A 114,416-nucleotide genomic window follows, 5' to 3' on the forward strand; every position below is an offset into this window, starting at 1 on the left:
GTTGTTTTCACATCTCTGTTGTTTGTGATAACAACACACATGAAATGAAGGTCGAACATTCTGGTATTGTTGTTTTCACATCTCTGTTGTTTGTGATAACAACACACATGAAATGAAGGTCGAACATTCTGGTATTGTTGTTTTCACATCTCTGTTGTTTGTGATAACAACACACATGAAATGAAGGTCGAACATTCTGGTATTGTTGTTTTCACATCTCTGTTGTTTGTGATAACAACAAGTAAAACATGTATGAAATGAAGGTCGAAGATTCTGGTATTGTTTTCTCATCTCGTGTTTGTGATAACAAGTAAAACAACATATACGAAATGTAGGTTGTTTGGTATTGTTGTTGTGCTTGAAAATATTAGCTCATACAAAAAACAAAATTTGTATGCATTATGAATTTCCTAGTTGAAGGGAAGAACAATTAAAAAAAAGCAAAATTAATGGAAAAAAACCTTTACATGCTGTGACAGTTTTGTTGTGTAAATGGAAACTAAGTTGTCTACATTAGCTTAGGCTAGCTCATTAAAAGACACAGTGAAACTCCAAGAACTTTTTATTACATAAAGACAGGCTAAGGACAGTTCACGAACACTAGACAAATTACATTCTCTACACTGGACATATGCAAGCAAAGTCCATTTGAACATTAAACTCGGGTACTGCTAGACTGATGCCTACGTGGTAACGTTTGTATTTATATACCACAACCCAGTGTACAACAGTGCTATGTTTACAATTAATTAATTTTAAAAAATAAATAATAAACATTTTTAAATACAACATCATATGACTGTTGAGTTGCATCATACATCGTAGTTTAAACCTAGATAAGATGATTGCATAAAATATAAGTTATCATTGACAGAAGTTGTTCATGTGTGTGATGTAAGAAGTGGTAATAATATGATATTATACATAATGACATGTCTGCTTCTTGTGGAAGAAATAATATTATCTCCTCAATTTATGTGCTAAGAGAAATGATAAAAACTTGTACAAAGTTAACAGCAAAAATATGTAAAAGTAATTCTGTTAAAGAAATATTCACTGGTTAACAAATGGAGTAGCAGACAAAATTGTTCTATGCCAAAAATTTATTAATTTTTTGTACTGTTTATTAAACGTTTTTTTATGTGGTGACTGTGGAAAAGCTAGTTTAAAAGTTTTACTTTTTATAACTTTATGAGTCAGTGAATGATTGATGCAGTGTCAGGTCATGTATATTTTAATGGATCTTTCTCTAATTATTAGCTTTCAAGTATTTTTCTTGTAATGTTTAGACTGCTTAGTTTAATCATTTCACTTTATCTCACTCATAAATAGACAACTTTAATCCTATAGAAGAATCTTGCTTTTTAATATTCTATAATCTGTCATTTTCTCATTCTCTGTCTGACGATGCTGTTAATAATAAATGAACAGTTATTCCATTAACCAGCAGTCAGAGAATATTTCAAAAGCTAGTTAACAGACAGCAATGGAAGTTGTCAGTTAGTTCAAGTTGCTGTGAAATCACTATGAAATGCAGCTACAGGGGATCTTCATTGTATATTGTTTCATACTTACATTGCCACCTGATTGTGGAACAACATAAAATTGTTCTGTACCTACATCATTCATAATTTTTAACTAAATTCAGCTTAACTCTCTCAATACAGGCTGGGTCAATTTGATTGACCACATGACTTCTTTGTATTAGTTTGGTCTTTATAGATATAATACTTCTAACTTTCAATATGTGTGTGTGCATGCATGCATGAATTTTAGCAGTGTTTCAGTTAATATTAGTCTTTAACATACAATTTTTCTTTTTCTTTTATTGTTGATGACACTTAACTCTAGCCTTATTTTTTTAAATAGAAATGGCAGTAATGCACTAAATTTTTTATTTAATTATAAAAACCAAAGAATAGGCTAATAACATGCAAGCAGGAAAGTAGACAACCCTGAATTCATTAAAATAAAAAAATAAAATACACCCAAGGAATCAAACGCAGACCCTTTTGACACTCAAGTGAAAGAAAATCCTAAGTATGTTTTCTGTAAAGATGACAGATGTTAGTGATGTTGACCTTAGAGCTGCATCTCTATTTTCATCCTCCATCTAATCCTCTCCCAACACCTTCAATCAAGAAGAACAGGTACACTCTCCAAGATAAGAACATAATAATTAAGTGTTATGGTAAAATCTCTTAAAAGTGCTGTTTAATATTCTGCGATTTTTGTTATACTAAAAATGGTTTTCTGTTTAAGTCATTACTTTAAAATGTCATACAATTTTTCTACAGAAAAGAAAGGTGTTCTGGTGTCTGGGGTTGCTTCAAAATGCTTATAAAAATGTTTTCAATGTAATGTTTGTTAAATGTAAATGCTGTTTAAATTTGCAATATAAATTAAAACCTTACAACGTTTTGGGATGACATATACAGTAAATTTTAAAACATTATAAGTATGTTCCATAGATACGGGAGCAGTCAGTTCTACTAAGGCTGAGAACATTAAAAATAGTGTTGCTATGTTGAAGGATTTTTTTTTAAATCCATGAATACTTGTATTTTGATTGGTTTATTAAGATTTAAGAATGAACAAGTAAAGCAATGACAGATTTTATGTAGTGACAGTAAAATAGTAACTAGTCACTGATTGGAAGTGAATTTCAAAGTTGATAAAAGTTAAGTATAATAACAATGATTTATTACATTCTACTAAGAGTAATATTAACTTCAACTTAACTCAGAAACTTGAGACTTTTGGTTTATTACACTACATGAAAATAGTATTTTTTAAGATTAACAGTTAACAGCGCCAACAAAAGATGCTATTCATGATTAGGTTGTTAAAAATTTATTTTAACTTTGTTATTAATATGCTAAAATTGCATAAAATGAATTTTAAATTACTTCTATACAAAAACAATGGTAAATGTGACAAGACAGATGTTAGAGAATAATGGAGTCTTAGTGACAGCAATATGTCATGTAGATGTGGAGATTTCTTACTGGTAAAGCTTTTCCTTTATTAAGAACTTTTCATATTGTAAAAAAAACAAATTTCATTTCTATTTATGAGAAGTTTATCTATTGACTAATCTCTTTGTAACTCTTCTGTAACCCCAACATTAGCAAGGTTTTTACTACCATGCTTTCATCTACATCAATGTTTAGAAATACCAACATTAGACCCTCAAATTTTAATAGATATTACAAGTCTTGTTTTCCAAAATTCCTAGCAATTTGTTTAGTAGCACTCTTAATATCCTTAGCTTTTTCAGTGGTTTGTACACATCCAACACATCATTGTTAACATCTTCCACATTAATGTTCTGTGTAATAATTAAAGGAATATCCACGACTTTCTATTCACACTGTACAACGCAACAAGTTACTATACAAAATAACAAGTCGAGCCTTGTAGATAAATTCTTTCTGCAAGACTAAAATATCATTACCAAATCAGTTTCATGGTTTATCCTTTAATTTCTACATAAAACATCTCCAAGTGGCCTTTAGAACTTTGATAGCCAAGATAAACAATTAGGCCTATCTACATTGCCTCGTCTTCATAGGTTTCGATGCCAATAGCATACAGTGTTGACAGGTTGAATTAAATTAACCATGTGATGTATACATACACTACTTGTCTAATTATGATTGTTTAAATCACTCTGTACTGAGTATCAACTGAACTTAAGTTGGAGCTTACAGGGTTCAAAGGGTTAGACATATCATTAGAAAGGCTAGATTCTACTCTAATGTTACCCTGTCTGGTAGCCATTGTAACTTGGCATTGTCTTTCTCTGCTTTGTTGCAGTTGTTTTTGGTTTCTTTGCACATTTTTACAAATAAGTAAATGTTACTAACATTTGTCCCACCATTATGCTTGGAATGTTTGGGTCTTCACTTGACCAAACTTACATGTAACAGTCAGTTTTCCAAAATTCTGATACATCTACAACAGTCTCCAAAGAAATAAGGATTATACTAACATCCACTGCTTTTCTCCATCAATTAATAAACTTGTCATGTCATATTTTCCTTTTACGACACTAGATGACAATCTCAACACCAACTGGTTCTTTCTTAACCCTCTGTGCCAGCATTATGGTTTTATCTTTGACATTCTGCACAGAGAAAATTCTCAAAATCTATAATGTAATTTCTTCTTGACCAATTGCCATTCAGATTCACACTGGAGATAGTCTTTGTATCTCAAGGGGTTTTTTTGTTAGTGGAGTTAATATACACAACTTATCAGCTGTATCATTTCCTTAAATATATTCTGAATTTCTTCTTGTATATAATTTCTTTTTAAATATTTTTAAAAACTGCTTTCTTATCATCTTTTCTTCAATTACTTAATAACATTTTTGTACTTTTATGTTTGAGTGTTTTCCATAAAAATCACTCACATTTAAAGAACCAAATAGTACATTTTATGTTTTTACAAGATTCAAATAATTAAAAAAGGTGTGTTCTAATCACAGAACTTCTTCAAACTGGTCTATCATTGTATACTGTTCAAACTGATTTCTTCTTTCTTCTCATAGTGCTAGACAATAAAATACTTAAATTTCAAGGCTAAGTTTTAAAAAACATCTATTACACTTGTCCAAATCAATACTTCTGTTGTTATAAAAGACTAATATTACTTCCAAAATATTTGTTTTACTTCATTATATGAAGATAACACTTTCAAAAATCATCTGTTTCAAACATGATGCGTGTGTTTTCTTATAGCAAAGCCACAATGGACTATCTGCCAAGTTCACCAAGGGCAATCGAACCCCTGATTTTAGTCTTGTAAATCCAAAGACTTGCTGCTGTACCAACAGGAGATTCAAACATGGTAGCAAGAAAATACAAGCATTTCTGCATGTTGTTTTTACTAGTTCTATATTAACATATGGCAGTGCGTTATTAGTCAGGTTGGCATTAATTATGAAAAGCAGTAAAAAATGTAATTCAGTGAACCTTTGAAAGTCTCAATATAAATCCTAGATTATTTCATATTTGGTTTTTCAACATGTAAAAAACTAAAATCTATAACTGTCATTTCAAACACAGGTAATAAAATCTAAGAATTTCTAATTTCACTAAAATACTGCCTACAAAAATCTATTTTCAGAGCTGATGAAAACCAGTCAACAAATAAGACAGTTTCAAATTAGTATAATGGGAAACAGAACATTAACATTTTAAAACGTGAAACAGCACAAGACAAAATGTCACAGAAATTAGAACTTAACTTGTCCTACTATGGAAGAGACATTGGAAATAACTTACCCAATAACCAAATCTGATGGTAGAACAGTACCCACTGCTGATACTCCATAAAGTCCAAAAGAGGTGCGAGGCAAGGGAAAAAACCTGAACTTCTCTCAAGATCTCATCCTGCATTTCTATATTAATCAAAGAATCTCTAGTGTAGCTTTTCATATATTCATGGATAAAATTTAGCTGGAAGAAAACAAACACAAAATGATGAAGGAATGTTGTACTTAGTAGATATGTCCAGTATATAAAGAATAAAAACAAAGTTATTGAAAAGTATCAACCGACAGAGTAAGGCCTAATTTCAGGTTCTCAGTAGAAATCTCACTCTACCAAAGAAATGTTGTTGAGAACACAACCTTGCATTCTAACTTGTCAGGGTCTGAATCAAGCTGACATTAGCAATTCAGACATATGTTGAGTACAAATACACTTATAATACATTTGTTTTTGTACAACAGATTTTACTGACAGTAGGCCACATTTGTTAAAGGTGTGCAGAGCAAACTCAGAATTATAGTCGACCTTCCTTCTCCAATACAAGGTTGGTCCAATGGACCAATTCTGCATACATCTAGTTGGTAATTACATAAACATCCTTTATGTTATCATTTCTAACACACCTGAAGTCAAACTATTCCACTAACCAGCTACTTTATCAGAAAACTAGCACTGTTTCAGTTGGAGTTACATTGACATTTCCTATCATCTTAAACCATTTTTATTCCTACTGTCTAACTATTTTGTAAGCATCATCTAGATGTGTGTTTGAAACTTCGATTATCATCTTCTTCCTAACAAAAAAAACATTAAAAGAGAATCCAACATGTTATTATACAGAAACGTTTTAGAATAATCAATTTAATGATTTCTTTCCTCTTCAACCACAGTGAAATTTAAAATGACATCTGTGACATGTATACCTAACTTTCTTTGATTTACTGCAACTTCTCCTAGGGATTGCAGTTCTTCCTATTTAAGGCTCACCACATAATAAATTAGGTGCAATGTCATATTAATCACACACCGTCATTAATTTAGGTTACTATAATTAAGAGTTAAAAATGATTCAGAAACTTCACAAATACTAAACCACCTCATTATTCTTTCTCTAAACCCTTTCAAACAACTCAACATGCTTTCTTCTACACAGTAACTAAAACTGACCAAAATATTCTAAGTCCAATGTTACATTATGACTTTCCCTGGCTTAAACTTAATATTTCTAAGTATACAACCTATAATTCTGTTAGTCTTATTAGTAACTGTCATGGAGATATAGTTATCTCTCAGTTTTCTTCCTTGTCAACTTCACCTAGTTTCCCCAGTAATATAAAAAAAAAAAATCCATTACAGGTCAATACTTAACAAAACAAAGAAATTGTTTTAGCTAGAGTGACTTTTCAGCTTGAACTATGGGTCTTCTAATCCACAGACAGATGTGCTAGTCACTGTGGTCATGTCTGGCTTTACACATTACAAAGTTCAAGTTTATTGAGTGAATGTTAATATTCATATTGCCTGAAATAACATCTTTCCCAAAAGAATAAAAGACAAACAAAATTAATATTTTATATACCTTCAACTGTAAATTCATAGTTTCTAACTTTTTTGACATACATCAGAAAAAAAAAATACTATTTTGGGAAAGTGTGTTTTTTTTAATTTAAATATCTTAAAATCACCAAAGATAATCAGTGAATACATAAAGAACACAATACATTTAACTATACATTTAAACAAACCTGTTGTTCTTTCGAAGGAAAGTTTTCCATTTTGATGGTGAAATGTGGGTATTCTGGTAAAGAATAGTCATAACACCATTCCAAGAAATGGTTAGCAATATCAAAACCCCTAAAATTAACACAATCCAGTTATATAACAAGAAAAAAACAGCTACATATATTATAGAAAGTTGAAATTCAGAGATGTCACAAAACAGTTTAAAAGAGGAATAAAAACAATACGATTCAGTCAAAGCATCGTGTCTAGAAAAAAAACAATATAATACAATTCAGTTGAAGCATTATGTTTGCAGTAAAAATTGATTTAGTTGAAGTAATGTACAGGCGTACATATAAGCATTAACACCTCAATCTTTTTGAAAGATTAGATCATAATGTTAATAATATGAACATTATATGTCAACAGTTACTCATAAGTAATATTTTTAACACTATTAATGTGTATGACTTACAGTACAGTACCATAGCATATCTTTAACCTATTGTTACCGCCAGTTTCTTGTTGTCATTTATCCTACTTTCTTCCTTTCTAAACTTTGCTGTTTAATTCCAAGGTTGTTTTAAAGCAACAAACAAAAATGTATGGGATATATGAAGAACAACATTAAGTATATTAATAACAACCAACCTACAAAATATCATACAGTCCATATACACTGCTGGCCAAAATCTTACAGCCAATGAACATAAAGAAAACATATGCATTTTGCATTGTTAGACTCAACCACTTATTTGAATACACCTTCAAAAGATGAAATTAAGAAAAGGGAAAATAAAACCAAAAAACTTTTTTAGAATTTAATAGGGAAAATGTGAACACTATGAAATTAGCTTAAATACTAGCTGGTCAAAAGTTTAAGATCATATCAAAAAAGAAGTCCTAAACAGAGGTCTCAGTAGTGAGTTGCACAGCCGTCATTGCAAATAACTTCAAACATTCGCTTTGGCATGGTTGATATAAGCAAAGTTTAACCGAACTGTTTCACGGTGTGGAAGGAAGCGTGGCCTTTGAAGAAGTATGGTTTTTAAAGCCTTTCTCTTGTAGATGCCATTTTACTGTTCTTCCTTTCACACCATGAAACAGCTTGATTAAACTTTGCTGAGAAGCACCAAACATGGGACGTAGAAAAGTGAATGAAGGTTTTGTTTTCTGATGAAAAAAAATTTAAACTGGATAGTCCAGATGGCTTCCAACGTTATTGGCACGATAAGGATATCCCACCGGAGACATTTTCTACACGACACAGTGGAGGAGGGTTCATCATGATCTGAGGTGCTTTCTCCTTCCATAGAACAATGGAGCTCAAGATTATACAGGGGCATCAAACAGAAACTGGCTACATTGGCATGTTGGAGAGAGCATCCTTATTGATTGAAGGCCCTAGCTTGTGTGGAAATGACTGGATCTTTCAGAAGGACAATGCTGCAATCCACAATGCCCACAAGACAAAGGACTTTTTAATGGTGAATAACGTGATTCTTTTGGACCATCCAGCGTGTTTGCCCGAACTGAACCCCACTGAAAATGTTTGGGGTGGATGGCAATGGAAGTCTATAGAAATTTTGTAATTAAGGAATTTAAAGAAGTACCAACAGTTTAGTAATTTTTCCTAATATATTTAGTAAACGTCTGTACAGAGTCTTGATAAGAGTGGTATAAAACATTTTACACAGCATTGTACTTAACAGGATTATCACAATTCAATTTGCAGAAGGAAACTTTCTGTATAGACTCATACGAAACATTTTCACATGATAGTTATTTGTTTACATATTGCTGTAATTCCTATAGAAAAGAAAAACTAAATCAAACTGTTAAAACATGTCAATAAACCTGATGTAGATATCCAAAATATACATACAAACAGGTATTTTTTAAAATCCATTAAGGTAATGACACGTCACAATGTTTGTCGAGTTACTATCCTATAAACAAACACTACACCTAATATATAGTAAAGCACGTTATTTCTTTCAATTCTATTTATAATGTCTCTCCTCAATGACAGCAAGCATCAACTACACCTTGATGAATTTATTTTAATAAAGTATCAAAACATGCCAACACAACACAGAGTCAAGGCTGTTACCTATCTGAATTGTAAGCACACTGTAACAAGGTATGATTGTTAAAAAATTAAATTATCAGTGTAGCGTAACTGAAGTGTTTATAATTTACAACCAAATATAATACTGAGGTCATTATTTACAGGAACATTACAGAATCAAACCTAAATTAAAACAAAATTATTACACTATAACACACTAACCACAAAAATGCTTTTCAACTGCTTCAGTTGTTTTAAAAAGACATGTAAACTATGTAACTTTTCATTGTAAATTGTGTAAAAATAATATAATTTTCTCTTCTGTTTTTCTTATGTTAGCTCTGACACGTGTCTAAGTTTTAACATGTAAATCACCCACACAGATAATTTAAAGTGAAATGAAAACATTAACACCTTGAAACACCAGGTGGTAGACAGAACATTTGTTTTTCTTGTGGTGGTGATATATTACAAACAATTAGGGACATTTATTTACTTATGTTAATCTTGACTATTGAATTCAACACTTTCCATGATAGTTATACGCAAATCTATTCTCCATGCAAAGGGGACTTTCCTCCAGCACCCCCCACTCAAGTTCCACTGCTTATGCCTTGAAAAGTAGAAACCAATTTACTTTATTTTGTTTATTGCTAATTTCACTTTTACACACATCTACAGGTTAACTAGAGCTATGGAAAGTAATCCTTATCAAAATAATCCAAGAAAAGAGGAAACCAAAACAAAGAATGAATAATAGGGAATCTCACTTAATCATTCATAACTGTCATGACAAGAAATTTAATTTGTAATTTATTTATACTTATTGATTGTTAGTAGTTTGTCAGTACCTACCTGTAGTTGTAACTACAGTATTCAAAGTCAATAAAAATTACTTTGTCCTCATTGGAGTTTTGTCTTTCGGGCAATAGAATATTTCCTTAGAAATAAAATAAAACATGTTCAATATTAGCTACTGCAGTGTTTTATAACACGTTTATATGTTTAATTAATACTAGTATTCTAACCATCTTAATAGCTTTTTTCAGATATAATAATTTTCAAGTTTCATGCCACAACTGTAATTAGGGTAACCTTCGAAAAAAGTTTTAATATCCTCAGTCCTTCACTAAGTATACAGAACCTCACAAAAATACAAATTTACCATTTCTCCGACGTCATACACAAATAACCCTAACATATAAAGGCCACAGAATACAAAAAACAATGCTGCAAATGAATAGAGTTGCAAAATTAACCATATTTTTATGATATTGCACAGTTTAGACAATGGAATGGTTGTGAAGCCAGCAAGAAACTTACAGGTGACAATGCAGTTCCAGTCATCAGAAAATGGTATTTTCTACAGAACCTAGGTACCTAAAAATCAACAGAAGGAACTCTTTGTGTTGTAAAGTGTCCACATCAAGTGGCTTGTATTTGTTTTAAAATTTCACAAGAAGCTACACAAAGGCTATTTTCACTAACCATCCATAATTTTCAGTGACAGGCTACAAAGAATGTAGCTAGTCAACACCACTCACCACCCTACTGTTGGGCTACTATTTTTCCAATGAACATTGGTTGAAAGAGTGAGCATGTCTGGTGATGTGGATTTGAATTTACAACCCTCAGGCTGTGAACTGAGAACAATAACCAGTAGGCCATTTCACACCCTCATCGAGTGGATGTTGCTGTTTTAATACAAGAGTAAGTGTGCCATAATGTCACAAAACACTATCCTCACAGCTTTGGTTACAACAGCAGAGTGGCTTGGCAGAAACTAAAATAAGTAATATTATACATCAGACAACACTGGACATCACACACTACTGCCTTTTGAAATTTATCATTTCTTTCCAACAAGTTCAGGTTTTCACAATTTTTGGACAGTTTGTCAATTGTCCTCTTAGAAACTTTTGTTGAACCACAAAAAATACAATGGTATTCTTTTATACTGTAGGGTGCTATTTGGGTAGTTGTAATAACCAAAGTATGGTTACATCTGCTAAATACATCATAGTTTTATGCCAATAGGCAGATTACCAAATACTCAGATGTGAACCCAAGTGAGCACGTGGTTCATCATTGACTGTTTCCTGTGAAAGCATCCCAAACAACCATATTTTAGGGACAACCTCATCCAATTTCTTTTCTAACAGTGGGATGTAGTCCCAAAGGTTCAGATTTTATATCTTATGTGGCTCTCTTTCTGCCTTAAATATTCCAAACAGAATATCCAGTAAACTCATACTCTATGTTGTATATTGTTTGGTTTTGTCAACAAAATGCAAGCCTTCAAGCAGGCCACTGCAAAATTAAATATTAAAATGAGTTACTCTAGTAATCTGTAATCAAGAGATTCTTTAATGTTTTTCAAGACAGAGATTTTTTCCCTACAAGTTCTGCTAATGCTGATAATGAAATCTTCAAGATCAGGAAAAACGTCAAACAGGGGCAAACTAATATGCTCTGCTATGCTCAACGAGTAGGGCATAAAAAGATTTTAGTAGCATGTGAATTTTGCAAAGTTAGAAATGTTATACTTACCTTCTTGAAGGTCATTATGACAAAACACCACAGGAGATGCTACATTTTCAATAAATGACCTAAAAGTAGTATACAAAAATGAGCTGAATAGAGTGAAATGTTAATCAAACCTCCAAACTGTACCAAAAACCAAGAGTTGTTTGTCAACATACAAAACTGTCATGTTTTGTTTTGTACTTACATTAAAAGTCAGTTTCTGTTCACTATTTGCAAAAATTACAATAGCATCCACCAGTCATAAAAGTAGAAAAAAAACAACTTATAATATTGTGGCACTATGTCAGACAAATTTTAAATACTGTTGTTATATTCAAATGTTTGAGAAAATACCAAAACATAGATATCAATTGACAAAAAAAAAGTATTCCACTGATAAGAAATAACCATTTATACCCTTAACAATTATGATGATACACAATTTACTACAATCATTTAGAGTTAATATTATATATAGATGGTTGGAATTAGTATAACAATAGATTTCCCTCTAGTTTTTAAGATGTAATCTTCCGAAGAATTTATTAATAATCACTCTCTACTTATTTAAGAATTTGCCTAAACAAGTTGGCTTTGAAATGAAAGCTAAGTTCTTTTTTAAATTAGGAATATTCCTTTCTTTTTTGGGAAATCTTATAATTCATTAAAAATCTAAATTATCAACCACAAATTTAAGCCAGGTTTCATTTGCCAAAAGACAAGTTAATTCCACTGGAACACTATTATACCCAAATACTAATAAGTTAAAATAATACACATACCTCAACCAGATACATTCGCTTTCAAGATTTTGAGAAAGCAAATACTCGGCATATTTTCTGTTGGATTTATCAATATTTTCTATACAGATACTCCTTATTTTCTGGAGCCACCTGTCATTATAAAGTGTGATATATGGTAAAACTCCAACCATAGCATTAACACAAAACCAGGGATTACTAACAAAAGTGTTTTTAAAAGATCTAAATCATTTATATATAATGTTGAACAGGAGCTACAAGGACAATTTTTTTTTTCTTTTTTTGCTAAATTTTACATAAAGCTACTCAAGAGATGTCTGTGCTAACTCTCCCTACTGTAGAAGTGACAGACTAGAGGGCAGACAGCTAGTCAATACTACTTGCAACCAACTCTTGGCTAATAAATAGTATAATTAACCATAAAATTATAAAGCCTCTATGTCAAAAAGGTGATGATTCAATCACCAACTTGCAGATGGAGAGTTGCGTACCTTAGCCACCAGGTTTACTACTGACATTCATTTGATTAGCTAACTCCTAAAACATAAATGTGATATGGTATATATGAGACAAATTAAATAAACATTTTAGCATTTACTTTGGCAATGAAGTTCTTAAGATGATCATCGGATTTTTTTTAATATCCACTATTCATACTTAAAAAACTGCCTTGCAAAACAATTCCCAATTTTTCATTTTATTGTTTATGCACAGTCCTACACAATAGGCTATATGTGCTCTGCCCATTGTGTGTAAGGAAAACCTACCTTTTAAGTGTTACAGGTCCCACCTCTTATTGTTGAAGTTAGAAATACTAATGAAGTGCTCTAAAAATAACACCAAAACCTGAAAACAGTGTATCCTTGTTAGAAAGTACAACATCCAGGAGGACGTTTTTTTTTCATATGTAGAAAATAAAAATGAACACACTGGACATATTTCAGGTTCTGTCTTTACAATATTCCAGGTATACAGCTTTGTTTTGTTTTAAATAAAGCTAGCGTTCACAGTGTCCTTTTTTTTTTTAATAACATTTATTCTTTTTAAATCATTTACAAGTTAGTATCGTGCAAAGTGTCCATACTATACAAAATATAAATGCATTACAAACAACAGTGTATAATTCAACCTTCACCTCTTTCACCACTAACATAAAATACTTTTACTTAGGTAAGAACTTAAGTATACGCTCTAGAGAAGACAGTGGTAAAAGAAAATGTGTGTGTGTGTGGGGTGTTCTTATAGTAAAGCCACATTATGGCTATCTGCTGAGCCCACTGAAAGGAATCAAACCCCTGATTTTAGCATTGTAAATCCATAGACTTACCACTGTACTAGTGGGGGGCAGGTAAAAGAATGAATAAGGTTTGTTTTAATTTTCACACTGTCTACACATAGCTGTCCCTAATTCTGAACTGATACAGTGTGGATTACACCACCACCAACCACTAGATTAGTCTCATCTAATAAAATAGTGGAATTTGACTGTCAGTCTTGTAAGCACACCCGAGGTGCCAATGCATATAATTTTTGTTTGGTGGCAACAGACCAGAAATCACAATCTGAGCACATTATAGAGACTTAACAGCACATTATGAACCCTAAGAAATAATAGCAGAAACAATCACAATAAATGGACCTTCATAACTTAATTTTCCATGCATACCAAGTTTTTAAATAAATATTATTACCCCAAACATGAGCAAATATACAAAAACAAAATATTTAGCATATTAATGTCAAAACTATCTTTGTGAAAACATTGAAAATTATTCTATCTTGCATACTTATCCATTTTTCCAAACATCCAAACTGGTTCTTTGTTAATAGGCACTTCCAGCTGGTGGATGAAAGCAAGTTTTCTGGCTATCTTAGTTGAAATATCAGGGTCTTGAAGTTCTTGGCAAGTCATGGCTTTGGCCTAATGAAAACGTTACGTTTGTGTCTAAAACAAGTTTCATCATGCATACACGACTGACTTAAGTTTATTAGAAGTTTACACAATACTTTATAAAAACAACTTGCTATAATTTGATTGGTTAACGATACAAAACAAAATTTATTTTCTAAAAGTATTTCAACTTTTATAAAATGTTCTTACCTTTATAAGATTTAACTTGAAATCATTTTGTAGTTCAAATAAATCCACAAGAATATTAAGATTAGTTGTGTTTATGACAATACATAAATTAGGAGTACAAAAATATTTATCAACTCACAGGAATATATTCTTCAAGCCTTCCTTCTGGGAAAATACCATAAAGCTTTGGTCCAAGATTTCTCTCAGAAAGCAGCATAAATATAATACTTTCTGTAATGTTTGCTTCAACCTGTCCATCGTGGACCTGACCGTACATACGAAGCAGGACTTGATCAGGTTCACCGTCCAGAGGAGTGTGAGTTTTTGGAAGTGAGCAGTGATACAGCAAGTTACTAAGACCTCCACTAGTGGTAACACAGAAAAAAAACAAAGTAGAACAGATGATAAATATTTATTTATTTTTTTTTACAAACATAGATACAATTCTATATTAACAAGCACAGTTTGAGAAATTTAAACTTTAAAATACAAAATTCTGTGAAATGCTAATGCACATATATGCTCATTTTAAACTAAAATTTGTGGAAAAGTGCATAATTACAAATCTAATCAAAATCAGTTATATCCAAACGAACCATACTGATCAATGTAGTACTTCCTCAAATGTTTACCAAAAGACACAAACCAGATATGAATATCTGAAAGTTGGTTTGTTTATAAATAAATAAAATCTTGTTTATGCTTTTTATTCCAGCAAAATTGAGTATCTGTGACATCTGTGTATTGGCTGTCCTGCAATACTGGCAAAAATTACACATAAGCTCCTACCCCTGTAAAAGTGGCTTTCCATAATGTTACTGTGCACTTGTTAGGCATAAATTATTTCCTGTATTTTATAGCAAGAAGGTTTCATCTCATTTTGTCCTTCAAATTTACCAATCTGATTATTTTCGTGCAACATCAAATTCAGTTAATTTATCAACTAAAAAACACTGCTTATTTGTTGAGCAAATATACTGTGACTTGCTGAGTTAATATTTCTCAGGAAATTTATTTTACCTGAAAATACCACAAGCAGTTAGAAAGAAAAACGTTTGTTGCTATGTAAATATTTATTGCAGAGTTTGTTTTGTTTTTTTATAAGTGCATATTGGCCCTTGCATGATCTCTTTCATTAAAATGATTTTATACAATCACATTTACCAGAGAATGGCTTATTATAAATGTAGAAGTAGTCACCACAACTAAGACGAAATGAGCTTAAACAAGCAAGAACAACTAAAAATCTCTAACGTGAAACTTGGTACCTATCAAGCCTAAAGGCCAAATGTGAATGTCTCCACATGTTTGGTACGGATAACAGATAAGAAAGGCTAAATACACTGGTAGTGGACAACCTGTGCCAGTTAGAGCTGTTTAATTGCAGTTTGGACAGAGTGTAACCATTCAAAGTTAGAATAGTCAGGTAGTGGGAAGACTGCAGACAAACAAAGCTATCACAGCTCCTTACTTTCAAGGGTAATTGAGCAGTTCTGGTGTTGCACAACAGATGCACTACATTGTGTAGTTGTCATTCAATTTTCTAAGCTAAGACAGTCATTAGTTCATAAACAAAAGAAGATTACACTCCTTGCTTTCTGAGCAAGTACAACAGATAAGTGAAAGGAAATGACGTTTATTACTTACTAAGATATAAACTGATGCACAGTAAGATGTATGCACTAAACTACATGATTTCCACTTGATGATGAACTACAATGACTGTGATTAAAAGGATGTTCCAACCACTGAATGAATTTTATGAAGAAAAGCATCACTCTGCGTTTCAAACTTACTCTCAAGACACAGTTGACTGGCAAGAAATCTACACAGAATACAACCCTATACTCACTACATTTTGTAATCTATTTTTCTGGGAAGTATGCCAGATGTACAAGAAATAAGGGAGTTTTGTTTTCTGTAAAAAAATACAACAATCAACAATGAAGACATAAAGACAAAGGATTCGATTTTCATGTTAAGAATGGGTGAGTACGAGCTTAGATGTGCTAAAAGATGCAGAAAGTATTATTGAAAAATGCATGGTACCTGTTACGTACAATATTAATAGTTTGAAAACGTTTCAATTTTAACGTTGACATCTTTAGGAGGTAATGTATTTTCATGCTACAAAAATGAAAGTAACAATATTTGAATATGAACAGTGAGCAAAACAAAGTGCGCCCAGCATTTTATGGGGTTCTGATAATAATGTATTTAGTCGTGCAACTTGAAATACATTTAATAAGGAAACAGTTCTACTTTATATTTACAGTATTGTTTCATTATAAGATGCATTATTAATTCATTAAAATACAGGCAGTATATATATATATATATATATATATATATATATATATATATATTTATATTGAAGGATAGGCACGAAAAACGGTAAGTAGTGGGATTTCGTAAATCATTACAAAAACCATCACTCAACTTGTAAGTGGAAGGAAGGATCTAAAGAAAGACAAGCATTATGAAGGCTAACGATAAAAGATACGGTTGATATCAACTAACGTAAGACAGCTCAACTGTCTCAACTCCCATTCCATTACACTGAAAACAAGCCCTGTCAATGTGGAAGACAAGACTGGAAATATATAATAATGTTAAGGAGATAATGAACAAATTCAGCATGGTAGCTATAATGAGTGGAAACCGAGTTTAGCGCCCTACCGACTCGTTGCCGAGTCACGAGAGACTAATTCCGACTGATTAGACCAAGGTCCATGAATTACAATGTGGCCTTCGCGCCGGATGAGTTGTTTACACACGCTACGCATGGCTGCCATTTTTAGCTTTTTTTTTTCTTTTTTTTTTTAAATTGCAGGTCTCGGTTTTCAATAAATACTAAAACTCAGAAACATTATGCATCGGTTAGAACCGAAGAATAGGAAACTTACTGATGTTTCACGTTATTATGGTTTAGTGCAACGCTACAAAATATGCTATCTCCGCTCTGGTCACCGAAGAGGATTACACCCCGCATTTTAGCGTTGCGAGTCCGTAAGTGTACAGCTGAACCTTACAGTAAACGTTTCATAGATATTGATCCGAAAGCATTATGAAATTGGTCGTTAATTGGGATTTTTATGATGTCATTAATTATTAAAAAAACAATAAATTTATATTAAAAAACACTTTTACCGTAGTTTCAAGAGCAGTAGATAGAAATGGCTTTAATGCTTAAAAAGTAGAAACTGAAGACCCTAAGTAAGAATTCTAACAGATTTCTTGTGTCTCTTTTTAAAATTTAAGAAAACGACACGATGGTTTCAGACGTCACTAACAACTTGTAACAGTCAAAGACGGAAACATAAAACATTTACAAATCACTAGAACTTATAAATGCCACATCTTATTACTAAGAGGATATTTAATATCAAAATAACACTGAACACATACCTTAATGCAGTAAACACCAAGTCGGAACTCGAGATGTTTTTCCACGAACCACTAAGATACTCTCGACAAAGTCTGTATGCTTTATCCCTCATCTCCTTGCTTGAACGTAATTTCGACAGTGAACTAAAACGATTCATAATTGTAGATTGAGTTTGGTTTACGTGGTTAACTGATAGTACGATTCTGATAGTTATGAATTATTTTTGACATGGTTAGAAGTTATGTATAAGATGATCGCAAGGGTACAAAAACTTGGCAGTTTGCTCTGGTCCTCGTTCCATGTAAATAACATTTATCATCACTACGACAGCAGCGAGAAAACATCTACTATGTACAAGTTTCCAGGGCAGCCTAATAAAAAAAGACTCTTGCCGTTGGATTTTTGGTTTACAATTCAATACAAGGGCAATTCTGGCAAGAATTAAGTAAATCTAAACTAGCACGTCTTTAATTCTCTGCACACTTAAATGTTAACAGCTGAAGCGAATAACCTTTAATGAAAAGAAACAAATTTGACGTCACAAACAAATACAAGTATCAATTTTCTGACATCACGTCATTCAGTAAGTGATTTTATAATCTAAACATCATGCAAATAAGATAAACGAAATGCAATTTTTTGCAACGTTGACCGAAATCTCTAAAGCAGTTTAAAGTTAGGGAAATAAAGACGTCATGTACTCTCTTGGTGAAAACCAACTTTAAAATTCGCGCTCAAAAATATAACCCTTCAATTAAAACCAAATACACACTACTAAACTAATAAGTAGTCTAATTTTGTTTGTATTACATCTGATAGAGCAGAGGTTCCCTAAGGTCGCCAATAACAGGCCAGTAACAATAATGCTAAATTAATTTCAATTCTAAATAAACGATAAGCCAATATAAAACATTACGTTGATATTATTAAATTATGGGATTGCTTCATATTTCAAGACGTTATACAGAAGATATATATCCCATAAGATAACCTTACATAAAGTCAAGTGTGTGTGTTTAACTGCCTATCAGTATACAAATTTAACCCAAAGATAATAAATTACTAGTAGTCTAATTATACTCTATATAATTTGATAATTAAAAGCTCACATTAAATTACAAAGATACAATTTAATAGAAAATATAATTACCAATGAACTTTAATGATATTTACGATAAAGTACCACGGATGGATTCAATAAAATATTTATTGTCAGCAGTAAACATGAGTGAATAAAAAATAGTTCTTAGTTATATCTCGTAGCTTTGCAACATCCCGTTTACAAGAAAAAAAGCGTAGATCATTCTAAATTTAGGAGATCAAAAATTTGTTTTTATCTCAGATACGTCTCCTTTTTACTTGATTCACAAAAATACATTATACTTACCAATATTCTTATTTACGATTTCTTTTTTCGTAATTTTATTTATTAAAATTTAAAAAGACAGTTTATAGCACTTTCTCTCAGTTTCCCCCCCCCCCTCACAATTCTAGTTTTAAAGTTTGACATCAGAAACGACAATGTAACCCATATAGACAATAACGCGGTTTGATATTTTCAACAGCAATGGTATTTTATACGACACGTTGGCTAAACGGTCAAGAAACGCCTAAAAACAGATAGAGGCATCTCAAATGTGGAATTCTGACTAGATACGGTGAAACCAGTCAGCAGCACCTGCAGCCTAAAAAGACTACTTTTAACCGAACAAAGGAATTTACCACCACTTTTATTACTCAATTGTAGCTGAAAAGACTGGATTATGTTCAGCACTTTGTAGCGGGTTTGAAACTTAGACCTTGCGATACACAGCCAGTAACAAGCACTGGATTATGTCTAACCCAAATATATACATGTTTAACTGATCTACAACAGTTAGGCTGTGGAACAAAAGGTGAAAGGTTCGAGCCACGATGCCGTCGAACTTAGTGCATTTTCAACTACGGTTGCACTGTACGAAATACAATCAATCCTATTCTTCAGTCAAACCCAAAAGAAATCCTTGTGAGGAGAAGTGCTGCTAACTGGCTGTTTTCACTGTCGATTATAGTCCAAAATTAGGAACGGCTACACCCAGGCAATTTTTCTTAAACACCATCCAGCAGCATGTACAAATTCAACTCTGTTAAAAAGGGTGTCAGTTGACTTTTCTTTTTTTACATTTTAATGGAGGCCTGGCATGGTTAAGGCGTTCAATTCATAATCCGAAAGACGCGGGGTTCGAGTCCCTGTCAGATCAAACATGCCCGCCCTTTCAGCCATGGGGGCGATATAATGTTAGAATCAATCCTACTGTTCGTTGGTTGTTGATGACTAGCTGCCTTCCCTCATAAGATACCATTTCTAATCAACCTGTTATACAAAAACATAGCTGAATAATTCAAGACAACTGACGTATCCAGTAAGAATACTGAACAAAGCATCATACGCAAGAACTTATCACCATAGTAACTGTGTTGTTAAATCACGTCATAAGTGTACGGACACTATGACGAGTTCCTTCCTGCAGTTGGTTTTTATTACATTTACTTCGAATAAGTTTTGTTTTTTGAATTTCGCACAAAGCTACTCGAGGGCTATCTGTGCTAGCCATCCCTAATTTAGCAGTGTAAGACTAGAGGGAAGGCAGCTAGTCATCACCACCCACCGTCAACTCTTGGGCTACTCTTTTACCAACGAATAGTGGGATCGACCGTCACTTTATAACGCCCCCACGGCTGAAAGGGTGAGCATGTTTGGCGCGACCCTCAGATTACGAGTCGCACGCCTTAACACGCTTGGCCATGCCGGGCCACTTCGAATAAGAAAAAACACTAGGAGCACAACCCTCTTCAAACAGACACAGTCCTGTCGAACTGCTGGTCACAAGATAAGGGTAACACATGGCGTCGTGCTGTCCAGACATCAGTCGCTGACGTGTGAAGACCCTACGAGCTTTATAATGAATGGTTCATACGCAAAATACACGCGCCGTACAGGATGAGGTGGTAAGTCCAAGGGTGGATAACTAACTGTCAACATTTTTCATACACAGTAAATGCGTTTCCAAAAGCGAAAGTGGTACAAACATGTGAGGATACAGACACGCCACTTAATTCACATTTTATTTTATTTTTCAAAACTATTTGTACAACATCACGTTAATGACAAATTTGCGACTGAATGCATAAAAAACCTGAGAATACGTTTTTTAAAAGACAGCCGTCAAGAAACAGAAATAAAACAACAGATTAAAATCACTTGTGATAATTGAATTCAAATCATTTCAAAGGATTCCCATTAAAACATCTTATATATTTCAATGCAATCCGACAACAGCTCCAAACTTTCAAACGAGTGTTTTTCTTATATCAAAGCCACGTCGGGTTATCTACTGAGCCCACTCAGGGGAATAGAACCCCTAATTTTAGCGTTCTAAATCCGTAAACTTACCACTATACTAGCGCAGGGTTTTCAAACGAAAACTCATTATAAGATGAACCCAACAGTTCCACATCATATTCCAATAATAATATAAACAAATAAAATGTTAATTAGAATAACGAGTTTTGCCATTAAGTTAACGTGATCACGACGTTAATACAGTGAGAAAAGTCAGTTGACTAAATTTTTTCAAATAAATGCATCAAATATCTTATAGTTTGTTGTATATGTTTTTTCATTAAAAATAAATTAATAAGCTTTATTTATTTATACTGTCAGAATCCACTACATCATTGGACTGAATTTTATATGAGAAAAACAAGAGGGAATCCACAATAACCGCAAATGTAATTAGATCTCATATCAGTCAAGAGGTGGCGCTATGAGCTAAAAAAAAAAAAGCTATTCTACGGGCAGTATGCCGATGATAATGCAAAATCTAGCCCACATAAAATATAAAATTATTTCCTTCCTTAACTGTGTTACAGACAATTTTTTACTTGTATTTGTAAAACTAAGACCAATATAATATTGTAACAGAAATTCCGAGACTAATGGTAAGATCCTAAATCACAAATAAACTAGCTTATGAAAGTTCACGTAATTGAACATAATAGATAAATTTCACTTCAACACTAAACTGCGAATATTTTCTGTCACTGAACTCATCTACTCATTAAATACACGTTAACTGTTAAATAACTTAATTACTCACTACTTGATCACTAAGTAGTTACTTGAATTTTTAAACAATGTACCATTGCCTCTAGACGCTGTCCGAAATTTCTAGATCTTGACGTCATCAAAATGACAAGTTTCCTTTAACAAATATCTAAATTGAAATATTAAAAATATTGCTTGCAACAATACAAGGTGAAAATACTATATCGAATGTTCTAAAACTTTACCGTAGGAATGCATTAATAGCATAAAGCAACAAATTACAATACATAAGCACTATGCAAATTAAAATTTTGTTTTTAAACGCAAGATACACGAATCATGTGAATGAACAGGAATTTTGTCAAATATCATTGGTTAAAATTTATCTTAACAAGCTACAAAAAATACTGCTCTCACTACTAGACAAATGATTGACATAACAAAAATAATAATAACAAACGATTATTTAATTTTTCAATTACAATTCAAGTTGTTTCGTAATTACTACATTATACCAATAATGAATAACAGTAATTTGTATAACTTACACACACACTCGTTTATTTTTAAATATATAAAAAATAAAACAATTGAAATGAATTAAAACAGGAAAATACTTAATAATAAATGTATATAATAAAGGTACCAAAGTTTAAACTTTGTAGAATGGCCAGCAATTGCCTGTTGTGGAGATACAAGTGTAGAGGACGACGTTTCGGAAGTTTTCCGCCTTTCATATGACCTATCATCATGAATACTCTGCCTAAACCATCTATCAAAGAGTATCAAAGTTATATCGGTACTGCTCAACAGAATTTCTATACGTGTAACAGTGTGACTACCCATATTACCTACCTGGCTAAAGTCAAACCTTCGAAGACTTGAGTCATAAGGGCTATATTATATTATAAATACGCAGGTTACAACAAAAATAATATGAGGATAATACGCTTCCGCGTGTCGTTGCTTGTTTGTACTTTATAATTAGTTTATAACTGTTCCCCTTACTCGCTTGTGAGGATTATTATTACCTAAGAATAGCTCTATCTCTTTACAAACTGGTTTAATATGAACCACAATTATAACTTTGCACTGAAGTTCTTAAATATCATTGCATGAATTCTTCTACCGTTAGTCTTAACTAACTAGATATTTACATAGACCGATAGCTCGAACCTAACGACACCTGTGTTTTGTCAATTAATTTTATTTAATAGGGTTTAACAAATAGTATTAATGACTGTTTGTGTAAAAAAGCATAGACCTAAAATTTTAAATTCATAAAGCATTTTAATTATCTATATGGATCTAAAGAAAGATGTTTATTCTAAATTACAATCAAATAATTTTACATTTTGTTTGTTGTATTTAATAAAAACATTTTTTTTCCGATCATAACTGTGTGTACAATGAATTTTTCCAACCTACAATTGAAAGCTGTTATAAACACCACAAATATATTAAAAATATTGAGTATTTGAATAGTTTAAAATTGTTATCATTCCGTGATTATCGGTCACAGTATTGCGTAACTGATATAACAGATTTTTTTAACTATTCGTAGAAGAGCGTAGAAAAAATATGTGCCGAAACGTATTTATGTGTTTTTGTGGTTCAAACTGAAACTAACAAACAGGTAAATATTAAACACCATTACAACAGGCAGATTAGTAATATATATATTTGAGAAGGAATAACATGCACACAACAAGAGAAAAACTCATACTGGCTAAATGTGTTATCTTTATTCATAATTGGCCCAGAATGGCCAAGCGTGTTAAGGCGTGCGACTCGTAATCTGAGGGTCGCGGGTTCGCATCCCCGTCCCGCCAAACATGCTCGCCCTTTCAGCCGTGGGGGCGTTATAATGTGACGGTCAGTCCCACTATTCGTTGGTAAAAGAGTAGCCAAGAGTTGGCGGTGGGTGGTGATGACTAGCTGCCTTCCCTCTAGTCTTACACTGCTAAATTAGGGACGGCTAGCACAGATAGCCCTCTAGTAGCTTTGTGCGAAATTCAAAAAACAAAACAAACAATTATTCATAATTAAGGTTAGACTTTGATTTTTACTGCAGCTTCTAAGACTACTAGAGTTAACAAAAATAGATAAATTCCCGATTTATGCAAAAGCAGAATGGTTTGGTTTATTTTGCATTTCGCGCAAAACTACCCGAGGACTATCTGCACTAGCCGTCCCTAATATGGATTGACGTAGCTTTAAATTTAAGAAATACAACTGTTGTTATCGAGAAAGTTTGAAATAACTCTTCTTAAACTTTTGTGGAACTAAGGGTTGTGTCATTTTAAATTCGACGGCACTAATTTGCATCACAGGAGTATTTTCTACAAATAACTCTGAATTTGGAGTAACGCAGATATTAATTTGTGAACTACAGCTGATAGAATGAACTTATCGTGGAATAAATGCCAAAAAATGCATTACATTGCTCCGCCGCTCCCCTTCGATATTGCATACATTTATATTAAATAACATCAAACATCACCCTCGAAAACACAGAAAATCTTTTTCATAATCAAAGGCCTGGCATGGCCAAGCGCGTAAGGCGGGCGACTCGTAATGCGAGGGTCGTGGGTTCGCGCCCGCGTCGCGCTAAACATGCTCGCCCTCCCAGCCGTGGGGTTGTATAAAGTGACGGTCAATCCCACTATTCGTTGGTAAAAGAGTAGCCCAAGAGTTGGCGGTGGGTGGTGATGACTAGCTGCCTTCCCTTTAGTCTTACACTGCTAAATTAGGGACGGCTAGCACAGATAGCCTTCGAGTAGCTTTGTGCGAAATTCCAAAACAAACAAACAAATCATAATCAAAATTATCGTCTATTTGGGTCATTTTTGTGATATGATGAAAATTCTTTGATGCTCATAAAATTTGGCACAACTCCCTCTTAAAAAAATGTTTCACATATCCAGAAAATGTATCCGAATTTGAGTGTGGCTGTCCAGAACTTACTTTGCATCTTGTGTAAAAATTTTGTGTACATCGGTATATTAGTTTTTGAGATACTTGCGTAGAAACAATGAATTTACACACATACTTGTCCCTTTGCAATACCATCTCCCTCGTCTTCTAGTGTAAGGGTGAAAAGCGAAACTGAACAGTCGAGTCAGTCTGATTAGAATTTTTGGTTTTTAAACAGAAGACTGAGACACTTTCAATTTGGGGCCTGGCATGGCCAAGCGCGTAAGGCGTGCGACTCGTAATCCGAGGGTCGCGGGTTCGCGCCCGCGTCGCGCTAAACATGCTCGCCCTCCCAGCCGTGGGGGTGTATAATGTGACGGTGAATCCCACTATTCGTTGGTAAAAGAGTAGCCCAAGAGTTGGCGGTGGGTGGTGATGACTAGCTGCCTTCCCTCTAGTCTTACACTGCTAAATTAGGGACAGCTAGCACAGATAGCCCTCGAGTAGCTTTGTGCGAAATTCCAAAAACAAACAAACAAACTTTCAATTTGGTGTTAATAATTTATATAGGCATACAACAATGAATTTGGGGTGATCTAGTGGAATTTGTAAAATACAGGTGTTGAAATGAAGATAACAAAAAAGGACTAAAATTCTAGAGTAATATGTTTTAAACATTTTTAAATACACAAAGAAAATCTTACCCAAAAGTTTGTGCAAAGCTGTTTTGTGTTTTTGTTTTTCTAATAAAGTTGAAGACGGGTTTTATATTTTATATTGCTTCAGTCGGTATAAGTAACGATGAATTAGTTACCAAGTTCAGAGCCCGATTAGGTAACGAGGAAATTAAACAACTTCAGGTAGGTTCGCTCAGTAATTCATGGTTTATGCTTTTTTATATGCAAAAACGGCTCGTTTGGGTTGAGAAAATATTTTACGATGACCGAAGAAGGTCGAAACGTTGTTCGCTCTTCTATGTAAAATATTTTCTCAACCCAAACGAGCCGTTTTTGCATATAAATTTCTCAACAAGTGGGTTTCTCGACATCACTGATTATGGTTTATGCCTGTTTGAGAACGAGTAAAAACATTTTCTGATAGGTAACAAAGCAACTATATTGTTTGTGTTAAAAAAGTAGATAATATATAAAACTCTAATTGTTGTATGTTATATTTTTATTGTTGGTAAATGAAATGGTTTACTTTACCAGTTACAGATATAATATTAATACTGTATCACTGTCAGTGTATGCATATAATATGATAAATGTCACATTTTATGACTTGACATGTATCCAGTATTTAAATTTACATGGGATAAATTAAGAGCTTCTTCCAATGGTTTATTTTTAGGCTAATAAGGAAAAAAATCTTTTGTACAGATAAAATCATAATTTATTATGCTATTTTTTTCCAAGTTTGTTAATTATAATGAAAACTAAAAACATTAGGTATCTTTGACTTCCAGGATTTACCTCTCATTTCAAAACATCTGTGAAAGCTTGCTTTCCTGATGAACAGTTGCAATAATGTTTTATGGGATTTTCATGATTAGGTACATAGTATATAACTAACTACCAGGGTCATTCCATGTCAAATCATCCAGATTTTGGAAAATTTTCCAGGTGACCCCCTCAGAATGCCTTGAAAAAATTCGCATGCTCATCTACCCATATGATGAAAAATTGCCTGAGATTAGATCAATATTTTTAATAGTTTCTGATATACAGCCCTGTAAAATTTAAATAATTTTTTTTTTGGTAAATTCATCTTTAGGCAACTTTAGCTGTTTAAAGCTAGAATAGTAATGGTAGTAAAAGGCTGAAATATGCTACACTGACTGAATTAAAAAATGGCCTTAAACCAAGCTTATCTCTTTTAGGATTTTCATAGTGAGGCTGTAAAATCACCTGAAAACCCAAAATTGTAAAAAACATTGGTTCATTTAATAAGCCATAGCTCTAAGACTTAATATGATACAAAGCTGAATTTTGTTTTCAAATTTCCTATAACATATCGGTTGATAAATCAGCAATTGTTGTAAATAAAAGTCTATTAGATCTCCTGTTAAAAAAATTTAGTTGCATGCAACTTTTTATGATTTAGCTAAAAATAGCCCTACTTCAGGCCACAGTTTGACCATGTCACCAGTTATTCAGCCTTTTCAGATTTTTACCATATATTCTTACATCTCTGAATATGGTCTACAAAAAAAATCAGGATGATGTTCAACCTACTTTTTGAGTTATAATTTTTTCAAGTATCCTCTGACCATACGTTTGTTATTTAAAAAAAAAATTCAGTTCAGGTGTGTGAGATTTGACAGTCTCACTATGAAAATCCTAAGAGAGATAAACTTCATTTGAGACCATTTTTGAATTATGTGAGATTAATTCAGTCAGTGTAACTAATTTCAGCCTTCTACCACCATTACCCTTCCAGCTTTAAGCAGCCAAACTTGCCTGAAAAAGAATTTGCCAAAAATAAAACAATTTTACAGGGCTGTATATCAGAAACTATTAGAGATATTGATCTAATCTTTGGCAATTTTTCATTATATGGGTAGATGAGCACATGTGAATTTTTTCAAGGCATTCTGTGGGGGTCACCTACAGCCCCCTGGATGATTTGACATGGAATGGCCCACCATAAAGCTTCTAGATTTCTCCGACAAACTTTTATGTACAGCTAAGGTACAAACACCTCTAGGGAGATATAACAGAGTAAAGTATAAGGCAGAATACATACATACAAACAAAGAAACATATCATTCTATTGGTCAGGTTCTATAATAGCATGGTATAAGTAAAGGGATTAAAGTGACTCAAACAGAATATAGAAAGTAAGTTTCAACTTTTAATGATGTTAAAATCATTCACTTAGGTACAGGTACATACAGATAGAATTGTATGTGTGGTGTGAACATTTGTGTCAAAGAAACATTAGCTTTCTAGAGAAGAAAGAATATTTAAATGCAATTTTTTGACAAAATCATAATAATTCAGCTGAGTGTTTGACTGTAATGAAAAGAACGAAGGAAGTTTTAAAATATGATCAAGAGAGTTACTACAAACTTGTTGATACCTTTGGTGAGTTAAGTATTGTAAATAGTTCATACCTTTATCTTTAAGAAGTGCACATGAAGAATATGTTTGAGAAATGTTGTATTAACAAATGTACCTGATATAGGAACTTTTAACTGTAGATAGAAATTTAGTTTTTGGACTTTATTTTTTTTTTGGCTTAGATATAAAAACTAGGTGTGGCTTAATCCATCTTTTTAAGTTTATTATGGGCTTCCATGTCTGACGGAAGTATAAATTTAATTATTCAGAGTATTAGGTTTAGGTTTTAGACTTAAACTATATGCATTTTTTTTTTGACAAAATGTGTTTTGGTTTAAATCAAAAACTTGTGGAGTGCAGAGTGTCCTGGAACCACAGGTAATTTGTAACATTTTTTAAATATAGATACATGACTGATTATGGAAGTTTTAAAGGACAAAAAAGGTCAAGTTAATCCAAACTTGTTTCAGATTACAAGAACAATAGGTGGAATGTATTCTGTACAATTTGTTGAAGTGCCCATGGTATGCTTGATAGTATGGTGTGTACACAACTAGCATGCATTCTTGAAAGATCTTGATTATGTAGTTATATGAAATTTAACTTGTTTTAATTTAATTTGTTTTTGACGTTTTGATAGGTTAGCATTGATCCTCATGGTTCAATCATAAACTTATTTAAAGTTGTCTAGTTTTTTTATTGTTCAAGTTTTATGTCATGAAAGTTATCAAGTGACTTCTAGATTATCAAACAGTCATAGTATTTTCACCTTTATGCACCTTTTCCAGTTGTGTTTTGTTAACGATGGGTAAGATTAGACATTCGAGGCAAAAGTACCATCTCCCTGCAGTGGGAAGTAATTCTTTGAAAATTAATGAAGGAAAAAAAGAAATTCAAAGTAAAGAACAATATTCACAGGTAGGTTTTTGTTGCATGTAGAAAATCTTAGAATATTAATTTTGTCTTTTTTTTAAATGAGGTTTGTGATTACTAGATGGGGCCTCTGAATAAATTTTCAGAGATGCTAACTATTTCAAATGACTTTTACATTGATTTCTGGTGATCGAATAAGTTAACAAGTAAGAAAAAATAAGTTGTACTTGTAACATGATATAGGGATGGCAGTACCGAAAAGAAAGCAGACAAGAATGTAGGGATAATATATGGATCTTTCCTACATGACTTTCAAATTCATATAAAGTTTAATGTTACACTGTAAAAATGCATGAGATCAAAATAGTTACAAGGTCAGTTGAATTATCTGAACTCCTAATGGGAGTTTGTAAAAGTAATCAAGACATGTTTTGACTCAGTTTTTCTTGTAAGTCCTAGTGTGTTAGTTACAGTACTTTGGTGCCTATACTGCCATGACCATTATATTATGGTAAACAAACAGGCAAGAATATATAACTTCTAACCATAGTAATATTAAAGTCCAAATACGTATTTTACAAACTAACATAAAATTTAAATATTGAAAGTCATGTAAGAATTGTCTTTGCATCACTCCTATATTTTTTCTGGCCCTGCCTTTTCTACATCATTTTGTACAAAATGTTTTTATTACCTGTTTTGTGGCTTTTTTTACCCCTCACTGAAAGCTAGTGTATTCTATCATTGTGTGTAATAAAATTTAAAATTATGTGTATTAGTTTGTTTTTACTTCTAACATAATACAGGGGGTTAGCATTGTAAAGACACTAACTGTATAGTGTACAAATCATTGATCACAGTGATCTAGTGTTCATCTGTTATTGGCTGTAATTCCTGTTTTACTTTGTACTTAACTTTTGAAAGAAACATCAGATTTCTATAATAAAGTTAACTTCTAAGTTCAAAGTGTAATCATATCATACTCTGCCCAGAAACGCAGAGTAGATTTAGGTTTAAACTGACGTTAGCGACAAAATAGTTATGGAGTTATATTGATTGAAACAAGAGGGATAAAGATGAACAGTTGGTCACATTTCTGGTTTGATATCTTAGTGATGGTTTTTTGCCTTGTTTTGTTGGGTTGAAGACTAAATTAAAGTAAAACTCTATCATTGTAGGTTTTTTTATCATGCACGTTTGTATTATGCCTACTGAGTACCTTACCAATCCTTACATACCATTTACCAACTTTATGATACTGTGGCTTCACTTTTCAGTTTTATTAAAGTGTAACAGTAAAAGAACAAACTTAATATGTATAACAGCATAAATGTGCATCTGCATCTAGCAAGTTGTGCATTCCAAGACAAAGTTCACTTTATTGAGGCTTTTATTTTTTACGTGTTATGTTTTTCAGACTGTTCAACTGAAAACAGGTACATGTATGCTTTTACATAAACTGTGCACAAATCAGTAGCTTAGAATTGCAGATACTTTTTAATCAAGTAATTTTCATTTCAGAAGCTCGAGAAATGTACAACAGTATCTGCTAACTCATCTTTATTTGAAAACCTTGAAATTGACTTAAGTAAAGTCGCACAACTGCATGATTACGACAAAAGAACCATAATCTCAAATAAAAGTGTAGAACCACAGTTGTCAAAGAAAGAAAGGAGAAAGCTGAAACATCAAGGGTTTTTACAAAGTATGTGGTTTCAGTTTTACAAAATTGTCATTAAACTTCATAGATACATGTTTCTCTATTCATAGGAATTCATATCTTATCATATATGAAGCTAATTAAAACACAGTAAGATTTGATTTGATAGCTCCTTGATGTGGATTCCTGTACGTGGTGAGGGGGACCTCCCAGGGAAGGTTCTGTTCTTTCAGTTTACCTTCTCTGGGAACTAAACATCCACCCACGTGTTTGCTGTGCATGGCAACCCGTGAAAGGGAGGAGAGGATCTTGATGGTAGAGGGGTCCAACCCTAACACACTACTTTGGCCTTGAATTCCTGTAGACAGATGGCCTTTGGGTGGTCCCCCTTGGGTCATTTGGCTTGTCTATTTGGGCTAGGGTCAACCAAGTACCAGTGTTGGATGTTCTCAACAAGTGTTGTGGACATTGCATCTGATGCTGATGTTTGGGTATAGTGCTCACGAAACCCTGGCATTGCTGCAATGTCCTTGTTTGACATTGTAGTGAGTCCCCTCACAGGACTCCATGATGGGTGGTGTCAGTGGGCACCAAAATTTTCCTTTCTTTATTATGAATACTCCAATTAAAAATCTCAATAAAATAGTGAAAAACAGTCTATAGGTAAATGACCACATCTCGAAGATTCTGAGCAGCAATCCTCACCATCCATACCACCTGTTGTACCTCACTTTCTTATATTGCAATCACTTTCAGACAAACCACAGGGCAAATGTCTCCCTTTTTCATTCAGAAGGAACTAGAAGGACTTGCTGGCTCTCCAAAGTCAGTAAAGAACCTTCGATCTTGTGACACGTTGGTGGAAACATCCACATCTCAACATAGTGAACTCCTCTTGCATTTAAAGGTGATTGGGGATCTACCAATTGAGGTTACACCTCATGCTACTTTGAATTCATCACGAGAAGTTATTTTTGAAAGGAATTTGAAGAACATCCCAGAGTTGGAGATTCTCACTGGTTTGAAAGCGATTTATAACATTACCCATCCTGAGGCTCAAAAATTATTGTTCACCACCTCATCTCGGATGTATGCTGCTGCACTTCATTCCACAGCTACTGTAGGAGTGCAAACAGATCTCTCTGTGCCTCCTAAAGAATCGTTCTCCAAACAAATGAAAAGTCTACTGACCTCCATGGATAAAAAAGTTGATGAATCAACTTCAACCCCTATCTCTGTCCCTTATATACATTCCACCAAACCCCAAGATCTACATCCTTTGGTTCCATGTACAGGCATCTCCTCAGATCCATCTTCCTCTCTCACCCCAAGATGCAAAACAATAATTTGTTCATGTCCTCAATTTCTGGAATCCCCTTCCAACAGCAAACCCCTGCCCAATCTACCCAGGGCAGGATCCATGGAGGTCCATAGACCTCCCTAGGATAAGGAAAGTAAGGAAAAAAGACATGGTTATAAACAGAAGGGTTCTCCACCCATATCGCCTACACATAAATAAAAATGGCCATCCTGATACAATGGAACTGTTGAGGTTTATGTTCTAATCTGGATGACATCAAAACACTGATAACTTCCTACCATCCTGTATGTCTTTCCTTACAGGAAATTTTCTGAATCTTGCCGATACAGTCGCCTTTTAGCAGTTTTCTTTATACAGAAATGACAGACTGTGTGATGGATGAGACCATGGAGAGGTGGCACTGTTGTATAATCAGCATGTGTCCACCCTGTCTTTGCCACTTGGCACACCCTTGGAGGCCGTAGCCATCTGTGTTTCCTTGTGTCATACCATCACTGTTTGTTTTCTCTACCTGTTGCCTGGAGAAACATATGATCAATCAGACCTTGATACTCTCATTGAACAGTTACCATCTCCCTTTTTCATCCTGGGGGACTTTAATGGACATCATCCCCTCTGGGGAAGTGCTGATATTGATAGGAGGGGTCACTCTCTAGAGCGTATGCTCTCTGATCACAACCTTTCTCTTTTCAATACTGGTTCTTCTACTTATTTCCATGCACCAAGTCAGTCCTTTACTGCTATTGATCTCTAAATTTGCACTCCATTATTTTCCCATTTTTAATGGAGGGTTGACAATAATCCACGAGGCAGTGATCATTTTCCTATAATCTTTGAGAGACTGGCCATGGTCGATGCCACCCGACCCATGTGCCCCAGTGGAAGCTGGATCAAGCAAACTGGCCCTATTTCACTGCTCTCACAGAACTTGATCCTGCCATTGTCTGTAAGCCATCAATAGACGACTGTGTGGCAGTAGTAACTGACTGTATTATACAAGCAGCTGCTCAATGTAATCCTGAAACCTCAACATGTTTTCCACTATATCCTTGTGCATGGTGGAATCCTGCCTGCCACATGGCACGGAAAGCTCAAAAGCAAGCCTGGGATACTTTCTGTAGATTTCCCACACTCTCGAACCATATCGCTTTCCAGCAGACCCGTTCTTATGCTTGATGGGTAAGACGTCAAAGCTAGAAGGAATCTTGGATTAAGTTCACAACCAGCATATCCTCTACCACCAGTTCCACAGTCATTTGGGACAAGAATCAATAGGTCAGTGTGAACATCACTCTGTCTCCCTCTTGATCTTGTTCTCTGATGGCCAGGAAGTAACTGATACCCAGAGTATCGCCAATACTCTAGGTGAAAGCTTTTGCCGGGCATTTTGCACTTCTACTTCTTCTTCCACCTTCTTAGCCATTGAGACTCGGGCAGAGCAATCACTTCTTTCCTTTCAAGCTGATTATCTCTATGACTATAATCATCCCTTTACACTGGTGGAACTGAAACTGGCCCTTTATCGGTCTGACAGTACATTTGTTGGATCTGATGATATACACTATGAGATGCTGCACCATCTATCTCCTGCTTCTCTTGCTATTCTTCTGGTTGTTTTTAACTGAATCTGGCCGAAGTATGTTTTTCCTGATGCCTGGTGCTAGATTATTATTCTGCCTTTCTCCAAGCCTCAGAAGGATCCCAAGTTTCCTTCAAACTATTATCCAATTATTTTCACGAGCTGTCTTTGTTAGACCTCAGAGAGGATGGTTAATGCTCGTCTTGTTTGGTTCGAGGAACCAAACCAGAACCAGCACTCCACCATGGACCACCTGATTCGACTTGAAACGTCAATCACAGAAGCCTTTCTCAGATGATAACATCTTGTATCAATATTCTTTGATATTGAGAAGGCTTATGTTACAACATGGAGGTATGACATTTTGCAAGACCTCCATATATATGGGTTATGTGGCCATTTGCCCATTTTTATTAAAACATTTTTAATGGACAGGAGATTTTGAGTTTGTTTGGGTTTGACACTCTACCATTTTTTTTCTATAGGAACTTGGAGTCCCTCAGGGCTGTGTTTTGACTGTCACACTTTTCAGTATAAAAATTAATGCCATCACTGAACAGTGAGAGAGAGTTGTTGCAAACGGGCTCTATGTTGACGATTTTCACATCTAATGTCAGTTGTCGAACATGAGGTATATTGAGCAGCAGCTACAGAATGCCCTCAATTGTTTACTTAAGTGGACCACAGCAAACCTTCTCTCTCTCTCTCTAAAACCGTTTTCATGTCATCAACAGGGTATTCACCATGATCCTGAACTTCATATCAGTGAAGTTGTGCTGCCTGTGGTCCCTGAGACTAAGTTCTTGGGGCTATGGGTCAAATGTACAAGAGCAATGAACATCTTCCGTGTCCTCTCTACCACCAGTTGGGGAGCGGATCGATGTTCTATTGTAAAGATATATTGTGCTCTTATTTGATTGAAACTTGACTATGGATCACTGGTCTGTGGCTCTGCCAGACTATTGCTCTTAAAGATGCTAGACCCTATTCATCATCAAGGGCTTTGGCTCTGCACTGGGGTTTTCTGCACTTTCCCAGTTCAGAGCTTATACATAGTCTCATGAATCTTTTTGCACTTCTGCTGTTTGCAACTGTCTTTACTATATGCTTTGAAACTTCATTCCTTACCGAAGCATCCCACCTGGGGTTGTGTTTTCCTTCCACAATGGCCCATACTTTTTCAGACCAGATGGTCTGCCATTTCTGATTTTGGTCTTCGTATCCATACTCAGTTAGATGAATTGGGTCTGTCCTTGGATAACATTGCTGTATCCACTGGTCAGCCAATCCCACCATGGCTTCTTACAGTCCCAAATTGTGACCTATCTTTAAGTCATCTGAGAAAAGTAGACACTCCTGATTGGAAATACTGTCTGCTATTTGCTGATTATCTTTCGAACCATCCTTCCATTCCTATTTATTCAGATGGTTCAAAATCAGGTGACTGTGTGGGCTCTGCCATGGTTTGTTGTGGTTCAGTGGTTGCATGCAGAATCCCTTCTACAACTTCTGTGTTCACTGCAGAACTCTATGCCACTTATTTTGTCCTTGATCATGTTGAAGCTAAACAGTCTTCAAACTACATGATTTATACTGGCTCGCTTAGTTCTCTACTGGCCCTAGAATCGCTTCACGTTGGTTCACACCCTGTTATCACAGACATTCAAAACCGACTGGCCCATTTCTCTTTGACATCTACTTCTATCCAATTTTTCTGGATACCTGGCCATGTTGGTATTCATGGGAACAAGCTCGCCAACACTGCATCTAAGTCTATCTGCTCTGGCAATATCACAGTTGTGCCTGTCCCTGATATGGACTATGGTCGTGTATTCAAGGCTCGGCTCTGTGCCAGCTGGCAGTCGACTTGGAGTGAGCAACAAGAAAACAAGTTTTTCCAAATAAAACCCTATATTGGACTTTGGCCGTCTTGTTACCTTAAGGAAGTTATTCTAACTAGACTACACATTAGTCACAGTTTTTTAACTCATCGTTTTCTTTTATCTGGAACTGATGCACCAGTGTGTAGTTTGTGTAACACTCGGATTACAGTAACCATATTTTACTTTCTTATCATCGTTGTAATTCACAATGACAGCACCATTTTAAGCATGTTCTGTCCCAGGGTTTGTCCATAATGTTAGATGGTCCACCTTGGTAATGGTTTTAGTTTTCTAAATTCTATTTAAGTTTTTTAGTTTATACTTTACACCTTTTTAATGTGGCTCCCTTTTAAAAATCATGGTTCATCTAGTTCAATTTGAAATTAGAAACTGACCATGACATTAAGTAACTTGACACCAGGGCCGGAAAGCCCAACTTCAGGGGACTGATGGTTGTTTTTGTATTTACCTGTTTGTCTTCCTGGCGAGTTATGATTATTACAGTCACGCTACAGAAATTCCTTTACATCTTGAATTACTGTAGTTTTTCTCTTGACATTGTACACTAGATGTGAATATTGATTTTATGCTATTTATTTATTTTTTAACTTTGTTTTGTTTTACCTTAATTTCCTTTTATGAATTTAACTAAATTTACTTTCACCTTTTTAACCGGATGTTTGGCACAGATAGCATAGCTGCTTTGTGCCATAAAACACTAAATCAACCAACCAACCAGTCACTTTGATAGAAATCTGGGAGGATGTCCTTGTTCAGGTCTTGCTAGATTAGATCTAAACACTATAAGTAAATACCTTTTGATTAACATTACCTAATTTATCAAGCAAATGTTTTATTCTACTTGTGGTAATGTTTGTCAGCATTACAAGAATGAAATCCTCTTCACAAAATAAGTAGAAAGAAATTGATATCTTCAAGACCCTAAAATGGCTTATCTAATAATATATGTTGTACATACTACATTACTGGTAACATGCTAGAGTTAAAACTTCATGTTGAACATACTGTGCTGGTGGTAGCAAGTTTCAGAGTTAAAGGGAACTTGATGTCATACATACCACATCATTTCCACCAAGAACTGTTTTTCTGAAATTTAACATATGTATGGAAATGTTGGGAAATGTGTCAATTTTTATAAACAGTTGTATCTTTTTCAGCCATAAACATTACAACTGTTTGTTTTTGCATATATGTAGAGAATGTTGTCAATGGGTTGATAATATTTGGCTAGTATTGCTTCTGCCATCAACAAGACCCATCCAAGTCTCTTTCAATCAGTGAACTTGAGGCAGTTGTATTGTGAAGTGGAATGGAAATAACAGTAACTGTTAAACACAAAGTATCGTTGTAGCCTTTGTATAGTTTCCGTTTGTCATTAGAAGGAAGAGCATTAATAGAAATTTACTATAAAAATATTACTGTGAAAATTATAATTTGTGTAATTAAGTAAATTATATGTTAAATGTTGTGGTGAAATCAGTGTCTCATAAACTGTTACTTGTATATTTGTTTTAGAAACATGGTTTAATAGCCATATGTAACATAATTAAATTATGTGCTCAGTCTGAGAGGTAATATGAATTTATCTATATATATTTTTTTTAATAATCGGATAATGTTATATGAGTTATAAAAGCTTGTCAGTATAACTACAACTTGACTTTCTTTTCTAAGAAATTGAAGCAATAAAGGCAGCAAAACAAAAAGAAAATGAAACCAAGAAAAGAAAACAAACTCCTGTAGTTGGGGATATGAAACCACTAGAAGAAGCTCTTCCAACCTTAGAACTTCTTATGAAAGATAATCAAAAGACAGAGTAAAGTTATAGTTTCTGTTTTAGTTAATTTTATTTGTAAGTTATGTAGAATTAGAAGGGTCACAAAATCTTTTTATGTAACTAAAAACTAATTGAAAAGTATAATGCACTAAATATTCCTGCTTTCGATGCCATGCTACTTAGTTGTGAAGTTACAAAGCAGTACATATGTTTAACAATGTTACGTGTACTATGTAGATTTATGGTTGTATACACAACAGTGTGAATGTGTTAAGACAAAGTCCAAATTACATTTCAGGCTACTTTCAAAGAATAGTGGAAGGAAAGTTACAGATGAAACATCAGCATTTTATTAATCTCCATATTTAGTTCAACAAATCTTGGTGAAAGTAATTGAGTTTAGTAAACAGTTAATATTTTGTATGTCCTTATTTTATTTTAATAACTGTAGACAGTATTTCAGGTATTTAATAAAAGTGTCCTTTGGGATTTTATTCCAAATGTCTCTAATACACTCACATAAAGTTTCTTTGGAAGTAACATTTGATTTGTCAGGTTTTTATCAAACAAATTTGAGTTCTGGGCTCTGTGGGGGGCCAATGCATCATTTGAATGCCTCCAATAGCTTCTTCCTTAGTTACATAATTTCTGCATAGTTTGGATGATTGTTTGGGGTCATTATCGTTTTGATAATAGAATCCTTTACCTATAATACATAAACCAGTGAGTGTACCATGACGGATCAATATCTGATGCTACTTACACTGGTCCATTATTCCATTTATTTTGTAAGTATCTCCTGTTGTCTCAATAGGAAAACACCCCAAAACATCACAGTTCCTTCCTTATGCTTCATGGTAAGTGTTATGTTTTGAGGTAAGTATTTTTTCACTTTTCTTATGTTGGATACACAACCTATGCTTTGAATCAGATGCTTCAAACTTTGATTTGTCTGTCCATAATGCTATTTTTCAATCATCAACAGTCCAGTTTTTGTACTTTTAGTAAATTTCAGTCTCCTAACAATATTTAGAAATCAAAATGCAGGGTTTTAACTACAAAATGACTAAATATTCCATTCTCATTGCATCTTCTTGGTACTATAGATCTGGACACATTTCTGTCACTCGGCACATGGTTGTTTATCTCTTGTTTAAGATCAATGCCAGTCTTCCTTCTGTTCTGAAGGCTACATAAAGAAAGATATTTAACATCGTATCGTTGAGTTTAAGTGTTCTTTCTCTTTGTTTGTTCTTGTTGACTTTTTTGGATATTATTTCTCAGATGTGTGATGTTTTGGTATTGCTTTTATTACCACATCCTTCCCTTTTACATGATTCTGCCTTCAAACTTTATGTAGTATTCCCCTGTTCCCTGATATTTGGTTTCACACTGAGTGTTTCACTTCCCAGTTGGGTGAGAGCATAAATATGTCTTGTTCCTCAAGGGCTATGGATTAGCCTGCTTTCTCGTTATAGGACAGACTGTCTTTATTTATCAAAAAATTGTTGGGTTCAGTTCTGTCTGTTTGAGGGCAGGCCTCAAAATTGCTCTTCATGTAACAGGTGTCCACTGTTCCCAGTGGGACCTCTCCTTGATCCATCCTCCGAATTGGAGGCTCTTCGTAGGAATCATGTTGGTTTTTTTGTGGATGTCTTCACTTCCGTATTGGCCTGCCTGTTATCTATAGCTCAGGCTCTGCAGCTGTGGCTTTTTTCTTTGTTGTTGTTGGGACTTATTGGGTAGCAATGCCACATTTTCATTGATCTTTTCTCTAGGCTTCTTATCTGTTGGACCTTTGTATGGCCCCATTTTTTCAATGATACATGTTTGATATGATTCTGGAGTCTTTGAAGTCGAAAGTCTCTTTGATCCAACAACAGTCCATCCTTTCTCATTTTGTAGCATAGTTGTACCAGTAGGAGCTGAGCATGGCATTGATTTCTGTCTCCTAATACACCCTCCGAAACTCTTGCTTGTTCGTTATTCTTGCATTGCTACTTTTCATTGTTTTTTGCCAACAACAGTATCTATGTTTACCTGGTGGGTTCAAGTCCAGTGTGAGCTCATTTTATGGCCTTAATTTCTCGATAGAGCCCTTTCACATCCAATTGGATTCTCAGTTTTGTAAGAAGGTCTTATCATCTTGTCTCTTATCCAGTGTATCTGTTTCCTTCTCTCCCGTTCAGGATCCATTGTTGTGTTAGCATTTTTCTCAGTCAGTACAAAACCCCCTTACACAATGGGTTACTGAAGCTATCCCATGTGATTTGGGGGATTTCTCCCTTCTGTTTGTAGTTCCCCAAAAGAGTGGGGACTGGAAGCCAGCCATTGACCTGTCCTATCTCGGTTGATACATTCAAGACCCAAGATTCACCATATAATCCTACCTTACTCTTTGATGGACTTTTTCTCCAAGACAGACATATTCAATGTTTATTTGAATGTTTTCATCTTGAAATGTTCTCGTTCTTTTCTTTGTTTATCCATCATGGGTAGTGTACCAATTTCTCACCTTTCACTTTAAGCTAGCTTCGTTTCCATATGTCTTTTGTTGAGTAGTGTGAACTCTTCATGCCCTGGGATTACACTTTCACTTTTACAGGAAAGACTGGCTTCTCATTCATTGCAAACCAGAGTTGGTCTGTTGCATTGATTGGCTTCTTCTCAAAGCTGCTCAGGTAGGCTAGTTGATCAAATTGGAGAAGTCCTCCCTTCATCATACCTCATTCATTTGGGTATTCTCTTCAACAGCCATCTTAGTAAGGCTGAACCTTCTCCTCTCTGGCTTTGTTTTAAGAATGGACCATTTGTGACTGACCTTTTAAGCATCATAAAAAAAAAAAAAAGTATGAAAGAAATTTAAATTACACTTTCTTTTTTTCTAAAATGACTGCAGATTGTAAGAGAAAACAACAATTGTTTATCCTAAATAGTTTAATCTCATGACAGTATATATTTTCACACTTAATTCTGTTTTATTGCCCTTTGAACTGTATCTGTGTAATGATCATGTCACTGAAGTTATAAATCACTCTGTGAATGTATGGCTCACATTATTATATTGAATTACATAAAACAGAATAACATGCACAAGCTGCTTTTTAACTTATGAAGAATTATTTTTTTATTATCTTACCTAATAAATTTCTAATTCTTATATTATAGATATTGTTATAACCACAAATAAAGAATATACCTGAAATGTAGGACTTACCTTTGACTTCTTTTTTGCTAGGCAAAATTTATGCCTACTTTTTTGTAATGACAATATTAGTGCACTAAATAATTTTTATTTACTTAAATAATGTACCTAAAATCACAGATTAATAATACACAAAAACAAACTTTGTTCTATAACTATTAACTGACTTTTAAACTAGGACAAAAGGGTTTTAAATTCCTTTTTCTCCTTGACCTGTTCACCACGGAAACAAAATTTACAATAATCAATACCGATAGTAATGTAACATCACACGACATTTGATACATTAAAACTTTGACTTGAAATGAAACAGTATACGATATTAGAGAGAATGTGACAGGCCAGCAGATCCCCTGTTCTAGCTCCTTAAACAAATAAGATTGAAGGCTAAAGAAATTAGACTTTGCTTTAATAATATCTCTATTGTAATACTTCATGTTAAATTCTGTTCTTCAGAGTGGTGTGATAAATAAATTGGAGAAGAGGAAAGACCTAAAGAACAAATGTCACAATTCTCATAACTGGGGAGATTGTGGAATTTTTAAAGTATTTTCTTATAAAATTAAGAATTTAAAACATGTATAATATTAAGTTAATTTATTAACTATGTTTTAATGTCAAATGTATTTATATATATTAATGATAAAGTAAATTATTAAAGTTTTGAATGTAACCCTATAAAGGGTTGTAACAGGTGCACCTTGACCTACCTGTAGTAGGAGGGATATTTTAAAATTTCCATAAAAACCAGCTGTTCAGGTAATTTTAATTACTTCTGTACCTATATCATTCCTTTGTTTTGGCATCAGCCAACAGCTTACAATTTTTCTGTTTAATAGTAACAAAGCAAAGCCATATTTTCTAAATGTTCTAAAATACTACTTGCAGACTATAAATAATTGAACCCTTTTATACAAAAGTTTGCTATTAACTCTGTTGTAAAACATTATATTGTCATCTGTTTAAACTTTTAAATATTTGAAACACATACAAGTTTTGTTTGAAAACACAAACTAACAAATGATATGTATTTTTAGTGGGAGTTCAGAAAATCTTGATAAACCAATAGGAATGAGAACACTGAAGGCACAACAAAAAGCAATGTAAGTATAACCTGTCTTCAAATAGTGTTATTAAAAACGTTATATATGAATAAGTTTCTGTATTGTGGAATATATATTGGTTTTTTTGTATGCATGTATATAAAATACATTTAAGTATGATGCCAATATCTTGGACCTGAAAAGTTGTACGTTAGTAATATAAACACACTGAAATACTTTTGATCTTTTAACTGTACAAGCCAATATGGCTTCCAGTCCTGCAGGTGCACTAGATTCAGATGAAGTGGTAGAAACTTATTTTCATGTATTGTTGGTATAAATGTTTCTGAATAATTTCTTTCAGTTACAGTATTGATTTTATTAAAGCTTATGTTATACTTTGAATTATGATGTCACGATGTGTTCTTTGTTTAATAGGATGAAGTAAGCTTAGTTAATTCATTTTGCTATTTGCTGTATCATGTTATTTTTGTTAACAAGTCTGCTGTTTGTTAGGCTGTGCTTACATTAGCCATCATGGCCTAAGTAGGTGCCAGAATGTAAAAATAATAATACAAAAATAGATATAAATGAATATAAAACAGGTTTTTAAATTTGTTTAAGTTAAATCTTTTCAGAAAAAGTTAAGAAAGAAGCCTACTAACAGTTTCGGTAAAAAATTATTTTATCATATGTATAAACACACGAAACTGTTTGTAGTGGTTTTTGAAAAGAAACCAATATAACATTTACAGTTTTATAAAATGTTTCTTGCAAAGTTTCATAAGAGTTTAGGAACATATAAAACTTTGCAATTGAAAAATACAACAAAGGTAAGCATTTTAAATTATGTATTAAAAAACATCTTTTTAAACATTTTTAAGTTGCAAATTCATACAGATGTGTGTTAAAAAAATGTTGAAGCTACAGAAGGTTCTGGTCTAGTGTCAAACTGTTTTATCAAATAGGTTTTTGCAATGGACTAAAATAAACACGAACACGAGTGGAAGGAAACTTGGGCATGTATCTGTTACTTTCAGATAATTGCCATTTATTCAAAACTGTTACATACTGTTGTATGAAAGTTGCTTCAATGGATAATGCAAAATATAAATACATATAATATATAAAATAAGCATTAAAGGCAGTGATGGTATTCTTAGCTTACTTCAAGGGTGTATAAGTTATTTTATGGTAAATTTAGAACCAGTATCATGCAATCCAATAACTTTTGGAAGTTATCACAAGTCAAAATCCAGCTCTTATCTCAACAGTTATTGTGAGTTTATTAATGTCAAGGTTTCTATTGGAAAAGGCCCAGGATGACCAGGTGGTTAAGGCACTTGACCTGTAATCTGAGGGTTGCAGGTTCGAATCCCCATCACACTAAACATGCTCGCCCTTTCATCTGTGGGGGTGTCATAATGTGATGATCAATTACACTATTCGTTGGTAAAAGAGGGGCCCAAGAGAAGGTGGTGATGACTAGCTGCCTTCTCTCTAGTTTTACACTGCTAAATTAGGGATGGCTAGCAAAGATAGTCTTTGAGTAGCTTGTGCAAAATTTAAACCAAACTATTGGAAAAATCTATAAACAGTTTCAAGTTTTAAAGAGAATCAAGTTTTCTTAGGGAGAAAAATGTCATGTTCTTAAATTACACTCAAGATTAGAGCCTTTTTAATAACACTTGTTTAGATGCATAGAAAATTTCACAAAAGTAAGTCTTGGGGTTACTATGAGGGAAAATATTTTATTATGTTAAGTAACAGCATATTTAATAAAAAATGTTGCATGTTTTATTACTTAAGTTTTTATTTATTGTGAAATACAGTATAAGATACCACAATGGATATGGTAACAGGTTAACCCAGTGGTAAAATATATCTCCATAGGTGTATTAAGTCCACTACTTCTGCAAGTGAAAAATACAAACGAAGACAATCGCATTAATGTTTACTTCTGTAGAAACTAGTGTATGAAATTCTAATAACCAAAACCGTATTTATCTATTACACGATGAACTTGGATCAACTTTCACCCTTATCTGTACTTTTTTGCTTATTAATGTAATATACAGATAAGAAAAAAATATATTTTGTTTAATAACATTTCCTATCTCCCTCATGATGTAAAAAGAAACAGGTTTATTGTGAGAAAATAAGCATTGGTGATTTAGAAATAAAATGTTCATTGTGAATGTTAGAATTACTACTCACTTTTGAAACTCAAGTGAAAGCATTTCACGTTTTTTTTTTTAGCAAGTTGTCATTATTGGCCTTAAAGCAAACAACTTGATTTGTTAACTAGTTCGTAAAAGATTTTCAGAAGTATTCTCTGGTGTTTTTCTGCTAGGTTACAAGACATAGAAACTTTTCAATTTGTTTTAAAACATCCAGCCTTCCAAGAAGATCCAACTGGAACTGTAATAGCTCACATTCATAAAACACTTGAGCAGGAAGCTATGGATAATTAGCAGAATACTACAAAATGTTGTCTATGTTTCTGAAGTGTGAAACATGTTTGTTAACTGGTTTTTGTACAGTTAAGTTGCAAATAATCATGTCTTATATTATTATTTATATGATTCTGTGGTTTGACATAAATGCTGTAATAACAAAAATGATTGGACAGTTTATTTCTCCCATCATAAAGGTAGCATCCTCGTGTGAAGGACCATACATACAAACAAGAATTATTTTAACATTAGTTTGATGAATAAATAAGGGTCATTTTACACTAAAAACTACATTTAAACAGAAAATAGAACACAAGGTTATGGATTTTCACAAGTGTAGAAACTTAATTCTTTCACCTGAAAATGTTGAAGCATATTTTGTTAGCTGTGAACTATCAGTGTAACATACTATAACAGGTCTACAATTTTTGAAAGTTTTTTTAAATTTATCTTCCTCACGTTTTTGTAATTCGCTTCCTAAAGATTCAATTAGCAAGCCTTGTCCGAGTGCATTTTTAATTTTGTTTTTTTTACAAATACAAACAACTGTGTAAGTAGATAATATTTAATGTTTTTTTTATTCATTTATAATAAACCAATATAAATATACCAGTAATGTAATATACAACAAGACGTGAACTTTGAAGATGTATCAGTTTCTTTATTTCAAGAAATAGAAATGTCATGAAACAATAGTTAATATTCAGAAGGTTATAATTTTTATTTGTAGCAAAAGGTTTATTTCTAAGTACAGGATAAAAAAACTTAGAAAACATAGGCTTCTACAATTAGTCATTATAGCAAAAATGATAATACAAACCCTTTGACGCTATAGTATTGTCTTTAACCCTGAACTTGTATGTGGTTTGGAAATAATTCTTAAATCATTGTCGTAACATTTATCCTTTTAAGCTACTTAGGTGAACTAGAACAAGAGTCATCAGACAGCATATCATATTACTAAAAAGTAGTAAAAAAAATTAGGTATAATGTATGGATGGCAATACCACAAAGTACAGAAATAAGGTAGGGATAGATACACCAAACCATACCAAAATTCTTATGTTATTAACCAAATCTTTCCAAGAATAACTTATCTACAACTAAATTTTGGACTCCTTTCAGTTGCATGAATTCAGATTTGAATAAAAGCATTTAAACGTAACAGTGCTACACTGTCTGACAGTAGGAATTTTTGTGTAGTTTTGTGTATTCATCTATACCTTGTTCCTGTATTATTTGACATTTCCCTCCCAACATTATCCTTATTGTTTTTAAATTACTTGTTGCCCCCTCTCCTTTAATGAATGACAGTTACTATGAGAACAGCAGTTTTAACCCTTCTGTATTAAGTTGTCTTGATGAACATCATGTGTTAAAGTAAAATGTTATACTAATACTCCAGTCAAGTTAAGATGACATTTTAATGTTTAAATCACTGCAATGACTCCAAGCTAACCCTTCTCATGTCAGAATTGGCTGTTACTCTATTTTTGATATTTTTTAACTGTTTCTCATATTGTTAAGATATTTGAGATTGAGAGGAGCAATTTCTAATATGCAACTGTCATTGTTTGTTTTATTTCCAGGCACATCCATACTTACTAGTGGGTCATTGTTCTAACTATTTTGTCTCTTAAGGTTTACAACTTTCAGAGACAGAGAAAAGGTATTCTACAATGAGACCATTTTGATGATATATAATATTAGGACCAAGTGGGAATTAATATCTACACAAAGTTTTTCTCAGAGATTTGGAATAAAGCTTTCATTTCATTATTATAAACTGATACTCTCAACTTCAAACCTTTGCAATAAGATTTGTGGAATTAATTCGATTGAAGTTCAGGCAATAATGTCATAAATGGACATAATTTTATAAAAACTTTTCTAAATCATGAGGCTCATATTTTTCTGCATGGTTCTTTAATCAAATATTTTCAGTTGAATAGAACTAACCTAAACCTAAGGCTAATTTAGACACTCCGGCCACATGATTGTATCATAAAATCAGTCATGAAAAAGGAAATTTCAGAGTTTGATTTCATATGCAAGGAACATAAAACTAATAATCTTCAAGTCATTTTTGTAACAAAGATCATGCCAGTTTTATTACTTTGAGTGTTAGATGTGCTTCTGGATTGTTTCTGAAAGTGTTCTATTTTAAGATTAACTAAAACCAAAATTAAGAATAACATTTTTATTTGTTGCTTTAGAAGTTCATAGATCATGTAGTTTTGTAGTCTACAGAGTATATAATTGCAATGTGAAGCATTCTTTATGTGACATGATTATAGTGTTTTCCTACAGACAACACACTACTGTGGTCCTTCCACCCAAACTTCAGCTTCTTTTCAAAATTCTAAAAGCAACTTGCATAGTTAAGTGAAAAGCCAAGAGAATGTAACACCTTAAAATGTACATTATAGCCTGCAACAGCATGTAGAACTTACGCTAATGTAGGCAAGTTTGATACATGTACTACACATGTATCGACTATCTCTTTGCAAGTTCATCAATTTGAAATTTGGAACTTATAGAGTTGAAGAGGACACAACCCTGGGGAAAAACACCAAAAACAGTTACATTTAATGGTTTTATTTCTCAGTTATGGTTCAAGGTACATTTGCAAATAAAAATGAAAAAATCCATCATTTCGTAACATTAAAAATATCTGATAACAATTACTTATGTTTACCGATAGTAAATGATTTATCAATAACAAAAAAGGACTGAAAGCCAAGACAGCATCACAAGTGGAGTACTAGTGAAAATAATAAAGATCTAGGAGGAGACACTGGAATGTCAAAGAATTGTAGACTTATTACAAATTACATAATTATTTAATTATATATATAAAAAAAGTGGCTGTTGATTTAACATTTTGGCTATAACTATCTTCTCACCTCTGATCAGCCAGTGACAGATCACAGTAATTATAATAACGAATATTTAAAATATTTTTTTATCAAACTTTCTGGGAAGAAGTTAAGTGCAACTAACTACATGGTCAGTAAAATAGTAGCCATTTTGACTAGAAAGCCTTTGTGTACAGGTGAATCTGAAGATAATATTTATGTACAATTTTAGATTGAATATATATTTATGTGAAACAAGAAAAATTAGAATTGTATTCACTCCAACATAACATCTACATGGATAACTTTTTTTGACAGGGCATGGACACCCAGCTTTTAACAGTTTATATTCTATTAAAAATATCAAATCTTTGACTTATTATTTCTTAACAAAAGTTGTCAGACCACTGACTGAATCAAGTCCAGGTTGGCCAAGCACTGCAACAATGTTAAATTTCCCAAGTTTTCTAATAATTTACATGTAAATACAAACATGTTTGATTTAAAATATTTACCAAGCAAAGTTAATTACTAAAAATATTAGCAGGAACCTTACTTTAAAAAAGTACAAAATTATGCAGATCAGAGAAAAAACAATTGGAAATGCAATCTTTTTAAACAAAATTTTACTATAACTTGTACAAATCATGTTAAAGAAATAACTTCAGAGACTAGCTACTTTCATAAAGAAATTTAAACCCAAGGTTGCTATTTTTATTTTAAAGCAGTGTTAGTATAAATTTTCTAGAGTTAAACTATCAGAAGAAAATATATACATCAACTTAACACCACATTAACTATTCCACTAATATATAGTTTATCTAATACTCAAAGCCAGCCCATCATTGATATTAATGTATTACATGCTAGGAGGTACTATTTTTTATCATATTTCACTAATACATAATAATTAGTCGATGCCATTTCACAGATTTGACAAAACAGTCCTTTAAATCAAACAATAAAATGTTCTTGTTAATCTCTGTGTATCGTGTAGAGTTACAGACTTTTCTTGGTTGCTTCCGAGTACGATGGAGGAGGCCGTTGATCTTGCTGCAAAGTAAGATGTTTTGTTAACTTCATCTTATGATAAAATGTTTCACTTGCTGTTTAAAGAAACAAAGAACAATATGTAACAGAACAAGACTACCTACCTTACAATATTTCACTTATGTGCCAATGGAAATAATGTGGCCCTGCTTATAAAACGAGTGAGGAAGTTCAAAACTACCTCAAAAATAGGGCATTCCCTTCATGTTTTCAATGGTTACCCATTTTATATTAGTAATGAAATATTAAGATTTTTTCTTGTATCTAAAACTAAACATGGGAGAGTTGATATATATAAAGGTGGTACTGAAAGAATTAACTATAACTACATCTGCTGCTTGTGGTAAGTTTGGCAGTACACTTCACCACTCTTCCAATCTAAAAGACATGATGGAAGCAAAAATTTACCAAAGTATACCTTCCAAAATGGACCACAAGGGCTCTAGAGTATTATGATTATGGAACTAAGTCAGCCACAATATCTGTCTGGAGTACTTTCATATTCCACAGGCTCTCTAATTTTACAGACAATGAGCATATTATCCTAAAAAAGGAACAACACACCTATGTTCACCAGAATAATAAAACTGGACTCCAAATACTAACCGACCTAGAACAATCTCCCCAGTAGTGATATCCCTACAGCCCACCCTTCAGAAAAATTACAGTATCAAGCTCACACCAGTTTGCATCATAGGAATCCTTAGATTACTGTCAAGCATAGGCACACCCATTTAATGAGGTATGAGTGTCAATATACTACTGCATTAGTTGGTAAAATAAGAGGTTTGTGAAATTTTGTGTTGCCATGGTATTTGCTCTGGCAATGTTTCTGACCAAACTGTCTCACAGATTCAGGCTGCTTTGGCCACCTTTATCTGTAAAATCATTTCTGTTGCTATGTTTTCTTTTAAAAAAAAATTTGTACACAAACTTGTACCACAATATCACACACTCAAGCTAGTTTTCCTTCTGTTGTTGTAGAGATTAGTAAACTGTTCCTATTGAAAATCTGAAGATTTCGATTGTTAATATAACAGTTTAACCCTATACTTCAATGTAAACTTTAAATTGTGCAAGACCTAGAAAGAGCTGTGTGTTTTTTACTTTCATGCAAAGCCACAACAGGCTATCTACTGTGTCCATAACAAGGAACTGAGTCCCCAAATTTAAAAATTATCTTAGAAGATTGCCAAGACTTTTATCTGAGGCAATCACATGCTGTGACCAAAGTAAATGGACACCAAAAGGTATTACCATTGATCATAACAACCCTGCAAACTGTATATTATAATTCAACTTTTAGTATTATACATTAATTACTTTCATAATTTAAAAGTAAGGGTTAAAACAACAAACCTAAATGTGGATTTCTGTGTGTTCTGTGATATGTTTATTGCAGCACTGGCTCAAATTAGATGTTTGCATTGTTAAAAATACAAAGTCTATAGTTTTGTATGAACTAGTAACTCAAATTACTTATATTAACAAGTTAGAATATAAAATAAGAACCTCTAATAATTTTTACTTGCTAAAATATCACTCATGCACTGAATCAAACACAGTGGCTCCATTCACCTCTTTCCATTTTTTGAAACACTTACCTCAATATATTATGTGTGAATAGCCAATCAACAGCTTATACTGTCTTCCCTGTGACTTTCTCAACCATTTTATTGTGTTAAGACACCACAGTTTTTTTTTTCAAAACAAGATTTCAAGCAGGTGGATTGTGTCTTGGAATATAGCTTAGTTACTAAACTTTATAAATTATAATGGAATTCTATGGTATTGATGTAATAATTTATGATCATTCAAATTTATACATAAAACCTAAAAAAAATTACTTTGTTTCACATCCTGCATGCATAAAATTTCTTAAGGCTTAGCAAGCTATAAGTTCAAAGGTTGTAACAAGAAGAAATAATTGTTTGCTTTACTTCTTTATTTATTGTTCTAGGTTTTAAGAAAAATAAGTTTAATAATTTATTTCTAAATAGTAATAATCTCTATAAATATACAATGTATAATAATTCAAATGTGACTATTTTACAAAATATAGGTCAACTAAAGCACAGCCAAGACAGGCTACTAAGTGAAGACTAAGGGTCAAGTTTCATACATGTACTACATCATTGTAACTTCCGTAATGTTAACCAAGAATGACAGAAAGGTTAATATAATAAAAATAATATATATATATATATATATATGTATAATGTTATGACGTTTAGGCTATTTAGTCTAGCCATTTCTATTTTCATGTCATAATCTGTAGTCATTGTAACTTCTGTAATGTTAACCAAGCATGATTGGAAGATTAATATAAGAGAAATAATATATACATGTTACGAGATTTAGGCTATTTAGTCTAGCCATTTGTATTTTCACGTTATAATCCATACTCAATCTAGAACAAAAAAGCATAATTTACATTTATTTCCTTTTTTTTTTGATAGACCCCATATAATAAGGACAGGAAACATACAACAAAATATGACGTCTTACTGAAAACAAGTGTTTGATATGTATTTAGGAGATGTTACAGATTACACAAATATTTGAGTATTTTTTGGTTGAAAAACAGTTTTTTAAATCATAACATAAAATCACTTCACACTCAAACTAGTAATAAAACACTTGATATTTTCACAAACAAATCTTCAGTAAAAATATTTCATTAATAATCTGATTTTTTTTGTGTATGAAATACTTATAATCTCAACTAAAAGTCTACCCAGTTTTGTGAAGATACATGTTCTGTATCAAAGGTTGTAGTACAAATAGTTAATGTGTACAAATTTATACATAAAATTGTGCATGTTATAAGGCTTTGGAAGCCTTATTTGCAAGAGTAAGGTCAGTATAAATTATCTCAAGCTTTGAAAGCCAAAACAGTGTAACATTTGTAAAAGTTTTGTACTTCCTGAGTAATGTGGTGAAAATAAAACATTCAGTTGAAGTTAACAAAAGTTAACTACAAAAAAGAGCAATATATAATAACTGACAATATCAAATATCACATATTAGTTTTTAAGGAGTATAATCATTTTACAATAACAACCATATTAAATATTTTAGTTATGAAAAATATTTACATGCATATGAGTGATATAAACATCAGGTAAAGATATTTAAAAATCCTGTGTATAATCCATAAAATCTCAGATCATTAAGAATGAGACTTATATAACATTACAGTAAAAATGTGAAATCAGAAAAACTATACATGCATGAAACAAAAATAGCGAATTTCCTGCTTTTCACAAATACTTCTGTTTAAACATTTGATGAAACTGATATCACAAGAAACAAGATACAGCTGTAACAAAAAAAGACAAACCTCTTTTACTTTAAAATAAAAACCTCAAGAATATGTTGATAAAACAATAAACGAATAAGGAACAAACAGGTCACAAAGTTCATACAAGTCATGAAACTGACAACTTGAAATGTTGAAAGGAAACACAAACTTGTAATAAGATAAGTAACAAAAGAGGAAGTTTATTCAACAGATTACACAGGAGAGAGAGAGGTCAAGGTGGAGGTTCTAGAATAACAAGAACTGTGCATCAACAGCGCACTGTGCATTTCTCTTTTTATGGTCTAATAATAATTAAGCCTAACATTTTTATGTGATGAATGTTGAATAACTTTAGTGTAAATACACACACTCATTCCAAAAATGTAAAGAAAATAGTTCATTGAACTAGCATTTTTGATATATAAAAAAATCAATTTAAAATAACATTTCCTAATCAGCATTGTGTGTCTTACGATATAAAAACTAATATACATAAAGACTTAAAAATGATATAATTGTCTACCCTTGTTCACGTCATTACTTCATAATACTTTATATTACTACTGTAACTATTTTCATGGTGATTCATTCTCGCTAAGACATTGATCGTGGAATTAACAGTGGTTAGTAATGTGTAAATTTAAACAAGATACAGTATAAGCTATGTATCAAATCAACCTTGTCCATGCTTTTCATAATTTAGATGCCAAAACAACCATAAAATAACTTTAAAATAGATCTAGTAATGATGGATTACACATTGGTCATACGTAAATTTAAGACATAGATTTCCATATCAGTGTTTCTCTAGAATTGATTGATTTAGTGTTTTATGGCACAAAGCAGCTAGGCTATCTGTGCCAAACGTCCAGTAAAAAGGTAAAAATAAATTAAATGTAGTAAAATACATAAAAGGAAATGAAGGTAAAACAAAACATCATTGAAAAACAGAAAAAGCATAAAACCAATGTTGACACCTAGTCAACAATGTTAAGAGAGAGAGCAGAGTAAAAGAAGTTGTAAAGGACTTCCTGTAGCAGAATGGTAATGATCATAACCTGCCAGGAAGACTAACAGGTAAGTACAAGAACCGCCATCAGTCACCTGAAGTTGGTCTTTCCAGTCCTGGTTCCGGGTTATGTCTCATTATGGCCAGTACTAAAAGGTAAAATAATAAAAGTGTTAAATGACATGCAGCAAAAGTGTAATAACAACTCGCCAGGACGACTAACAGGTAGTTCAAACAGCAGCGTTAATCACCTGAAGTTGGCCTTTCTAGTCCTGGTGTCGAGTTATATAATGTTCTGGCCATTTTACAATGTCAAATTGAACTAGAGAGAATGAAACTGTAAAAAGGAAACCACAATTAAAAAGATTAATGGCCATTAAAAAACTAAAACTTTTATCAAGGTGGACAGTGTCACCATCACCAATAACAGTCCAATGTTACAGATAAATTCTGGGAAAAAACAAGTTTAAAACAGTGCCGTCGTTGAGAATCATAACGATGGCAAGAAAGTAAAATGTGGCTTTTTGTGATTTGAGTGTTACACAAACTACACATTGATGCATCAGTTCCAGATAAAAGAAAACGGTGAGTTAAAAAACTGTGACCAATGCGTAGTCTAGTTAGAACAACTTCCTCCTTACGGAAGCTAGATGGCCAAAGCCCAATATAGGGTTTAATTTGAAAAAGCTTGTTGTCGCATTGCTCACTCCAAGTGGACTGCCAGCTGGCATGGAGCCGAGCCTTGAATACAAGACATAGTCCATGTATGGAATAGGCACAGTGGTGATAGTGCTGGAGCAGATAGATTTAGCTGCCTTGTCTGCAAGCTCGTTCCCGCGAATACCAACATGGCCTGGTATCCAGAAAAACTGGATAGAAGTAGCAGTTAATGAGAAATGGGCCAGTCGGTTTTGAATATCAGTGAAAACAGGGTGTGAGCTAACATGTAGCGATTCCAGGGCCAGTATAGAACTAAGCGAGTCAGTATAAATAGTGCAGTTGGAATACTGCTCAGCTTCAATATAATCCAGGGCAAGAGATATGGCATACAGTTCAGCAGTGAACACAGAAGCTGTAGAGGAGATTCTGCGTGCAACCACTGAACCGCAGCAAACCATAGCAGAGCCCACTGAATTACCTGATTTGGAACCATCTGTATAAATGGGAATGGAATGATTGTTTGAAAGATGTTCATTAAATAAAAGACGGTACTTCCAATCTGGAGGATCTGCCTTTTTTAGATGCCTGAAAGAAAGGTCACATTTGGGGGCTGTAATAAGCCATGGTGGAATGGGCTGACCTGTGGAATCTGCAATGTTATCCAAGGACAGACCCAATTCATCCAATTGCGCCTGGATGCGAAGGCCAAATGGAGCAATAGCAGATCATCTGTTCTGAAAAAGTACAGCCCACTGAGGAAGAAAAACACATCCCCAAGTGGGATGCTTTGTTAAGGAAAGAAGTTTCAAAGAATATAGTAAAGATAGTTGCAAATGGCAAAGGTGTAGAGAAGGTTCATGAGATTCAACATACAAGCTTTGAACTGGAGAGGTGCAGAAAGCCCCAGTGCAGAGTCGAAGTCCTTGGTGATGAATGGGGTCCAGCAGAGCCATAGACCATTCATCCATAGTCGAGTTTTGATCGAATAAGAGCACGATATACCTTTAACACTGAACATCGATCTGCTCCCCAACTAGTAGTAGAGAGGACACAGAGGATGTTCAGTGCTCTTGTGCATTTGACCCAAAGCTGGTTTAAGTGTGGTATAAAGGTCAGCTTACGGTCAAAGATAAGCCCCAAGAACTTGGTCTCAGGGACCACTGGCAGCGAAACTTCACCGATATGAAGTTCAGGATCAGGGTGAATACCCCGTTGGCAGCAAAAGTGCATGCAAACAGTTTTAGAGAGAGAGAAATTAAAGCCGTTCGCCACTTCAGTACACGATTGAGGGCAATTTGTAGTTGCCGCTCAATATATGTCGGGTTCGACGACTGATTTGAGATGTGAAAGTCGTCGACATAGAGCCCATTTGCAACAGTGAGAGGGAGTTGTTCAGTGATGGCATTTATCTTTATACTGAAAAGTGTGACACTCAAAACACAGCCCTGAAGGACTCCAAGTTCCTGTACGAAAGAACGGGAAAGTGTCGAACCCACACGAACTTGGAATCTCCTGTCCATTAAAAATTTTTTAATAAACATGGGTAAATGGCCACATAACCCATATGTATGGAGGTCTTGCAAAATGCCATACCTCCATGTTGTGTCATAAGCCTTCTCAATGTCAAAGAATATTGATACAAAATGTTGGCGTTTGAGAAAGGCTTCTCTGATTGATGTTTCAAGACGAATTAGGTGGTCTGTGGTGGAGTGCTGTCGTTGAAACCCATATTGGGTGGGTAAGAGGAGGTTGTTTGATTCGAGGAACCATACAAGATGAGCATTAACCATCCTTTCTAAAGTCTTACAGAGACAGCTCGTCAAAGCAATTGGACGGTAGTATGAAGGAATCATGGGATCTTACCCTGGCTTAGAGAAACGTAAAATAATAGCCTGGCGCCAGTTATCAGATAAAACATTCTCCTGCCAGATCTGGTTAAAGACAATTATAAGGACATCAAGAGAAGCAGGAGATAGATGGTGCAGCATGTCATAGTGTACATCATCAGGTCCAACAGATGTACTGGCAGACTGTTGAAGTGCCATTTTCAGTTCCACCAGTGTAAAGGGACAATTATAGTCAAAGAAACAGTCAGTTCGAAAGGAAAGAGGTGAACGCTCTGCCCAAGTCTTGATGGCCAAGAAGGTGGAGGAACAAGCAGAAGTGCTAGATACCCAGCAAAAGCTTTCACCTAGAGTATCAGCAATGCTCCAGACATCAGCCACCTCCTGACCATCAGAGAGTAAGATCGAGAGGGGGACAGAATTGTAATGCCCACTAATCTTTCGAATCCTGTCCCATATGACCTTGGAACTGGTGGTAGAAGATATGCTAGTTGTGAACTTAATCCAAGATTCCTTCTGACTTTGACGTCTTACCCACCTAGCATGTGCACGGGCCCGTTGGAAAGCGACAGGGTTCGAAAGTGTGGTATATCTACGACAAGTATTCCAGGCCCGTTTTTGAGCCTTCCATGTTAAGTGGAAAGCAGGATTCCACCACGGACGAGAATATCGTGGAAAACGTGTTGAGGTTTTAGGAATACACTGAGCGGCTGCTTGTATAATACAGCCAGTATTATAGGCAGTGAATTATTGTTAACCCTCCATGAACAACGGGAGAATAATGAAGGGGAGCAAATTGAGAGATCAACAGCAGTAAAGGACTGACTAGGTGCATAAAAATAAGTGGAAAAAACAAGTGGATGAACCAGTATTGAAAAGAGAAAGATTGTGATCAGAGAGCATACGCTCTACAGAGCGACCCCTCCCATCAATAACAGCACTTCCCCAGAGGGGATGATGTCCATTAAAATCCCCCAGGATTAGAAATGGAGACGGCAACTGTTCAACGAGAGCATCAAGGTCTGATTGTTCATATGTCTCACCAGGGGACAGGTAGAGAGAACAAACAGTGATGGTATGACCCAAGGAAACATGGATGGCCACGGCCTCCAAGGGTGTGTTGAGTGACAAAGACAGGGTGGGCACATGCTGATCAACCAATAGTGCCACCCCTCCATGTACTCATCCCTCACACAGCCTGTCATTTCTGTACAGAGAAAACTGCCGAATGGTGACTGTATGAGCAGGTTTTAGAAATGTTTCTTGTAAGGAAAGACATACAGGATGGTAGGAAGCAATCAGTGTTTTGATATCATCCAGATTAGAACGTAAACCTCGACAGTTCCATTGTATCAAGGTGGCCATTTTTAATGACGGGTAGGAAAAGTGGCTGGAGAACCCTTCTGTTTACAACCACGTCTTTTTTCCTTACTGTCCTTAGTTGGAGGAGGTCTATCAACCTCCATGGATCCTGCCCTGGGTCGAGTGGGCAGGTCTTTGTTATTGGAAGGGGATTCCAGTGACTGAGGATGCAAACGAATGATTGTTTTGCCTCTTGGGGTGGGAGAAAAAGATGTATCAGAAGAAATGTCTGTATTTGAAACTGAAGGATGTAGATCTTAAGGTTTGTGGGAATGTATGGGAAGAACAGAGATGGGTGTGGAAATCGATTCATCAACCTTTTTAACCATGGAGGCCAAAAGGCTTTTCATTTGTTTTGAAAACGATTCTCTTGCAGGCACAGAGAGATCTGTCTGCACTCCCACTGTAGTTGTGGAACGAAGTGCAGTAGCCTATGTCCGAGATGGAGTGGCGGGCAGCAATTTCTGAGCATCAGGATAACTAATGTTATGAGTCATTTTCAAATGCTGCATCTCTTTTTCCTCCAACCATTTTGGGCAAGAACAAAAGTAGGAGGGGTGAGAACCATTGCAGTTGATGCAATGTGGGTCCATGTCACATTCATAGGCATCGTGGTCCTTGCCCCCACAACGAGCACATGTTAGGGAACCACGACATGATGTCTTTGAGTGGTCGAATCTCTGACATTGGAAACATCGGAGAGGGTTTGGAATGTATGGCCGTACCCTGCAAATGAGATAACCTGCCTTGACGGTTGCGGGTGCACGTGATGATGTAAATGTCAAAACGAGGGTATTTGTTGGCAGTATAACTCCATCTTTGCGAGTGGAGATGCGCCTCACTGCAGAAACTCCTTGCGTGGAGAGACCAGTGAGAATCTCTGACTCGGGACGTTCTTCAAATCCCTCTCAACAATAACTCCTCGTGATGAATTCAAAGTAGCATGAGGGGTAACCTCAATCGGTATATCCCCAATTGCCGTTGAATTCAAGAGGAGATCACTGTGGTGGGTTGTGGATGTTTCAACTAATATGTCTCCAGATCGAAGCTTCTTTACTGACTTTGGAGAGCCAGCAAGACCCTCTAGTCCCTTCTGAATAAAAAAGGGGGACAATTGCCCTAAAGGTTTTTCCGAAAGAGAATGTAATATAAGAAAATGAGATACGTGAGTTACAGATGTTGAAGATTGCTGTTGAAGATGTTGTTCAGAGTCTTCAAGACGTGGTTGCTTACCTATTGACTGTTTTATCACTATTTTATTTAAATTTTTTGAAGGAGGATCCATAGGAAAAAAGAAAAATTTCGGTACCCACTGACCCCACCCATCATGGAGCCCTACAAGTGGACGCACTACAATGTCATGCAAGGACAATGGAGCAATGCCAAGGTTTCGTGAGCACTATACCCAAACACCAGCATCAGGCACAATGTCCACAACACCCGTTGAGAACTTCCAACACTGGTACTTGGTTAACTCTAGCCCAAGTGGACCAGCCGATTGACCCAAGGGGGGCCACCCAAAGGCTGCCCGTCTACAGGAATTCAAGGCCAAAGTGGTGTGTTAGGGTTGGACCCCTCAACCACCAGGATCCTCTCCTCCCCTTCACAGGTCGCCACGCACAGCAAACACATGGGTGGATGTTTAGATCCCAGAGAAGGTAACCAGACAGAACAGAACCTTCCCTTGGTTCAGTTCTCACAGAAACTCACCACGTGTTTCTCTAGAAGAATGCTATAATAACTATTTTGGTAAAAACAAATGTTGAATTGTTACATCAGTTAAATCAAACACTTATATTTAAACAATTCATTTTAAACACATAAACTACTTACATAGTTTGGAGGTGGGGGCATATAGGCAAAGCCAGGGTTGCCTGGATTATAATAAGCACTCTGGGCTGCCTCCTGGGCTTTTCCATCTGTAAAAAGTTGTGAATAGAAAAAAATTTCTTTAAAAATATCTGTAATAGAATACATATTCAAGTTGAAGACAAGTAATTTCCACCAAAGTGAAATCAGAAATATTTTTATTTTTAAAGAAATAAACATGGGAGATATATTTTTATTAAAACATCTTTATTATACAAAAACCAATTGAAATCAGAAGTTGATAAAATAGTGTTAAAAAGCCATGAAGTACATTAACTATCAGCCATTACTTAACTTTATAGCTTTTCTTATATAGATATTTATACAAGACATTTACTTCTTATGAATTTAAGTTTTGTTTTACATTTCCACTTTTAACACTAATAGATGTAAAGATTGTTTTATATTTCAAGTCAAAGCTATTAACAATTCCGTGGGAATCAGCATATAGTACGATTTCTTCAGAAAGCCACTGTCCATAGATTTAGATTGCCTCTACCTGTGATGTTGTCTTTGAAAAGGCCCAGCCAAACACCTGCTTAGAAACATGCATAAAAAACAAGTGTGATAAACAAAGGTTTATCTTTTCATACAAACCTCCATCAGAATACAACATGAACACATTTTCTTATTGTATGCAAGGAACATTCCCCACCCCTTTGTTTTAAAAGTGAGTTCATGGGTAAGAAACTTTGATGTGAAAGGGGTAATGCAATGCTTATCAAGGATAACTTTTATCAATCCAAGAAAAAGGAAAACAACCAAAGAACAGAAGAAACAATCTTTACTTTAGAATATATTCTATAAGCCACATTTAGGCCTACAAATGACCATACTGTTGTATCAAACCAATGAATGAGAGTTTGCTACGATACTAAGAACCAATGAATGAAAGTTCAAATTGCTATAATATTAGCACATTTTTAACTTCACAATCACAAAATATGAAAAATATTCTACTCTTCAACTCAAATATACAAGGTCAATGCACATACAGTGCCTCTATACAATAGATACTATTATATGTCACTAGGTCACAGTTTCTAGTCCTAACAAGTTGTATGGATCTAACCCCCACCACTGCTGGGCTTTTCACACAATAAATAAAGCAAGCACAGCAATGACACATTTTCAAAATTTTCAAAACTCACCAGCACCCATTGATGCTTCTGCATACATAGGAGAACTGTTGACTCCAGGATACGGTGGTGGTACATCAGTCATGTAAACACTGTTTGCTATAGCGTAAATATACAAAACAGAATTAATAGTTTTAGAATGAGGTCGTGGTAGGTGAATTAGTGATTAAAAAACATTCATAACTGAATAAGGTAAGATCAAAGAGAAGTAATAAATTTATCCTGGCAAGTCAAATCAACAGTATTGATTATTTAAAACATTCTCTACATCAAAACAACAGTAATTTATAACAATATCAAAAATAAGTTAAATAGCTAATATGTTTTCAACACTTTTATCCATCATTGAAGAAAACACAAGATGCACACATCTATATCACCTATTTTGACTTTAATAATAATCTATTGTTATTCAAAGCTTTTCAAAAGTATAGACAAATTATGAGTGTGCTAGAATTCATCTAAATACTAAATATTATGATAGATTTATAAAACTAGTAACACATGTGTATGTCAAGAAATTCCTTTTCTTAGATCCATCTTATGCTTAGATGTCATATAGGAGCCACTTCTTAAATCTAGTTTCAATCCCACAACCAAAGAAGAACGGTAAAAACCATTCCTACAAGAAATGTAATGCCAGTACTTCACAAAGAAACACCTAGTCATCCACTAGTTACCACCCATTATAAAGATGGGTAGACTGAAAGAACTAAAGTGTCCCATTAAAAAACACAAAATGTCACAAACAAGCCTCACAAAACAAATGCCTTGAGAATGTGTCGAAAACATAAGTGCCACGTACAGACTATTGTGTAGATACTATATTGCAAACAGTAATTTACCTGGTGAACCTTAAGGTAAGAAGAGAGTAGATGAACCAGAACACACTACTTGTTAGTTTAATTAAAAAATAAATGTAGATAAATAAAAACTTAACTGGACATTGAAAGAAGAAAATTGGAAGATGAAATTAAACTATCTGATGAATAGCTGAGAGAAATGTTAAACAATTTACCTGATAGAGTTGAACAAAAATCATAATTAACAGAACATCTTACCTGGTGGTGCTGTAGGAAAAATGTGTGTTGGGGGAACAAATCCATAATACACTCCAGGTGGGGGACCATAAGCTTGTGTGGATGCTGGGTAAAAAGGACCAGAAGGAGGCGTGTATGGTGGAGGTGCTCCCGACATGTTCCTTGTGGCTATTAGAAATTTTAAAAAGTCTTAACACAGGTAAAATCAAGTTCTCTTATATATACATATTTGTGTCATGTCAACAGTATGTTACCCCTCACATAAAAATATCAAAAACATGCACAGTCTTTACCGGAAAAAACGAAAATACAAGCATCACTCCTATAGAATGTGAGTCATTGAAAACATGTTGAATTTAGAAAACTAATTAGTTTACAAGACCATATGTATGGACTAAATTCACTCTCTGAAGCCAAAATATTACTTTATTATACTGCTACATTTCATTACCAGTTGCAGCTTTTACAGTAAGTAAGGTTTGTGATTAGAACACACATTATGTTTCAATCATTCTCAAGCACCCAATAACTGCACCAGTGATTGAATCATTGCATGTGTTCTAAACACATTTTTAATGTAATTTGTAACACACAAACTTGACCAGTAAGCTATTTATATACTTTTCCTATCTTATGTGAGCATAAACAAGTCTTTCACATGATTAATTTTCTCTTTCAACAAGGATTACATTTAATTAATGTAAACCTTTTCTACAAAATAAAATAAACCATTTGTTTATGCAACTATTGTGTTACAGATAACATTACAGTTTATAGAATTTTATTCACACCTTAGTTACTGGCATATAAAGTCATCATATCATCTTAACATAGCTTTTATCCTGATTTCTACATCTTTGACATCACATGTACCAAAAACCTAAAGATAGACAATACTCATGAAGCTCATTGAGAACATGTGATATATTATATTAAAAACAAGTATGGTTGTATTTTGAAAATAATCTTTACTTATTACTCGTACTCTTAAATAACACTGGAAATAGAATCTACAAAAATTTAACAAAGTTCAACAGTGCTAACTGCTAGTTTTCTCCTTTCTCTTGCATTTTTTCTGCATTTTTATTTTTTCAGTACCCATATTTGCAAATTATTCCTGAACTGAACAAATAACTATTTTTTAGTGCAAGACTTTTCCCTAAAGTTTCACATTTTCTTTAAAATCAAGTATAAGCTGGTTGCAGTATAAAATAAATCACTTTCATTTTTTATTTATTTTAACGTAACCTTCACCATATGTAAGCGTGTGATAGGTAAATTAATTTACCAGTTCACTGTTTCTAAATAAAATTATACAAGTTACATCCACTGCAATTAACATTGTAACTTTGTTACCTACAAAATGTGTACCTATTTATGAGTTATCCCGAGTTGGAAAAAAACTTGCACAATAAAACATCCATGTTGTGATCACATATTCATACAATTAAAGATATAATTAAGTTTAAAAACGAGTCACAACTAGATGAAGATGTTAAATGCCCAACAGAACTAGCAATGACAAATATATGGATGTCATTTACTTCCTGCACATCTTTTACTAACTGAAAACTTAATTTAAATATGCAAATTATATGCATTTATATTTGTACTGGGGTAATAACAACACTTCACAGAATTTTTCTTAAACATTTATCTATCCTTTTTCATAAAATTGTAGAATGGCTGTCACAGTTAGAACATGGTTCTTTCTTCCAACAATTTGTCAGTCATGTACTGTTTTCATATTACCAGTATAGTAGGCCTAGCTTGGTTTGTTTTGAATTTTTCGCAAAGCTACTCAAAAACTATCTGTGCTAGCCATCCCTAATGTGGAAGTGCAAGACTAGAAGGATGACAGCTAGTCATCACCACTCACCGTTAACTCTTGGGCTACTCTTTTACCAATGAATAGTGGGGTTCACCGTCACATCGTAAATCCCCCACGGCTGAAAGGGCGAGCATGTTTCGTGTGACGGGGTTTCAAACCCATGACCCTTGAATTACTAGTTGAGTGTCTTAACCACCTGGCCTAGTAATGTTAATGTTAAAACTGTAGTAGGACTAGTAATGTTAAGGTTAAATTTGTTTCGAAAAGTGAGATTAAGGTATACTTTCTGCCGTGTCACATTTGTATAAGTAAATAGCAATACATAGGTAAGTTAAGAAATTAAAATAAAACTCTGTAAAAAATAAAGAAATACACACTGTTGCAAAAGTTCAGTTGCCACATTTACCTTGAATAACACCTAATTATTCCCAAGAGTTAACACCTTGTTTAAATGATGATTTTTTTCCCCCTAATATAAGTAGTAGATATTTTGTTACAATAACTGAGAAAGTTATAGCCACAAAAGTTGCTTTGAGTTATATTATTTTGATGTGTTCTCTCTAACAGTGGTTTAGTAAATAGAGGTTAAAATTATGTTGTGTTCCATGTAAATTGAAGTTCAAGTCTTTCATACAGACAGTACATATTACCACTTACAGTTGATACTTCAGAGATTTAATAGACATTGTTATTTATGGCCTCGGGATGTTTCACAGCTCCTCACTTTAATTAACACATTTGGTACAATGAGAAATTATGTTACTTAAATGGTACATGTGGAAATCTGACAAATGAAAATCAGTTAAGTAATTATGTCTCTAAACAAGTTTGAACTCTCAATATTTTAATTTTTGTTTGGCTATCAGCTATTTTACAAAATCATTAACTGAGTAAATATTTTTGTTCATAGGATAGAAAATCATGAAATGTTCTACTAAATATCAGATTATCTCTCTCTCTTAATTAACTGCATTTTGGTGTTCAGCTATTACTTCATAAAGCTACAAATTTGACATTTTGTATTTTTATACTGACAATACATTGTTTTCAGCCTGATACAACTAGATATTAAAATGAAACCTGGAGTTACGTTCCACTTGCAATAATTTTGCTGTTGTAATAGTAAGCACCAGTTACAAACTTTCATTACAAAACTGCCAGATATCAAATAAACTGCTCACTGATAAAAGAAAAATTGTAATGTGTACCAATTTTGGCAGCTTCCAGCATTGCTTGTCCAAACTCAATGGCTCCTCCATTCATAAATTTCAGCTTAAACACAGCCTCACCACTCCAGTTCCCTTATGAGTATCAATAAAAAAGAAAAAAGACATTGAGTGGGTGAGATAAAAACAACACAGAAACTATGTATCTAACAACTATTAAAAAAAGTTGTAGGAAGTTATTACCAAATTTACTACTTTACTGTATATATAAAAAGAGGATCATACAATCAGTGATGAAGAGAAAATCCACTTGTAGAGAAATATATATGTAAAAAGAAAGAAAGAGGTAACAGTTACCTTTCTTTGTGAACCTGATGATGACCGAAGAAAGTCTAAACATTGTTCACTCCTCCACATAAAAAAATTTCTCAACCCAAACCAGCTGTTTTTACATAATACAATAATCTTATAATACAAGAATTTCATGACTACACATCATTAATGCTGCTATATATTCTTCTGAGTTATCCAGCCATATAAGCAGTTTAAAATATTTAATTAATGTTCAGGGTTACCAACAAACAACTGAATTCCCTGAAAGTGGTATAGTTTACTGACAAGTGCTAAATCAAATAAGATATGGTTTCATATTTATTTTTTAATAAATTTGTTACTGTTTAGCTTATGTTGATGCAAACCCAGTAATTAATAATAGATGTATAAACACGCTTGCATTAGATTTACTTTTGTGCAGCCTCAAACCATCCACAAAACCATTTCTCTTCTAAAGCATTAACAGAACAACTGAGACTTAAGATTTAATAAAACCACACAAATTGTATAATACATCAGCTATATCCAAAATCCACTTTTATCACAACTGAGAATTATCACCAAACACTATTACAATTCAGGCCTAACAAGAATACAACTGAATTTAAAAATTCATAATTGTTTTTCCAAAGGGAAAAGTTCAGTCCTCAAAATTAAAATGCTTACAATTAAACTGATCAAAACAATATGCAATACTCACAACAAACATATAATGTTCATAAAAAATAAACTTTATTCCACTTTAAATGCATTAGCAAAGAATATTATAGTAAATGGTGGTGTCCATTCTGAAGAGGTTCTTTCACTTAAAGATGCACTTAATAAACTATGAGGGAACAAGGGCTAGAATCCTCACCAACACAAAACAATTAAGAACTAACTTTAGCTTTGTATACTGATAAGATAGTTTTATGAAATCATAAAATTATAGACAGCTTTATGAAGTTAAACTTGATGCATAAAGTTTACTATTTGCTCATATATCAAATTTCAGATGAAGACAAAATCAAATGATGCTCATCAAATCATATTACTCAACACTAGCAAAATAGAAAGACTCCAGACAAATGCAAACATTTTTATCCTTCAAAATAAAACATCTTTTCTGCTTTCACAGTATGAAGAGGTATCTAGAATGTGTTATACTGTTGTAAATTAGAAGTATAAATTACAACACTTCCTGTCATTTGAAAACATACAACAGCCAAAACAAAACTATGCATAACTCTACAGGGTGCATATTAGTTTTGATTTTAAAATGCTATAATTGAATTTTTAATAATTAAAGTAATACAGGATAAAAGCTAAAGGGACTTATCAAAATTGTCCATGAAAAACATTAAAATACTCTTTATAACTTAAGACGTAGGAACTAGATTTGCAATATTAAACTCCTATACTTTTTTCATCACATATCCTCAAGCAACATACATGCATATTGCAAAATCAGATTCCTAGCTTCCAGGGTTGGCTGTTAAATTCAATCTTAATTGGAATTTCAAATTAGCCAAGGTGAAGTGTTTGTATTATTAAATATTCTAGCTAGTTATCAGCAGTTGTATTTATCTTTAATATTTTAAGTTATTATCAAAAATAATTAAATTAAAAGAAAACATGTTTTACAATCTTTTTTTTTTTCAAATGATGTCTTTCGTTTTTCCCATTGTGTTTGACATTCAGCATCAGGTGACACGGCTCTGCCGCAAGCAATTAGTTATTTTGAGCAATGACCTTTATGAAAATTATTTGATGAACAAGTTTGTTTAAAGAAATAGCATTTTTAAAAACAGAAACATATCTAATGCACCTATTAATAAACAACACTAGTCTTACCTCCAATCTGAGCCTTTACTTTCCCTTTGATGTAATTAGCTCCAAATATAGGTTGTTCCAGCTCTACTGAGGTTATAGTGAAGAAGGGGAAACTGAAGGACTGCAGGAAATCTCTGGAATCTTTATTAGTAAATATCATCTGAAATATCACACCAGATATCTTATAATTAAAACCTCAGATTTACAGTTCAAAACTGAGAACAAACATTAAATTATACTCTGGTCTGAAAAAATACAAAAAGAAAGGAGAAAGATCAGACATGAAAACACTGATATGCTGCCACTAAAATAGTATATGAATAAAAACTACAAATGTTTTTCATGATCAATATTACATTCTACAAATGTTCAGCACGACAATTAGTGGCATTCTGTTAGAATAACTGAGTAGGAACCACAGAGTAGGTACTAGTTTAGCTTTAACTTGTTTTTATGTATACAACAGTGTTGGTTGTAAAGGAAAAATAAAATGATACAATCTAGAAAAATACAAGTATACTGGACTTCTTAGTAGATTTTGTTGTTCCAGGCATCGGGGAATATATAAATTCACACCCCCAATACACTAGTAAGAGCATAACTAGCTAACATCAAATTTTGTGGTACATTTCTTTGAACAAATAGTGAAATTTGATTTTCACTCTTATAGCACACTAATAACCTCAAAATGATAATAGCATTTTTCAGCAAAAGGATGCAAATCATGGAAGCACAGTGGACAGAGTAATTGGAGGTCTAAAGACAATTCAAGAATTATTGAACATGCACTAGCTAATTATGAGGTGGTGGTGTCTCAAAGAATGTCCTAGATCATTGCCAACCCAGAGAATGAGACAACATGAAAAGTAAACTCCCATGATATAGCATTAGAAGCCAGGTTTGAACAACTTTAAAGATGTTCATTAGTCATTAAAAATATTGCAGTGCAACTACAACAAAATAATGAAAATTAATATTTCAACAAATAAGCATACAGTCCAAAAAAGGCAAACATCAGGGATTTTGAGGGTTACAATTCCCCCAAGGATGTTCAGGGACTACGATACCTTTATCAGCTAATGAAATTTTAGTGAAGCAGTTTAAAATTACCAAAGGTTTGGTTGGTTCATTTGGTGTTTTATGGGACAAAGCAGCTAAGCTATCTACATCAAACATCCCTTAGAAAGTTAAAATTAGAGGAAAGTTAGTAAAATTCATAAAAGGAAATAAAGGTAAAACAAAACAAAGTTTAAAAAATATACAAGTAGCATAAAACCAATGTTTACATTTAGTCTAAAATGTTAAGAGAAAAACTACAGTAATTATCATAACTCACCAAAAAGACTAACAGGTAAGTAAAAAAATCACCATCAGTCACCTGTAGTTGGCCTTTCAAGTCCTGGTTTCGAGCTTTTTGACAGTATGACCATTTTCAAAAAAAGTAAAGTAACAAAAGTTTTAAAACACTTGTGGAAACATTTTAATAATAACTCGCCAGGATGACTAACGGGTAGTTCAAACAGCTACATTTGTCACCTGAAGTTGGCCTTTCCAGTCCTGGTTTTGAGTATTTTGATGTTACAACCATTTTCTAATATCAAATCAAACTAGATGGAGTGTGATTCTTAAAAGGGAATCACATTATAAAATGTCTAATGTATAATCTAAAGAACTTAGATGGCATTAAAAAGATTAATAGCCTTTAAAAAACTAAAAACATTTCCATTGTTTTCACATTGCTCACTCCAAGTTGACTACCAGCTGGCATGGAGCCGAGCCTCGAATACAGGACCATAATAGTTCCTGTATGGAACAGGCACAGCAGTGATAGTGCCAGAGCAGATAGATTTAGCTGCGGTGTTGGCAAGCTTGTTCCCGTGAATACCAACGTGGCCAGGTATCTAGAAAAACTGGATAGCAGTACAGGATGGCCTATAAGTTCCTACCCATCCATATGTTATTATGTTATATTCAATTACACATGTATTATAAGTTTTTCTTTTTTTTCAGAGAAATATGGCCGATGTAAGCCCATTTACACTTGAAGAGTGTATTGTGACATAATTGTTGCATAATATTATGCAGCGAGAATGAGGAACAGCACACAGATACACCAGATATATGGATGGGTAGAGACTTATGGGCCACCCTGTAGATGTTTAAGAGAAAGGGCCAGTTGGTTTTGAATGTCAACAAGAACAGGGTGTGAACTAATGTGAAGCAATTCCAGGGATAGTAGAGAACCAAGTGAGTCAATATAAATAGTGCAGTTTGAGTACTGCTTAGCTTCTATGTGATCCAGGGCAAGAGAAATGATGTACAGTTCAGCAGTGAACACAAAAGCTGTAGAGGGATTCTGCATGCAATCACCAAACCACAACAAACAATGGCAGAGCTCACACAGTCACCTGATTTTGATCCATCTGTATAAATAGGAATGGAAGGATGGTTTGAAAGATGTTCAGCAAATAGCAGACAGTATTTCCAATCAGAAGTGTCTATTTTTCTCAGATGACTTAAAGATAGGGCACAATTGGGGACTGTAAGAAGCCATGGTGGGATGGGCTGACCAGTGGATACAGTAATGTTATCCAAGGACAGACCGAATTTATCCAACTGCACCTGTATACAAAGGTCAAAAGGAGCAATGACAGATCTGTTTTGAAAAAGTATGGCCCACCAAAGAAGGAAAACACAACCCCAGGTTTGATAAGGAACAAAGTTTTGAGGCACATAGTAAAGACAGTGGCAAATGGTGAAGGTGCAAAGAAGGTTCATGAAACTCTATGTACAAGCTTTGAAATGGGGAAGTGCAGAGCCAAAATCCTTGTGATAAATGGGGTCCAGCATCTTTAAGGCCGATGTTCTGGCACAGCCACAGACCAGTGATCCATAATCTAGTTTCGATAGAATAAGAGCATGATAAATCTTTGGCATAGAACATTATCTGCTCCCCAAGTGGTGGAAAAGAGAACACAGAGGATGTTCAGTGCTCTTGTACATTTGACTTGTAGCTGCTTAATGTGTGGTATAAAGGTCAGATTACGGTCAAAGATAAGTCTAAAAACTTTGTCTTAGGAACCACAGGCAACATAACTTCACAAATATGGAGTTCAGGATCAGGATGAATAACACATTTGCAGCAAAAGTGCATGCAAACGGTTTTAGAGAGTAAGCAGTTAAAGCCGTTTGCTGGAGTCCACTTTAGTAAATGAGTGAGGGCAGTCTGTAGCTGCCGCTCAATATATCTCATGTTCGACTGATATGAGATGTGAAAGTTGTCAACATAGAGCATGTTTGCAATAGTGAGAGAGAGTTGTTCAGTGATGGCATTAATCTTTATACTGAAAAGTGTGACACTCAAAACACAGCTCTGAGGGAATCCAAATTCCTGTAGAAAAGAATGGGAAAGTGTTGAACCCTCATGGAACTTGGAAACTCCTGTCCATTAAAATGTTTTTAATACAAATGGGGAAATGGCCACGTAACCCATATATATGGAAGTCTCACAAAATGCCATACCCCCATGTTGTATCAAAAGCCTTCTCATGTCAAAGAATATTGGCTCAAGATGTTGTCGTTTGAGAAAGGCTTCTCTGATTAATGTTTCAAGCCGAATCAGGTGGTCCATGGTGGAGCACTGTCATCAGAACCCACACTGGGTGGGCAAGAGGAGGTTGCTTGATTCGAGGAACCAAACAAAATGTGCATTAACCATCCTCTCTAAGAACTTACAGAGACAGCTTGTCAAAGCAATTGAATGGTAATTTGAAGGAATCTTAGGATCCTTCCCAGGCTTAGAGAAAGGTAGGACAACAGCCTGGCACCAGGCATTAGGAAAAACATTCTCCTGCCAGATCTTGTTAAAAACAATCAGAAGAATAGCAAGAGAAGTAGAAGATAGATGGTACAACACATCATAGTGTATATCATCAGATCCAACCAATGTACTGCCAGACTGATGAAGAGCCAGTTTGAATTCCACCAGTGTAAAGGGTCGATTATAGTTATAGAGACAATCAACTCGAAAGGAAAGAGGGGATTGCTCTGCCTGAGTCTTGATAGCTAAGAAGGTGGAAAATGAAGCAGAAGTGTTAGATACCTGGCAAAAGCTTTCACCTAGAGTATCAGTGATGCTCCAGGTATCAGTTATTTCCTGGCCATCAGAGAGCAAGATCGAGAGAGGGATAGAATTATACTGCCCACTGACCTTTCGAATCTTGTACCATATGACTTTGGAACTGGTAGTAGAAGATATGCTGGTTGTGAACTTAATCCATGATTCCTTCTAGCTTTGACGTCTTACCCACCAAGCATGTACATAGGCCCGCTGGTAAGTAATGCAGTTCAAAAGTGTGGAATATCAACGGAAAGTGTCCCAGGCCTGTTTCTGAGTCTTCCGTACTATGTGGCAGGCAGGATTCCACCATGGATGAGGATATAGTGGAAAATGTTGGGGTTTTAGAAATACACTGAGCAGCTGCTTGTATAATATAGTCAGTTACTGCTGCCACACAGTCGTCTATTGATGGCTTACAGACGATGGCAGGATCAAGTTCTGCGAGAGCAGTGAAAGAGGGCCAGTTTGCCTGATCCAGCTTCCATCCAGGCACACAGGTCGGGTGGCATCAACCACAGCTAGTCTCTCTCAAGATTATAGGAAAATGATTACTGCCTCATTGATTATTGTCATCCCTCCTTGAAAGACAGGAGAATAATGAAGGGGAGCAAACTGAGAGATCAATAGCAGTAAAGGATTAACTCGGTGCATGGAAATAAGTGGAAGAACCAGTATTGAAAAGAGGAAAGTTGTGATCAGAGAGCTTATGCTTTACAGAGCGACCCCTCCTATTAATATCAGCACTTCCCCGAAGGGGGTGATGTCCATTAATGTCCCTCAAGATGAAAAGGGGAGACAGCAACTGTTCAATGAGAGCATCAAGGTGTGTTTGATATATCTCTCCAGGCAACAGGTAGAGAGAACAAACAATGATGGTATGACCCAAGGAAGGCTATGGCCTCGAAGGGTGGGTCGAGTGACAGGGTGGGCAAATGCTGATCAGCCAACAGTGCCATCACACAGCCTATCATTTCTGCACAAAGAAAACTGCTAAAAGCTGACTGTATCGGAAGGTTTCAGAAATGTTTCCTGTAAGGAGAGACATACAGGATGGTAGGAAGAAATCAGTGTTTCTATGTCATCCAGATAAGAATGTAAACCTCGACAGTTCCATTGTATCAGGGTGGCCATTTTTATTTACGTGTAAATGAATTGGGTGGAGAACTCTTCTGTTTATGACCACGTCTTTTTTCCTTACTGTCCTTATTCAAGGGAGATCTATCAACCCCCCATGGATCCTTCCCTGGATCGACTGGGCAGGTCTTTGCTGTTGAAAGGGGATTCCAGTGACTGAGGACGTGACCGAATGACTGTTTTGCATCTTGGAGTGGGAGAAAAAGATGTATCCGAGAAAATGCCTGTACCTGGAATCAAAGGATGTAGATCTTGGGATTTGTTGGAATGTATGTCAGGGACAGAGGTAGGGGTTGAAGTTCATTCATCAACGTTTTTAACCATGGAGGGCAAAAAACCTTTCATTTGTTTGGAGAACAGTTCTTTTGGAGGTACAGAGAGATCTGTCTGCACTCCCACTGTTGTTGTGGAACAGAGTGCAGCAGCATAGTCCGAGATGAGGTGGTGTAGAGCAATTTTCGAGCCTCAAGATAAGTAATGTTATGAATCATTTTCAAATGCTGCACCTCTTTTTCTTCCAACCATTTAGGGCAAGAATGAAAGTAAAACAAGTGAGACCCGACGCAAATGATGCAATGAGGTTCCATTTCACACTCGTAGGCATCATGGTCCTTGCCACTTTGAGTGGCTGAACTGCTGACACTGGAAACATCGGAGAGAGTTTAGAATGTATGACGGTACACTGCAATTAAAATAACCTGCCTTGCTGGAAGCAGGTGGACATGGTGATGTAAATGTGAGAATGAGGATATGAGTTGGCATTGCAATTCCATCTTTGCAGGTGGAGATATGCCTAACTGCAGAAACTCCTAGCTTGAAGAAACCAGCAAGATTCTCTGAATTGGGGATGTTCATCAAATCCTTCTCAACAATAACTCCTCATGATGAATTCAAAGTATCATAAAGTGTAACCTCCATAGGTAGATCCCAAATCGCTTATGAATGCAAGAGGAGTTCACTGTGTTGAGATGTGGATGTTTCCACCAATATGTCACCAGATCGAAGCTTCTTCACTTAATTTGGAGAGCCAGCAAGTCCCTCTAGTCCTTTCTGAATGAGAAAGGGAGACATCTGCCCTAATGGTTTGTCTGAAAGAGAGTGTATGATAAGAAAAGGAGGTACAACAGGTGTTACAGATGTTGAAGATTACTGCTCAGAATCTTCAAGATGTGGTTGTTTGTTTATGGACTGTTTTTTCATTATTTTATTTAAACCTTTCTTAGGAGGATCCATAGGAAAAACGAAAAATTTTGGTACCCACTGACCCCACCCACCATGTAGTCCTACAAGGGGATGCACTACAATGTGAAACAAGGGCACTGCAGCAATGCCAGGGTTTTGTGAGCACTATACCCAAATACCAGCATCAGATACAATATTCACAGCACCTGTTGAGAACATCCAACACTGGTACTTGGTTGACCCTAGCCCAGGTAGACCAGCTGATTGACCCAAGGGAGGCCACTCCAAGGCTGCCAGTCTACAGGAATTCAAGGCCAAAGTGGTGTGTTGGGGTTGGACCCCTCAGCCACCAGGATCCTCTTCTCCCCTCCACAGGTTGCCACACACAGGAAACATGTGGGTGGATGTTTAGATCCCAGAGGAGGCAAAGTGAAAGAACAGAACCTTCCCTGGGAGGTCTCCTCACCATGTACACAAATCCACACCGAGGGGTCACCAGAGGTTCAAGAAGTGTCTGTAAATAGTTTTTTTATAGTGTGCAGTTTGTCAAGGGGTCAATATAAATAAGGTTAGAGAGCAAGGTCCAATTGATGAGAAGGACAATTCAGTGTTGATTTCATCTTGTTCTAGTTGTGGTTCTTCACAGCCTAAGTTCATTTATCCTGACGAAGGATAGTATTTTTCACAAGTGCTCAAGGTAATGGGTCTTTTCTGATGCTAACTTTCTTCATTTATCCTTCATGATTTTGAATACTATGAATCAATCATAATAATATTATAATTAACATAGTCATCAACAAGTCTACACAAAATAATGTTTCATAATGTTCTCAAACCAGAAGCAGCAAAAGATAATTTAGTCTCGCAACTTATACTGTAATAAAGCCTACCTTTAGTAAAACCGGGAAAGAATATTCAGCATACAATAATTTATTTTTATAACAGTACTACTGATTACAATCATGAATCATCACATTCAACATATCAGCTAAGCCTAAGCCATAGTATTTATTAAAGATTTTTGCTCACATTGCAGGTTTAGCAAAAGTTATCCAATAAAGTGTTTAGTTGTGGTGGTTCAGTAATTCTTAAACTCATTTCATAGAATTTGGCATCTGTCAAATATTCAGACATTAATTAATAATATTCAACCAGTAAGTCTAGCAGGACTTCTTCATGAAAAGTAAATACTGCAATAACTAGGATGCAAAATTCCCTAAGTATCCAAGCAATTAAAACACACACATTTAATTTTAAACTCCCTCCCTTACTATAGATTCACCTTGAATCTGGAAGTTATAGCATAATCAAGAATTAAACTCTACCAACAGTCTAGCTGCTTATAAAGATCCCTATTTTAAATTGGGTCAATTTCTTGGAGCCACTTCACATGTAACTAGATTATTATGTCAAGCCTTACCCGATGTGTGGTGAGATAAATTCTTCCTTTTTTGTTTCCATGGAATTGCTTGGCATCAGATCCTTCAAACTGTAGTTCCACTCCATCACAATAAACTAATATGCTAGAAAAAAAATTCAATTACGACATTATTTTCTTGAATAAGGCTAAAAAATAAACATTTTTAAGAAAAGGTTTTTATTAAGAAAGTCCATGACTAGCAGGTATGTTTCTTTGGGAACAACATTGATATGAAAGGAAAGTTAATTTCCTGAAAAAAAAGTCTGGATTAAAGTTTCTAAGTCTTCCATAAGATTCAGGATTGCTTTATAAAATGGATAGAAAACTAAGACTGGTTGGCTAGTTGTTTAGCATTTTACGGTGCAAAGCAACTTGAGCTACCTGCACCAAACATCCAGTAAAAAAACATTAAAAGTAAAATTATTAAAATGTGTAAACAGTAATCATGTTAAAACAAAACAAAGCTTAATTTTTTATTTAAAAACTTAAATAGCATTAAATCCAATTTTTATATCTAGTTTACAAGCAGTAAGAGAGAAAGTATGGTAATACAAGTTTTAAAGGACTTTCTGTAGCATAATTTTAATCATCATAACTCACCAGAATGACTAAAGGGTAAGTTCAAACATCAGCATTAGACACCTGATGTTGGCCTTGCCAGTACTGGTTTTGAGTTATTTGACATCACAACCATTTTCTAATTCTGTATTAAAATAATTCTACTTTAACTTTTAAAAAGGAATCATGTTAAAAAAACAATGTCCAATTTATGAATTAAAAACTTAAATAGCATTAAAAAGACCAACAGCTTTCAAAAACTAAAAACGTTTGTAAGGTGGACAGTGCCACCATCACCAATGACACTGTTCAACGTTAAGGATAAACCTTGGGACAAAACATGTCTAAAATGGTGCCATCGTTGAGAGTAGTAAGGACAGCATGACAGTAAAATATGGGGTATTGTGGCCTAAGTGTTACACAAACAACATGTTGGTTTGTCAGTCCCAGATAAAAGAAAACAATAAGTTAAAAAATTGACCAATGTGTAGTCTAGTTAGAAAAACTTCCTCTTTCTGATCCTTACAGAAGCAAGACAGCTAAAGTCCAATAGAGGGTTTTATTTAGAAAAGCTTGTTTTCATTTGCTTAGTCCAAGTCGACTGCCAACTAGCACAAAGCCAAGCCTTGAATACATGACCATAATCCATATATGGAACAGGCACAGCAGTGATAGTGCCAGAACAGACAGACTTACTTGCAGTATCGTTGAGCTTGTTACTGCGAATACTAAAGTGGCCTAATATCCAGTAGAGCTGGGTAGAAGTAAAGTTTAAACAGAAATGGACCAGTTGGTTTTGAATATCTGTGAGAACAGGGCAAGATTTAAAGTGAAAAGATTTCAGGGCCAGCATAAAACTAAGCAGGTCAGTATAAACAGTACAATTCAAGTACTGCTTAGCTTCCATGTAATCCAGGCCAAGAGGAATGTCATACAGTTTGGCAGTAAACACAGAAAATGTAGAAGGGATTCTGTGCACAACCACTGAACCACAACAAGCCATGGCAGAGCCCACAGAGGTGCCTGATTTCAAACCATCCATATAAATGGGAATGGAGGGATGGTTCAAAAAATGTTCAGCATAAAAAGACATTACTTCCAATTGGGAGTATCTGCTATTCTCAGATGACTTAAAGAAAGGTCGCAACTGGAATGGTAATAAGCCATGGTGGGATGGCTGATCAGCAGATACAGCAATGTTATCCAAGGACAGATCCAATTTATCCAACTTCACCTAAATATGAAGGCCAAAAGGAACAATGGCAGATTGTCTGTTCTGAAAAAGCATGGCCCACTGAGGAAGGAAAACATCCCCAGGTGTGATGCTGTGGTAAGTACTGAAGTTTTTAAGTATACAATAAAGACAGTTGCAAATGCCACAGGTGTAAAGGAGGTTCACGAGACTCTGTAAACAAGCTCTGGACTAGGGAAGTGTAGGAAGCCCCAGTGCAGAGCCAAAGTCCTTGATAATGAATGGCATTCATTATCTTCAAGCCATAGACCAGAGACCCATAGTCTAGTTTCAATAGAATAAGAGCATGATAAATCTTTAGCATAGAACATCTATCTGCTCCCCAAGTGGTGGAAAAGAGAACACAGAGGATGTTCAGTTCTCTTGTACATTTGACCCATAGCTACTTGATGTGTGGTATAAAGGTCAGCTTATGGACAAAGATAGGCCCAAGAACTCTGTCTCAGGTAAAATGAAAAGCACAATTTCTCCAACACAGAATTCAGGACCAGAGTGAATACACTCTTGGCAGCAAAAGTGAATGCAAACAGTTTTAGAGAGAGAGAAGTCAAAACCATCTGCTGTGGTCCATTTCAGTACATGATCGAGGGCAGTTTGTAGTTGCCGCTCAATATATCTCATGTTCGATGACTGACACGAGATGTGAAAGTCGTCGAAATAGAGTCACTGTTTGCAACAGTGAGATAGAGTTGTTCAGTGATGACATTTATCTTTATACTGAAAAGTGTGACACTCAAAACACAGCCCTGAGGGACTGCAAGTTAGTGTAGGAAAGAACGGGAAAGTGTTGAACCCACACGAACTTGGAATCACCTGCCCATTAAAAAATTTTAATAAAAATGGGCAAATAGCCATGTAACCCATAAAAGTGAAGGTCTTGCAAAATGCCATACCTCCATATTGTATCATAAGCCTTCTCAAGATCAAAGAATATTGATACAAGATGTTGTTGTATCTCAACAACAATTTGAGAAAGGCTTCTCTGATTGATATTTCAAGTCAAATTAGGTGGTCCATGATGGAGCGCTTGGTACCCACAATCAGTGGGCAAGAGGAGGTTGTTTGATTTGAGGAACCAGAAAAGACAAGCATCAACCATCCTCTCTAAGGCTTTACAGAGACAGCTCATCAAAGCAACTGGATGATAGTTTGAAGGAATTTTCGGATTCTTCCCAGGCATGGAGAAAGGTAGGACAACAGCCTGGCTTCAAGCATCAGGAAAAACATTTTCCTGCCAGATCTGGTTAAAAACAACCAGAACAATAGCAAGAGAAGCAAGAGATAGATGGCGCAGCATCTCGTAGTGCATATCATCAGGTCTTACTGATGTACTGTCAGACCCATCAAGGACTAGTTTGAGTTCACAAGTGTAAAGTTTCCACACCATGGGAATAAGTTTAATTGGTCTATGAAAAAGTATGAGAGTTTTATGTTTCTAACCAACTGATTGCCATCATCACTTAAACTTTAAATAGCTGGTACTTGTACAGAATTTTCCCATAAAAAAAACAGTTTTCATATGATAAAAAACACGTTACACATAGTCTTCTATGTCTTAAGGCTGATAATTCCGTCATTTGCCAAAATTATCGATCAAAAATTAATAAATAAATAACTTACATCACACACTTATGGTTAATTGTGAGTATATTAGCGTCACACATACAATTATACGCTGGTGTAACTACAATGGCGTTGAAGATATTCTGACATTATGATATAGAATTCTGATATCGTTGAGTTACCAACTACTACAAATGGATGCTTATCTAACACACGATATGCTACTGAGGAAATTCTGTACAGATACCAAATAATTTATTGAGAAACCAGTATTTTCTTGAGAAACAAAAGATGAATTTTAAGATTTTCCTTTTTCATAATGATCGATGTACAGGTACAACTCTGTAGGATTATTTCGCTATTAACTGATTAATTTGTAAATGAAGGAAAAATACTGGTAAAAAGTTCATAATGCAATAAATCTATATTTGTAGTTACCTCTACAGCTACTAAATTAATTTGTTCGAATACGGTAAACCATAAATTAGCTTGCTACTTTACCATTCACCATTAAATACCAACACTCCACCATTGGCATGCGCTGCATTCAACGACATTTTCTAGCTCAGTTCTCTAATTTTTCTCTAGCTTGAAAGTAATAAAATCAGTTCTCCACTACGATAGATGGGTAATCCTATATTATGATATCTAGTACTACTACCACTAAACGCCAAGGCGAAGTAATATATGTATAGTTTTCCAAACTAATCAATTAATTTTTAAATTTACGTGCTCGTGGAGTTAACTGCGTATATTTTACTAACACTATCGGTGTAACACAATAACGAATATTTTGCAATTCTCTCTGTTAACTTTCACGACGCAAAATCTAGCCCGCTAAATTTTACTACTATTGTGCAATTAATATCGCGATGATGCAGTCAACCCAGATGATGTAATTCTTTACCTGATGTTACAAGCGCCATCTTTACTTGTTTAGTATTTTCAAAGTTACTTTTCACTAAATTGATCTGACAAGTTGTTTTTCAATTGGCATGTGTTTGGTTTAGTTGGGAAATTGCTTGTAAAATGTTATTATTTGTTTTTGAATATCAGATTTTCCGATGATTATTCATTGTGTGCGAAGAACCAGACAAAAAATATTAATGATATATTTTCTCTTATTTCTTTTTCTGATAATGTCGGATTCAAGTTTTCGTATGCAAATCTTTCGCACAACATATTTAACGCGCTCATATTTATTCATTTTTGGCTTTTTTAATAGGTATAAATAAATGATCTGTCCATTCACGCAAGTTGACATAACAACATAATGTTTAAAGACAAGGGACTTGTTGGTCCTTATCGGCTCTCCAATCCTTTCATCATTCAAATATATATCAAACTCTTTCTCAAACTCATTTACATTTACCCCCTGTACAACATATGGAGGTAATCCATTCCAAAGACTAACCATTCTGTTAGAAAAATAAAACTATCTTAGCTCAAAATGACCCCTATCCTGCCAAAATGTATACTAATTTTTTCTTGTCCTATTTTTTCACTGTTAAAATGAAAAAGAATTATGCATCATTACTATCAATTCCCTATACACATCAGTCAGTTCTCCTCTAACTCTTCTTTTTCCAAGAGAAAACAATTTAATATATTTAACCTTTCATAAAATACTAACCTCTCCATCACAGGTACCATTCTAGTAAACCTTCTCTGAACCCTTTCCAAATTCAGTGTCACTCCTAAGGTAAGAAGCCCAAGAATAAACACAATATTCAAAATAAGTGACCTACACAAAGATGTTATAACCTCTTTAAACTTGTATTCAATAGTTCTGTAGATACAACCTAAAATCTTATTTGCCTTACCACTGTCCCCCCGCTAGTACAGCGATATGTCTCCGAATTTACAACGCTACAATCAGGGGTTCGATTCCCCTCAGTGGGCTGAGCAGATAGCCTTTGTGGCTTTGCTAAAAGAAAACACACACAAACACACACGCCTTACCACTAGCAACAGCACACCGCTTGAATGGCTTTAGAGACTGATCAATTATTACACCTAGATCCCTTTCTTTGATGATACTGTTTAGGAAATTTCGATCCAAGTTATATATATAATTCAAATTATGATATCCGACATGCATTATCTTGCTTTTATTATAATTAAAACTCACCTGCCATTTATTTTCCCAACTCGCTAAATGATCTAAATCATTTTATAAAGTGGTAACATTCTTTTCACAACCAGCAATATCCAAGACATAAGTATCATCTGCAAAATTAAGTCTTTTATTGGCTATTTATTCATCTATGTGATTGATCTAAATAAAAAGAACAAAGGTCCTAAGACTAAGCCTCGATGTATCTCATTTGTTACATCAATCCAGTGTGACTAAACTCCATTCATGAAAACCCTCTGCTTTCTTTCATTCAGTCAATTTTCTATTCAAATAGCTAACTCATTTCCCACACCTAAAGAGATCATTTTAATAAACCTATTATACATATGCATAGGTAACCACTATTGATTTTCTAAGTTAAATACATTGTTAGATTGGTGAATATGTATTTAAATACTATATCTTTCTTTACCGTTAAAATCTGTGTACTTGAGAATGAATGCACCAATAACTGAAACCTCGTACTTGTTTTTACACTTTTACTTCCTTCTGTAAAAGCTATATTTTCTACTAACTTTGTATTCATTAAAAATAACAAAACAATACAGTGACATCAAATTATTTCCCATCCCAACAAAAGTGCCTGTGAAACGTCAAGAAATAATGACTATATATATACACATATTTAGTTGTGATATTTTGTATTTGAATCCATATGGTTTGTAAAATGTAAAGACAATAATTAAAACAGTTAAGTGACCTGTCCAAACATCACAGGCTAGATACATAGTGTTCCGAATAAATCAGATGGCCTTTTGAGACGTCTCGATGATCGCGAAGTTAACCCTAAGTGAGTTAAGGCTATTCCACAACAGATAGTAACTTTAAAACACATATAGCTCAAAATACAGTGTGAGTCAAATAGTCTGATCAAAAATCAATCGATATATCGAGTAAATGACAAGATATCTAGCGATACTTTAAAACCTGTATCGGAGGCAAGTATTAAAACTCAAGTAGGGTGACGGTATCGGTACTGTAAGTGTCTATAAGTAAATGAAACAAATCATACACAAATTCATATGAACACTGTTGTCTGAGATTAGGCTATGACTGATGGCAGGCCCATTCCCCAAATACCTGTCTATTTTGAATGCATATCATCTTCATTTACTCATCTCTTACGCATATGATAATGTCGTCCGTACTTTCCTACTCCTACTTTCATTTTTTTTGCATATTTCATAATTTTCCCTCACGGGCAAGTACGCTACTTTTTAAATTATGTAGATGTGATTTGTATTTAATTTTGCTTGAAAAGTCATTCTTTTGTTCACCTTCAGGTTGTTCTTTCGTCACAAAACAATACATATATTAGATATATATATAGACTATAGCTTTTCAATCAACATTTATTCTTTTGAACTTAAAACCAAACAAAAATTAATTTATTTGATAATGAATCATGCAAATCTAATACAAATAGTAAACTCACTGAAGATGATATTTGATGCTTATAATTCAATCATTTCATAGTCTGAAGTCTGATATTTATGTCACTACTTTTGCTTCACTTTTGTTTTGTTTTTACTATACTTGTTAAAAGATACTTTAGATTAAACTTTAGTTCTCTTTGGTTACATATTCTCAAAACCTTAGACAGTAGAGACTTCATGGCTAAAAAACCAGCTGCGATATTCATCCATCTGTACCTATAACAGAATATGACTTTATTTTGGTATGTTCCGTCTGTGCGTATTTTGTGTTTGTTTATTTTTTCGTGTGTAGTTTTGGATATAGTTCATTAACGATAATTCTTCTGCCATAAGGAAACGTTAAGCATCCAACCATTTCTTCATGAAAGCTTATGCTCATTTGCTCCTAACTGTATGTCATGCCCTTTTTGTATGAAGTCGTATTCATTAAAGGAGTAGCATATAGATTTCGTGATAACGAGAAACCCACTCAAAGTAAAAATGTATCTCATGACGGCTGGCATGGGTATTAAAATAAAGCAGAGAACAACGTTTTGACCTTCTCTACTTTATGTTAATACCCATACCAGCCGTTTCGAGATACGATATATAGATTTGTTCGTGTTATTATGAACTGGAAAATGATTTTCCTTTCTGACAGTTAGCAGTCTGTTGGACTCTTTAAATCGAGGTTTATAAGATACCAGATTGCTTAGTGTAACTGAGTATATCTCCAATGTTAGCTGCTTAAAATAAAGAATTAAATTTGAAAGATGCATAAGTACAAAGTTTGTTTGCAAGAGCACAATATTAAACATTAAATTAAAGTGTTTGTTGTGAGTGTGTTGAACTGGCTGAAGTTAAAGGGAAAATGAAACCAACAAGTTGTATCTGTAATTAATGACACACAGTTTTTTAAAGTTTGCACAATCTCTTCAAAATAATAAGATATTTGTAAAGTCTTTATGTTCTGTAAAATATCTGATAAATTTTACAAACAGAGAAGAACTTTGCTTTAGTATAACAAAATAAAATAAAATTCTGGTGTGTCGTAACGTAAGGTGTTTTTTGATCATTTGATTAAAAAAGTCAGTTTTTCCACACAACGATAACAAATTAATATACTTCTTTAATAACGTTTCCCAAAATACAAGCTACGTATGTTCAATCGTGGACCTAATTTCACAAATAAAATATGAACTGAAACTAATGGTATGTATAACTATCTTACTTATGAACTTACTTGCAGAAATTTCTTACTAATTGCTTGATAAGAAACATCCTAAACTGAATTACAAATGCATTACCTTAGATTGTCTACAGAATGTAAATAGGAAAACGATTCTACAGCTTCTATAGTGGATCCAAGTTAGTAATAAAACTTTGGAAATAGTCTGAAAGAGCGAGTATGTTTAGTGGGACATGGACTCGATCGCGCGCCTTGCAGATTATGCATCGAGTGCCTCACCCACTTGGCCAACTATGTAACTAATAACAAGCAAACTTTGAAGTATTAAAATAATTAAGTTTTCACAATAGACTTTTTTTTTGTCTTTCGATGATTCTTGGTAAGTTAAAAAAGATACAACGGTAAAATCTGTGCTTTGATTTCTCATATGGACAGAGTGAGAATACACCATTGTGTGGCTTTACACTAACAAAACCTATCCTAAAGTAAATAAATACTGGTTGAACAGATGTAACTGCCACTGATCGCCAGATAGCAATGAGTTTAATGCTGTAAGCAAATAATAGGATGAACAAACCCCTTTTTATTTTTTTTATTGATAGAAGGATGGCGCTTCGAGCTTGTGCTCTAAGTCATGTAAAATTTACAACCAAAACTATAACGATATAAAATGTTGTTGATTGTTCAACCTATTATTTAATTTCAGTAGCTTCGTTCCGTGTGTGGTTTTAATTATATATTTCTTTTTTTATAAAGGCATCAATATAGTAAAGCGTAAGCGAGGTGCTATTGATAGTAATTGGAATGTAGAACTAAAAGTAAAAAAATATTTACGTATGAATATTAAGCAATGGAATCTACAAGAAGCGATGTGTTGGGACAGTATAGAACAATTTCTCACAAGCTGAAAAAGTAAATAAGTTACATAGGAAACGATTAATATTAAGAGTCTAAATACTTGTGTTCTTTTGTTGTTCCTTTTGAACTATCACGCACGGGAAAAACACAATTAGATTATAGTAATTTGTAAAGGAGAAGTTATATTCCACAAGCCTGCTTTAGGTCTGTTAATAGTAAATCCCCTTCTTTGCATGAAGCTATACCCATTTCCAATTCTGGTATTTGAGACCAATGATCTACATTATATGATATATTCTGTTCTCCATTGAAATTCATTGTATCAGCGTTTTTCCCATTTTAAAATTTTGACGACAATAAGATTGTCAAAAGAATATATGATTTAGAAGCTCTTGTCAAAGTGTTTCATTTTTGTAACATTAGGTTTTTAATTATGAGTTTTAGATCATTTATGGTTTAGGGCATAAATATGTCATTAGTTATGCTGGTTTTTACCTTTCATATAAAAAGACTGGATACTTATATTATAGGATAAGTACCAAAGACATTAATTAAAATGCAGTGGAATATTAACAGTGATGAATGTGTATTTCAAAATAGGAAAATGAATCTACTGAGGTTTCTTGGGGTTCCATTCAGATCCCACATAGTTATTGATAGTAGCCTTAATACTAGATTGTCAAGTTCAATTTACTGTTGCTTTTAAGTAGTAATACCAGTGTGATCTTAGCTCATCGTTTCTTTGATTTTTGAAAATCAGTTTATGCGAAGTATGTGTCTCATTTTTAATCCAGGTAACAAGCAGTATTCTTGAAAAATTTGATATCACTAATACGAGATTTAGGCTTAGTAAATACATGTTGTCTTTTATTTATAACATTGCAATTCTTCAAAAATTTCACAAAACTTCTTTTAGCAGACCAAATGTTTTCCTATTACAGAAGACAGACTAACTGGTCGATAATTTTATGTCCTCAATTTTCTTATTTTATGTCCCAGTAAACTTGATGTCTTTGTTTTTGGCATGCATTACATTTGGTTTCCTTACTTTCCAACGATTTCTTCTCTTATTCTTCTTTCAGGGACTTCTATGGTGAATTCATTCAGTGTCTTGAGGTTTGTTTTTTTGAGTGTGTCTACACTTTAGGATCATTAGCTGATGAATCTTTAGCAGTCATCTCTGCTTACTTTGGTATCTTGACTTTTGAACTAGGAGCATCCACCAAGTTTCTTATCTTATACAACTTTGTGGGGTCACCTGTCCTGTTTCTGATTCATTTATTACCACCCAACATTCCCTTTCTTTAAAGGCTAGGTGTTACAGGTTTATGAGGCTTCATTTCTGGTGTAAGCCCATGTTTCTGGTCATGTGGGAGTTCAGTTTTCTCATGTTGCATCCCTGTGAACTTCCTTTACTGCTGGCTATTGGATTATTCAGGTGCTTTCTGGGAACTTTTTCTCCCTCACACTTTTTTTGCTGTTATCACAAGGCTGGCATACTGTTCTAGATATGTTGCACTTGAATTATCTTCTGTGTATTCAAGGTGGATAGTTTTCTTGCTCTGGAGTGCACATCCTCCCAGATTGGGAGGACTTGAATCAAGTTTTGACTTTCTCTTATTCTTGATTTCCCTGCCTAGTTATTGGTTTGTGTCCATGATGTTTGAACATTTAATTTACTGCCTTTTCCTTCAAGTTGGTTAAGATCCTGTGTGTTTTCTATTCCCTTTTTGCTTTAGATTTTCTTTTTTGGGTCAACGATCACAATGTTCAGTTAACAGACGAAACTGTCAAGATAAGTAACTTGGAATTTTATTATTAGTACTACCCTCTGTGAGTTTAACGTGCAGTCGGTTTTTCTGGAGGTACTTAGAGTAAAACAGGTTCACATTATATTTGAGCAAATATGGAACTTCAGTGGAGGCATTTTCATCTATAATTTGTTTTTTAAATTGATTTATGATAATATTTGTAAAAATCTTTAAAGGTTTTCAATAAAAAATATATATTTATGAGATTATTTTATTGAAGTAAGTTTTTACACAAATAGACAAAACTTCAGAAGGTCTATTTATAATAATTGTTGAATTTTTAATTAGATCATACATTTTTGAAATATAGTTAAAGTTGTTGTAGTTACCTTAATAATTTATATATTATTTTAGAAGGTATTTAAGTTATTGTGTGTTCTAGGCGCTTTCTCAGGAAACCCAATGTAGCAGAGGCTAGCGAGCAGTTTGGTGAGTATCTATTTTCTCAGTATTGCTGTTAATGGAATCAGCTGTTGATTTACTTGAAAGCCCATTAAATTATTTAAGATTTACTAAGTTTAATGAATTCCAAAATGTAATGAAATATATTAAGATATACAATGCCACTGTGTGCTTGGTTCATTCAAATTAATAACTACTGCTATGGGCATGTCAGTATTGTTATTATTAAGTACAGATTTTTAAATGCTTTTATTAGAACAAAGAAACCATTGCATCCTAAATATGACTTCACACATCCATAAAAGTATACTTCATGAGTTTCAAGGATTTCCAACTATCAGACTGTGCTACATCATATGGCAAACTATTCTGGAAGTTAATTATTTTAAAAAGGAAAATTAATTTTTTGTATTAATAATAACTATCTATATATATTCTATTAAAGTACTTTATTAGATACAGGCTATTTGATATGTAATCTGTGTCATGATTTGTTTCAGTTATCATAATTTGTTTTAAATATGCATAGTCTCACTGAGAAAATGACTGTAAATTCACAGACAAATCTTTTATAAAAATACTTAATTAAAAACCTTTTTTTATGTAGAAAAGACTTATAATGTTTACTAAAGGCTTGCCTAATTTCATGAAGGTACACTTATTACACTAAAAGTTGAGGTATACATGGTTTCCTAGTTATGTGGAGGTTAAAGTTAAGAAGTTGGTCAAGGTGGTTGAAACAGTATATATGGACAGTGAAAAGGTCTTTTGATTTGGGTATTATAAGGAGAAAATTTTAGTAATGACAAATATGAAGTTGTGCACTTGTGGTCAGTGGCATTTTTCTGTAAGGTGATGAGAGAGAATTGAGCCATTGTTTAATTTGCTGGGGAAGTGCCCTGCCGTACTTCAGTTGTATATTATTTCCCACATTTCTTTCTTATACATCCCAATGTGGACCCCTGATGCAAGTTTCTCTGAAACATTTATACAGAAGTTAATCTATAACAGAGAGCCTCCAGGTGATTTGGAGAACCATGTGACATGAGCCATCCTTTCCTCTCCACGTCTCCTAGCCTTTTGTGAAATGACGTTTTTTTGACAAGATTGTAATGATATCTATGATGTGGTACACCATACTTCAGATAGTGTTGTTATTAACTGAAAACTCTGACCTTGCATTAAAATAATACACCTAAAATGATGATTTTTTTCATTTGTAATTGATTATTGATTGCAATAGCCATATTAACTAGCCCTTCTTTTTGGGGTGTAATTGTGGTGATACCTCTCTTCTAAAGTCAGCACTACATTAGTGCTTGTGGCGTGAAAGTTTGAAAGAAAGTTCTTGTATGAGAGAAATACTCAGGTTTTTAGTGGCAGCTATTGATAAAACATTTTAAATTTTTAGTGTGGTGTTTTTTTTTCTTTCAAGTTTTAAACAAAAAATTATAAATCACAAATATTTTTATGAGAATTTGAATTTAAAGAAAGAAGTTAATTTTGTGATATATTTGAGGCTTTATATAGAGTAATGTGTACAGTTTTGGTTCACTTATTACAGAAATGTTATTTAAATATTGAAAATCATTTAAAGAAGTAATATCTGAATCAAGGAAGTTGAACCTAAAGATGATGTTGAAAGATTTGGGCGTACCTAGAGTATTAGAAGATAATAAGAGTTAAACTGTTTCAGGGCTGTAAAATCATTAACTTCTATGTGTCGTGTCCACCGAAGGGAATCAAACTCTTGATTATAGAGTTGTAAATTCTAAGGCTTACTTCTGTCCCACCCCGGGATATGTACGATGGAACTTAAAGATTGTAAAAGCTAACTTGAATATAATAGGCAGAAGGTTTAGACTATGGATGAACATCTACATAGTTTTCTAACAGTATTTTTTAGTTACATTTATAAAGTTGTTTTGCCTGGTGACAGGGATTGCATCTTTGTTTATATTCATACAAAATATTGTTAGATAGCTATATGGATATGGAAGGTTGCATCTAATTTGATCAGTTGATTCAAGTGGTTAAAATGGATAACCATACATGATAATATTACATATTTTTCCATTGTCTTTCATATATTATTATTATTATTATTAGTTAAGTAATTTCGTAAGATGTGAAGTGGAAAATACTAGCATTATAAACAGAAATCTTAATTGTTAAGTCTAACGTTTCCTAGGCTTGTTAGCTAAAGAACTCCAGCAGCAAGAGTGCCCACATTATGCAGCTTTCTGTTGCTTGGCTGTTGCAAGGTTAGTAGAGTTGGAAAAACATTGAATTTCACATTTGTTCAAGTAAAGTACTGTCAAGTATCAAATATTTTAAAAACATTTTAAATGTAAAAATTGCAGATAGTGTGTTTTTATTTGTAAAGTTTTGGTTATTTTTTTATAGTGAAACTATAATAATGTATGTTAATAACTATTAATAACGTATGTAATTGAAATATTTTAAAATGTGGTCATTATCTAGGTTTGTCTGAGTTTATAGTTGAACTGTGACAAAAGTTGTAGTAACTGTTAATAACGTAAATATTTTAAAATGTGGTCATTATCTAGGTTTGTTTGAGTTTATAGTTGAACTGTGGCAGGTTGTGGTGACTGTTAATGATGAAATGAAATGTGGTCATGATCTAGGTGTGAACATACATTGGGAAATGCTGTGGGTGAAACCCAAGCCTTGGTTGACGGAGCTAGGTCCTTTTTAGAAGCTGAACAACAGAACCACCAACTGAATTGTCCAAGCTTTGATGAGCATCTCAATGCTGCCATAAGTTGCTACAACCATGCTGTTAAAGTCCACCTTGAGGAAAAACAGCCTTCGCTAGCTGCATCGTTATGTATGGAACTTGGGCAGACTTTGAAGTCGTTAGGGAAGATAAAAGAAGCCACTGTACATTTCCAGAAAGCAGCAGATTTACTGAGTCATGTAAGTTTTATAACATACACAACATTCGGTTCATAAGTAAGTTTAAAACATTTATTTCACAAGTACTTAAAAATTGTGGCAATTAAATACCAGTCACTGTCATCAGTCTTTATATTTACCTAAATCTGATTATAGTTATTATTTTTCCACTGCTAAACAAAACTTTCTAATTAGTTTATATCCATTGTTTTGGTTGCTAATATGTTGTTATGACAAATGTTTATGGAAACAAGGAAATTGTTTGATCTTGGCTACTTCTGTTAGAAAAGCTGGGTATGAAAAAAAAGAAAGAAAGAAGAGTTTTATCAGTGAGCCATGTCTTGGAGGGTTGGGTAGTTATGTATTTTTATTATTACTGTTAGTACATCTTTGGTCTGAGTACATGTGTACCTTCATGTATATGATGGGTGTCACATAATTAATGCCTTTACAATTCCTCACTTTGTACATTTAATTTTACTTTAAATTTATGAATTTTATCTTATTTGATAATTGTCATTGTTTGTGTAATTTCCAGCTGCAACTTAACATATTATGAGTAGAATTATACAGAATTCTCTGTATGTTAAAATACTTTTGATTGGTGAGTTTTCAAACTTTTACCAGAGGTTTCACTGTGCAACAACATACTGTTCGATAGATGCTCTGATCAAAGGGCCAAAAGTTCACAAACTAAAGTATTTTAACAGAGAAAATTTGTACATATAAAATTAACTACATTATGAGTGTTAAACAACAATATTATATTATTTTTTGTGAAGAAGTGAGTTACTTTTTTACAGTAATGTTCTCTACACTAACAAATACCTATATTTTGTTCAACCTGAACCAAAAAGGAAAGTTGTGATTAAGTGAACCCTATAAGTAGGTTATAAAATGTGACAACCTTCCACTGAAAGCAGCTGCACCTTTGTTTCCCAGAATTTTAGTTGGTCATTTCCAACTTCTCAAGCAGTCATCCGTGCTTCAACACAAATTGGTTACCAGTGTCTGATGATACAGAAGTAGCCTGCAGAATGAGACATAACAGCTCTTTGTATTAACCTGTTAATTATCAGGATGTTCTGTTTTTATATTAAAGTGAAGATAAGAAGTGGCTGTAGTAGGAAGTACACTTGTGACGTCATTTGCTTCCTTCAGTCTGGATAGAGATGATGAATGATAAACATTGCATAATTCTAGTTAATTTTGATGCATCTGGATACATGAGGTATACTTGAGTTTCAATATGTTGGAAAAGGTTAATGTGATTGATCCATGTTAGAAAGGTTATATAAGCGAAAACATTACTTGAAAGGTATGTATTTGTTGTTTAACAACCTATTAAAAAAAACACCAATTCTTTAGTGGGAGGTTTGTTTTACCTATTATATATTTATTAATAATTTGTATTCTAAAGATGTAGAATATCAGTCTTGTTAACTTCTTGAACATGAATGAAAAACTGATCTTCTGACCACTGAAGTTTGCTGACAGTAAAGGATGAAGCTATACATTTTACTATTGCTCTTCATATAGTCTCATTGTTTTATTGATAATATTTGTAACAAGTTATTTTCATCACTGATATGTGGTTTTGTTATTACAGATAATGCAGTTTTTTGTCTATGTGTATAAGCTTGTTTAATCTAAGACTGGAAACTGATATGTAAATATAATTTAGTTCACCAATTCTTCTTATTTTTCAGGTCTTGAAGAAAATTAATTTCATTTATTTTATATTATAGTGTGTTGCAGACTACCTGAATGTCTTGGATCTAGTGGCTTCTTGTAGAATACAACTTGGTAGGTTATTATATCTCTGCTTAAAATTGGTAAATAATTTCATACATCTAATGAGTTGCATCATAATTCTGATAAGTTTATCATCAACCTCGTGATTCTTTGTAACCTTGAAAGAGTTTTAATGCATTAGTTATGTATGTCCATATTTAGTTAGTATGAAAAGAATGTTCTTATTTACAGGTGATTATGATGGAGCTCTGAACGTGTTAACTGAAATGTCAGTGGTTGCAGAAGAACAAGGTATTGAGTTAACATTTGTTTCCAACATTGGTATACTTTATATATATATATATATATATATTGTACTGGCTTCTGAAGACCCATTTGTCCCACATCTCAATACCAACACATGATTGTATTATTTTTCAGAATCTGAAAATTTTAAGTTTAAGATCTGAGTGCAATAATTATTTCAATGTGGAATGAATAATTAAAACATTTTTTTGTGTTTCCAAAAGTAGCAGTAATTGTATGTCTAATTCGGTTGTTCAAGTATGTGATTGTGATTCAGATTTCCTGTAGCTACGTTCAAGAGGAAGTACGTCTTTACATGTGCTGGTTCTTACTGATGACTCATGCTATATCAGAGTAACATTTCAGTTGCCTTACTGCAACTGTTATTGAGCTTAGCATTCCTTATTGCAACTACTATCAAACTTATTATTATTTACTGCAACTGCTATTAGGCATAGCATTCCTTAATGCAACTATCATTAGGCTTAACATACCTTATTGGAAATATAATCAAACTTAGTATGTTTTTTATTGCAACTGCTGTCAGGTTTAGCTTCCTTACTGCAACTGTCGTAAGGGTTAGCATTCTTTACTGCAACTGTTATTAGGCTTGGCATTCCTTACTGCTGTTGGTATCAGGCTCAATACTTATTGTTACTCAAATAAATAAAATCATAAAACTCTTGATTCATGTCTTTCTCTTACAATATTATCTAAAAAGGGTGAAAAAATAATTTATAAGAAGAACTTGTCATGCTAAATAACATTAGTTTTGGACAAACAACTATATTCTTTTTTCTCTTTTTTTTTTAACAACATTTTATTAGTTTTATCAAGCATTTGGTGGCAATCAATGATATTATGTCATGAAATAATGTAATAAAAGTTAACTATATCTAAATAAAGGAAGAAAAATTACAATAAATATAACTATACTCTGATATATTTATTAATGTTGGGTTTTGATAAAGAGATGGTCTTTATATTTTTCTATGATTTGTTTGTCAATAATTTTAATGTTCTGAAAAAATCAAAGTTGAAGGAGTTTAGTAGCATTCAGTTGTTGCTTCAATATTGTTGAAATCTGTTGGTTTGTTTTTATAGTGTTTTTATATTTAATTTCATAAATTTATCCTTATGTGGCATTTGGAAGAAAAATTGTTGATATAATTTTTTTTTTTTATTTATTTGTGTGTGTGTGTGTGTGTTTACAGAAAAAAAACTTTTATAGTGGAATCTGTATCACATTCTTTAATTATTTTCAGCAATGTTTTATGGATGGCATTAAAGAATTAGGCACTTATGGAACAGTAAAGAAACAGGTCATCTCAATTCCTATTTGTTTTTTGTTTTCTAAGGAGAATTAACTTTTATTTACCACTTTATTTCATGTTTTTCTCAGCTATAAAAGCCCATTGAGAAGAGCAAACAATTTTCATACACAAAAAGTGTCTTATAGGCCCTATTTTTCTTTCTTTGGAAGGAACTTTGGTTAAAGTAAACTACTGAATGTGCATCGGACCAAAATATGACGGTGTGATATTCATTATCTCCTTTCTCTTCCCCACTAAAAATGAAAGATTAGTATGAAATTAACCCTTTAATGATGGGTCATAGGTCAAAGGCCATGTTATCATATTTGTTAGCTAGCATTCAAAATTTTATCAAACTACTATTTTATGAATTTATGTCAATAAGTTTGGAATCAAATTGTAGATTATAATTCAAACTTTATTGTATATGAGTCAATTTCTTAATTTAAAAGTAAATTTTAAAATAACATGTCTAAATATAGATTTTAGTCATGATATATTGCATGCAGCACTGTTTGTGACGTCAAAATACTGAGTCTGTAGTCTTGTACAAATTAGACACTCAAATTGCCAATATTAACAAGCTAGGTTATAAAATAAGAACCTTGTATCTTTTCATTTTACTGAGATACGACTTTGGTACTAATTCAAACATAGTGGCCCTGGTCAGTTTTTTCCCTTTTTTTGAAATGGCCCCTTCTACACACTTCAATATATGATGTGAATAACTAATCAACAGCTAAGAGTGTTCCCAGAGTGGTTTTCCCTGCCATTTTAATCTTTGAAAATGCTACAATGTTCTTTTGATCCAAGATTTCAATGAAGTTAATTGTCTTTAATCTCTTCAAAGTTTAATATTTTTTAAAATGTAAATAGATCTTAGTTACTAAGGTTAACAAATTATAGTGGAATTCTGTGATATCAGTCTAGTTATTTATGATTCTTTGGCTATTCAATTGTGTGTGTGTGTGTGTGTGTGTGTGTGTGTGTAATATATATAACATAAAAAAAATTGTTTGATATCATCTGTGTGAAATTCCAAAAGGCTTAGCAACCAATGTTCAACAACAACCGAGTACAAAAGTTGTAGCAAGAAGAGATAATTGTTTGCTTTACTTTTTGATTTATTTTTCTATATAAAAAAAAGAAGCAATAATCTATGTAATGTATAATTATTGAAATGTGACCATACATTACAAAATAGTAGTGCACTAAAACATAGAGAAGACTAAAAGTCACCTTCATACTACTGGATATGTAACACGAGTGCATGAGAACTGCATCATTGCAAGTTGTCTAATGATAGATAGGCATAACTGGAAAGTAAATATAATAAAAAAATAAATATACATGTAAATATATAGTTACTAGATTTAAGCTGTTTTGACTAAACATTTGTATTTTCATGTTACACTTTTTTCATGGTAAAATTAATATAAATTTTGTAATTTTTTTTATGATTATGAGGTTGGTCAAGTGACAGACTCCACATAGAGTATAGAAAATAAGATAAAATATAAAGTCTTAATGAAAACAAATATTTGAAACATATTTACTCCATCTCTAGTAAGTAATCTGTAGCCTGGTATTTCAAAACCTTTCTCGCATCAAAGGTTTTAATATCAAACCAAGTCTCAGTGATACCCATAATATCAAAATCCTCACTTTCCACAACTGGTTTGAACTCATCAGTTTTTCTTATTCTCCTAGCATAACAATGATAACTGATATATTTTAAAACATGATCATGTTTTATAGCTGTTGTACTTATTTTCCTGTTAATTATATTTACTATTTTGCTAATATCATAGTCCTTGCCTCTCTCTAGCCCTAGTTTACATCTACCACTACAGCTGAGTTATATCCTTTTCTAATATGCTAGCCTATGATGATGGGAAACCTACTTGAAATAAAAGTGTATTCTCAAGATGGCTGGTATGGGTATTAAAACTTTTATTAAAATAAAGTACAAACTCTTTGTTAACTTGTAGATGACCTAAAAAGGTCTAAATGTTGTTCTGTTCTTTGATTATAGTTTTAATACCCAGCTGGTAAGCTGTCTTGAAAATACATTTTAACATGCTAGTCCTGCCTTGTTTAAATGTAAACCATCCATTCCAAAAAGATTAACTTCCCAATTAAAATTATCCCACAAATCCATCAAACTTATTTGCTTATCACTAAATACTGATCTAAGCCTGGCATTCAATCATAATAACCTAATTACTTTCTCATCCTCCACAGTTTTCCTGACAAAATCAAGCTATGAACCCTTTCTTAAATACCCTTATCAATGTTTTATATTTATCAATAAACTTATAAGATACATCTTTCCTTACATCTTTAGCTCGATCATGTAATTAAAAAAAAAATGCATTGCTACTAGCATGCTGTGGTAAGGAAATTTTTTTTTAAAAATAACCCATCAGGATCAGTGTATCAAACTGTATAAAGAATGTGGTAATTTATGTGTAGGAGAAACTACCCAACAGCTTTTAATAAATGACTGAAAGATCTCCAAAGCTCACTGTCATGTTGGGACATAGGGCTAGAAATAATTTGATTTTTTTCAGATCTTGAAATCATTGATAAGAAAAATATCATAAAAAAACAAAACCAAAAAAATGACTAACATTACTAGATGCAAACTCCTAACATCAGTAAATACACAGATGAATGATGGCTTAATATTTTATTTTTTCAGTCAGTATGATGTTTATGACTGCTATTGTACAATGATGTATTATCATTACTGATATTGTAATAAGTACAAAGATGAGAGTTGAGTGCTGGAGACAGACAAATTATTAAAACTAATAACTTGATCTTAGATTGCCTTGTGTGCTTTGATGTTTATGCTAAACTTAAATTGGTATGTGAAACTTTTTTTTTTAAGATTGACAGACAGCTGACAAATTCCTAAACATTTTCTCTTTGTTCAGTGGTAGAATATTGCACTGTAGTCGAGCTTTAATTTTTTTTTATCATTTCCTTTAATCATGTGTACTTTTCACCTGCTTGTTTTATTCCACATGAAATAACTTAGATGGTACCTAAATTTGATAAATAGACTTGAGCCAACAAAAGATGGGTAAAAGCAGATGTGCAATTAGATTTCAAAGAGTATTTTCCATAACTTAAGAGTTTTTGTTACAAATGAAAATGCTTTAGAATACAGTATTTACAGACATCATAAGTTATAAAATATAACATTCTTGTTCAGTACATATTGTTAAGTCAGAAAGCTTGTTATAAAAATGTTTTTTTTCAGTTAAGTTTTATGATGCACTATAACATCTTCATATTTAAATGCAAGTGTGAAAAAAACCTCTATTACTTGTTAGTCACTGGAATAGCAGTAAGTCTTCAGATTTACAGTGCTAAAATCAAGGGTTCAATTCCCTTTGGTGGACATAGCAGATAGCCAGTTGTGGTTTTGCTATAAGAAAAAATGCATATACTTGTGTTTTTGACCCTGCACCATGTGATCTTGACATCTAACGTAGCTCTGATTTTAAAATTGACACCAGTTGTGTTTAAGAAGTGTTGTGTGGAGGAAATAAACTTTAACATAGATTTAATAAAGTGGTGCATGAACTAATTTATTGTTTTATGGAAAGTGACAGAGAAGAACAAGGGAGTTTAGTGAGAAGGTTAGATGACTTAAGGAAAAACCACAAGTCTTGAAATTTGTTTTCAATCATCCAGTCAGTTTTTTATGAAAACTTTGCATGTTAAATTTTGCTTGTTTGAAAGCTATTGAAATTTTCTGTTATGACATGACATCATGTAAGTCCTGTTAAAACATTTTCTGATAAGTGAAGTGTGACTCAAAACCTTGTTTGTTGAATATTATTCTTAAGTTCATTGTATTCAAACTTCACAGGTAAATTAAATAACATAAAATTTACATAAAATGAAATATATTTATTAGATAGAAATGGATTTTGACCAAGAATATTGCTGTTTAATCTGCCTGGCATTGTATGACGGGTCATGTTGTAGGTCACTGATAAATCTTTGTCGATATTCAACATTTTTTTTATTATCTTTAGTCTAGAGTAGTAACAATTGCAATTTTGAAAATAAATTATCAAATGTTTTAAAGTTTATCTATGAACTTCGAACTTATTCTCATTTACACATATGTATGTGTAAATTTTAATTGCCTGAAAAAATATATTTAATGTTTTTTGTTTTTTTAAACACTTTCATACATTAAAAATTTGAGAATTTTACAGCATCTAATACTACACAAAGTAAATAAAATTTTGTGCCTCAGTTGGACTGTAGAAAGTTTATGGATTTATGATGCTAAACTCGGGCTCGATTACCCTCAGTGGACACAGCAGATAACCTGATATGGCTTTGTGATATAATAACACATGAGCAAATCAAATTTAGTGAATTTTTTTAAGCCTAATCTACATATTATTTAGTACACTTGCTGCCAGTTTCATGCTGTTAAGTGTTTCCTCTATGAAAAGGAAAAGGAAAATAGATATTTGTGGCATCACTCCCTCCTGAGTTGTGGAAAGTTTTAATTGTAGTGTAATGGAAGAGAAATATAGTTTTACCTCACATTACAACTTATTTTTTTCAATACTTTTTTACAGGTGTATCACCAACTGATAACCATGTATTTGGAGTGTTTGCATCACTTCTTGCTAAAATTGAAGTTACAAGGGTTTTACTGCTACTTCTGTTACAGGTACGTATACTTTAATACCATCCTAGTCACCACAGTTTGAAAAAGGTTTAATGATAATTTCCGATAATCAAAATTTTCTTTTTATAAATATGGTTAATACTTAATAAGACTTAGTAAAAACAATTGTTTTATTCATCAACTGTGATTTAAGGATCTAAACAGCCTATGTAATCAGATTCAAGTAATAACATGTTATTATGCAAGTATATTGAGTGTGGCTCTGAATTCACATCACCTGCAAAGAAAGGAAGGCCTGTGTTCTGAAAGATATTTGGTTTTGGGGATTTTCATATTGTAATTCATCTAATGCTTCATTCCACATGCTTTCTTAGTATCATAATTTTTTACACCATTTCCTTTATGTGAGAAACTGAAAGCAATCAACAAGCTTATGATATATTTGAGGTAAACAATACATAATGTAAGGTCAGGCAAGGAGATCTTTCATGAAATAAACAACGTCTACTGTAAAGATACACTTGAAGACTCTCATGGAGTAAACATCTACTGTGAAGATGCAGTTGAAGACTCTTGTGGGGGAAACTTTTACTGTGAAGATACACTTGTGAGTTTTGTTAATTTCCAGTGAACTAGGTCAGTTTATCCTTGACCTGTATTAAATATTTTTTACTACATCAGAGTCAAGTATGTAGATTTAAGGAGTTGTAAAATGTATGGCCGAGAAGGAAACAAGTGAATGAAGTAAACATTGATGAATATGAGAGCATTAGAAGGTGAACCTGAAAGTGGAGGGAAGGACTGGATATATGTGCATGTAAACGTCAAATTAGACCTACCACAGTTTGGGAATCCTTACCATAAATTCCTTACCACGAAAATCTGTCAGTTCAAAGGGTAGTGGTAAATAATTGTTTTTTTTGTTGTTGTTTTTAACTACAAAATAATCCTGTAAAAGGATAGTAGATCATAGAAAAATGTACAACTTTCTTATACACAGATCATATCTAGAAAAGAAAATATTATTTGACTGTTTTACTGTAACTTGGACAATAATAAAAACCATTTAACCCTTTAACCCAAGGTTAGAAGGTTCACTGTTTTATATTTTTGTCTTCAAATGATTTTTCAAATGCATCTTTACCTAACATCATGAATTGTTACTTCAATAAGTGTGGATTTTATCTAAGCAGGTGAAGTAATGTTTCATTTCCTAGAAAAAGGATGATTTTCTGAAGAGTTTCAGAAAAAAACAAACCTTTAGTTAATGGTATTTTAAATCTTAATGGAAAATTTGTTCTTGAACATTAGAAGTATAGACATAAAGTGGAAGGTGTATATAAGCTATTATAACTTAATCTTTTTGTTTAATGAAACTGAAACAGGACCTGGATCATTGACTGAAAGAATCTGTATGAAAAAGCATGGTAAATCCATAAAAGGTTCTTCATACTAATGTTTTACACTAGTATAATGTTATATTTTTTTAAGCCAAGTCCACAGAAGTTAAAATCGGAGCATGCTGAGACATTAGAGAAGTACACATGGGAGGTAGATGAAGTAAATAACTCAGGTACGTAGACATTACGAACATTGTATATATTGAAAAATGGCTGGTTTGAATTGAGAAAATTTTTATGCAAAGGAGCAAACAACATTTCAACCTGTTAACCTGATGATGACTGAAGAAGGTTGAAACGTTGTTCACTCCTCTACATAAAAATTTTCTCAACCCAAACCAGCCGTTTTTACATATATATTTTCTCTACAAGTAGCTTTTTTGTCATCACTGGTTACAAACATTGTTTGGTTTAGTAGATTACTTAATGGAGAGTTGGCTAACTTACTAGTGTAATTTAGTAACAGTCTGAACTTGAGTTTAGGCTACTGTCCATTGCTTTGTAAGATGTTATTGGTATTTACCCTAAATTACTAACTTAAAAATTTAAATGTGTGTGAGAGAGAGAGAGAGATTGGTCAGTAGTTAGTTTGAGTGAGAGAGAGAGATTGGTCAGTAGTTAGTTTGAGTGAGAGAGAGATTGGTCAGTAGTTAGTTTGAGTGTGAGAGAGAGAGAGATGGTCAGTAGTTAGTTTGAGTGAGAGAAAGATTGGTCAGTAGTTAGTTTGAGATGTGAGTGTAGAGATTAGTCAATGAATTAGATTTAGAGTGTGAGAAAGTCAGTCAATAGATTTAAGATTTAAGTGTAGAGAATTAGTCAATGAATTAGATTTAAAGTGTGAAAGGTTAGTCAATGAATTAGATTTAAGTGTAAAAATAGTCAATGAATTAGATTTAAGTGTAAAGAAATTAGTCAATAGATTAAATTTAAGTGTAAAGAGATTAGATTTAAAGTATGAAAAGAAATAGTCAATAGATTAGATTTAAGTGTAAAGAAATTAGTCAATAGATTAAATTTAAGTATAAAAAAAGATAGTCAATAGTAGATTTAAAGTATAAAGAGTATGTCAATGAATTAAATTAAGTGTGAAATAGATTAGTCAATCAATTAGATTAAATTGAAAGAAAGATTAGTCAATGAATTAAATTAAGTGTGAAAGAAAAAAGGTAGTCAATGAATTAGATTTAAGTATGTAAAAAAATTAGTCAATGAATTAGATTTAAGTGTAGAAAGTAGTCAATGAATTAGATGTAAAGAGGAAAGGTAGTCAATAGATTAGATTTGAGTGTAAAGGAAATTAGTCAATAAATTAATTTAAAGTGTAAAGAGTCAATGAATAGTAGATGAATTAGATTTAAGTGTAAAAGAAAAGGTAGTCAATAATTAGATTTAAGTATAAAGGAAAGAAAGTCAATGAATTAGATTTAGATGTAAAGAAAGGTAGTCAATAGTAGATTTAAAGTGTAAAGAGAAAGTCATTAGTCAATGAATTAGATTTAAGTGTAAAGAAAGTCAATAAATGAATTTAAAGTGTAGAAAGGTAGTCAATGAATTAGGTTAAGTGTAAAAATTAGTCAATAGATTAAATTAAGTGTAAAGAGAGTCAATAGATTAGATTTAAGTGTGAAAGAGTAGTCAATGAATTAGATTTAAGTGTAAAGAGTAGTCAATGAATTAGATTTAAGTGTAAAGAAAAGATGAGTCAATAGATTAGATTTAAAGTGTGAAAGTTAGTCAATAGATTAGATTTAAGTTAGAAAAAATTAGTCAATGAATTAGATTTAAGTGTAGAAAGGTAGTCAATGAATTAGATTTAAATTAATGTGTAAAATTAGTCAATGAATTAGATTTAAGTGAAAGGATTAGTCAATAGAATTAGATGTAAAGAGGAGAAAGGTAGTCAATAGATTAATTTGAAGTGTGAAAGAAAAGTCAATGAATTAGATTTAAAGTGTAAAGAGAAAGATAGTCAATGAATTAGATTTAGATTTAAAGAGAAAGAAAGGTAGTCAATAGAATTAGATTTAAAGTGTAAAGAAAGAAAGTCAATAGAATTAGATTTAAGTGTAAAGAAAGATTAGTCAATAGTAAATGAATTTGAAGTGTGAGAAAGAGTCAATAGATTAATTTTAAAGTGTAAAGATTAGTCAATCAATAAATTAATTTGAGAGTGTGAAAGAAAGTGAGTCAATGAATTAAATTAAGTGTAAAGAAAGGTAGTCAATGAATTAAATTAAAGTGTAAAGAAAGGTAGTCAATAATTAGATTTAAGTGTAAAGAAAGGTAGTCAATGAATTAGATTTAAGTGTGAAAGGTAGTCAATGAATTAATTTAAGTGTAAGAAAGAGTAGTCAATAGATTAGATTTAAGTGTGAAGAAAGAAAGGTAGTCAATAGATTAATTTAGAGTAGAAAAAAATTAGTCAATAAATTGATTAGATTTAAGAGTAAAGAAATTAGTCAATGATTAGATTTAAGTGTAAAGAAAGTAGTCAATGAATTAGATTTAAGTGTAAAGAAAGATAGTCAATAGATTAAATTAAAGTGTAAAGAAAATTAGTCAATAGATTAGATTTGAAATGTGAGAGAAGAAAGGTAGTCAATAATTAGATTTAAGTGTAAGAGAAAGGTAGTCAATAGATTAGATTTGAAGTGTAAAGAAAGGTAGTCAATAGATTAGATTTAAGTGTAAAGAAAGGTAGTCAATAGTAGATTTAAGTGTAAAGAAAATTAGTCAATGAATTAGATTTAAGTGTAAAGATTAGTCAATGAATTAGATTTAAGTGTGTAGGAAAGAAAGGTAGTCAATGAATTAGATTTAAGTGTAAAGAAAGATTAGTCAATGAATTAGATTTGAAGTGTAAGAAAAGGTAGTCAATGAATTAGATTTAAGTGTAAAGAAATTAGTCAATAGATTAGATTTAAGTGTGAAAGTAGTCAATGAATTAGATTTAAGTGTAAAGATAGTCAATGAATTAAATTAAGTGTAAAAAAGGTAGTCAATGAATTAGATTTAAGTGTAAAGAAAATTAGTCAATGAATTAGATTAGAATGTGTAGAAAATTAGTCAATGAATTAATTTAAGTGTGAAAGAAAGAATAGTCAATGAATTAGATTTAAGTAAGAAAAAATTAGTCAATGAATTAGATTTAAGTAAAAAATTAGTCAATAGATTAGATTTAAGTGTAAAGAGAAAGTAGTAATAGATTAATTTAAGTGTAGAGAATTAGTCAATAGAATTAGATTTAAGTGTAGAAAAAGAAAAGTCAATAGATTAGATTTAAGAGTATAAAGAAAGATAGTCAATAGATTAAATTTAAATGTAAAGAGAAAGAAGTAAAAGGTAGTCAATAGATTAGATTTAAGAAGTGTAAAGAAAAGAAATAGTCAATAGAATTAATTTAAGTGTAAAGAGAAAGGTAATCAATGAATTAGATTTAAATGTAAAGAAAGGTAGTCAATAGATTAGATTTAAGTGTAAAAAGGTAGTCAATAGATTTAAATGTAAAAGAAAGGTAGTCAATAATTAGATTTAAAGTGTAAAAGGTAGTCAATAAATAGATTTAAGTGTGAAAGAAATAGTCAATAGATAGATTTCAGTGTGAAAGGTAGTCAATAGATTAGATTAAGTGTAGAAAGAGTAGTCAATAAGATTAGGTGAAAGTGAAAAAGAGTAGTCAATAGATTAGGTTAAGTGTAAAGAAATTAGTCAATGAATTAAATTTAAGTGTAAAAAGGTAGTCAATAGATTAGTATGTAAAAGAATGAGTCAATAAATGGATTTAAAGTGTAAAGGTTAGTCAATAAAATGAATTTAAAGTGTAAAAGGTAGTCAATGAATTAAATTAAGTGTAAAAAAAGTAGTCAATGAATTAGATTAAAGGTGAAATTAGTCAATAGATTAAATTAAGTGTAAAAGAAAAGTAGTCAATAGATTAGATTTAAGTGTAAAGAAATTCAATCAATTAAATTAAAATGTAAAAGAAAGGTAGTCAATGAATTAAATTTAAATGTAAAGAAAGGTAGTCAATAAATTAAATTTAAATGTGAAAGAGTAGTCAATAATTAGATTTAAGTGTAAAGAAAAAAGATGTAGTCAATGGAGATTAGATTTAAGTGTAAAGAAAATTAGTCAATAGATTAATTTAAAATGTAAAGAAAAGAAATAGTCAATGAAATTAGATTTAAAGTGTAAAGAAATTAGTCAATAGTTAGATTATAAAAGTAAGAAATTAGTCAATAGATTAAATTAAATGTAAAGAAAATTAGTCAATGAATTAATTTAAATGTAAAGAAAGAATTAGTCAATAGATTAGATTTAAGTGTAAAGAAGAAAGAAAAATCAGTCAATGAGATTTAATTTAAAGTAGAAAGAGGTAAGTCAATAGTGATTAGATTTAAGAGTAAAGAGTGAAGATTAGTCAATAGATTAATTTAAGTGTAAAGAAAGTGAAAGGTAGTCAATGAATTAGATTTAAGTGTAAAGAGAAAAAGGCAATAGTCAATGAATTAGATTTAAAAAGAAAAGAAAATTAGTCAATAGATTAGATTTAAGTAAAAAGAAAAGATAGTCAATGAATTAGATTTAAAGTGTAAAGAAAATTAGTCAATAAATTAGATTTAAGTGTAAAGAGAGATAGATCAATAGATTAAATTTAAAGTGTAAAGAAAAAGAGTAGTCAATATAGATTAGATTTAAGTGTAATAGAAAAGATAGTCAATAAATATTAGATTTAAGTATAGAGAAAGGTAGTCAATAGATTAGATTTAAGTGTAAAGAAAAGGATCAGTCAATAGATTAGATTTAAGTAAAGATATTAGTCAATGAATTTAGATTTAGAGTGTGAAAGAAATTGAGTCAATAAATTAGATTTAAAGTGTGAAGAAAGTAGTAGTCAATAGTAATTTAAGTGTAAATGAAAGAAAGGTCAATAAATAGATTTAAGTGTAAAGAAAGAAAGTAGTCAATAGAATAGTTAAAGTATGTGTGAGAGTTAGTCAATAATATTAGATTTAAGTATGAAAAGGAAATGATAGTCAATAGATTAATGAAATGTGAAAGGTAGTCAATGAATTAAATAAATGTAATGAGAAAAGAAGTGTAATAGTCAATGAATTAGATTTGAAGTGTAAAGAAATTAGTCAATAGATTAGATTTAAGAGTGTAAAAGGTAGTCAATGAATTAATTTAAAGTGTGAAAGGTAGTCAATGAATTAGATTTAAGTGTAAAAAATTAGTCAATGAATTAGATTTAAGTGTAAAGGTAGTCAATAGAATTAGATTTAAGTGTAAAAAAATTAGTCAATGAATTAGATTTAAGTAAAGAAAAAAAGTAGTCAATGAATTAGATTTAAGTGTAAAGAAAGATAGTCAATGAATTGAATTTAAGAAGTAAAGAAAAATGTAAATAAGTATCAATAAAAATTAAAGTAATGAAAAATTAGTCAATAGATTAGATTAAGTGTAAAAAATTAGTCAATAGATTAAAATTAGATTAAAAAAAAGTTAGTCAATGAATTAATTTAAGTGTATGAAAAGAAAATTAATCAATAGATTAATTTAAATGTAAAGAAATTAGATCAATAGATTAATTTAAGTATAAAGAAATTAGATCAATCAATTAATTTAAGTATAGAGAAAGATTAGTCAATGAATTAAATTTAAAGTGAGAAAGAGGTAGTCAATGAATTAGATTTAAGAGTGTAAAGAGAAATTAGTCAATGAATTAGATTTAAGTGTGAGAAGAAATTAGTCAATAAATTAGATTTAAGTGTAAAGAAAAGAAAGGTTAGTCAATAGATTAGATTTAAGTGTGAAAGGTAGTCAATAGAATTAGATTTAAGTGTAAAGGTAGTCAATGAATTAGATTAAGTGTAAAATTAGTCAATGAATTAGATTTAAGTAATAGAGAAAGGTAGTCAATAGATTAAATTAAGTGTAGAAAGTAGTCAATAGATTAGATTTAAGATGTATGAAAAAATAGTCAATGATTAGATTTAAGTAGAAAAATTAGTCAATGAATTAGATTTGAAGTGTGAAAGAAGATTAGTCAATGATTAGTTTTAAGTGTAAGGGAGGAGAATTAGTCAATTATTAGATTTAAGAGTGTAGAGAAAGAAAGGTAGTCAATATTAGATTTAGTGTAGAGAAAGAAATAGTCAATAATTAGATTTAGAGTGTAAAGAGAAAGGTAGTCAATGAATTAGATTTAAGTGTAAAGAAAGAAAGTAGTCAATGAGATTAGATTTAAAGTGTAAAGAAAGAGAGAGTCAATGAATTAGATTTGAAGTGTAAGAGAAATTAGTCAATGAATTTGAAGTGTAAAATTAGTCAATGAATTAGATTAAGTGTAAAGAAAGTAGTCAATGAATTAGATTTAAGTGTGAGAGAAGGTGAAGTAGTCAATAGTTAGAGTGAGTGTGAGAGAGAGAGAGATTGGTCAGTAGTTAGATTGAGTGTGAGAGAGAGAGAGATTGGTCAGTAGTTAGTTTGAGTGTGAGAGAGAGAGAGAGAGATTGGTCAGTAGTTAGATTGAGTGTGAGAGAGAGAGAGATTGGTCAGTAGTTAGATTGAGTGTGAGAGAGAGAGAGAGATTGGTATCACAAAGTATCATATGTGGACATTAGTTGTTTTTTATTTTCACTTAATGATTTGGAAGAATGTTTTCAATTTTCTTCATTGTATGTGCTCAGTTAAAAGTCATACATTCATCATGGTATTGTATGTATGATGTCAGGGTTATAACCTATTCATTTTACTTAATGTTATTGATTCAATAATAGTTTGTGCTAGAGAACAGTGAGTATCAGATACAATATAAAAAAATTCTGAAAAACAAAACTTTAGGTACCCACTTTGGTGGTTGTAAAGGTTATACAATGGAGTATATAAATCTTATAATTGTGTATAACTTACTGTTGTATCAGTTATTATTAACACTAAGTACTATCAACTCTGTGTGTTTAATATTGGAATTAGATATTTTTTATTAATAGCTTAAACAGAAATAGTTTTAGTGGCTGAATGATTACTGTGTGACTGGTTTAATACATTTTAAGTTTTGTAACTTTGTTTATTTAGCTGGATATCTGTGTGAAGACCTGTTCCTTCTTCTTCAGTCACTTGTGGTAAGTGCAATTATATATGGAAACTTGTGTTCATGAAATAAAGAACAATAGTTACAACAAAGATAAATGTAACAAAGAATTGATATATTGTAAAAAGTTGAATAAATAAAGAAAATATTTACAAATTTCTTGCTGGACTAACTAGCTGAGTGAATTCAACAGTATTATCATATGTTTTTTATTGAACTACATTTATGATGTTATTTTGATATATAACCTTCTATGACAGTGACTAACATTTTTCAGTTCATTATAATTAGTATTTCAAATGGCATTTTTTTTTCTCTCCATGTCATGAGATTTTAGTGACTTCCATTTAAACTTTTATTAAAAATAATTTCTTTTTGTTATATACAAATAAATATTGCATAAAACATAGCAAATAACCTGAGTTTTAGTGGTGTATAAGTTTTAAGTTCTTTCTTTAATAAGTCAATATTTTTAAAAAGATAAAATTTCCCCTTCTACTTGAATAATGACATATGTTTTTTAGGCATCGACTCTCCTGTAATTTATTTTCCATCACTCCAATAAATATGAAAGTTTAATATAAATTATTTTATAGAATATCATAATAATTCATGCAAAGCATGATTTGTTTAGTTTTCTATTTTATTTGGTGACAGCGTCATGAAATAGACAACCAGAGGGATCTTGTCACATTCTCTCTTTAATAAATTACCAGTATTTTTCATTGATGTTCAATATTATATTATTTATAACTTATAGAAAGACAAAGTTTTCATTTATCAAATGGTGTATTATATTACGTTGTTTTCTCTAAAGAGAATTGTCAGTTTTACTGTCAGTTAGAGCTTGATTCCCATGGAAAACGCATCAGTGAACTTAGATGAAATTTCAATGGCTTTTGTTGCAAAGTTAGGAAGCCAGAAAATTTATGATTGTCATAAAGCACTATATACTTAGTGCACATTATTATCATGTGTGCTTTGGTGTGGGCCCGTCGTGGCCAGGTGGATAAGTTGTTTGACTAGTAATCCGAGGGTCAAGGGTTTGAACCCTGTCGCACCAAACATGCTAGCCCTTTCAGCCATTGGAGCATTATAATGTGATAGCTAATCCCACTTCTATTCATTGGTAAAAGAATAGCCCAAGAGTTGGTAGTGGGTGATGATGACTAGCTGCCATTCATCTAGTCTTACACTGCTAAATTAGGAATGACTAGTGCAGACTTGTCCTTGTGTAGCTTTGTGCAAAATTCAAAAATAAACAGTCTTTGGCGTATTGTTTAATTAAAAAAAATTTAGTTCAGTCATACCATTGGTATTAAAAAAGTAAAATTAATTGTCACTGACAGCAAAAAAAAAGAGCCCATATGTGTACTTTTTCTTGTTTTTCATGTACATTATTAATTAATTATAAAACAAACTAAAATATTAAAACTTAAGGTTAGATTAAGTGAAGTAAATAATAGAATAAGTAACTTGTGCATGAGATAATTCAATAGCATAATGTGAACTGCACTCTTTCCAAGCAATTTACAAATTATAATAGTGTATATAGTGATCAGACAGGGTTCAAAGGGCAATAAAACAAAAACAGTTTAAGTATGCATGTTATGAGTGTAAAGCTATTTTAGCTAAACAAATGAAATTTGTATTACAGTCTGAAGTTATTCTATAAAAAGTTTTGTTTTGGTTTTTACAAGGTTAGCCAAATTGACCACTTCGTATAAAGTAAGCACAAAGAAAACAGCATATAAAATATAAACTTTTACAGAATAAAAAAAATTTGAAATTTATTTAGGTGGTTTTAGAGATTATGCAAATACAATTTTAGACTTTTTAGTCAAAGAAAAGAATTTGTAATCTTAAAATGAAAATCATGTAACACTTCAGTAAATAATTGTTGTTGTTTTTTCTGTGGGCTTGTAATGTTTTCTAAATATATTGACCAAATTTTGTAAAATTACATAAAATGTATTAAAGGTTATAGTATGAAAACTACAATGAGTGCTGAAAGTTTAAAGAGTCAGTCAGTTTGAACGACTTCGTAATGACATGATTAAGGAATCAAGATCTAATTTTTTCCATTGACACTTTATTAACACCATTTCATGTGATTAGAAATCAGTATGAAACTGTGTGTACACTTCAAATTTGGCTTTTAGATTTCCATACTTAAAGCAGTGTAATGCTCCATGACAGTATCACTAATTACTTTGAATTAATATGACCTAACTTTGCAAGAACTTCACTTTTCAGCTAGTAATAGTATACATTTTGTCACTATGTGTGAGCATCTCTACTTCCATTTCAGTTCTTCACCATCTACACATGATTTAAAAACAACATAGTGTCAGATAATACAGTCAGGTTTGTGTATATGGATTTCTTTTAAAATTGTTTAGATGGCATGCCAGTCTTCTGATCTTGAAACTTTGAAATTACTACAGAAGGACTTATGGTAAGTCTTTGTAGAAATAAAAAAAAGTATAAGTAACATTTATAAGTGTGATTTTGTTATTAGTTGTATTTATATCTTAGTAATTGGTGGTATATATAAACATTCTTGGTAACATTCCAAATATTGCAAAGTTAAGTTGTCCTAAGAAAGTTTATGCATGAAAAATTTTAAATACAAAAAATGTACACTTATGTAGCAGTCTTATTTACACTAGTTAACATTTTGGGTAATAACTGCAAATATTGATAGGAACATTCAGGATAAGTATTATGGAGCTAAAGGATAAAAATTGGGCAGTTCGTCAAGATTACAGAAAAAAGAACAGTACATTACATACACAAAAGCAACAAAGCTAATACTCACTGGGTGATTGGAATCTTAAACTCAGTGTTTTAACTAGAGGAAACAAATAGGAGATACAAAAATAAGTGTTTTGGTAACACTGTATGTCAGAACAATAAAAAAACATGCAAGTGAAACACATGGGCCATGAATAGTGAAGACAATGATGTGAAAATTTAGTGTGAACAATCTGAACTACAGTAGGACTACATGCAGGTAGTTTATGCTGTGGTTGGTTAGGTGACAACCAATAACAGTGTACAAATAAGTTTGAAGTGGTTAAGAATACTCCATGCTTCAGTCGCAGTTGTATGAAAGACTATAAATAGAATATGTGAAATGGTCATGGGTAATAATAGAAATGGTCTAAGTAGAAAACCAGGAATCTCCAAAAGTTATATTATCTCAGGATACATTTTTTATGGGCCTGACATGGCCAAGTGGTTATGGCGTTTGACCTATAAAATGAAAGTTGTATGAAAGTTGTGGGTTTGATTCCCTGTCACACCAAACATGCTTGCCCTTTCAGCTGTGTGGTGCATTATAATGTGACAGTCAATCCTTCTATTTGTTGGTATAAGAGTACCCCAAATGTTGGTGGTGTGTGGTAATGACAACCTAGTCTTACATTACTAAATTAGGAACAGCTAGGGCACATAGCTTTGTGTGAAATTCAAAATAAACAAATTCTTTATGCTATATAGAAGATGGTAGAGTACAGGTTTTGCCCATGACCTTGCATTATACACAGGTGTAAGTGTTATACGAAAACAAAAAGATACAAACTACCACAAGAATCTCAGTGAATGCTTAGAAGAAGAAACAATTAGTAAAGCTGTAAACATGTTTTTAAAAGATAAGTCCAGGTTCCAAATTGTTTAGCAGCAGTCAGTTTGTTTGACATCAGAATAGAAAAATGGTGCAACAGTCAAAGAACATCTACAGTGCCTCATGGTGAGGGATCAGTAGAGATGAGTACTGCATCTCAGCCACTGGTATTGTTGATCTATACAAAATTGATGGTATCATAACTGCTGATAGGTACAGGTAGATTCTGATCCATTGTGAATTATCAGATAGCAAATGATCTCTGTGATAAAAACTGATAGAGAGGTCATAAGCATGGCATGATCTGTAAAAATTCCTGGTATGAACATTCTTGAGACTATGGGCTTTTGTAAAATTTGAGATCATGAGTTGACTAAACAACTTCATTGAACAGGTAATTTGAAAGTTGTTATTGATAAACTGAATGGTAGTGTGAAAACAATTTGTCTCTGTGCAAAGCAAAGGGCTCACATTATAAAAACATTATGCAAATTATTCACTTTTTTGTTTTCTATGATAGTTTTTACTGCTGATAAATTCATCATCTATTTACTATGGTAACTAGTAAGAACTACACCTCGGCAATTTAATTCACTTATGTGAATTTTAATTTTCAAATACAAATGTTTCAAGTGTTTTGAAGAGTAAGTGGACATGTTAATTTAAATAAAAACAAATGGTGAAAGTATTGGTTCACATGTAATAACGTTTATAAGCTATTTAGCTGATAGGGGTACACATGTATGTAATGTTTACAAACCATTCAGCTGATAAGGATACTAAACTATCAACACATATATAATCAACTTCATGATGGAAATATGTATTCATACATTTACTTGAAAAAACCAAAGATAACAAAGTCCTTCAACATGTACTTGTTAATCAACAAAAGATGGCAGTATGTGTCGTCATGCATACACACAAATTAAAGGAAATACACTGATAAATAAATTCACTCAAACAAACTTGTATTATTAAACTTGTCAATAGAAATGACCATCAACAGAGGTATATTAATCAATCCATTAAGAAAACCTCATTCAAATGCTTACTTGTGCATAGTCTACTAATGAAAATATTCAGGTGTGATTAAGTGTTTATTAATTAAACTAAAGAGAGGAATTTCATTTACACATTTATTATTCAGCTTAATAGCTGAAATATACATTTTCAGACTCACTTATTTATCAATTAAATCATTGAAATATTTATTAACAAAACCATTGATAAGCCCACTGATAAAAATATTCATTCATATTTACTCTTTAATTATATCAATAAGTATATACACAGTCATACCAACTCCAAGTGATTACATTTTTGTAATAATAAAAACAGTATTAGCTGTTTAGTGACATTAATCTTCAGTCTTAGCTGGTTTGAGAGCAGGACTGTTTTATTTTAAGGTTCCATTCATCACTGGCCCTTACTAATATCCTTAGCCAATTAGAATGGATGAAAACGTCACATTATACATATATACATTTGCTTACTATTAACAGAACTTAAGTGTGGTTAGTGATAGAAATGTTTATTCACGAATGTATATGTATCAACCTATTGGTAGTGATTATTAAAATATATTGTCTAACTATCTGTCCATGCAAATGTTCTTCCAGATGTTGATAGTTGTCATCCACATACCAACAGAACTAGTTACATGTGTTATCAAAGTCTTTATTGATGCACGTAATAAACCTATAAAGGAAATACTGTCTTACTGATGTACTAATTAACTTGCATATGGCAATATTTATTGCCAAGCACAATTGTTAATGAATCAATGAAAACATCTGCATACAATTGCACCAGTTAGTAAAACTACTGAGAAAATCATTCAAATGTGAATGACATTCAGACATTAAATGTAATAGAAAAATAAATTATTTTTCTCAGACAATAATAATAAAAAAAATTATTTCAGCTAATACTTGCAGTTCATGAGAGATACTAGAATAATAAATTTTATCCAAAATTCATGATAATGAGAAATCCACTTGAAGTAAAAATGTATCTCGGGATAGCTGGTATGGGTATTAACACCTTTACTAATAAAGCAGAAGAGACAACATTTCGACCTTCCTAGGTCATCTTTAGTAAAAGTGTTAGTACCCATACCATTTTGTCCAAAATATCTAGGCACATCCAGACTGTAATAAAATATTTAAGTGCAACAGCCACACAAAATAATACAAAATTGAAACAAAATATAAAAGTAAAGTTGCCTGAATATTAAAATCTGGAGCAAATACAACTAATGTAACATTTACAGTTGGTTTATGGCAAAACTTTCCATATTAAAAGTAGTTCTTCATGTTAGAATTCTGCCTATCATATGAGAACTTTAACATGTTTGTTGACTTTAAAAAATAAATTTACGTATAATGCTATTTAACAAGGAGCATATGCACACAAGATATATGTAAAAAAGAAAAATTTATTTGCTCTTCAAAACTTCTTATCACAGCAGAAATGTTTGTATTAAAAATAAAGTGCTTAGTTTTGCTTTGTTGTGTCTCATTAAAAATATACAGTTGAGAGAAACGTACTAAATGTCACCTTATTTGGTAAAACTTACAGATTGGAGAATAACTACTTGTTTGTAAAGTAACTTTGAGCTTGCATTCTGAAAGGCTGTTTCTGCTCATTTGAATCAGAAAGTGATGTCTTTAAGAAATATGTGAAGAAAATTGTAAAATGCAAGACTCAAAGGTTAACTGTACTGAGAAACTATTTTAGGAAGTAAAATTTGAAAGAGAACTGAGGTTTTGTTTGTTTTCATTGTACCATTCTGGTGACTGTGAAGAGTGTGGTATCCCTAACAACTGTCGTAGTTTAGGCATGTATATTTATAGAAAGAGCAAAAATACAGTTTCTACAAAAGTAAAAATTCAGCATTCTTGAGATGCAGAACTCTGAATTAATACATTAATTTTGAATTTGATTTTCTAATATAGGCCTCTGTTGTCAGCAGAACAGAACACACTACTTCATGAGGTATTGGCAGTGATGAATCAAGCTGTGGGATGAATACAGTTACCAAGTGTGATATATCTTAGTTGATGATCTAATATAATTTAACTGCTGAAAAACGTTTATCTCGAGGATTACTCCAGCTTTCAAGTTTTAAATTATACCTGGAAAGTATCAAAATAATAAAATAATACTTTAAAAAATATTCACAGTTGTGCAGTCAGCTTTATTGTTGTGTACAACTAGCAGTCTTAATTCTTAATGTAGTTAAAGATAACTTGTTTCGTAGTATAACGGTATTGTGTATTTATTGACTATTGTAAACATTTCAGAGAGCTTTAATAAAGAATATTGTATTAAACCTTCTAGCAACATTTAATAAGTTCATGTCATATTTGTGTTTGAAAGAAAATAAAATTTTGTGAAAGATTAAACATTTTATATTTCCTTTTCCTTGAACATTTATCTCAGGGATCTAAACAAAACGTATTCAGGTTTTGTCAAGATAACACAAAATGTGTGTACACGTATTGTATAATTAGCTATCTTTGGAATACTTTTCCAATGTGTACAACAAAGATATACGAGGGCTGTTCAAAAAATACGCGGACTGTTTGAATTGCGCTGCTCCAGTTGGTTCCAGGGGAATCCGCTTGGTGTTGCTAGGTTCGCACAGATCAGCTGATTACGACGCCATTTCCCGATTGCAGATATCTTCATTTGTGTATTAGCTACGCGGTTTTAAGTGAAGTGCGATTTTTTCGTTTGGCGGATTTCAGAATGAATGACCTGAAGGAGCAACGACTTGCTGTGAAATTTTGTGTTAAACTTGGAAAATCTGCGACTGAAACTTTTGCTATGCTTAACACGGCTTACGGTGATGTTGCTATGAATCGTACGGCATGTTTCAAGTAACATGAACGTTTTAAGGATGGTCGACAGTCCATTGAAGATGATGAGCGCCCTGGACGACCCACACGTTGACAAAATCAACACCCTGGTGCGGGCAAATCGACGTCTGACTGTCAGGGAGCTTGCTGAAGAGTGTGGGATATCAGTTTGATCTTGTTACGAGATTTTGACAGAAAAATTGAAGATGCACCGCGTTGCTGCGAAATTCAGCCCTCAGAACTCGTGAGTTTTTGGCCAAACACTCGATCACTGTTCTTCCCCAACTCCACCCCCTACTCACCTGACCTTGCTCCTTGCGATTTTTTCTTGTTCCCCAAACTCAAAAGACCCTTGAAAGGAAGAAGATTTGAGACGATTCCCGAGATTAAGGCAAATGCGACGAAGGAGCTGGAGGACATTACAAAAGAAGCGTGCCAGGACTGTTTCAACAAGTGGAAACACCGTTGGGATAAGTGTGTGCGTTGGGGAGGAGAGTACTTTGAAGGGGTCCCAGACCTGTAACTTTTAAATAAAGTACATTTTCTTTTATGACGTCTGTCCGCGTATTTTTTTAACAGACCTCGTACAGTGTTGTATCTGAAGGCTTCACTACATAAGGTACTAACATTCAGAGGTTATAAGTCATGCAATCTTTAAGACATTTGAGAAGCATACATACAAACCTTTACATTTTGTATTTGACTTTAAGTTTAAAAGTTATCACAGTATCCATAACTGTGAACACTGAAATTTCAATTGTGTTGGGGAAAATTGAAAAGGGAATCTTGAATCAGAATTTGACAAACTTTCTACAGTTCCTTCAACATACCTTGATCTGGGCTTCCAAGACAAGACTAAATTTCATGGAGGTTTAAGTCCACGGTAGTTGATGTGGAAGGCTTCCATTAAATACATTCATTCAAATGAGATTGCAGTGATTTTTTTTTCTTCAGCCATCTTTCCCATAAAAGTGAATGATAGCAATGTTGTGGTGATCTACATGTACTGCAATGCAAGTTTTTCTACTTCTCTTATAAACAATAAATTTGCTTTCTTAACTTGTGTGTTTTGTCTTTAAGTTGTATACCAATTTTGTGCTTTAAGTATCCTTCATTGGAAGGAACTGTGACATAAATCTCAAAATTAAACGATTTTGTAATGTTGAAAAGTCTCTAGGAACGAATGTGCTAATCATGTCATCTATGTAACACAGGGGTTCTTAACCAGGGGTGCCCGCACCCCTAGGGGGTGCGAAGATGATTCCCAAGGGGTGCGAGGATGCCCATGAATAATTAAAGCAAATCTATATTTTTACATAAGAGTATGCTTTATATTTTTAGCTTTTTTTATATTTAAGTTTCCAGGGGGTGCGAGAAATGATTACTGATTTGAAAGGGGTGCAAACACTGAAAAAGGTTAAGAACCACTGATGTAATAGATCATTGTGTAAACATGTAAATATTATTCATTTAGAGTGTATTTAATTATTTCAATAACCTTGTAGTTTTACCTGAGGAGTACCCTGTAATATACAAATATTGAAATTCAAAGTTTGTGTGCAAAATGTTTTAAAGTTCATTTATGATAATATTTCTTTTAATAATATTTTAACCTATTGTTGCATATGTTAGGTTAAGGTGAGTGTTTGGCAAAATAAATTCGTATCTATTATTCTAAGTATTTGCCATTAAAAAAATAATATTGTTTGACTGCCATACTCACGATAAAGTTTCCTTTATTGGCTCTTTCTAAGCAGTTTTAAAACTTCTTTTCTGCCAGTATAAGAGTTTGTTTTAGACTTTTTAATATTTTAAAGTTTTCAAACTAAATTCATATTGGAAGTTCTTTAATGTTGAACAGTGGCATATTTTACACAAAATCAACAATAAAAAGAAACCGAAACTTCTAACATAGAAAGAACAATCTCAGTACAATGTTACAATTTCACATTATAAAAGTTCTCTTTATCAATGGGCCCGGTATTAAACTCTGCTGCCTTTGACACACAACATGTGAACGACTTCATACACACAAATCAATCTTCCTTCACGCCACAATTCCCCGGTAACATTCTAAACAACCATTTCAGCTCAATTAATAAAAAAATCAACACCACTGAACTCAAAATTAACATTAACAACATGAAAAACCCTTCCCCCAGACATGATCAAATACCTTATATATATATATTTTTTTTTAAAAGACTCCAATCTCCTATTACAACATCTCGCAAACATTATGAATCCCTCACTAACAACAGGTTATTACTTTGACACTGGGAAAAAGCCTCTGTTCGCAAGAAACAAACAGCCTGTTAAGTTGTCTTTGCAAACTGATGGAGAAAACAATATCAAATCGCCTCCTTCATTTCTGCAAAATAAATAACATCTTCCCAGAATCTCAAAACACTTCCAGGGAAAATAGACGATAGATCACCTCACACGACTCACTGAATCAGTTCACAAAGCATTCAATAACAAACAGGTAACCATAGGCGCATTTTCAGATGTTAAAAGGCGTTTGACGGTGACTGGCATAACGCCATCAAGTTATAAATTAAACAACTTGAAAGTAAATCAAACTATTATCAAGTGGATATCAAACTTCCTTACAGATAGAACAGCTCAAATAAGAGTCAACAATACCTTATCAAAATCTTTCAAAATAATTGCAGGAGTGCCCCAAGGATCCTTTACAATATTTTCGTTAGTGATATACCTTTTCCTAGTCTAACTTACACCTGCAATTCACAATACGCTTGTTTGTTTTTTGAATTTCGCGCAAAGCAACACGAGGGTTATCTGCACTAGCTGTCCCTAATTTAGCAGTGTAAGACTAGAGGAAGGGCTGAAGTCATCACCACCCACCGCCAACTCTTGGGCTATTCTTTTACCAACGAATAGTGGATTGACTGTCAAATTAAAATGAACAAAAAATATTATAGAAACGTTTTTCGGGTCTGTCGTTCATGTAGGTTTATAGATGCCACTCTTAAGTAAGGAAACACATTATGCTAATATAATAAGTTGTCAAACAAGGATTTATAAGCGTAATAAACTGTTTATTTTGGAGAAAACGTACTACATGTTTCAACAAAACACTAGATTATCACTTTCAGGTTTAAAGACGGATCAGTGTTCTATCTAAACATACGTTAATCTACCCCACCCCTGCCCTTCCAAAGTTCATTATGCTTAAAAATTGTCGTTTGCAAGATTATTATTATGTTCTCCTTTTACTTGATTCTAAAGGCTTTTTTGATATTAACAAGTACATTTATCTACCAGAATCTAATATTTCACTGATAAAAATGTGCAATACCCTGATTTAAATATTAGCATCGTTGATCTAAGTTTTCCACAGAGCATATACTTTTAACTTTGTTATTTTGAACTTTCCATTTATGAACAAATATATATAACTTACATTGCAACATCTTCTGTTTGTATCATA

At 33.0% G+C, this 114,416-nt stretch overlaps 4 protein-coding genes across 10 annotated transcripts; 2 read left to right on the forward strand and 2 right to left on the reverse strand.

Moving 5' to 3' along the window:
- Window positions 1-2,098: 2,098 nt before the first annotated feature.
- Window positions 2,099-23,092, reverse strand: LOC143225357 (choline kinase alpha-like). 3 transcript variants are annotated; one of them, XM_076454617.1, is made up of 10 exons: window positions 22,770-23,092; window positions 17,848-17,970; window positions 14,579-14,804; window positions 14,147-14,280; window positions 12,381-12,491; window positions 11,623-11,681; window positions 9,928-10,012; window positions 7,025-7,133; window positions 5,292-5,465; window positions 2,099-2,131 (listed from the first exon to the last, which is right to left on the reverse strand). In XM_076454617.1, the coding sequence occupies exons 1-10, from the start codon at window positions 22,802-22,804 to the stop codon at window positions 2,114-2,116; spliced, it is 1,074 nt and encodes a 357-aa protein (XP_076310732.1). In that variant the 5' UTR covers window positions 22,805-23,092; the 3' UTR covers window positions 2,099-2,113. The 3 variants fall into 3 exon arrangements, 2 of the variants coding, with proteins under 2 accessions (XP_076310732.1, XP_076310731.1); XR_013013814.1 differs by lacking the exon at window positions 2,099-2,131 and adding an exon at window positions 4,419-4,557 and having other exon boundaries at window positions 5,292-5,407; XM_076454616.1 differs by lacking the exon at window positions 2,099-2,131 and adding an exon at window positions 4,419-4,557.
- A 2,448-nt stretch (window positions 23,093-25,540) lies between these two features.
- On the forward strand, window positions 25,541-43,878 carry LOC143225362 (ribosome biogenesis protein SLX9 homolog). 5 transcript variants are annotated; one of them, XM_076454626.1, is made up of 6 exons: window positions 25,541-25,690; window positions 28,684-28,813; window positions 30,293-30,473; window positions 36,907-37,048; window positions 41,252-41,317; window positions 43,611-43,878. In XM_076454626.1, the coding sequence occupies exons 2-6, from the start codon at window positions 28,700-28,702 to the stop codon at window positions 43,729-43,731; spliced, it is 624 nt and encodes a 207-aa protein (XP_076310741.1). In that variant the 5' UTR covers window positions 25,541-25,690; window positions 28,684-28,699; the 3' UTR covers window positions 43,732-43,878. The 5 variants fall into 5 exon arrangements, with proteins under 5 accessions (XP_076310741.1, XP_076310737.1, XP_076310739.1 ...); XM_076454622.1 differs by having other exon boundaries at window positions 25,543-25,690; window positions 30,290-30,473; XM_076454624.1 differs by lacking the exon at window positions 25,541-25,690 and adding an exon at window positions 25,775-25,931.
- Window positions 43,879-46,295: 2,417 nt separating this feature from the next.
- Wbp2 (WW domain binding protein 2) lies at window positions 46,296-77,111 on the reverse strand. The gene is made up of 8 exons (XM_076454620.1): window positions 76,721-77,111; window positions 72,847-72,949; window positions 65,012-65,150; window positions 62,888-62,980; window positions 59,870-60,016; window positions 58,821-58,907; window positions 57,634-57,719; window positions 46,296-47,624 (listed from the first exon to the last, which is right to left on the reverse strand). The coding sequence occupies exons 1-8, from the start codon at window positions 76,774-76,776 to the stop codon at window positions 47,571-47,573; spliced, it is 765 nt and encodes a 254-aa protein (XP_076310735.1). The 5' UTR covers window positions 76,777-77,111; the 3' UTR covers window positions 46,296-47,570.
- Window positions 77,112-81,545: 4,434 nt separating this feature from the next.
- On the forward strand, window positions 81,546-110,440 carry Hap40 (Huntingtin-associated protein 40 kDa). The gene is made up of 11 exons (XM_076454627.1): window positions 81,546-81,872; window positions 84,012-84,058; window positions 86,223-86,295; window positions 86,680-86,971; window positions 88,699-88,756; window positions 88,937-88,996; window positions 94,920-95,014; window positions 96,464-96,545; window positions 103,453-103,499; window positions 105,871-105,926; window positions 110,057-110,440. Exons 1-11 carry the CDS (start codon window positions 81,811-81,813, stop codon window positions 110,127-110,129), a joined length of 945 nt encoding a protein of 314 aa, XP_076310742.1. The 5' UTR covers window positions 81,546-81,810; the 3' UTR covers window positions 110,130-110,440.
- Window positions 110,441-114,416: the final 3,976 nt, after the last annotated feature.

The sequence above is a fragment of the Tachypleus tridentatus genome, chromosome 9 (genome assembly GCF_004210375.1).
Source record: "Tachypleus tridentatus isolate NWPU-2018 chromosome 9, ASM421037v1, whole genome shotgun sequence".
Classification (NCBI taxonomy): Eukaryota; Metazoa; Arthropoda; class Merostomata; order Xiphosura; family Limulidae; genus Tachypleus; species Tachypleus tridentatus.

Bases quoted from the DNA above. Each gene is read 5' to 3' on its own strand.
- LOC143225357 (XM_076454616.1), bottom strand. From the start codon at position 22,804: ATGACTCAAGTCTTCGAAGGTTTGACTTTAGCCAG. The intron at 14,281-14,578 runs GTGAGTTGATAA...CGTTTTCATTAG, and splicing joins GGCTTGAAGAATATATTCCT to GCCAAAGCCATGACTTGCCA. The intron at 7,134-9,927 runs GTAGGTACTGAC...TGTTAATTTTAG, and splicing joins TACTGTAGTTACAACTACAG to GGGTTTTGATATTGCTAACC.
- LOC143225362 (XM_076454622.1), top strand. From the start codon at position 28,700: ATGGGTAAGATTAGACATTCGAGGCAAAAGTACCATCTCCCTGCAGTG. The intron at 28,814-30,289 runs GTAGGTTTTTGT...TTTTCATTTCAG, and splicing joins GTAAAGAACAATATTCACAG to AAGCTCGAGAAATGTACAAC. The intron at 41,318-43,610 runs GTAAGTATAACC...TTTTTCTGCTAG, and splicing joins AAGGCACAACAAAAAGCAAT to GTTACAAGACATAGAAACTT.
- Wbp2 (XM_076454620.1), bottom strand. From the start codon at position 76,776: ATGTCGTTGAATGCAGCGCATGCCAATGGTGGAGTGTTGGTATTTAAT. The intron at 60,017-62,887 runs GTACACATTACA...AATTTCTAATAG, and splicing joins GCTGGAAGCTGCCAAAATTG to CCACAAGGAACATGTCGGGA. The intron at 58,908-59,869 runs GTAAGATGTTCT...TTTACGCTATAG, and splicing joins TTTTCCTACAGCACCACCAG to CAAACAGTGTTTACATGACT.
- Hap40 (XM_076454627.1), top strand. From the start codon at position 81,811: ATGGAATCTACAAGAAGCGATGTGTTGGGACAGTATAGAACAATTTCT. The intron at 86,972-88,698 runs GTAAGTTTTATA...TTTATATTATAG, and splicing joins CAGCAGATTTACTGAGTCAT to TGTGTTGCAGACTACCTGAA. The intron at 88,997-94,919 runs GTATTGAGTTAA...ACTTTTTTACAG, and splicing joins AGTGGTTGCAGAAGAACAAG to GTGTATCACCAACTGATAAC.